General features: G+C 47.3%; 1 protein-coding gene across 5 annotated transcripts; it reads left to right on the forward strand.

Moving 5' to 3' along the window:
• Positions 1 to 14078: 14078 nt before the first annotated feature.
• On the forward strand, positions 14079 to 93910 carry eef2kmt (eukaryotic elongation factor 2 lysine methyltransferase). 5 transcript variants are annotated; one of them, XM_072480742.1, is made up of 9 exons: positions 14079 to 14271; positions 14834 to 14914; positions 25325 to 25441; positions 25630 to 25731; positions 40513 to 40646; positions 41251 to 41576; positions 69752 to 69904; positions 72351 to 72408; positions 93747 to 93910. In XM_072480742.1, the coding sequence occupies exons 4-9, from the start codon at positions 25636 to 25638 to the stop codon at positions 93844 to 93846; spliced, it is 867 nt and encodes a 288-aa protein (XP_072336843.1). In that variant the 5' UTR covers positions 14079 to 14271; positions 14834 to 14914; positions 25325 to 25441; positions 25630 to 25635; the 3' UTR covers positions 93847 to 93910. The 5 variants fall into 5 exon arrangements, with proteins under 5 accessions (XP_072336843.1, XP_072336842.1, XP_072336844.1 ...); XM_072480741.1 differs by lacking the exon at positions 25325 to 25441 and having other exon boundaries at positions 14081 to 14271; XM_072480743.1 differs by lacking the exon at positions 25325 to 25441 and having other exon boundaries at positions 14088 to 14271; positions 41266 to 41576.
• Positions 93911 to 115435: the final 21525 nt, after the last annotated feature.

Raw genomic sequence — 115435 nt, forward strand, 5'->3', positions numbered from 1 at the left:
GCACCTCTCGCCCTCGCCTCTCGCCCCTCGCCCTCTCGCCCCTCGCACCTCTCGCCCCTCGCCCTCTCGCCCCTCGCCCCTCGCCCTCTCGCCCCTCGGCCCCTCTCGCCCCTCGCCCTCTTCTGCCCCTCGCCCCTCTCGCCCCTCGCCCTCTCGCCCCTCGCCCTCTCGCCCTCGCCCTCTCGCCCCTCGCCCCTCTCGCCCCTCGCCCTCTCGCCCCTCGCCCTCCTCGCCCCTCGCCCCTCCTCGCCCCTCGCCCTCTCGCCCCTCGCCCTCTCTCGCCCTCGCCCTCTCGCCCCTCGCCCTCGCCCTCTTCGCCCCTCGCCCTCTCGCCCCTCGCCCTCTCGCCCCTCGCCCTCTCGCCCCTCGCCCTCGTCGCCCCCTCGCCCTCTCGCCCCTCGCCCCTCGCCCCCTCGCCCCCCGCCCTCCCCCCTCTTGCCCCCCGCCCCCCCTCTTGCCCCCCCGCCCCCCCTCTTCCCCCCCCGCCCCCCCTCTTGCCCCCCCGCCCCCCCCCTCTTGCCCCCCCCGCCCCCCCTCTTGCCCCCCCCGCCCCCCCTCTTGCCCCCCCGCCCCCCCTCTTGCCCCCCCCGCCCCCCCCTCTTGCCCCCCCCGCCCCTCACTTTCCCTCCCCTCACTTCCCCCCCCCTCACTTTCCCCCCCCCTCACTTCCCCCCCACACTTCCCCTCCCCCTCACTTCCCCCCCCCCTCACTTCCCCTCCCCCTCACTTCCCCTCCCCCTCACTTTCCCCACCCCCTCACTTCCCCTCCCCCTCACTTTCCCCTCCGCCCTCACTTTCCCCTCCCCCTCACTTTCCCCCTCCCCTCACTTCCCCTCCCCCTCACTTTCCCTCCCCCTCACTTCCCTCCCCCTCACTTTCCCCTCCCCCTCACTTTCCCCTCCCCCCTCACTTTCCCCTCCCCCTCACTTTCCCCTCCCCCTCACTTTCCCCTCCCCCTCACTTTCCCCTCCCCCTCACTTTCCCCTCCCCCTCACTTTCCCCTCCCCCTCACTTTCCCCTCCCCCTCACTTTCCCCTCCCCCTCACTTTCCCCCTCCCCCTCACTTTCCCCTCCCCCTCACTTTCCCCTCCCCCTCACTTTCCCCTCCCCCTCACTTTCCCCTCCCCCTCACTTTCCCCTCCCCCTCACTTTCCCCTCCCCCTCACTTTCCCCTCCCCCTCACTTTCCCCTCCCCCTCACTTTCCCCTCCCCCTCACTTTCCCCTCCCCCTCACTTTCCCCTCCCCCTCACTTTCCCCTCCCCCTCACTTTCCCCTCCCCCTCACTTTCCCCTCCCCCTCACTTTCCCCCTCCCCCTCACTTTCCCCCTCCCCCCTCACTTCCCCTCCCCCTCACTATCCCCTCCCCCTCACTATCCCCTCCCCCTCACTATCCCCTCCCCCTCACTATCCCCTCCCCCTCACTATCCCCTCCCCCCTCACTATCCCCTCCCCCCTCACTATCCCCTCCCCCTCACTATCCCCTCCCCCTCACTATCCCCTCCCCCTCACTATCCCCTCCCCCTCACTATCCCCTCCCCCTCACTATCCCCTCCCCCTCACTATCCCCTCCCCCTCACTATCCCCTCCCCCTCACTATCCCCTCCCCCTCACTTTAATCCCCTCCCCCTCACTTAATCCCCTCCCCCTCACTTAACTCCCCTCCCCCTCACTTTAATCCCCTCCCCCTCACTTTAATCCCCTCCCCCTCACTTTAATCCCCTCCCCCTCACTTTAATCCCCTCCCCCTCACTTTAATCCCCTCCCCCTCACTTTAATCCCCTCCCCCTCACTTTAATCCCCTCCCCCTCACTTTAATCCCCTCCCCCTCACTTTAATCCCCTCCCCTCACTTTAATCCCCTCCCCCTCACTTAATCCCCTCCCCCTCACTTTAACCCCCTCCCCCTCACTTTAACCCCCTCCCCCTCACTTTAACCCCCTCCCCCTCACTTTAACCCCCCTCTCACTTTAACCCCCCCTCTCACTCCTTCCCCCCCCCCCCCCCACCCTCACGTTCGTCGCTCTCTCTTTTCTCGCTCTTTGCTCTCTCTTTTTCAGACTTACCCTCTCTCTCACTTTCCCCTCTTTCTTTCCCATCGCTCTCACTTTCCCCTCTTTCTTTCCCATCGCTCTCACTTTCTCCTCTCTTCTCGCTCTTCCCTTCTCTCTCCTCTCTCTCCTCTCTCTCCTCTCTCGCCTCTCTCGCCTCTCTCGCCTCTCTCGCCTCTCTCGCCTCTCTCGCCTCTCTCGCCTCTCTCGCCTCTCTCGCCTCTCTCGCCTCTCTCGCCTCTCTCCGCCTCTCTCGCCTCTCTCGCCTCTCTCGCCTCTCTCGCCTCGCTCGCCCTCGCTCGCCTCGCTCGCCTCGCTCGCCTCGCTCGCCCTCGCTCTCCTCGCTCTTCCCTCTCTCCTCTCTCCTCTCTCTTCCTTCTCTTCCCTCTCTCCTCTCTCTCCTCTCTCTCCCCTCTCTCTCATCTCCTCTCTCTACTCTCCTCTCCTTCCCCTCTCTCTCTTCCCCTCTCTCTCTTCCCCTCTCTCACTCCCCCCCCCCCCCCACGTTCGTCACTCTCCCTCTTTTCTCGTTCTTTGCTCACCCACTTTCTCTTTGCTCTCCCTTTCTCAGATTTCCCCTCTCTCTCACTTTCCCCTCTATCACTTTCCCCTCTTTGTTTCTCCTCTCCCTCTCACTTTCCCTGCTCTCTCGCTCTTTCCCTCCTCTCCTCTCTCTCCTCTCTCTCTTTTCTCTCTCTCCTCTCTCTCTCCTCTCTTTACTGGGCAACAAGGTAGCACAAGTGGATAGCACTGTGGCTTCACAGCGCCAGGGTCCCAGGTTCGATTCCCCGCTGGGTCACTGTCTGTGCGGAGTCTGCACGTTTCCCCGGTGTCTGCGTGGGTTTCCTCCGGATGCTCCGGTTTCCTCCCACAGTCCAAAGACGTGCAGGTTAGGTGGATTGGCCATGCTAAATTGCCCTTTGTGTCCAAAAAGAATAGCCAGGGTTATTGGGTTACGGGAATAGGGTGGAAGTGAGGGCTTAAGTGGGCTGAATGGCCTTCTGCACTGTATGTTCTATGTCTATGTTTCTCTCCTCTCCTCGCACCTCTCACTCCTTTCACTCCTTTCACTCCCCTCTTCTCCCCTCTCTTCTTTCTCCTCTCCTGAATATTTTTCGTCAGTATTCACACAGGAAAAAGACAATGTTGTCGAGGAGAATACTGAGGAGGCTACTAGACTAAAAGGGCTTGAGGTTCATAAGGAGGAGGTGTTAGCAATTCTGGAAAGTGTGAAAATAGATAAGTCCCCTGGGCCGGATGGGATTTATCCTAGGATTCTCTGGGATGCTAGGGAGGAGATAGCTGAGCCTTTGGCTTTGATCTTTAAGTCATCTTTGTCTACAGGAACAGTGCCAGAAGACTGCAGGATAGCAAATGTTGTCCCCTTGTTCAAGAAGGGGAGTAGAGACAACCCCGGTAACTATAGACCAGTGAGCCTTACTTCTGTTGTGGGCAAAGTCTTGGAAAGGTTTATAAGAGATAGGATGTATAATCACCTGGAAAGGAATAATTTGATTAGAGATAGTCAACACGGTTTTGTGAAGGGTAGGTCGTGCCTCACAAACCTTTGAGTTATTTGAGAAGGTGACCAAACAGGTGGATGAGGGTAAAGCAGTTGATGTGGTGTATATGGATTTCAGTAAAGCGTTTGATAAAGTTCCCCACGGTAGGCTACTGTAGAAAATACGGAGGCATGAGATTCAGGGTGATTTAGCAGTTTGGATCAGAAATTGGCTAGCTGGAAGAAGACAAAGGGTGGTGGTTGATGGGAAATGTTCAGACTGGAGTCCAGTTACTAGTGGTGTACCACAAGGATCTGTTTTGGGGCCACTGCTGTTTGTCATTTTTATAAATGACCTGGAGGAGGGCGTAGAAGGATGGGTGAGTAATTTTGCAGATGACACTAAAGTCGGTGGAGTTGTGGACAGTGCGGAAGGGTCTCTTCTCTCTCTTTCCCCTCTCTCTCTCTCTTTCCCCTCTCTCTCTCTCTTTCCCCTCTCTCTCTCTCTTCCCCTCTCTCTCTCTTTCCCCTCTCTCTCTCTCTTCCCTCTCTCTCTCTCTTCCCCTCTCTCTCTCTCTTTCCCCTCTCTCTCTCTCTTTCCCCTCTCTCTCTCTCTCTTCCCCTCTCTCTCTCTCTCTTTCCCCTCTCTCTCTCTCTTTCCCCTCTCTCTCTCTCTTTCCCCTCTCTCTCTCTCTTTCCCCTCTCTCTCTCTCTTTCCCCTCTCTCTCTCTCTTTCCCCTCTCTCTCTCTCTTTCCCCCTCCTCTCTCTCTTTCCCCTCTCTCTCTCTCTTTCCCCTCTCTCTCTCTCTTTCCCCTCTCTCTCTCTCTTTCCCCTCTCTCTCTCTCTTTCCCCTCTCTCTCTCTCTTTCCCCTCTCTCTCTCTCTTTCCCCTCTCTCTCTCTCTTTCCCCTCTCTCTCTCTCTTTCCCCTCTCTCTCTCTCTTTCCCCTCTCTCTCTCTCTTTCCCCTCTCTCTCTCTCTTTCCCCTCTCTCTCTCTCTTTCCCCTCTCTCTCTCTCTTTCCCCTCTCTCTCTCTCTTTCCCCTCTCTCTCTCTCTTTCCCCTCTCTCTCTCTCTTTCCCCTCTCTCTCTCTCTTTCCCCTCTCTCTCTCTCTTTCCCCTCTCTCTCTCTCTTTCCCCTCTCTCTCTCTCTTTCCCCTCTCTCTCTCTCTTTCCCCTCTCTCTCTCTCTTTCCCCTCTCTCTCTCTCTTTCCCCTCTCTCTCTCTCTTTCCCCTCTCTCTCTCTCTTTCCCCCTCTCTCTCTCTCTTTCCCCTCTCTCTCTCTCTTTCCCCTCTCTCTCTCTCTTTCCCCTCTCTCTCTCTTTCCCCTCTCTCTCTCTTCCCCTCTCTCTCTCTTTCCCCTCTCTCTCTCTTTCCCCTCTCTCTCTCTTTCCCTCTCTCTCTCTTTCCCCTCTCTCTCTCTTTCCCCTCTCTCTCTCTTTCCCCTCTCTCTCTCTTTCCCCTCTCTCTCTCTTTCCCCCTCTCTCTCTCTTTCCCCTCTCTCTCTTTCCCCTCTCTCTCTCTTTCCCCTCTCTCTCTCTTTCCCCTCTCTCTCTCTTTCCCCTCTCTCTCTCTTTCCCCTCTCTCTCTGGATCTCCCCCACTAACCTCTCCCTTTCCCTGCCCTCTCTCTTCTCCCTGTGAGCCCTGATGTAGATTAACTCTCCCCTGACCACTGCCTTCAGCGCCTCCCATACTACCCCCACCTGCACCTCCCCGTTGTCGTTGGCCTCCAAATACCTTTCAATGCACCCCCGTACCCTCCCGCACACCACCTCATCTGCCAGTAATCTCACATCCAGACGCCACAGCAGGCGTTGGTCCCCTCTCCTCTCCCAACTCCAGCTCCACCCAGTGCAGGGCGTGGTCTGAGAGGGCTATGGCCAAGTACTCCGTTCCCTCCACTTTCGGGATCAGCGCCCTGCTCAAAACTAAAAAAAAATCTATCCGGGAGTAGGCTTTGTGTACGTGGGGAAAAAAGAGAAAATTCCCTGGCCAGGGGCCTAGCAAATCTCCACGGATCTACTCCCCCCATCTGGTCCATAAACCCCCTAAGCACCTTGGCTGCAGCCAGCCTCTTCCCCTTCCTAGATATGGAACAATTTAATGCTGGGTCCAACACCGTGTTGAAATCCCCCCCCCCCCCATTATCAAGCTTCCTACCTCCAGGTCCGGAATGCGCCCCAACATGCGCTTCATAAATCCAGCATCATCCCAGTTCGGGGCGTATACGTTTACCAATACCACCCACGCCCCCTGCAGCGGACCACTCACAATCAGGTACCGACCTCCATTGTCCACTACTATATTCTTGGCCTCAAACGACACCCGCTTCCCCTCCAGTATTGCCATCCCTCTATTCTTCGCATCCAGCCCCGAATGGAATACCTGTCCTACCCATCCCTTTCTTAACCTGACCTGGTCTGCCACCTTCAAACGTGTCTCCTGAAGCATGACCACGTCTGCCTTCAGTCCCTTTAAGTGCGCGAATACTCGGGCCCTCTTAACCGGCCCATTCAGGCCCCTCACATTCCACGTTATCAGCCGGATTGGGGAGCTTCCCACCCTCCCCCACTGGCGACTAGCCATCTCTTTTTCTAGGCCAGTCCCGTGCCCGCGCCTCCCGCACCCTCCAGTCCCCCAGACGGCGGACCCCCGCCCCAACCACCTCTCCTATTTCCAGTTCCCCTTTGGCCAATGCAGCAGCAACTCTATACCCCCTCCCCCACTAGATCCATATCTAGCTCTTTTGCTCCCCCATAACACTCCCGTAAGTCAGCTGACCCCGGCCTCTCCCGCCTTCCTATCGACCCCCCCCAGTGTGGGAATCCCCCCTCCCCCTCCTCGCTGGCAGTCAGTGTGCGCTCCTCTCCAGTACCGCCCCCCTACCTCCGTCCTTCCCTAGCGCGGGAAAAAGCCCGCGCTTTCCTGAGCGGCCCCGCCCCCTCTGGCGCAGCTCCTTTTGCGGCCTTACCTCAATTCCCCATCCCCAGGCTCCCCATCCCTCCAACACCGACGCCCACACTCTCCCACAGTCTCCCCATCAAATCCCTTCACCCATCCCCATCCAGCACCCAACCAAGGGAACATTCCCTACACGTAGTTAAAACCATATATACAGCAAACCCCCCCCCCCCCCCACAACAACAAACCCTCAACTTGAGTCCCACTTTTCAGTCTGTATAAAGCTCCAAGCCTCCTCAGGCGTTTCGAAATAGTGGTGCCGATCCTGGAATGTGACCCACAATCGGGCTGGCTGCAGCATACCGAACTTCACCCCCTTCCGATGGAGCACCGCCTTAGCCCGATTAAAGCCAGCTCTCTTCTTGGCCACCTCTGCACTCCAGTCCTGGTAGATTCGGATCTTCGTGTTCTCAAGACACACTCTCCCTCCATAAAGCGGTGAAACCTCACCACTACAGCCCTTGGCGGCTCGTTGGCCTTCGGTCTCCTTGCCAGGACCCGGTGCGCCCCATCTAGCTCCAGGGGCCTCGGGAAGGCTCCCGCGCCCATCAGCGAATTGAGCATCGTGCTCACATATGCCCCGGCATCGGGCCCCTCCACTCCTTCAGGGAGGCCCAGCATCCGAAGATTCTTTTCTTCCTCCTCGACCTATTCTCCAGGTCCTCAAATCTTTCCGCCCACCTCTTGAGCAGTGCCTCCACCTTCACAGCCAGGCCCAAGATCTCGTCCTCGTTCTCCGAGGCTTTTTGCCGCACCTCTCAGATCGCCGCCCCTTGGGCCTTCTGGGCCTCCACTAGCTTCTCAATCGGCGCCTTCATTGGCGCCAGCATTTCGGTTTTCAGCTCCTCAAAGCAGCGTTTAAGAAACCCCTGCTGCTCCTGCGACCACTGCGCCCACGCTGCTTGATCTCCACCCGCCGCCATCTTGCTTTTTCTCCCCCTCACTTTTCACTGCTCCAAGATCCCTTTTTTCACCGCTCCACTCCTGGTCCAATCCATATACTGTCGGGGGGACCTTGCTGTCACCTTCCCACACTGGAAGCCGTCGAACAAGTGCCGTTGGGGCCCCTCTAGAGAGCCCAAAAGTCCGTTCCCGGCGGGAGCTGCCGAACGTGCGACCTATCTATTGTGAAAAGTTGTGGTTCCAGTACCGACCCCTGAGGTACACCACCAGTCACCAGCTGCCATCCTGAAAAAGATCCCTTTATCCCCACTCCCTGCCAGTCAACCATACCTCTATCCATGCCAGGATCTTACCCTGAACACCATGGGCTCTTAACCTATTAAAAAGTCTCCAATGCAGCACCTTGTCAAAGGCCTTCTGGAAATCTAAATAAATCACGTTCTCCTTTGTCTAACTTCCTTGTTACTTCCTCAAAGAACTCTAACAGATTTGTCAGACATGGCCTCCCCTTGACGAAGCCGTGCTGACTCAGTCCTATTTTATCATGCACTTCCGAGTACTATGCAATCGCATCTTTAATAATGGACTCATAACATCTTACCAATGACCAAAGGCAGGCTAACCTACCTATAATTTCCCGCCTTCTGCCTCCCTCCCTTCTTAAACAGGGGTGTTACATTAACTACTTTCCAGTCCTCTGGGACCCTTCCTGCCTCTAGTGATTCCTGAAAGATCATCGGGGTAGCACAAGTGGATACACTGTGGCTTCACAGCACCAGGGTCCCAGGTTCGATTCCCCGCTGGGTCACTGTCTGTGCAGAGTCTGCACATTGTCCCCGTGGCTGCGTGGGTTTCCTCCGGGTGCTCTGGTTTCCTCCCACAGTCCAGGTGCAGGTTAGGCGGATTGGCCATGGTTAATTGCCCTTGGTGTTTAGGAGGGGTTATTGGGTTATGGGAATAGGGTGGAAGTGAGGGCTTAAGTGGGTCGGTGCAGATTTGATGGGCCGAATGGCCTCCTTCTGCACTGTATGTTCTATGTCCATGTCACCAATGCCTCCACAATCTCCTGAGCTATCTCTTTTAGAACTCTGTTGGAGTTTCCTGCTTTAAAGGTGCAGTTCATCTTAAAGGCTATGTCCCCATAATCATAGAATTTACAGTGCAGAAGGAGGCCATTCGACCCAATGAGTTTGCACGGGCCCTTGGAAAGAGCCCCCTACCCCAGCCCACATCTTCACCCTATCCCAGTAACCCCACCTAACCTTTTTTGGACACCAAGGGCAATTTATCATGGCCAATCCATCTAACCTGCACATCTTTGGACTGTGGGAGGAAACGAGCACCCGGAGGAAACCCAGGCAGACACTGGGAGAATGTGCACACTCCACACAGACAGTGATCCGAGCCAGGAATCGAACCTGGGACCTTGGAGCTGTGAAGCAACTGTGCTACCCTAATTGTCCAGGTAAAAACATTGAAATGGCAGAATAGCAGAAATTACAGGAATAAAACAGGAGACAGATGGGGATTAACAGGAGGATTCTTACACTATTATACACCAAGCACCTTGCAGTAATAGAGCTTCTTGCAGATTTAGTGCTCAAGATGTTGAACTGCTGAGCAGCAACACTGGACGGACAATGTTAGAGATGTCAAGGTACAGCTTTTTGTAGTAGGTTTTGGGTGATAGACTGAGGGTTGTGTCTTCCAGTCTCCTGATACCTGCGGGATCTGGATGTTTACATTATTCCACTCACCAGGATAAATACTAAGGCTTCAGACCATGGTGAAGACTGGACATGCAGTCCAAGTGCATGCTGTTCCTCCACCTGTACATGGCAAATTGCAGGAGAGAATTCTGGATCTTTACTGGGGTGTAAACCCGAGTAACACTGGTTCACAAGCATGGACCAATTTTAGGCTCACGACTCATCCCGATAGCTTGCTCCATGCCGTAGCCATCTGGATTCAGCTTTACTAGGGTTTACATGTGGTGATAGTTGGGCCAAACAATGTCTTGAGGGAATAAATTTAATTTAAAACACGTCTCTACTACTTCCCCCCACCCCCCTTTTGCTAACATGGTCGGAGTGATGTTGCATGGTTATTACTACTAATTACAATTTTCTAATTTCAATGAGTTCAATATTCTTTCCTCCAATATTTTTCAAAAGTTTGCAAAACATTCTAAAACTTGCATTGTTTGTGCTCTAGTTTCTGATGATTTTGTTTTGTAATGTTAATTGTTTATTGACGGTGAATACTTCAAATTTTTAGAGTTTAGCATTGCAAGAATTTATATTGCGAAAGTGATTTATATATTGTAATTCAAAAATTTTGATTGTGAAATTCATTATTTTTAATCCTAGTTTAACTTTTTCAGTAAACATTGGGGGGTTGGCTGTTAATTGCAGGCCCCCCAACTGCCAGTGAGAGTTAGAGGAGCAGATAGGTAGGGAGATTTTGAATAGGTACAAAAGTAACAGGATTGTTGTGGTAGGGAATTATAATTTTCCCCCATATTGACTGGGACTCACTTAGTGCTAGGGGCTTGGATGGGGCAGAGTTTATAAGGTGTATCCAGGAAGGCTTCTTGATGCAATATGTAGATAGTCCACTAGGGAAGGGGCAGTGCTGGATCTGGTATTGGGGACTGAGTCTGGACAGGTGGTTGAGGTTTCAGTAGGGGAATGTTTTTGGAGTAGTGACCACAATTCCGTAAGTTGTAGGGTACTTTTGGATAGGGATGAGGATAACCCTCGCGTTAAGGTGCTAAACTGGGGAAAGTCAAATTACGATAACATTAGACAGGAATTAAAGAATTTGGATTGGGTGCGGCTGTTGGATAATGAATCAACATCGGACATGTCCGAGTCTTTCAAGCGACAGTTGATTAAGATTCAGGAAGTCAATTTCCTGAGAGAATGAAGGATAAGTATGGGAAGTTTAGGGAGCCTGGGATATTGTGAACCTCGTCAAAAAGATAAAAGAGACTTTGTACGACCTAGAAGGGTGGGGACAGTTGAAACACTTGAAAGTAGGAAGGTACTGAATCGGGAAATTAGGAGGGCTAGTAAGGGTCATGAAAATCCTTGGCAAGTAGGATTAAGGTGAATTCCAAAGCTTTTTATTCATATGTAAAAAGCAAGAGGGTGGCCAGGGAAAGGATTGGACCACTTAAGTACAGTGGGGGGAATCTGTGTGTTGAGCCAGTGGAAATGGGTGAGGTACTAAATGAATACTTTGCATCAGTGTTCACCAAAGAAAGGGACTTTGTGGACGATGATTCTTGGGTTGGGTGTGTGGACAGTCTGGATCATATTAACATCGAAAAGGAGGAAGTATTGGGTCTTTTAAAAGATATTAAGGTAGATGCTGGATGCGATTTACCCCAGAATACTGAGGGAAGCAAGGGAGGAAATTGCTGGGGCCTTGACTGACATCTTTGTATCCACATTGGCTACAGGTGAGATCCCAGAAGACTGGAGAACAGCTAATGTGGTACCACTGTTTAAGAAAGGTAGCAGGGATAATCCTGGAAACTATAAGCTGGTGATCCTCTTACTGGCAGTAGGTAAATTATTGGAGAGAATTCTCAGGGACAGACTGTATCATAAGCGATGGACAGCATGGTTTTGTGAATGGGAGGTCGTGCATCATTAACTTTTTGAGGAGGTGACAAAGATGATTGATGAGGGAGGGCGGTGGATATTGTTTTCAGTAAAGCCTTTGACAAGGCGCCTCATGCGGACTGGTACAAAAGGTGAAGTCACATGGGAGGTGGTAAGAACTGGCTCGCTCAGAGAAGGCAAAGGATAGCAGTAGAAGGGTGTTTTTCTGAATGGAAGGTTGTGACCAGTGGTGTTCCACAGGGATCTGTGCTGGAGCCCCTGTTTATAGTATACATAAACGATTTGGAGGAAAATGTAGCTGGTCTGAATAGTAAGTTCGCGGATGGCACCAAGGTTGGTGGAGTGGCAGATAGTATTGAGGATTGTCAAAAGATACAGCAGAACATAGATAGGTTGAAGACTTGGGCAGAGAAATGGCAAATGGAGTTTAATCTGGACAAAAGTGAGGGAATGCATTTTGGTAGGTCTAACATAGAGAGGAAATATACCGTAAATGGCAAAACTCTTATGAATATAGAAAGTCCGAGAGATCTGGGCGTGCAGGTCCACAGATCTTTGAAGGTGGCAACACAAGTGGACAAGGTAGTCAAGAAAGCATATGGAATGCTTGCATTCATTGGACGGGGCATCGAGTATAAAAACTGGCAAGTCATGCTACAGTTGTATAGTAAGGCCGCACTTGGAATATTGCGCTACCAGAAGGCTTTGGTGAGGGTGCAGAGGAGGTTTACCAGGATGTTGCCTGGTCTGGAGGGTGTTGGCTATGTGGAGAGACTGAATAGACTCGGACTGTTTTCATTAGAAAGACAGAGGTTGAGGGGTGACCTTATAGAGGTCCACAGATTATGAGATGCATGGATAGAGTGAATCGGCAGTCACTCTGTCCCAGGGTGGAGGGGTCAGTCACCAGGGGGCATAGGTTTAAGGTCCGTGGGACAAAGTTTAGAGGAGATGTGCAAGGCAGGTTTTTTTACGCAGAGGGTGGTGAGTGCCTGGAATGCGTTGCCAGGGAAGGTTGTGTACAGGCTTGGAGGACCGACGGGCCTGTTTGCGTGCTGTATTGTTCTTTGCTTTTATTTATATTAATTTGTAGCAACTTGTGTTTGAACTTATGTAACATTTAGTATAAAATACTTTTATCAGAGTGCTGTGCCTGACTCTGATTGTGTTGAATGCGGCTAATTGTACTTCTACATTCTCTGAGATGCAAAAGAATGTAATTAATTACAGTAACGGGATAATCCTTATTACAAATTATCCACACTATCACTAGGCTCTCGCATTGAACAGTACAAAGATGTGCAGGTTTAGGTGGATTGGCCACATTAAATTGCGCCTTAGTGTCCAGGGATATGCGGGATAGGATATATGGATAGGTTGAGGTGGGTGGGAACTGGGTAGAGTGGTCTTTTGTAGGGTTAGTGCAGACTCGAGGGGCCGAGTGGCACTACAGTAGCACAGTGGATAGCTCCGTTGCTTCACGGCTCCAGAGTCTCAGGTTCGATTCCCGTCTTGTGTCACTGTCTGTGCGGAGTCTGCACGTCCTCCCTATGTCTGCATGGGTTTCCTTCGGGTGCTCCGGTTTCTTCCCACAAGTCCCGAAAGACGTGCGGTTAGGTAATTTGGACATTCTGAATTCTTCCTCTGTGTACCCGAACAGGCACCGTAGTGTGGTGACTAGGGGCTTTTCACAGTAACTTCATTGCAGTGTTTATGTATGCCTACTTGTGACAATAAAAGATTATTATTAAAATATAGGGATTCTGTGTGGCCTGTGATAACTGTGTGCACAGACCAGCTGCATGTTGAGGAAGCGGTCACATTATATGCACATTTGTGTGTTTGTGTAGCTTTGCAAGGTCTGAAGTTCACTTTGTGTTCTGTGAATCACTCGCAGCATTCTTGGGCATTCAAGCTTTAATGAATTTCTAGCACAAGGCATCAATTACCTGACTAGTCTGGCTGGCACAGATCTGGTGTGGCTGCCTGGAAGGAACAGACTTGCAGGAGTGGGGCCATGATCACCTTTTCATTTTTACAATTAACATTATACACTGGCTTTAAAAAAATCTCCAAGCAAGGCAAACAATGACCTTTGTAGATTGCGCAGTAAGATTCTCTGACATCTCCTGTAAGCCATGATGTGGAGATGCATGGCGTTGGTCTGGGGTGAGCACAATAAGAAGTCTTACAACTAAGACTAAGTCGTCTTATCTCCTGTAAGGTCAGTCAAGGCTCTTTAGCAATGTTTACAATCGTGCCTCCACCTGTGGTGCTTAAATCTTCAAGCCTCATGTCCTTATTTTTCTTAAGTTCTTCCATAATATAAAGCAGGGGTAGGGTTGGAAAAGTGCCAATTTTTATTTCCAAAATTGTGTTTCCAAAATTGGCTTTCTACAGCAGAAACAACAATAATGCTTTCAGTTTTTCCAGTGTCAGTTTATCTGCTGAGAGGAGGGTATGTAGGGGTTATTGTATTCCCCCTCAAACTTCCCAGGAAAGACTTGTTTCCCCGAGCTGAGAGGGTCAGCTACCAGGGATTTAAGATCTTTATTCACATTAAACACAGAAAGTAGGAATAGGCCACTCGGCTCTTTGAGCTTGCTCTGTCGTTCAATCTGATCATGGCTGATCCACGATTTCAATGCCATATCCCTGCTTTCTCCCCATACCCCTTGATGTAATTTAAAAAAAATTAAATTATCTATCTTTCTTGAATACACATACTTGTTTCCTATTTTCAACCAGTTCTCAATCCATGTCAATACATTACCCTCTATCCCATGTGTTTTAATTTTGCCCACCTAATGAAAGGTGACATCCACTGGCTTCTCCACGTTATTCTACAAGTTACATCCTCAAAGAACTCCAGTAAGTTTGTTAAGCATGATGTGCCTGTCAGACTTTCAAAATGTTTGGCTATCACATCTTTTATAATACTCTGGCATCTTCTCCACAACTAATGTCAGGCTAACTGGTCTGTAATTTCCTCCCTCCCTTTTTAAATAGCAGGGTTACATTTGCCACCCTTCAATCTGTAGGAACTGCTCCACAATCTATAGAATTTTGGAAGATGATCACCAGAATATCCAGTATTTCCAGGTCAGGCTGATTGTGCCAAGCTGGGTCGGGTCAGCTCAAACATTGCTTGCACTGCGGGAAGAGATAGACACGCAAAGTTGAAAACTAGTTGGTGTGCCGATGCAGCGCCCAGTCAAATAAGCTGGTAAGCTATTTTACATGTCTAATAATAGTTAGAATTCATGCATGACATCTTAAAAGAATATCTCGTGTTCAGACATCGCTTGTTTTCAGTTAGCTGAATTTGAGCCACTTTATTTCATAGAATTTACAGTGCAGAAGGAGGCCATTCGGCCCATCGAGTCTGCACCGACTCTTGGAAAGAGCACCCTACCCAAGCCCACACTCCCACCCTATCCCCATATCCCAGTCACCCCACCCAACACTAAGGCCAATTTTGGACACTAAGGGCAATTTAGCATGGCCAATCCACCTAACCTGCACATCTTAGGACTGTGGGAGGAAACCTGAGCACCCGGAGGAAACCCACGCGCACACGGGGAGAACGTGCAGACTCCGCAGAGACAGTGACCCAAGCCGGGAATCGAACCTGGGACCCTGGAGCTGTGAAGCAATTGAGCTAACCACTATACTACCGTGCTGCCCTTATATCTTGTCTTTGCATTGCAGACAAGTTTGTAAAGACTATTGGTACAATTAGTTTGTAAAAACAATAACTTATCCACGTTTCTTAATTATTCTGTCAGACAGTTCTTCATCCTCTTTGCAATAAATATCCTCCTTCGGTGAAGTACAGAAGACTTTTTCTAGCTGAACTCATTAAAAAGGTAAATTTTTCTCTCTCACCACATTTGACATGTCAAGAATTTTGTGTCGGGTAAATAGTTGAATTGAAAAATAATTAACTTTGAGAGGCAACCTTGGTGTTTATTTTTCACTTCTTATTTAATTAATTTTGGAGGTGTTGGAATTCCCGAGTGTGGAATAGGACCTGGTGGAGGGGCTGGGAGATTGGGCTGGTGGAGGAGGTGAAGGATTTTGGGGCAATGCAGGCGTGAATGCCCCAGGCCCAAACGGCTTTCCAGTGGAGTTTTTCAAAAAGTTCTTGGGGTCCCTGCTGATGAGGGCATTCAATGAGGCAAGGGGGTGCTCCCCCTCTACGCTATCGCAGGCCTCAGTCTCTGTAATTTTAAAAAGAGACAAGGATCCGGAGCAGTGTGGGCCCTACAGTCAATTTTGTTGTTAAATGTGGACACCAAGCTACTGGCCAAGATCTTGGCCTCAAGGATTGAGGACTGTGTGCCGGGGGTGATAGAAGAGGACCAGACAACCCTGTTAAGGGGAGGCATCTGTTGGCCAACATCAGGAGGCTACTGGATGTAATAATGATGCCCCTGGAGGGACGAGATGTGGTGATGAGGGCCGCCATGGATGCGGAGAAGGCCTTCGACCAGGTGGAGTGGGGCGGTTTGGGTTTGGCAGGGGTTTGTGCACTGGGTCCGGTTACTATACTAGGCACCGGTAGCGAGTGTGCGGACCAGGTGAACTCGGAGTATTTCAGGCTGCATGGGGGACGAGGCAGGGATGTTCACTGGGGAGCATTGCTCTGTGCCTTGGTTATAGAGCCATTGGCAATGGCACTGAGAGCGTCACGGCAGGGGATAGTACGGGGGTGTGGAGCATAGGTTTCGCAGTACACGGATGACTTGCTGCTTTACATTTTGGACCCATTGGAAGCTATTGGGGGGATTGAGTATTTTGGAGGATTTCAGCCGCTTCTCAGGGTACAAATTGAATATGGGGAAGAGCAAGGTCTTTGCGATTCAAGCGAGGAGGCAGGAGAAGAGACTGGGGGAGTTGCCGTTTAGGGTGGTGAGAGGGGAACTTTCAGTGTCTGGGTATCCATGTGTCGTGGGGATGGGAGCAGCTGCACCAGCTGAATTTGGCTTGGTTGGTGGAACAGATGAAGGGTGATTTTAGGAGGTGGGATGTACTCCCACTGTCATTGGCGGCACGGGTGCAATCGGTGAAAATGATGGTTCTCCCAAGGTTCTTGCTTGTGTTCCAAAACCTCCCGATATTTATTCCAAAGGATTTCTTTAGGAGGATGGATGTGCTGATTTCACGGTTTGTTTGGGCGGGTAAAGAAGGTGCTGCTGGAACGGGGTTGAGGGGGGTGGGTTGGTTCTCTTCATGAACCACGACTAGGTGGCGAATATAGCTATGGTGAGGAAGTGGGTAGTGGGGGAGGGGTCGGTATGGGAACATAGAACATTACAGCGCAGTACAGGCCCTTCGGCCCTCGATGTTGTGCCGGCCTGTGAAACCACGAAAGCACATCTACACTATTCCCTTATCGTCCATATGTCTGTCCAATGACCATTTGAATGCTCGTAGTGTTGGCGAGCCCACTACTGTTGCAGGCAGGGCATTCCACGCCCTTACTACCCTCTGAGTAAAGAACCTACCTCTGACATCTGTCCTATATCTATCTCCCCTCAATTTAAAGCTATGTCCCCTCTTGCTAGACATCACCATCCGAGGAAAAAGGCTCTCTGTCCACCCTATCTAATCCTCTGATCATCTTGTATGCCTCAATTAAGTCACCTCCAAACCTTCTCTCTAACGAAAACAGCCTCAAGTCCCTCAGCCTTCCCTCATAAGATCTTCCCTCCATACCAGGCAACATTCTGGTAAATCTCCTCTGCACCCTTTCCAATGCTTCCACATCCTTCCTAGAATGCTGCGACTAGAATTGCACGCAATACTCCAAATGCGGCCGCACCAGAGTACAGCTGCAACATGACCTCATGGCTCCGAAACTCAATCCCTCTGCCAATAAAAGCTAACACCATACGCCTTCTTAACAACCCGCTCAACCTGGGTGGCAACTTCAGGGATTTATGTACATGGACACCGAGATCTCTCTGCTCATCCACACAGCCAAGAATCTTGCCATTAGCCCATTACTCTGTCTTCCTGTTATTCCTTCCAAAATGAATCATCTCTCACTTTTCTGCATTAAACTCCATTTGCCACCTCTCAGCCCAGCGCTGCAGCTTATCTATGTCCCTCTGTAACTTGTAACATCCTTCCACACTGTCCACAACTCCACCGACTTTAGTGTCATCTGCAAATTTACTCACCCATCCTTCTACGTCCTCCTCCAGGTCATTTATAAAAATGACAAACAGCAGTGGCCCCAAAACAGATCATTGTGGTACACCACTAGTAACTGGTTCCAGGCTGAACAATTCCCATCAACCACCACCCTTTGTCTTCTTCCAGCTAGCCAATTTCTGATCCAAACTGCTAAATCACCCTGAATCCCATGCCTCTGTATTTTCTACAGTAGCCTACCGTGGGGAACCTTATCAAACGCTTTACTGAATTCCATATACATCACACCAACTGCTTTACCCTCATCCACCTGTTTGGTCACCTACTCAAAGAACTCAATAAGGTTTGTGAGGCACGACCTACCCTTCACAAAACCATGTTTACTATCTCTAATCAAATTATTCCTTTCCAGATGATTATACATCTTAACTCTGATAAACCTTTCAAACACTTTGCCCACAACAGAAGTAAGGCTCACTGGTCTATAGTTACCAGGGTTGTCTCTACTCCCCTTCTTGAACAAGGGGACAACATTTGCTATCCTCCAGTCTTCTGGCACTATTCCTGTAGACAAAGATGACTTAAAGATCAAGGCCAAAGGCTCAGCAATCTCCTCCCTAGCTTCCCAGAGAATTCTAGGATAAATCACATCCGGCCCAGGGGACTTAACTATTTTGACACTTTCCAGAATTGCTAACACCTCCTCCTTATGAACCTCAAACCCTTCTAGTCTAGCAGCTTGAATCTCAGTATTCTCCTCGACAACATTGTCTTTTTCCTGTGTGAATACTGACGAAAAATATTCATTTAGCCCCTCTCCTATCTCCTCGGACTCCACCCACAACTTCCCACTACTGTCCTTGACTGGCCCTACTCTTACCCTGGTCATTCTTTTATTCCTGACATATCTATAGAAAGCTTTAGGGTTATCCTTGATCCTACCTGCCAAAGACTTCTCATGTCCCCTCCTGGCTCTCCTTCGCTCTCTTTAGGTCCTTCCAAGCTAACATGTAACTCTCGAGCGCCCTAACTGAACTTTCATGTCTCATCTTTACATAAGCCTCCTCCTTCCTCTTGACAAGTGTTTTGACTGCCTTAGTAAACCACGGTTCCCTTGCTCGACCACTTCCTCCCTGCCTGACAGGTACATACTTATCAAGGACACGCAGTAGCTGTTCCTTGAACAAGCTCCACATTTCCATTGTGCCCATCCCCTGCAGATTTCCTCTCCATCCGATGCACCCTTAGTCTTGCCTCATCGCATCATAATTGCCTTTCCCCCAGATATAAGTCTTGCCCTGCGGTATATACCTATCCCTTTCCATCACTAAAGTAAACGTAATCGAATTGTGGTCACTATCACCAAAGTGCTCAACTACCTCCAAATCTAACACCTGTCCTGGTTCATTACCCAGTAGCAAATCCAATATAGCCTCACCTCTCGTTGGCATATCTACATACTGTGTCAGGAAACCCTCCTGCACACATTGGACAAAAACGGACCCATCTAAAGTACTCGAACCAAAGCGTTTCCAGTCAATATTTGGAAAGTTAAAGTCCCCCATAACAACTACCCAGGTGCTTTCGCTCCTATCCAGAATTATCTTTGCAATCCTTTCCTCTACATCTCTGGAACTTTTCGGAGGCCTATAGAAACCCCCTAACAGGGTGACCTCTCCTTTCCTGTTTCTAACCTCAGCCCATACTACCTCAGTAGATGGGTCCTCATCAAATATCCTTTCTGCCACCATAATACTGTCCTTGACTAACAATGCCACCCCTCCCCCTCTTTTACCACCTTCCCTGAGCTTACTGAAATATCTAAAACCCGGCACCTGCAACAACCATTCCTGTCCCTGCTCTATCCATGTCTCCGAAATGGCCACAACATCGAAGTCCCAGGTACGAACCCATACCGCAAGTTCACGCACCTTATTCCGGATGCTCCTGGCATTGAAGAAGACACACTTTAAACCACCTTCCTGCCTGCCGGTACACTCCTGCAACTTTGAAACTTCACTCATGACCTCACTACTCTCAACCTCCTGTATACTGGAGCTACAATTCAGGTTCCCAATCCCCTGCTGAACTAGTTTAAACCCTCTCGAAGAGTATTAGCAAATTTCCCCCCCAGGATATTGGTACCCCTGTGGTCCGAGTGGAGACCATCCCGTTTGTAGAGGTCCCACTGACCCCAGAATGAGCCCCAATTATCCAGAAATCTGAAACCCTCCCTCCTGCACCATCCCTGTAGCCACGTGTTCAACTCCTCTCTCTCCCTATTCCTCGTCTCGCTAGCACATGGCACGGGTAACAACCCAGAGATAATAACTCTGTTTGTCCTAGATCTAAGTTTCCACCCTAGCTCCCTGAATTCCTGCCTTACCGATGTAGTTGGTACCTATGTGGACCACGACTTGGGGCTGCTCCCCTCCCCGTTAAGGATCCCGAAAACACGATCCGAGACATCACGGACCCTGGCACCTGGGAGGCAACACACCAACCGCGAGTCTCTCTCGTTGCCACAGACTCTCCGATCTATTCCCCTAACTATGGAGTCTTTGATGACTAATGCTCTACTCTTCCCCCCTTCCCTTCTGAGCAACAGGGACAGACTCTGTGCCAGAGACCTGTACCCCATGGCTTAACCCTGGTTAGTTTCTCTCCCCCCCCCCCCCCCCCCCCCCCCCCCCGCCCCCAACAGTATCCAAAGCGGTATACTTGTTACTAAGGGGAACGACCGCAGGGGATCCCTGTCCTGACTGCTTCCTCCCAGCCCCTCTCACCGTCACCCATCTAACTTTATTCTTTGGAGTAACTACATCCCTGAAGCTTCTATCTATAACCACCTCTGCCTCCCGAATGATCCGAAGTTCATCCAGCTCCAGTTCCCTAACGCGGTTTCTGAGGACCTGGAGATGGGTGCACTTACAAAGAACAAAGAAATGTACAGCCCGGGAACAGGCCCTTCGGCCCTCCAAGCCCGTGCCGACCGTGCTGCTCGACTAAACTACAATCTTCTACACTTCCTGGGTCCGTATCCCTCTATTCCCATCCTATTCATGTATTTGTCAAGATGCCCCTTAAATGTCACTATCGTCCCTGCTTCCACCACCTCCTCCGGTAACGGGTTCCAGGCACCCACTACCCTCTGCGTAAAAAACTTGCCTCGTACATCTACTCTAAACCTTGCCCCTCTCACCTTAAACCTACGCCCCCTAGTAATTGACTCCTCTACCCCGGGGAAAAGCCTCTGACTATCCACTCTGTCTATGCCCCTCATAATTTTGTAGACCTCTATCAGGTCGCCCCTCAACCTTCTTCGTTCCAGTGAGAACAAACCGAGTTTATTCAACCGCTCCTCATAGCTAATGCCCTCCATACCAGGCAACATTCTGGTAAATCTCTTCTGCACCCTCTCTAAAGCCTCCACATCCTTCTGGTAGTGTGGCGACCAGAATTGAACACTATACTCCAAGTGTGGCCTAACTAAGGTTCTATACAGCTGCAACATGACTTGCCAATTCCTATACTCAATGCCCCGGCCAATGAAGGCAAGCATGCCGTATGCCTTCTTGACTACCTTCCCACAGATGAAATCAGCAGGGACACTCACCTCAAACATTCTGCAGGAGGAACATTGCACTACCTACCCTGCCATCCCCTCTAGAAAAAAAAAGAAAAGAAAGAAAGAGCTTACCTGTTATTCACTCCACCCCTTAGGTTAAAGGAGGTGGAAGGGTGGGGGACACTACAAGTGTAGTGTCTTGGGTTTCGAAACTGCCCAACTTAAATACAGGTTTAAAAAAAAAACACTTAACCAGCAACCGCTGCACCCCACATGAAAACAGCAATTAGCTGTTATGGGCATGCGCAACCAATTTAAATCTTTACTACTTACCCAGCAGTCACTCTGTCCTCCCTCCGACTGGATTCAGCTGGAAACTCCCTACAGTAAGTTTTTTAAAAATTTACTCCCTTCTCAACAAGCACTCACTCAGCAACCACTCACTCACTCAGCAACCACTGCGCCCCGCACAATAACACCTCGGGTAAAAGAAAAACTACTTACCAGTCATCAGTCAATCACTTACCTGCAGGCTGTGACGTCACGGTTCAACTTCTTTCTACTTCTACCTGCCGTCGAGCCTTCCTCTCGGTGGGATCCTTACAGTGGTTGTCTTTTTTTGGGTTACAGGAGGGGGTAGGGAGGGAAACACTGAAGAAGTGGTTTGGGCTTATGTGTCACTTGACAACAGCTCCTCCACAAACCACCTTCGAGTTACGGTGACCACAATGCACGTATGCAAACTTCCCCTGCAACAGCCAATCAGCAGCTCCACTCTACTGAAGGATGGAGGCAGCCTCTTGCAAGGATCCGATTTTGGGGACATTGTTGCCATTCTCGCCAGCCAAGTACTCCACAAGCCCAGTGGAGGTGGCACCCCTTAGGGTGTGTGTCAGTGGCGGCAGCACTGAGGCTGGAGGGGGCCTCGGTCTCTGGGTTACTCCAGGTGGGCTGGATGGGGGTTTTCTGGGGTGGCAATGGCTGGGGATTGAGCGATTTGGAGATCTATTCGTTGGGGGTAGCTGTCCGAGCTTGGAGGAATTGGAGGAGGAATTTGAGCTGCCCGTCGGGAATGGAGGGACTTGGGAGGGGTGGGGGGCAAAACCGGGGGGGTGTATGAGTGACCTGGCAGAGTTTCTCAGGCTACAAAAATAAAATTTGCCTTGGAGAGGGTCTGTGGAGGGGTTTGCCCGGAGGTGGCAGCCGTATATCGACGACTTCGAGAAATGTTAAGATGTCAGCGGTGGGCGCGGGTGGGGAGCTGAGATGTGGGGGGACGGGATGGTGGGGTGTTGAGGCATTATGTTGAGTTTGTTATTTGCAGTCCTGTTGGCTTGTTTTGTGGTTATGTTTGGTGTGTGAATCTATAAATGCCTCAATAATTTTTTTTTTTTAAAAAGCAAGTCCATATACACCACATCAACAGCGTTGCCCTCATCAACCCTTTCTGTACCTCCAGCAAAGTACAAAAAGCTCCAACAAGTTAATTAGGCACAATTTCCTCTTTAGAAATTCATGCTGGCTCTTCCTGATCAACCCACATTTTTCCATGTGACTCGAATTCTATCCTGAATAATATTTTCCAGAAGCGACAAATGTTAAACTGGCTGGTCTGTAATTGCTGAGGCAATCCTTACAGCCTTTGTTTATATAAGGGAGTAACAGTTGCCAATCTTCTGGCACCTCCCTGAGTCCATAGAAGACTGGAAGATTATGGCCAGCACCAATGCAATTTCCACTCTCACTTCATCTAATATCCTTGGTATATCTCATCTGACCCCTGAAAGCTTGCAAATCGGCCCTCCAGAAACAAATCCTTCATCACAGCAATCCCCTTCTCCCATCCACTAAACCTAGCATCCAGCCTCACCGGCTCAAATATGTGGTTCACACAAACCGGCGATAGCTTTGATATCGCCCCCAAGTTAAAGTGCTGCCGAATCTCCCATGTGGAGGCCACCACAGGTCTAATAGAAACACAGAAAATATGAGCAGGAAGAAGCCATTTGGCCCTTTGAGCTTGCTCCGCCATTCCTTTGAGATCCCCCTCATTTTCCTGAACTCCAGCGAATATAATCCCAATTGGTTCAATCTCTCCTCATAAGTCAGTCCTGCCATCCCAAGAATGAGCCTGGCAAACCTTCGCTGCACTTCCTCGAGCAAGAAGATAAGAAGACCAAAACTGCACACAATATTCCAGGCCTCACTAAAGCCCTGCATAATTGCAGCAAGACATGCCTGCTCCTTTATTCAAATCCTCTCGCAATGAAGGCCAGCATTCCATTTGCCTTTACCACCTGCTGTACCTGTATGCTTACCTTCAGTGACTGGTGTATGAGGACAACCATATCTCGTTGCACATTCTCTTCTACTAATTTATGGCCATTCAGATAATAGCCTGCCGTCTTGTTTTTGCTACCAAAGTGGATAACCTCTCATTTATCCAAATTATACTGCATTTGCCATTCATTTGCCCACTCACTCAACATGTCCAAATCACATTGAAGGATCTCTGCATCCTCCTCACAGCTCACCATCCCACCAAACTTGGTGTCATCTGCAAATTTGGAGTTATTACCTTTTGTTCCCTCATCTAAATCATTAATATATATTGTGATTAGCTGGGGTCCTAGAACTGATCCCTGCAGTTCCCCACTAGTTACTGCCTGCCAATTTGAAAAAGATCCATTAATGTTTACTCTTTGTTTCCTGTCTGCCAACCAGTTTTCTATCCATCTCAATACACTACCTCTAATTCCATGCACTTTAATTTTACACACTAATCTCTTTTGCAGGACTTGTCAAAAGCCTTCTGAAAGTCCAAATATACCACCTCCAGTGGCTTACCCTCATTAGCTCTACTCGTAACACCCTCAAAGAATTCCAGTAGATTTGTCAAGCATAATCTGCGGTGTGACCAACTCACTGAACGTGCTATCCACGGCCTCCTCAGCATCTCGGATGCTCCAAAGTGAGTCCATCCGCAGCTCCAGAGCCATCATGCGGTCTAACAGGAAGGAGTCAGGGGCCCATGAAGGAGTCAGGGGCATCGGCCGCGTCCCTGATCTCCCACATTGAGCACGAGGAGCATACCAAGGGTCTGGGATCTCCTGCCAATTTACACGTTACCTTAACTGATTACAAATATAATATCAAATAATGAATAAGTGAAAGGAATAAGGATTTTACTTACCAATCACAATACTTACCAACCCAGGAAGAGTTAAATTTCTCCCAGCTACTTACACCTTCCCGACAGATCCCTGGCCACTGTTCCCGCCGAAAATCTGAAGGCCACTTCTCCTGCAAGGTAAGTTTTTAAAGGGTAATCTTACCTTCACGACAGACCCCTGGCCACTGCTCCCACCGAAAATCTGAAGCTATAACTTGCGGATAAAAGAAAAAGAAAAGAGACAGCTAACCTGATATTCACTCACCCACTTAGGTTAGACAAGGTGAATGGGTGGGAGACACTACAAGTGTAGTGTCTCGGGTTTAGCAACCGCCCAACTAAAATAGAGAAAGAAATCAAACACTTAAGCACCTATCTGATTCCCAAGCTGCACTCCGGCTCCCCCTCTCTCTCTCTCTCCTGCTCCTGGAAATGAAGGCCGCTGGAACCTGGGGGCAAGTTTAAACACCCACCTGAATCCCTCGCTGCGGTCCGGCTCCCTCTCTCCCGCTCCCGGAAATAAAGGCCGCTGGAACATGGGGAAAGTTTAAACACGTACCTGAATCCCAAGCTGCACTCGCTGCGCTCCGGCTCCCTCTCCCGATCCCGCTCCGAAAAATGAAGGCCGCTGGAACCTAGGGGCAAGTTTAAACACTTACCTGAATCCCAAGCTGCACTCGCTGCGCTCCGGCTCGCTCTCTCCCGCTCCCGGAAATGAAGGCCGCTGGAACCTGGGGGCAAGTTTAAACACCTACCTGAATCCCAAGCTGCGCTCCGGCTCCCTCTCTCTCTCCCCCGCTCCCGGAAATGAAGGCCGCTGGAACCTGGGGGCAAGTTTAAACACTTACTTGAATCCTAAGCTGCACTCGCTGCGCTCCGGCTCTCCCTCTCCTGCTCCGAAAAATGAAGGCTGCTGGAACCTGGGGGCAAGTTTAAACACCTACCTGAATCCCAGGCTGCACTTGCTGCGCTCCGGCTCCCTCTCTTACTCCCGCTCCCGAAAAACATGGTTAGGTGGATTGGACATGCTAAATGGTCCCTAGGTGGGGTTACAGGGATAGGGTGGGGGATTGGGTCTAGGTTAGGGTGCTCTTTCAGAAGATTGGTGCAGACTCGATGGGCAAATGGCCTTCTTCTGCACTGTAGGAATTCTATGATCTGCTCTGTAGTTACAGTATTTATATGGTTAGTCCAGATTCTGGTCAATGGTAACCCCCAGAATGTTGACGGTGGGGAATTCAATGATGGTCATGTTACTGAATGTCATGCGGAGAATTTTAAATTCTGTCTTGGTGGAGATGGTTATTGTGTGGCATGAACATTACTTGCTACTTATCTGCCCAAGTCTACTTGTTGTCCGGGTCTTGCTGAATGCAGGAATGCTGCTGAACAATCCATCAACATCCCCACTTCTGACCTTATGATGAAGGGAAGGTAATTGATCAAGCCGATGAAAGAGAAACATCAGGGGCAGCCAAGAGATTTTTTTACAAGGTGACCACATAATTCAATTTGTGACTTTATAACTCATCCATTATCCATTCAGATGCTTCTGTGAATATATTTATGATGCACATCATGATGACACTGCATATTTCATTTGGTGTTCATGTACGATATTATTCATCCGATTTTTCTGTAAAATTTTGTCCATCAAAATAAAATATTTCTTCTCAATGTAGCATGAAATGACGCGAACTGAGCCTTTAGATGATTTGTATGATGCACTAGGTGAAGTACTAAGATCAGAAGAGTTGGAGATGTGCCATAAAAATTACTTTCTGGTAAGTGTATCATTTTATTTTTATACAAAAGCTTTTTAAAAAAATTGTTCATGTGCAGACGCCGCATAGACAGTGACCCAAGCCGGGAATCGAACCTGGGACCCCGGAGCTGTTTCGCAACCCTTTTGCATTCATATAAAAGAGGGATCGCCTGACCGCTTAGCACTGCTGCCTCACAGCATCAGGGACCCGGGTTCGATTCCGACCTTGGGTGACTGTTGGAGTTTGCACTTTCTCCCTGTGTCTGCCTGGGTTGCCTCCAGGCGCTCCGGTTTCCTCCCACTATCCAAAGATGTACTGGTTAGTTGGATTGGCCATGATCAATGCACAGAGTTAAGGGGATAGGGCGGGGGAGTTGGCCTAGGTCGTGTGTGCTTTCGGAGGGTCAGTGCAGACTTGAAGGGATGAATGGCCTCCTTATCTGTAGGAATTGTATGGAAAGAAAGACATCAAGGTTTCACACAAGTCCAGAGTCCAATAATGCCCAATGATGGTTTTCCAAGGGTTTTTTTCTGGCAGAATTCCTGGCCTTGGACCTCACAACTCGGTTGCAGGTTGAGTCTGTTAAAGATGCAGTAAAGTACTCTTGTATCCTGGAAATAGCTCTGCAGGCAAAATGAAGAGTTCTTTCTAAAGGTCAGACTTTGATCAGAGAGACCACAGCCTGGAATCAAGTTAAACCACAACTGAAGATCAAATTGAAAAGCTGTATAATTAAAGGAATTCAAACAGCTCAAGTGTCAGTCATGTCACAGGACAGTTTTGGGGCGAGCTATTTAGCTTACGATGCTCCTTGCGAAAGCACAGTCTTTTGAGCAGATGAAATCATTTTATCACAATGTCAGTGATTTTTTAAACCCCCCCCCCCCAACCTACCTCCCTGGCTCTCCTCTATTGTTCTCTGGACTCGCCAACATTAAGGGCATTTAAATGGTCATTGGATAAATATATGGATGATAAGGGAATAATGTAGATGGGCTTTAGAGTGGTTTCACAGGACGGCGCAACATCGAGGGCCGAAGGGCCTGTACTGCGCTGTAATGTTCTATGTCTCTTCCCTCCTCTCCCCCCACCCCCCCCCTGCGGTTCACCTTTCCTGACCAAAATGTCGGACAAAGCTCCCATCTGTAACAACCATAGGTTCACACCAGCACTGACAGACGCCATCTTCAAAAGGTGGAGACAGGACATGGGGACACTGACAGTCAAGGACCTATACACCGACGGCAGGGTCGCGACACTGGACGAACTGACGGAGAAATTCCAGCTGGCCAGGGGGAACGAGCTAAGGTACCTGCAGCTCAGATACCTCCTACGAAAGGAGACAAGGACTTACCCACAACCGCCACGACAGACATTACTGGAAGAATTACTGGACGCAAGCATATTAGAGACAGGAAACTGTGGCGACATGTACGACCGACTGGTAGAAGGGATGACACCGTACTGGATGCAACAAGAAGGAAATGGGAGGAGACCTGGGGATCGAGATAGGGTGGGGACTCTGGAGCGAAGCACCTGCATAAGGTCAACTCCACCTCCACCTGCGCTAGGCTCAACCTGACGCAACTAAAAGTGGTCCATAGAGCCCACTTAACAAGAATTTGTGTGAGTAGGTTCTTCCTGAAGGTGGAGGATAGATGTGAACGGTGCCAAGGAGGCCCGGCCAACCACGCCCACATGTTCTGGTCTTGCCCCAGACTTGAAGAATTCATTTATGGAACTTCCCGTGGCGGCAATGGAGTGAGTAGTCGCACATATGGTGGCTCCCATTCAGTAGATTTTTTTTCGTCCTTCCCACCTCTACGGGGGTTTCCTTTGAAGGCAAAAGGTGTGTGAGTGCCTGGCGAAGGCAGTACTCTGATGAGGCAGGTGTATGGGTCAGCGGACGAGAAGTACCACGGGAAAGAAGGTTTTTGTGGTGTACCACCGGTAAAGATGGCGGAGGGCAAGGGCTTCCCGCCCAGTGGTCGACGGAGCAAATTCCAGCAGCAGAGAAAATAGGCTTTGGAGCATTTGGCCAACGTGGTGGAGCCGTTCAGAGCTGCGACTGGAGCAGGGGCAGAGGCTCAGGACCCGGCGATCCAAAAGGTGGAGATGGCGGGGGAGCATGAGCGGCTGGTCTCGCTAGAGTTGGGGATGGTGTTGGATAGCCAGAAAAGGCTAAAAGAAAAATTGGAGAGGGGAGTCAATTTGGGTGTTGCCAGGAGGAAGATATGTGGGAGAGGGATGGGTGGTCTTGTTTGACGGCGGTGGAGGGGGGTGGTTGCTGACATAGGTGTGGTTTGCGTGGCGCAGTTGGGAAGGGGAAGATGACGACGTGGACTTTATGAGGCAGGTATTGGGAAGATTCCGGGCCTGGATACTCATCGGCTGACCTTGGTGGGGGATTTCTGGACCGGTCGAGCACCGTCATCGAGGGTGTTGTGGTAGCTAGGGAGTTGAGGGTGTCATGGAGCGCATGGGGGGTGACCCGCAGAGGTTTGGGAGGCCGAGGGCGAAGGGGATTTCATACTTCTCCCATGTGCACCGGGTGTATGCTTCAGGATTTTCGTGATGGACAGGGCACTGCTGGCAGTGGTGTCCGACTTGGAGTATTCGACGATCACATGCCGCATTGGATGGATTTGCGGGTGGTTCAGGGGGAAGCATAACGGCCGCAGTGGAGGTTCGATGGGGGTTGTTGGAGGATGAAAGGGTGTTCGAGCAGGGGAGGACTGCCATCCAGGGCAATGTAGAGTTGAATGACACGGGACGGTCACAGCCGCCACATTGTGGGAGGCACTCAAGGCGGTAGTCGGGGAAATTTATTTTGATTTGGACGCACAGGGAGAGGGTGGAGCGGGAGGAGAGGGCAAGGCTGGTAGATGAGATTATATGGGTGGACACTCGGTGGCATTGGAGGTTGTTAAGGGAGAGGCAGAGGCTCCAAATGGAATTTGGATTTGTGTCCACGAGGAAGGCAATGGGACAATTGCGGAGGACCAGAGGGACAGTGTGTGAGTATGGGGAGAAGACGAGTAGGATGCTGGCCCACCGATTGAAGACGCGGGCAGCGGCAAAGGATATAGGTAAGGTGAGGGGCGAGAATGTAAGCTTTGCGCACGTGAAGTTGGAGACAGCCTGAGTGAGGCAGCCAGAGTGGGGATTGAAAGTTGGTCATTTGGAGCAGTGTGGTAATTAAAGCGGTAAGTGGTGGATTTCATTTTCCTGTTTTTTTTTTTTTAGTTATACGTAGAGTGGTCTAGTTAGCTGGCAAAAAGGAGCTGCCCTCGCACAAATAGCTCAGTGGCAGTTATCTGTCAAATCACCTGAAGTCTAATTAGAGGCAAAGGTGTTAATTGCATTCTTCTATTTGAAGCTTAACTAGTGAGAGTCGCCTCAGTTTAGCTGGGTTCTATATGAGAGAGAGTCATAAAGGATTTGAGCACGTGAAGTAGAGACAACCTGAGTGAGACAGCTGAGTGAGGTTTAAAATTTGGTAATTTGGAGCAGAGTGGTAATTAGGTGCAGAGTGGGGAGGTGCTTTTTCCTTTTTGTTTCGTTTTCTTCTTGCTTTGGAACTGTTAACCTGCAGGGAGAGATCCAGAGAGCATCCTGGGAAGGTAAGTGATATAAAGACCTATCTCGGGTACCTCCAGCGAAATGTGAAGGTGAGAGCCCAATAAATTTTCTTTAAAAATTTAATTGCCGATAGAAAAATGTCTCAGTGGGGTTAAGTGCTGCACTTGTGAGATGTGGGAGATCCTTAATGTTTCCAGCATCTCGGACGACTACATCTGCAGGATGTGCACCCAATTGCAGCTCCTCACAGGCTGCATGGATAGGCTGGAGCAGCAGTTGGATGCACTTAGCATACAGGTGGTGGAAGGTGTCATAGATAGGAGTTATAGAGACGTGGTCACACTCAAGGTGTAGGCAGACGGATGGGTGACCACTGGAAAGGGCAGGCAGTCAGTGCAGAATCCCCTGTGGCTGTCCCCTTCTCTTAACAGGTATACAGTTTTGGATACTGTTGGGGGGGGGGGGGGGGGGGGGGGGGGGAGGAGATAGCCTATCAGGGGATATCAGTAGCAGCAGCCAGAACACTGGCACCACGGCTGGTTCTGTTGTTAAGTAGGGTGGGACAAAGAGCACTAGAGCAATAGTTATAGGGGACTCTATAGTTAGGGGTACAGTACAGATAGGTGCTTCTGTTGACGTGAAAGAAACTCCAGGATGGTATGTTGCCTGCCTGGTGCCAGGGCCAAGGATGTCTCTGAACGGGCAGAAAGCATTCTGAAGGGAGAGGGTGAACAACCAGAGCTCGTAGTACACATATAGGTACTATCGCCATAGGCAGGAAGAGTGATGAGGTCCTGCAGAAGGAGTTCAGGGAATTAGGCAGTAAGCTTAAAAAGCAGGACCTCCAGCGTTATAATCTCAAGATTACTCCCTGTGCCACGTGCCCGTGAGGCTAGAAATAGGAGGATAGTGCAGCTAAATACGTGGCTAAACTGGTAGTGTAGGAGGGAGGATTTCAGATTTCTGGATCATTGGGATCTCTACCGGGGCAGGTGGAACCTGTACAAGGACAGGTTGCATCAAAACTGGAACTGCACCAATATCCTGGCTGGGAGGCTTGCTAGATTCGCTCGGGAGGATTGAAACTAATATGGCAGGGGGATGGGAACCAGAGCGTTAGCTTCAAAGGTGTAATAACTGAAGGGGAAATCGAGAACAACAACAGCACCCTGTCTGCTCAAACGCAGTGGTCTGAAGTGTATTTGTTTTAAAACGCCAGAAATATAACTGGTAAGGCAGATGAACTTTGAGCACTGATGAGTATCATAGATTATCATAGAATTTACAGTGCAGAAGGAGGCCATTCGGCCCATCGAGTCTGCACCGGCTCTTGGAAAGAGCACCCTACCCAAGGTCAACACCTCCACCCTATCCCCATAACCCAGTAACCCCACCCAACACTAAGGGCAATTTTGAACACTGAAGGGCAATTTATCATGGCCAATCCACCTAACCTGCACATCTTTGGACTGTGGGAGGAAACCGGAGCACCCGGAGGAAACCCACGCAGACACGGGAAGAACGTGCAGACTCCGCACAGACAGTGACCCAAGCCGGAATCGAACCTGGGACCCTGGAGCTGTGAAGCAATTGTGCTAACCACGATGCTACCGTACTTGAAATTATGATGTTGTTGCTATCACGGAAACGTGGTTGAAGGAAAGACAGGATTGGCAGCTGAACGTTGGAGGATATAGATGCTTCAGGAGAGATAGAGGGGAATGTAAAAGGGGTGGGGGAGTAGCAATACTGGTTAAAGAAAATATTATAGCCTTACTGTGGGAGGACACCTCGGAGGGCTCAAACAATGTGGCCATCTGGGAAGAGGTCAGGAACAGGAAGGGAGAAATTACAATGTTGGGAGTTTATTACAGGCCCCCAACTGCCAGCGAGAGATAGAGGAGCAGATAGGTAGAGAGATTTTGGATAGGTGCAAAAGTAATAGGATTTTAACTTCCCCATACACTGACTGAGATTGGGCAGAGTTTGTAAGATGTATCCAGGAAGGCCTCTTGATGCAAAATGTAGATAGTCCAACTAGGAAAGGGGCGCTACCTAGTCTGGTATTGGGGAATGAGCCTGGGCAGGTGATTGAGGTTTCAGTAGGGGAACATTTTGGGGGTAGTGACCACAATTCCATAAGTTTTAGGGTACTTTGTAACCCTCGCGTTAAGGTGCTAAACCGGGGAAAGGCAAATTACAATAACATTAGACAGGAATTGATGAATTTGGATTGGGTGCGGCTGTTGGATAGTAAATAATCATCGGACATGTGGGAGTCTTTCAAGCGACAGTTGATTAGGATTCAGGAAAGTCACGTTCCTGAGACCGCGCAGGATCAGTATGGGAAGTTTAGGGAGCCTTGGATAAAGAGGGAAATTGTGGACTTCTTCAAAAAGAAAAAGGAGACTTTTGTACGGTGTAGAAGGGTGGGGACAGTCAAAACCCCTGAGGAGTAGAAAGAAAGTAGGAAGGTACTTGAGCGGGAAATTAGGAGGGCTCGGAGGAGTCATGAAAAGTCCTTGACAAGTAGGATTAAGGTGAATCCCAAAGCTTTTTATTCGTATGTAAAAAGCACGAGGGTGGCCAGGCAACGGATTGGACCACTTAAGGACATTGGTGGGAATCAATGTGTTGAGCCAGAGGAAATGGGCGAGGTACTAAATGAGTAGTTTGTATCAGTGTTTTAAAAGACATTAAGGTAGATCAGTCTCCTGGGCCTGATGGGATTTACCCCAGAATACTGAGGGAGGCAAGGGAGGAAATCGCTGGGGCTTTGACCGACATCTTTGTATCCTCATTGGCCACAAGTGAGATCCCAGAGGACTGGAGAACAGCTAATGTGGTACCGCTGTTCAAAAAAGAAAGGTAGCAGGGATAATCCAGGAAACTAAAGCCCCTCACATAGGTAGTAGGTAAATTATTGGAGAGAATTCTCAGGACAGGATTTATACCCATTTGGAAACAAATGGACTCATTAGGGATAAGACAGTTTTGTGAAGGGGAGGTCGTGCCTCACTAACTTTTTTTTTTGCTGAACAATTTTATCGAGGCATTTTGGCATAACAAACAACAACAATACAAAACCGTGCAAAGAGCAATCAACATAGTACAACCCCCCCCCCCCCCCCCCCCCAGCTCTCCTCCCACAAGGACCTGCATACCTAATCTACGTTACCCTAACCCCCCTCCCGCTACCCCTCTCTCTCCCCCCCCCCCCCCCCCCCCCCCCCCTTGCTGACGATTAATTGTCCACGAAGAAGTCAATAAATGGTTGCCAGCGCCGGGTGAAACCTGACCGTGACGCTCTCGGAGCGAACTTAATTTTCTCCATCCCGAGGATGCTCGCCATGTTCAATAGCCAGGCCTCCGACTTCGGGGGCATTGAGTCCCTCCACGCCAGCAGAATTCATCGCCGGGCTGACCAGGGAAGCAAAGGCCAAAACATAAGAACTAGGTCATCTGGCCCCTCGAGCCTGCTCCGCCATTCAATGAGATCATGGCTGATCTTTTGTGGACTCAGCTCCACTTTCTGGCCCGAACACCATAACCCTGAATCCCTTTTTTCTTAAAAAACTATCTATCTCTATCTTAAAAACATTTAATGAAGGAGACTCAACTGCTTCACTGGGCAAGGAATTCCATAGATTCACAACCCTTTGGGTGAAGAAATTCCTCCTAAACTCAGTCCTAAATCTACTTCCCCTTATTTTGAGGCTATGCCTCCTAGTTCTGCTTTCACCCGCCAGTGGAAACAACCTGCCTGCATTTATCCTATCTATTCCCTTCATAATTTTATATGTTTCTATAAGATCCCCCCTCATCCTTCTAAATTCCAACGAGTACAGTCCCAGTCTACTCAACCTCTCCTCGTAATCCAACTCCTTCAGCTCTGGGATTAATCTAGTGAATCTCCTCTGCACACCCTCCAGTGCCAGAACGTCCTTTCTCAGATAAGGAGACCAAAACTGAACACAATACTCCAGGTATGGCCTCACTAACTCCTTATGCAATTGCAACATAACCTCCCTAGTCTTAAACTCCATCCCTCTAGCAATGAAGGACAACATTCCATTTGCCTTCTTAATCACCTGTTGCACCTGTAAACCAACTTTCTGCGACTCATGCACCAGCACACCCAGGTCTCCCTTCACAGCAGCATATTTTAATATTTTATCATTTAAATAAGAATCCCTTTTGCTGTTATTCCTACCCAAATGGATAACCTCACATTTGTCAACATTGTATTCCATCTGCCAGACCCTAGCCCATTCACTTAACCTATCCAAATCCCTCTGCAGACTTCCAGTATCCTCTGCACTTTTTGCTTTACCACTCATCTTAGTGTCGTCTGCAAACTTGGACACATTGCCCTTGGCCCCCAACTCCAAATCATCGATGTAAATTGTGAACAATTGTGGGCCCAACACTGATCCCTGAGGGACACCACTAGCTACTAATTGCCAACCAGAGAAACACTCATTAATCCCCACTCTTTGCTTTCTATTAATTAACCAATCCTCTATCCATGCTACTACTTTACCCTTAATACCATGCATCTTTATCTTGTGCAGCAACCTTTTGTGTGGCACCTTGTCAAAGGCTTTCTGGAAATCCAGATATACCACATCCATTGGCTCCCCGTTATCTACCGCACTGGTAATGTCCTCAAAAATTTCCACTAAATTAGTTAGGCACGATCTGCCCTTTATGAACCCATGCTGTGTCTGCCCAATGGGACAATTTCCATCCAGATGCCTCGCTATTTCTTGATGACAGATTCCAGCATCTTTCCTACTACCGAAGTTAAGCTCACCCGCTTTCTGCCTACCTCCTTTTTTAAACCGTGGTGTCACGTTTGCTAATTTCCAATCTGCCGGGACCACCCCAGAGTCTAGTGAATTTTGGTAAATTATCACTAGTGCATTTGCAATTTCCCTAGCCATCTCTTTTAGCACTCTGGGATGCATTCCATCAGGTCCAGGAGACTTGTCTACCTTTAGCCCCATTAGCTTGCCCATCACTACCTCCTTGGTGATAACAATCCTCTGAAAGTCCTCACCTGTCATAGCCTCATTTCCATCAGTCACTGGCATGTTATTCCACGGTGAAGACCGACCCAAAAAACCTGTTCAGTTCCTCAGCCATTTCCTCATCTCCCATTATTAAATCTCCCTTCCAGCATCATCCCTACTACCGAAGTTAAGCTCACTGGCCTATAATTACCCGCTTTCTGCCTACCTCCTTTTTAAACAGTGGTGTCACGTTTGCTAATTTCCAATCTGCCGGGACCACCCCAGAGTCTAGTGAATTTTGGTAAATTATCTCTAGTGCATTCGCAATTTCCCTAGCCATCTCTTTTAGCACTCGAGAATGCATTCCATCAGGGCCAGGAAACTTGTCCATCAGCTGAGGGTGGACTGTACGTGGTAATCAGCAGGTTTCCTTGCCCATGTTTGACCTGAAGCCATGAGACTTCATGGGGTCCAAAGATGTTGAAGACTCCCAGGAGTTTTTGATTTGCAAGCCGAAGCCTGGTGTTCTGTTCGGTTTCATTCCTTTGTGTTTTCTTGTCATGGTTGGATACAACTGAGTGTCTTGCTAGGCCATTTCAGAGGGCATTTAAGAGTCGACCACATTGCTATTGGTCTGGAGTCACATGCAGTGATCAGTGAATTAATGAACCAGGGCTTTTACGACAATTGACAATGGTTTCCTGCCATTATTCGACTTTTAATTTGTGATGTTTTATTTATTGAGTTTAAATTTCACCATCAGCCATGGTGAGATTTGAAACCAGAGGATTACCCTGGGTCTTTGGATTACTAGTCCAGCGACAATACTAAGCCACCACCTCTCCACAGTAAGGCTCAAGAACAATAATCAGGGGAAAAAAGTCAACAGGCATTTGGAGTGGTTTGAGTTAATGAAGCAGAACCAGCAAGGATTTACAAAAGGTAGGTCATACTAATTGAACTCAGTAAGAAGTGTTACAACATCAGGTTAAAGTCCAACAGGTTTGTTTCGAATCACTAGCTTTCGGAGCGCAGCTCCTTCCTCAGGTGAAGGAACTGAGGATGGAGCTGCGCTCCGAAAGCTAGTGATTCGAAACAAACCTATTGGACTTTAACCTGGTGTTGTAAGACTTCTTACTGTGCTCACCCCAGTCCAACGCCGGCATCTCCACATAATACTAATTGAAGGTGAGTTCTCCCAGTGAGCCAGAGAGAAGACAGCCAGAGTGAGGCAGCAAAGAGTGAGTTTGGGAATTTGAATCTAGGTGGGAATTGAATTAAATCAGTAAGGCAGCTCCTTTTAAATTTCAGGAGTTTAAATTAATTTAAATTAAGCTAGTATTGTGCAGTGTGGGTTAACAAGGGCTGCCCCACCCATTCACATAACTGGTTGGCAGTTAAGTGTCAGTCACTTAAATCGACCTTGATCTAAAAGCAGGTGGGGGAGGGGAGTCAATTCAGGACAGTTTAAAAAGAGCAAAGAGCAACTTGTAAACTCACTCCCAGTGAGTTCTCCCAGTGAGCCAGGGAGAGGCAGCAAAGAGTGAGTTTGGGAATTTGAATCTAGGTGGGAATTCGAAGCTTGGGGGGAGGAGGTGCTTTTTATCCCTGGTAAGTAGTGTTTCTGTTTCTTTTCATTGGTATATTTATTTATTTATTTTTTGTTGAAATTGTAGTTGTTGAAGTTAACCGAAGGTTTAAGACATGGCAGGAGATCTCAGACCCGTGCCATGCTCCTCGTGTGCGATCTGGGAGCTCAGAGACATGTCCACTGTCCCTGGCTCCTTCACGTGCAAGAAGTGTGTCCAGTTGCAGCTCCTGTTAGACCGCTTGACGGCTCTGGAGCTGCGGATGGACTCACTTTCGAGCATCCGCGATGCTGAGGACGTCGTGGATAGCACGTTTAGCGAGTTGGTCACACTGCAGGTGAAAGGTACTGAGGGAGATAGAAAATGGGTGACCAAAAGACAGAGCAAGAGTAGGAAGGCAGTGCAGGTGTCCTCTGCGGTCATCTCCCTGCAAAACAGATATACCGCTTTGGATACTGTTGAGGGAGATGGCTCACCAGGGGAAGGCAGCAGCAGCCAGGTTCATGGCACCGTGGCTGGCTCTGCTGCGCAGCTGGGCAGGAAGAAGAATGGCAGGGCTATAGTGATAGGGGACTCAATTGTAAGGGGAATAGACAGGCGGTTCTGCGGACTGTATCAAGACTCCAGGATGGTATGTTGCCTCCCTGGTGCAAGGGTCCAGGATGTCTCGGAGCGGCTGCAGGACATTCTGGGGGGGGGGGGGGGGGGGGAGGGTGAACAGCCAGCTGTCGTGGTGCACATAGGCACCAACGATATAGGTAAAAAACGGGACGAGGTCCTACAAGCTGAATTTAGGGAGCTAGGAGTTAAACTAAAAAGTAGGACCTCAAAGGATCTCAGGATTTCTACCAGTGCCACGAGCTAGTCAGAGTAGGAATGTCAGGATAGAGAGGATGAATGCGTGGCTCGAGAGATGGTGCAAGAGGGAGGGATTCAAATTCATGGGACATTGGAATCGGTTCTGGGGGAGGTGGGACCAGTACAAACCGGACGGTCTGCACCTGGGCAAGAGCTGTTGGGGAGAGTTTAAACTAATGTGGCAGGGGGACGGGAACCGATGCAGGAAGTTGGAAGGTAGTAAAACAGGGACAGAAATAAAAGGCAGTAAGGGGGAAAGTGTAAGGCAGAGAAGCCATAGTCAAAAATCAAAAAGGGCGACAGTACAACGTACAGTGACTGAGGGGAGCTCAGTGAATAGCACCAGGAATACTAAAAGAAATAAAACGGGAAGTGAAAACATTAATGGTAAGCGACGCGGCAGGTTGTTACATGAAGATATGGGTTCGACGACAAGGAAAATTAGGGGAAAAGTTAAGAGGAAATATAACTTGGGAGAGGTTACTGATCACGGTGTTAAGATTCAGAACAGAGGTTCAAAAAAAAAAGCCGACATAAGTGTACTTTACCTGAATGCTCGTAGTATTCGGAATAAGGTAAATGGGTTGATGGCGCAAATCATCGTGAATGACTATGATTTAGCGGCCATTACTGAAACATGGTTAAAGGATGGTCACGATTGGGAGTTAAATATCCGAGGGTATCAAACTTTTCGGAAGGACAGAGTGGATGGTAAGGGAGGTGGTGTAGCTCTGTTATTTAAGGATGACATCCGGGCAACAGTAAGGGATGACATCGGTGCTATGGAGGATAAGGTTGAATCCATTTGGGTGGAAATCAGGAATAGTAAGGCGAAAAAGTCACTGATAGGAGTAATCTATAGGCCACTAAATAGTAACATTATGGTGGGACAGGCAATACACAAAGAAATAACAGATGCATGTAGAAATGTTACAGCAGTTATCATGGGGGATTTTAATCTAAATGTTGATTGGTTTAACCAGGTCGGTCAAGGCAGCCTTGAGGAGGAGTTTATAGAATGTATCCGCGATAGTTTCCTAGAACAGTATGTAATGGAACCTACGAGGGAACAAGCGGTCATAGATCTGGTCCTGTGTAATGAGACAGGATTGATTCAGGATCTCATAGTTAGGGATCCTCTCGGAAGGAGCGATCGGAAGGTGGAATTTAAAATGCAGCTGGAGGATGAGAAGGTAAAATCAAGCACTAGTGTTTTGTGCTTAAACAAAGGAGATTACAATGGGATGAGAGAACTAGCTAAGGTAGACTGGGAGCAAAGACTTTATAGTGAAACAGTTGAGGGACAGTGGAGAACCTTCCAAGTGATTTTTCACAGTGCTCAGCAAAGGTTTATACCAACAAAAAGGAAGGATGGTAAAAAGAGGGAAAATCGACCGTGGATATCTAAGGAAATAAGGGAGAGTATCAAATTGAAGGAAAAAGCATACAAAGTAGCAAAGATCAGTGGGAGACTAGAGGACTGGAAAATCTTTAGGGGGCAACAGAAAGCTACTAAAAAAGCTATAAAGAAGAGTAAGATAGATTATGAGAGTAAACTTGCTCAGAATATAAAAACAGATAGTAAACGTTTCTACAAATACATAAAACAAAAAAGAGTAGCTAAGGTAAATATTGGTCCTTTAGAGGATGAGAAGGGAGATTTAATAATGGGAGATGAGGAAATGGCTGAGGAACTGAACAGGTTTTTTGGGTCGGTCTTCACAGTGGAAGACACAGATAACATGCCAGTGACTGATGGAAATGAGGCTATGACCGGTGAGGACCTTGAGAGGATTGTTATCACCAAGGAGGTAGTGATGGGCAAGCCAATGGGGCTAAAGGTAGACTAGTCTCCTGGACCTGATGGAATGCATCCCAGAGTGCTAAAAGAGATGGCTGGGGAAATTGCAAATGCACTAGTGATAATTTACCAAAATTCACTAGACTCTGGGGTGGTCCCAGCGGATTCGAAATTAGCAAACGTGACACCACTGTTTAAAAAAGGAGGTAGGCAGAAAGCGGGTAATTATAGGCCAGTGAGCTTAACTTCGGTAGTAGGGAAGATGCTGGAATCTATCATCAACGAAGAAATAGCGAGGCATCTGGATGGAAATTGTCCCATTGGGCAGACGCAGCATGGGTTCATAAAGGGCAGGTCATGCCTAACTAATTTAGTGACATTTTTTGAGGACATTAACAGTGTGGTAGATAACGGGGAGCCAATGGATGTGGTATTTCTGGATTTCCAGAAAGCCTTTGACAAGGTGCCACACAAGGTTGTTGCATAAGATAAAGATGCATGGCATTAAGGGGAAAGTAGTAGCATGGATAGAGGATTGGTTAATTAATAGAAAGCAAAGAGTGGGGATTAATGGGTGTTTCTCTGGTTGGCAATCAGTAGCTAGTGGTGTCCCTCAGGGATCAGTGTTGGGCCCACAACTGTTCACAATTTACATAGATGATTTGGAGTTGGGGACCAAGGGCAATGTGTCCAAGTTTGCAGACGACACTAAGATAAGTGGTAAAGCAAAAATTGCAGAGGATACTGGAAGTCTGCAGAGGGATTTGGATAGGCTAAGTGAATGGGCTAGGGTCTGGCAGATGGAATACAATGTTGACAAATGTGAGGTTATCCATTTTGGTAGGAATAACAGCAAAAGGGATTATTATTTAAATGATAAAATATTAAAACATGCTGCTGTGCAGAGAGACCTGGGTGTGCTAGTGCATGAGTCGCAAAAAGTTGGTTTTCAGGTGCAACAGGTGATTAAGAAGGCAAATGGAATTTTGTCCTTCATTGCTAGAGGGATGGAGTTTAAGACTAGGGAGGTTATGTTGCAATTGTATAAGGTGTTAGTGAGGCCACACCTGGAGTATTGTGTTCAGTTTTGGTCTCCCTACTTGAGAAAGGACGTACTGGCACTGGAGGGTGTGCAGAGGAGATTCACTAGGTTAATCCCAGAGCTGAAGGGGTTGGATTACGAGGAGAGGTTGAGTAGACTGGTACTGTACTCGTTGGAATTTAGAAGGATGAGGGGGGATCTTATAGAAACATATAAGATTATGAAGGGAATAGATAGGATAGATGCGGGCAGGTTGTTTCCACTGGCGGGTGAAAGCAGACCTAGAGGGCATAGCCTCAAAATAAGGGGAAGTAGATTTAGGACTGAGTTTAGGAGGAACTTCTTCACTCAAAGGGTTGTGAATCTATGGAATTCCTTGCCCAGTGAAGCAGTGGAGGCGCCTTCATTAAATGTTTTTAAGATAAAGATAGATAGCTTTTTGAAGAATAAAGGGATTAAGGGTTATGGTGTTCGGGCGGGAAATTGGAGCTGAGTCCACAAAAGATCAGCCATGATCTCATTGAATGGTGGAGCAGGCTCGAGGGGCCAGATGGCCTACTCCTGCTCCTAGTTCTTATGTTTTTATGAAGTAACAGAGAATGTTGATGAACTGAATGCGGTGGATGTTATCCATATGAATTTCTAGAAAGTGTTTTACAAAGTGCCACATAAAAGGTGGGTTAACAAAATTGAGACTAGAAGCAGAACGTCCTATTTCTGAGCGATCATATTTTATAATTAGCATCTGTAGATATAAGCAGAAGTTTATATATAGTGTAATTTGTACCTGTTTAACATTGAGGATTTTTAAATGTATAAAACAAATGTTCTATTGTCTTGTTGTTTTATCGTACGAAGAAAGCAGTGAGAAAATATTTCCGTGCTTTTGATTTTGTATATATTGCTATTCAGTTGTCAGGAGAGAATATTAGACTTGGTGAAAATGTGGCAATAATCTCCGAAGGAACTACTGGCCTGGTCACGTGGGAAGCTGCATTGTTCTTTGCAGAATGGGCAATGGAAAACTCGGAGGTGTTTAATTGCAGGTCAGAATTATTAGACTCAATACATAAAACAAGCACAAAGGTGGCAACAATGGGCATCAAATTTTTCCTGTAAAGGGGAACTTAATGTTTCTGATTGTCTTAGAATCATAGAATTATAGAAAACGTACAGCACTGAAGGAGGCCATTCAGCCCATCTTCTCCATGCCAGCCCGAGGACACCCAGGTGCCCTTTCCCATCCCACCGTGGCTATTTTCTTTCATCTTCCCGTTCTCCTTTTCATCAATGCAATGAGTGACTGCTCCTCTGCCACTGCTGCTCCCCAGCAAGTTACAAGGAGGTTTATGAGGATGGCATGGGGTCTCTGTGATTTCTCTTTTTGTAAAATGGTTGCTGTGATTGTGAACTCTGAGGAGTTACAGCAGATTCCACTTCATGTGGAATCATCAATATATTGTGTTGTAACTTTTTTATTCTTTTCATTCCAAATATTTGTTTTAACTGTCAATGGGATATCACCACATTCATGATTACTTCCTAAAAGGAAAATGCTTATAGCTCTGTTGTAACTGAAGTGAATATTTTGTTTGGTGAATTATCAACCATTCTGCTAATGACTCCATTTTTGAAGGAAGTAATTGTTAGCTTTCTCTGTACCAGGAGCATTTTGGAGTTGGGTAGTGGAACTGGTCTCGCTGGAATTATCATATGCAAGACCTGCGCTCCCAAACAGTATATATTCAGTGACTGCCATCCAAGTGTACTTCAGCAACTGAGGAAAAATATTCTTAATAATGATCTCCAACTAAACTCTGACACCTGGAACCTAAAAGACCGTGAAACAGAGCTCAAGAATAAAAATCTATCTGAAGAAATCCAGAGACCAAAAATTACTGTTGTAGGACTAGAATGGTCAGAGGTTACGCAAGAACAAGTTGCAGAGCTTCAATCAGATATCATTATTGCAACAGGTATTAATTCATTTTTATAAGTTAGCAGTTTTCTTGATAGCACAGGCAAGGCACAGAGAATATTTGATGATGCAAGAACAAGACTGATCAATTACTAATTCCAGTCCATTTGCAAAACTAGAATAATTTATGGTTATTATCTGAACCCTGAGGACTTTGAGCTCAGTCTGGTTGTTTGATTCTAGTTTCATTGTGGATAGCACAATCGCTTCACAGCTCCAGGGTCCCAGGTTCGATTCCGGCTTGGGTCACTGTCTGTGCGGAGTCTGCACATCCTCCCCGTGTGTGCGTGGGTTTCCTCCGGGTGCTCCGGTTTCCTCCCACAGTCCAAAGATGTGCAGGTTAGGTGGATTGGCCTTGATAAATTGACCTTAGTGTTCAAAATTGTCCTTAGTGTTGGGTGGGGTTGCTGGGTTATGGGGATAGGGTGGAGGTGTTGACCTTGGGTAGGGTGTTCTTTCCAAGAGCCGGTGCAGACTCGATGGGCCGAATGGCCTCCTTCTGCACTGTAAATTCTATGATAATCTATTAACATCAGCATTCTCGGACTGGAAAGGAATATTTCTAAAAGGAGTTCATTTCCCACATGCCTTTGTCACTAACCATGAAGTTGAACGCTGTCCTCAGCTTCTCACTTTCAGGCAGGCGCTGGGACGTGGAATCTTACATCTTAGAAAGAGCCGATTTTGTCCATCATACCTGTGCTCACTTCCTGAAAGACTTTCCAATTAGTTTCTCATATCCCTCCTCTTTTTCCCATAGACCTGAAAATGTTCCCTTTTCAAGTTACATAGAACCATAGAATCCCAAATAATAATTAGTGTCACAAGTAGGCTTATATTAACACTGCAATGAAGTTACTATAAAAATCCCCTAGTCGCCACACTACAGCACCTGTTTGGGTACACGGGGAGAATTCAGAATGTCCAATTCACCTAACAAGCACGTCTTTCAGGACTTGTGGGAGGAAACTGGGGCACTCGGAGGAAACCGATGCAGACACAGGGAATCAAACTCGGGTCCCGGGTGCTGTGAAGCAACAGTGCTAACCACCGCTACAGTACTGCCCATAGTACAGAAAGAGGCCATTCGGCCCATCGAGTCGGTAGCAATCTCTGAAAGAGCACCCTACTGTTAGATTGGTAGAAGTAGACAAGGATCAAATATGGTAGACTCTTTTCATTGGCTTTTAATGAGGATCCACGTGAAGACAGCCAGGAGACAAAGTCTGACTTATTCTTCCCATAAGGAATCAGCAAAACTCATCTTGATTAACAGACATGAGAGCACAAGTTATATACCGTTTCAGACGGTTTTTACCACTCTTTACTCCTCCCACTATCCTGTATCCTGGTCTTTTCCTAGCAAATGCATAACCCTCCAAGGTTTTATGTGATGGCTTTATTATCCCAAATGTTCAACGAGTCTGTGGTGACCTTTATAATTGATAAGAGGTTACACTTCTAGCCCTTTGCTGACCAGTGATTCCTTGTCCTGTAGGGCGGGATTTTATGACTACAAATTCCTTCTCCATGATAACTGCTTGATAGCAGCAGTATGATGAGAAACAAAGATCTAGTTTCCCTCATCAGCGATTTGGCCGTGAGACCCCAACTAATTCCTTACTGCATAGAAGCTGTACTGGATCATTTTACTTTTAGTATAAAAGATAATATGGTCGAGACTTCCAACTACAGAATGTTTCATAATGCTTAGTATAGAAATATTACAATATCTGTTATGCTTAAGATTATACAAAATGAATTCTTAATATAAGTGTGTAGCCATAATCATAAGTTATAAAGGTTATACAGAGTAAATACATGATATAAATGTATGGCATTGATAATATACGCTAGTCACTGTGTGTGTGTGTGTGTAGATATATTTTATATATATATATATATATATATATATATATAGATAGATGGTCAGTTAATCCATCGAGTTGAATAATACTCAAGCCTTACATCATTGCAAAATCAGCCATGTACTGTTACTAGGTCTTATACAGAGAACAAAGAAACGTACAGCACAGGAATAGGCCCTCCAAGCCTGTTCTAACCATGCTGCCTGTCTAACCTAAAACCTGCTACACTTACGGGATCCGTATCCCTCTATTCGCATCCTATTCATGTATTTGTCAAGACGCCCCTCAAAACATTACTAACGTATCCGCTTCCACCACCACCTCCAGCAGCGAGTTCCAGGCACCCACTACTGTGTAAAAAAAGTTCACTCGTATATCTCCTCTAAACTTTGCCCCTCGCACATTAAACCTATAGTAATTAACCTTAGTAATTAACTCTTCCACCCTGGGAAAAAGCTTCTGACTATCCACTTTGTCCATGCCATTCATAATTTTGTAGACTTCTATCAGGGTGCCCCTCAGCCTCCGTTATTCCAGTCAAAACAAACCAAGGTCATTCAACCTCTCCTCATAACTAATGCCCACCATATCAGGCAACATCCTGATAAACCTCTTCAGTAGAAACACAGAATACTACTGTGCATAAGATGCCCTTCAGCCCATCGGGTCTGGACCGATGCATGAAAGGCCCTGACCTGCCCACCAAATCCCACTTGCCAGCACTTACTGTATCCAGAGGCTGGTTTAGCATAGTGGGCTAAACAGCTGGCTTGTAATGCAGAACAATGCCTGCAGCACAGGTTTAATTCCCGTACAGGCATCCCTGAACAGGCGCCAGAATGTAGCGACTAGGGGCTTTTCACAGTAACTACATTGAAGCCTACTTGTGACAGTAAGTGTAGAAGGTTCTATAGAATTGCAGCATGACTTGCCAATTTTTATACTCCATTCCCCGGCTGATGAAGGCAAACATGCCATATGCCTTCTTGACTACCTTCTCCATCTGCGTTTCCACTTTCAGTGACCATTGGACCTTGCACCCAGATCCCTCTATCTGTCAGTACTCTTAAGTAAGAAGTCTTACAACACCAGGTTAAAGTACAACAGGTTTGTTTCAAATCACTAGCTTTCGGAGCACTGCTCCTTCCTCAGGTGAATGAAGAGGTAGGTTCCAGAAACATTTATGTAGACAAAGTCAAAGATGCAAGACGATACTTTGAATGCAAGCATTTGCAGGTAATTAAGTCTTTACAGAGCCAGAGAGAAGGGTAACCCTAGGTTAAAGAGGTGTGAATTGTATCAAGCCAGGACAGTTGGTATGATTTCGCAACCCAGGCCAGATGGTGGGGGGGTGAATGTAATGTGACGTAAATCCAAGGTCCCGGTTGAGGCCATACTCGTGTGTGCAGTACTTGGCTATCAGTTTCTGCTTGGCGATTCTGCGTTGTCGCGCATCCTGAAGGCCGCCGTGGAGAACCCTTACCCGAAGATCAGAGGCTGAATGCCCTCGACTGCTGAAGAATTCCCCGACTGGAAGGGAACATTCCTGCATGGCGATTGTCGCGTGACGTCTGTTCATCCGTTGTCACAGCATCTGCATGGTCTTGCCGATGTACCACGCTTCGGGACATCCCTTCCTGCAGCGTATGAGGTAGACAACGTTGGCCGAGTCGCACGAGTATGTGCGGAACAGACACTGAAAGATGCCCTTGTACGAATGGGATATGGCGTTCGACTCATCGATCGACAGTTCCAGCACGCCACAGCAAAACAACGCACCAACCTCTTCAGAAAACAAACACAGGACACAACCGACGGAGTGCCCTTCGTCGTCCAGTACTTCAACGAAGCGGAGAAACTACGACATCTTCTTTGCAGCCTTCAACACGTCATCGATGAAGACGAACATCTTGCCAAGGTCATTCCCACACCCCCACGACTTGCCTTCAAACAACCGCGCAACCTCAAACAAACCATTGTTTGCAGCAAACTATCCAGCCTTCAGAACAGCAACCACGACACCACACAACCCTGCTATGGCAATCTCTGCAAGACGTGCCAGATCATCGACAAGGGTACCACCATTACACGTGGGAACACCACCCACCAGGTACGCGGTACATACTCGTGCGACTCGCCCAACGTTGTCTACCTTGTACACTACAGGAAAAGATGACCCGAAGCATGGTACATTGGCGAGGCCATGCCGACAACGGATGAACGGACATAACGCGACAGTCGCCAGGCAGGAATGTTCCCTTCCGGACGGGGAACACTTCAGCAATCGAGGGCATTCAGCCTCTAATCTTCGGGTACGTGTCCTCCAAGGCGGCCTTCAGGACGCGCGACAACGCAGAATCGCCGAGCAGAAACTTGTAGCCAAGTTCCGCACACATGAGTATGGCCTCAACTTGGATTCATGTCGCATTACATTCACCCCTCACCATCCGGCCTGGGCTTGCGAAATCCTACCTGGCTTGAGGCAATGCACACCTTTTTAACCTGGGGTTACCCCTCTCTCTGGCTCTGTAAAGACTTAATTATCTGCAAATGCTCGCATTCAAAGTATCGTCTTGCATCTTTGACTTTGCCTGTATAAATGTTTCTGGAACCTACCTCTTCATTCACCTGAGGAAGGAGCAGTGCTCCGAAAGCTAGTGATTTGAAACAAACCTGTTGGACTTTAACCTGGTGTTGTAAGACTTTTTACTGTGCTCACCCCAGTCCAACGCCGGCATCTCCTCATCAATACTCTTAAGGCTTCTGCCATTTAATATATATTTCTCACCTGTATTGAACCTTCAAAAATGCATTACCTTGCACTTTTCCGGATTCAACTCCGTCTGCCATCTCTCCGCCCAAGTCTCCAACCTTTCTATATAGAACATAGAAAATACAGCACAGAACAGGCCCTTCGGCCCACGATGTTGTGCCGAACCTTTGTCCTAGATAAATCATAGATTATCATTGAATTTACAGTGCAGAAGGAGGCCATTCGGCCCCCTGAGTCTGCACCGGCTCTTGGAAAGAGCACCCTACCCAAACTCAACACCTCCATCCAACACCAAGGGCAATTTTGGACACTAAGGGCAATTTATCATGGCCAATCCACCTACCCTGCACATCTTTGGACTGTGGGAGGAGACCGGAGCACCCGGAGGAAACCCACGCAGACACTGGGAGGACGTGCAGATTCCCCACAGACAGTGACCCCAAGCCGGAATCGAACCTGGGACCCTGGAGCTGTGAAGCAATTGTGCTATCCACAATGCTACCGTGCTGCCCTTAAGAACAAATAAATCTACACTATATAATTTTACCGTAATTCATGTACCTATCCAGTAGCTGCTTGAAGGTCCCTAATGTTTCCGACTCAACTACTTCCACAGATAGTGCATTCCATGCCCCCACTACTCTCTGGGTAAAGAACCTACCTCTGATATCCTCCTTCATATCTTCCACCTTTCACCTTAAATTTATGTCCCCTTGTAATGGTTTGTTCCACCCGGGGAAAAAGTCTCTGACTGTCTACTCTATCTATTCCCCTGATCATCTTATAAACCTCTATCAAGTCGCCCCTCATCCTTCTCCGTTCTAATGAGAAAAGGCCTAGCATCCTCAACCTTTCCTCGTAAGACCTACTCTCCATTCCAGGTAACATCCTGGTAAATCTTCTTTGCACCTTTTCCAAAGCTTCCACATCCTTCCTAAGATGAGGTGACAAGAACTGTACACAGTACTCCAAATGTGGCCTTACCAAAGTTTTGTACAGCTGCATCATCACCTCACGGCTATTAAATTCAATCCCTATGTTAATGAACGCGAGCACACCATAGGCCTTCTTCACAGCACTATCCACTTGAGTGGCAACTTTCAAAGATGTATGAACATAGACCCCAAGATCTCTCTGCTCCTCCACATTGCCAAGAACTCTACCGTTAACCCTGTATTCCGCATTCATATTTGTCCCTCTAAAATGGACAACCTCACACTTTTCAGGGTTAAACTCCATCTGCCACGTCTCAGCCCAGCTCTGCATCCTATCTATGTTTCTTTGCAGCCGACAACAGCCCTCCTCACTATCCACAACTCCACCAATCTTCGTATCATCTGCAAATTTACTGACCCACCCTTCAACTCCCTCATCCAAGTCATTAATGAAAATCACAAACAGCAGAGGACCCAGAACTGATCCCTGCGGTACGCCACTGGTAACTGGGATTCAGGCTGAATATTTGCCATCCACCACCACTCTCTGACTTCTATCGGTTAGCCAGTTCGCTATCCAACTGGCCAAATTTCCCACTATCCCATGCCTCCTTACTTTCTGCAGAAGCCTACCATGGGGAACCTTATCAAATGCCTTACTAAAATCTATGTACTGGATCCACTGCTTTACCTTCATCCACATGCTTGCTCACCTCCTCAAAGAATTCAATAAGATTTGTACGGCAAGACCTACCCCTCACAAATCCGTGCTGACTATCCCTAATCAAGCAGTGTCTTTCCAGATGCTCAGAAATCCTATCCTTCAGTACCCTTTCCATTACTTTGCCTACCACCGAAGTAAGACTAACTGGCCTGTAATTCCCAGGGTTATCCCTAGTCCCTTTTTTGAACAGGGGCACGACATTCGCCACTCTCCAATCCCCTGGTACCACCCCTGTTGACAGTGAGGGCAAAAAGATCATTGCCAACGGCTCTGCAATTTCATCTCTTGCTTCCCATAGAATCCTTGGATATATCCCGTCAGGCCTGGGGGACTTGTCTATCCTCAAGTTTTTCAAAATGCCCAACACATCTTCCTTCCTAACAAGTACAGGTCCACAGGTCACTGAAAGGGGCAACACAGGTGGAGAAGGTAGTCAAGAAGGCATACGGCATGCTTGCCTTCATTGGCCGGGGCATTGAGTATAAGAATTGGCAAGTCATGTTGCAGCTGTATAGAACCTTAGTTAGGCCACACTTGGAGTATAGTGTTCAATTCTGGTCGCCACACTACCAGAAGGATGTGGAGGCTTTAGAGAGGGTGCAGAAGAGATTTACCAGAATGTTGCCTGGTATGGAGGGCATTAGCTATGATGACCGGTTGAATAAACTCTGTTTGTTCTCACTGGAACGAAGGAGGTTGAGGGGCGACCTGATAGAGATCTACAAAATTATGAGGGGCATAGACAGAGTGGATAGTCAGAGGCTTTTCCCCGGGGTAGAGGGGTCAATTACTAGAGGGCATAGGTTTAAGGTGAGAGGGGCAAGGTTTAGAGTAGATGTACGAGGCAAGTTTTTTACGCAGAGGGTAGTGGGTGCCTGGAATTCGCTACCAGAGGAGGTGGTGGAAGCAGGGACGATAGTGACATTTAAGGGGCATCTTGACAAATACATGAATATGATGGGAATGGAGGGATACGGACCCAGGAAGTGTAGAAGATTGTAGTTTAGTCGGGCAGCATGGTCGGCACGGGCTTGGAGGGCCGAAGGGCCTGTTCCTGTGCTGTACATTTCTTTGTTTGTTCTTTGAAGTGTTATTGGTTAATTTGTTTGTGTTGTGACTCCGAGGCAAATGGGGCTGGAATTGACTGCGCACTCGCCCATGGTGATGTAACATAATTTGGTGTCTCGGGCCCGGGATCTTTGGAATGGTATAGGGTGGAATTTGGGTTACAGTATAAATTAAAAAGAGTTACCTGGTGTGTAGTGATCTAACAGGATGCCTCTGCAAGCTGCTAAGGGATTTCAGGTGGCCAACGTATCTATGGTTTATTTAAAAGAGCTTTGAAAAGACAAGCTAGTCAAATTGGCAGGAGAAGGGTAACCGCTAGAGCTAGGAAGGTGGATATGATTGAAGTGATTGCTCAACATTTCAATTTGAAAGAGATGCCAGGAACATGGGAGAGCCAATAAAGTAGTGTAGCATCAAGCCGTTTTCTGGTGGGGAGTTTGAGGTGGAAAGAGTTTCCGTTCAGTTTGAGCATGAAAGGGAATGAAAAAGAATAGAAAAAGAAATGGAGATTGAAATGAGGTTGGAATTAGAGAGAGTGGGAAAGGAAAAAGCATTTCACTACGGATTAGTGGGGAGTTGCTTGAAATTAGAAGGGAGCTTAATCTTCGAATGGAACCCAGTGCTGATGTGTTTATAGAGGCCCTCCCAAAACTCAAAATTAAAGAGCTAAAAATTTTTTTAGGGCTTTTGAGAAAATAGCAACCCAAGTGGAGTGGCCAAGAGAAACATGGACATGACCCATGCAGCATAAATTGATGGGGTGGGCACAGGAGGTTTATGCTTCCCTGTCAAAGCGGGTGTCTTAAGAATTATGATGAGGTAAAAAAGGCTATTCTGGGTGCATATGAATTATTTTCTGAAGCATATCGGCAAAAATGTTGGAATTTAAGGAAACAGCCGGGGCAGACGTATACTGAATTCAAAAAGGGTCAAGCAGAACAATTGACCGATGGGTACGAGCACTGGGAGTTGCAACTACCTTCTGTCAGAGAAATTTACAAATTGCCTACCATCTTTAATAAGAACCCATGTTGATGACCAGAGGATGAAAACTGTTAGGCATGCAGCAATTATGCCTGAGATAATCATAAATTAAAAACTTTGTTCCATCATCCCATAATTTTGAAACGGATAGAAAGTGGGAGAGTGAAAGGAAGGCAGGTGGCCAAGGTAAAGAATGGATAGTTGGGTATGCTCTGAGATCTCCTCAGACCAGGAAGGAAGGTACTGAGGGTAGGATTCGAAAGCTTGGGTATTACCATTGTAATACGTTGTGGCATGTTTGTTCAGCATGTTAGAAGTTGCAAGGGAAGCCTATGGGATTTGTGGGGTTCATAAGGCAGATTCTGAAAAGGGAACACAAGCAGAGAATACTATAGGAACTTGCCAGGAGAAGGAGCACCATCTCATGGTCCGATTTTCCAAAGTGCGGTCGGGGGATGGATCGGTAGGTGCCCTTGATGTTTGTGTAGCAATGGTCAAGGATGTTGGCGACCCTGATGTGACAGGAGACTTGAGGTAAACACTGCTGTGGGAGCAGGTGTGAGGAATGAGATAGATTCTGCTGCGTGCTTTGTTTCTTGGAGACATGCCTCACCCCTGCCTCATGGATTATGCCATAAAACCTGATGGCTTCTCAATGCACCGGATGGACTGCACGGCGTCATCAGGCAAAGTGAAGGGTGGAGGGGTTTGCCTCCTCACCAACTCCTGGTGCTCGGATGTGGCGACCTTGGCGAACTACTGCTCGCTCGACGTGGAATACCTGACTGAAGTGCTGCCAGTACTACCTTCCACGGGAGTTTACGTCTACCATTATCACGGCAGTCTATATCCCACCCCAGGCAGAAGTGAAGAAGGCGCTGGACGAATTGTACACCACTATAAATAACAGTGAAACAGAATAACCGGAGGCCTTGTTCATCGTGGACGGAGACTTCAACCAGGCCAACCTCAAGAGTATACTGTCAAAATTCCACCAACACATCTCCTATCACATCTGGGTCGCCAAAATCCTTGACCATTGCTACACAAACATCAAGGACGCCTACCGATCCATCCCCCGACCGCACTTTGCAAAATCGTACCATAAGATGGTGCTCCGTCTCCCGGCAAGTGGGAGAATCCGGTTAAGAAGGTCGCGCAGTGCTGGTCCGAGGCAATAGACAAGAAATCCAGGTATGACCTCCGGTAATAGACAAGAAACCCAGGTACGACCTCTGCAAAGTCATCAGGGATGACAAGAAACATTACCAAACTAAGCTGGAGTCACAGCTGAAAGTCACAGACACGGTTGTGGTAAGGCTTAAACAATGTAACTGGCTGCAAAGCAAAACCGAATCGAATCTCCGAAAGCAGCTCACCCCTCCGCAATGAACTCGATGCATTCTATGCTTGGTTCGAGCAGGAAACTATCAACTGTCCCAGCAGCCTCAGACACACCCATACCTACTGTCACAGTGTCGAAGAAATTATAAGTCATCACTTCGAGTTTTCGCCAAAGGTCCTTTAATTAAACACAAAGTTCGTGGGGGGTTGGAGAGACCACAGTCATTCCAAATGACCCCGCTTTACAGAAGTAGAGGCAGGCAATTTATATGATACAGTAAGCAATATCTAAGACAGAAAGCATTCTTTAGATTAGCAAGAGACAGAAAAATGAGCAGGCCGGAGTTAGATTTAATAACAGGCCTTGGGTTCCTTGCCTACAAAAAATACTAATTGTATGCTGTCAGCAAAACAATATGCAGCTGTATGCTTGTTTACATTGTATGACCTTCTGACTATTTCATACAGAACTTCTTGACTGAAATAAGGCTAAATATCCATCATGCTTTGCCAAGTGCCTATTTCCATTAAATATAGTCAAGTAGCTGGTTAAAATGAATACAGGGTATTAAGGCACTAATCCGCCAACTAAAGTCCCTTCTACACACAGTTTCAGAAGTCAGATCGGCCTTCTTGAAAGTCAACCCTCAGAAAGCGATGGGATCCCTGGTCGTGAACTCTGATCCTGCGCGGACCAACTGGCAGATGTGTTCACGGACATCTTCAACCTCTCCCTACTCTGATCCGAGGTTCCCATCTGCTTCAAGAAGACCACCATCATACCGGTGCGAAAGAAGAACCAGGCATCGTGCCTCAACAATTACCGTCCTGTGACTTTGACATTGATCATTCTGAAGTGCTTCGAGAGGTTGGTCATGAGACACACTCCATATTCCCAGAATTCTCAGATCCACTGCAGTTTGCATACTGGCATCTCCCTGGGTATCTCAACAACAAGGTTACCATGCCAGACTGCTATTCGTTGACTACAGCTCCGCCTTCCACACCATAATCCCAGCCAAGGTCATATCAAAGCTCTGCTATCTAGGACTTGGCTCCTCACTCTGAAACTGGATTCTCGACTTCCTGACCCATAGACCACAAATCAGTAAGAATAAACAACAACACCTCCATGATCATCCTCAATACCGGGCCCCTCAAGGCTGCGCACATAGCCCCCTACTATACTCTCTATACACACAACTGTGTGGAAAAATTTAACTCCAACTCCATCTGCAAGTTTGCTGATGACACAGTTGTAGTGGGTCGGATCTCGGACAACGATGAGTCAGAATACAGGAGGGATATAAAGAACTCAGTAGAGTGGTGTAATGACAACAATCTCTCTCTCAATGCCAGCAAAACCAAAGAGCTGGTCATTGACTTCAGGAAGCAAAGTACTGTACGCATTCCTGTCTACATCAATGGTGTTGAGGTGAAGATGGCTGACCGCTTCAAATTCCTTGGTGTGCACATCAGCAACAATCTGTCCTGGTCCACCCAAGTCAACGGTACGACCAAGAAAGCACAACGCCTGTACTTCCTCAGGAAACTAAGGAAATTCGGCATGTTGACATTGACTCTGACCAATTTTTACAGATGCACCATAGAAAGCTGCCTGCATCACATTAGTGCCTTAATACCCTGTATTCATTTTAAGTTGCCTGGTATGGCAACTGTTCTGCCCAAGACCGTAATAAATCACAAGAGTCCTGAACATAGCCCAGTCCCTCACGCGAACCCGCCTCCCATCCATTGACTCTGTCGACCCCTCCCATCCGGGTTATTCAGTCTTCCATCGAGCAGGAGATACAAAATTCTGAGAACAAGCACTGACCGGTTCAAAAACCACTTTTTCCCCGCTGTTACCAGACTCCTGAATGACTCTCTTATGGACTGAACTGATCTCTTCACATATCTTCTCTACTGAGTATGTCTTCACCTGATGCCTGTGTCTATGTATTTACATTGTGTATTTATGTATATGTCCTATTTTTTTTTATGTATGGAATGATCTGTCTGGACTGTACGTAGAACAATATTTTTCACTGTGCCTCGGTGCACGTAACAATAAAACCAATCCCAATCCAATCCAATCCAGATGACAGATATGCAGGGTTTTTGTGTAAGAGGAAAATCACCCATTTTCCTCAACTGATAGTCAAACCCATAACTATGTTTACGGGCACAGGTGCTACTTAAACTCTCTCACTGGGGAAGGACTTTGTTTTCTCTCCAGAGAGCTCACTGAAAGCCATGGTACTGGTGAGTGGCTTATGTGGAGATTATATCCCCGTTACATTGTATAAAGTACAATTGGAATGTGATTTAGTGTCCAGTAATAGTCGGGGTGGTTAAGAAATTCCCAGTGGACAGGGTATTCTCCAAACATTTTTGGAGAATAATTTGGCTGGGGTGAAGGTTATTGCCTTGCCAATGATTACAGAGAGTGCGAGGGAAGTATTACAGCTAGCACATGAAACGCCAAGGGTAGGGTATGTGGGAATTTGTAAAACTCATTGGCCATTAAATTACTCACAAAGAAATGTTGACATGATCGCACAGCGAATAATATCAAATCTAATTTGGCTGGTATTGATTACATTGCCTCTACGAGAATGATTCCTCTCAAATTTGTTGAAGATCAAATCTAGTAGAGAATCCGATTCTGCAAGTTCTAAGACCGAAGGTGGCCATAAGAAAGACTTCATGACAGTAATGAAGTGATGAAGAGTCAGACGAGAGTGCTGAATATGATTTTGGTTCTGATTATGAAGTAATGATAAACAGCTGCTACCGAATAGACCTGTCACTAACTTATCTTGAACAAATGGCAAGTAATTCTTCCAAAGCTAGGAAACAAGACAGCAAACCGGAAGACAAAGTGACAAAAGGACTTTTCTGAAAGTAATTTGTTACAGCTTCTTGCAGTAAACCTATTGCCATCCACTTCAGATCCATATATTTCCCCGAACATTTCTATTTTGAAGAAAAATATACATAATAGTATGGCATAGGTTATTCAGGACGAGGTATGTAAAGCCTGTAAAGTAACACCAAGTGAATTTCCTTTTAAAGGTCCACAGTGCCTCTTCAAGGCAAAGGACACAAATTGCAAAGGAGATTAAATAACCAGTAATCAATTCCTTTTAAAAATTAAGGGAAGATGGATTGCGAACCATGTAGTGATTCTGCCACCGCATCTGTTGACAACAGTCAGAAAGTTCATGGAGCCGAAACGTGCCACCCTCTAATTCTGAAAGTGAAGAACAATTAAATCTAGAAAGCACAAATTGTTTCAGTCCGTATTACTAACTGGAGATAAGGGCTGTGATTATGAAGACTGATGAGGAGGTAGAAGTTGTAAATCAAAGAATGGCAGTTGTCGCTGAAAGCAACCATGTGCATGAAAAGAGAGAATGTAAAGCTGGAGGGGTTGACGAGTGTTGATTGATTAAATATGAACCAAATTTTTTTCCTCCGCATTGACAATACTACTTGTAGTTCGTTTGCAGAAAATTGGATAAACATTAATTGGACAATCAGAAAAGACCGACTGCATTACACGAGAGACAGAAAGAGACAGGTATAATAAAGGTACTGAAAGAGTATAGATAGTGCTTGTAGGGAAACACCAGGGGGGACTCCGTTAATTAATCATGATGAAGACATAGGAAACTCTGAACCACTAAAGCAACATCTGTCTCAACTAAATATAAGAACTAGGAGCAGGAGGAGGCCATCTGGCCCTTCGAGCCTGCTCAGCAACTCAATGAGATCATGATCTTTTGTGGACTCGGCTCCATTTTCCCGCCCGAACACCATAACCCTTTATTTCTTTATTCTTCAAAAAACTATCAATCTTTATCTTGAAAACATTTAAAGAAGGAGCCTCAACTGCTTCACCGGGCAGGGAATTCCATAGATTCACAACCCTTTGGGTGAAGGAGTTCCTCCTAAACTCAGTCCTAAATCTACTTCCCCTTATTTTGAGGCTAGTTCTGCTTTCACCCTCCAGTGGAAAAAACCTCTCCACATCTATCCTACCTATTCCCTTCATAATTTTATATGTTTCAAAAGATCCCCCCCCCCCCCCCCCCCCGTATCTTTCTAAATTCCAACGAGTACAGTCCCAGTCTACTCGACCTCTCCTCGCAATCCAACCCCCTCAACTCTGGGATGAACCTAGTGAATGCTACCCTCCAGCGCCAGTACCTCCTTTCTCGGGTAAGGAGACAAAATGCTCCAGGTGTTCCCTCACTGACGCCTTATACAGTTGCAGCATAACCTCCCCAGTCTTAAACTCCAACCCTCTAGTAATGAAGGACAAAACTCCATTTGCCTTGTTAATCACCTATTGCACCTGTAAACCAACTTTTTGCGACTCATGCAGTAGGTCATCCAGGTCCCTCTGCCCAGCAGCATGTTTTAATATTTTATCATTTAAATAATAATCCCTTTTGCTGTTATTCTACCAAAATGGATAACCTCACATTTGTCAACATTGTATTCCATCTGCCAGACCCTAGCCCATTCACTTAACCTATCCAAATCCCTCTGCAGACTACCAGTATCCTCTGCACTTTCTGCTTTACCACTCATCTCAATGTCGTCTGCAAACTTGGGCACATTGCAATTGGTCCCAAACTCCAAATCATCAATGTAAATTGTGAACAATTGTGGGCCCAACACTGACCCCTGAGGGACACCACTAGCTACTGATTGCCAACCAGAGAAACACCCATTAATCCCCACTCTTTGCTTTCTATTAATTAACCAACCCTCTATCCATGCTACTACTTTATCCTTAACGCCATGCATCTTTATCTTATGCAGCAAACTTTTGTGTGGCACCTGTCAAAAGCTTTCTGGAAATCCAGATATACCACATCCATTGGCTCCCCATTGTCTACCGCACTGGTAATGTCCTCAAAAAAAGTCCACTGGTTAGGCACGACTTGCCCTTTATGAACCCATGCTGTGTCTGTCCAATGGGACAATTTCCATTCAGATGCCTCGCTATTTCTTCCTTGATGATAGATTCCAGCATCTTCCCTACTAACGAAATTAAGCTAACTGATGGACAAGGATAAGAGTCGTCCTAGGGTGAGTGTGCTAAATTGAGGGATGGCTAATTATAACTATTAGATGGGAACTGAAGTATCTAAATTGGGGGCGGATGTTTGAGGGTAAATCAACATTGACATGTGGGAGGCTTTCAAATGTCAGTTGAAAGCAATTCAGGACCGGCATGTTCCTGTGAGGAAGGATAAATATGGCAAATTTCGGGAATCTTGGATAACGAGAGATATTGTAGGCCTTGTCAAAAAGAAAAAAGAGGCATCTGTCAGGGCTAGAAGGCTGGGAACAGATGAAGCCTGTGTGGAATATAAGGAAAGTAGGAAGGAGTCAGGAGGGCTAAAAGGGATCATGAAAAGTCATTGGCAAATAGGGTTAAGGAAAGTCCCAAGGCTTTTTACACGTAGCTAAAAGGCAAGAGGGTATCAGGGAAAGGGTTGACCCACTAAAGGACAGGGGAGGGAATCTGTGTGGAGCCAGAGGAAATGAGCGAGGTACTAAATGAATACTTTGCATCAGTATTCACCAAAGAGAAGGAATTGGTAGATGTTGAGTCTGGAGAAGGGTGTGTAGATAGCTTGGGTCACATTGAGATCCAAAAAGACGAGTTGTTGGGCGTCTTGAAAAATATTATGGTAGATAAGTCCCCAGGGCCTGATGGGATCTACCCCAGAATACTGAAGGAGGCAAGAGAGGAAATTGCTGAGGCCTTGACAGAAATCTTTGGATACTCACTGTCTTCCGGTGATGTCCCGGAGGACTGGAGAGTAGCCAATGTTGTTCCTTTGTTTAAGAAGGGTAGCAAGTGTAATCCAGGGAACTACAGGACGGTGAGTCTTGCGTCAGTGGTAGGGAAATTACTGGAGAGAATTCTTCGAGACAGGATCTACCCCCATTTGGAAGCAAATGGACGTATTAGCAAGAGGCAACACTGTTTTCTGAAGGGGAGGTCGTGTCTCACGAACTTGATAGAGTTTTTTCGAGGAGGTCACAAAGATGATTGATGCACGTAGGGCAGTGGATGTTGTCTATATAGACTTCAGTAAGTGTGGAAGTAAATTCTTTCTCTTTGGTGAATACTGATGCAAAGTATTCATTTAGTACCTCACCCATTTCCTCTGGCTCCACACATAGATTTCCTTGCCTATCATTCAGTGGGCCAACCCTTTCCCTGGCTACCCTCTTGCTTTTTTATGTACGTGTAAAAAGCCTTGGGATTTTCCTTAACCCTATTTACCAATGACTTTTCGTGACCCCTTCTAGCCCTCCTGACTCCTTGCTTCAGTTCCTTCTTACTTTCCTTATATTCCACACAGGCTTCGTCTGTTCCCAGCCTTTTAGCCCTGACAAATGCCTCCTTTTTCTTTTTGACGAGGCCTACAATATCTCTCGTTATCCAAGGTTCCCGAAAATTGCCGTCTTTATCCTCCTTCCTCACAGGAACATGCTGGTCCTGAATTCCTTTCAACTGACACTTGAAAGCCTCCCACATGTCAGATGTTGATTTACCCTCAAACATCCGCCCCCAATCTAGGTTCTTCAGTTCCCGCCTAATATTGTTATCATTAGCCTTCCCCCAATTTAACACATTCACCCTAGGACCACTCTTATCCATGTCCACCAGCACTTTAAAACTTAATGAATTGTGGTCACTGTTCGCGAAATGCTCCCCTACTGAAACTTCTACCACCTGGCCGGGCTCATTCCCCAATACCAGGTCCAGTACAACCCCTTCGCTAGTTGGACTGTCTACATATTGTTTTAAGAAGCCCTCCTGGATGCTCCTTACAAACTCTGCCCCGTCTAAGCCCCTGGCACTAAGTGAATCCCAGTCAATATTGGGGAAGTTGATGTCTTCCATCACAACAACCCTGTTGTTTTTACTCTTTTCCAAAATCTGTCTACCTATCTGCTCCTCTATCTCCCGCTGGCTGTTTGGAGGCCTGTAGTAAACCCCCAACATTGTGACTGCACCCGTCTTATTCCTGATCTCTACCCATATAGCCTCACTGCCCTCTGAGGTGTCCTCCCGTAGTACAGCTGTGATATTCTCCCTAACCAGTAGCACAACTCCGCCACCCCTTTTACATCCCCCTCTATCCCGCCTGAAACATCTAAATCCTGGAACGTTTCCTGCCAATCCTGCCCTTCCCTCAACCTGGTCTCTGTAATGGCAACAACATCATAGTTCCAAGTACTAATCCAAGCTCTAAGTTCATCTGCCTTACCCATAATACTACTTGCATTAAAACATATGCACTTCAGGCAACCAGACCCGCTGTGTTCAGCAACTTCTCCCTGTCTGCTCTTCCTCAGAGCCATACTGACCCTATTCCCTAATTCTCCCTCAATCCTCTCACCTTCTGACCTATTGCTCCCGTGCCCACCCCCCTGCCATACTAGTTTAAACCCTCCCGTGTGACACTAGCAAACCTCGCGGCCAGAATACTTATGCCTCTCCAGTTTAGATGCAACCCATCCTTATATAGGTCACACCTGCCCCGGAAACGTTTGCTGAGCACTGTGAAAAATCGCTTGGATGGTTCTCCACTGTTCCTCAACTGTTTCACCAGAAAGTCTTTTCTCCCAGTCTCCCTTAGCCAGCTCTTCTCCACCATATTGTGATCGCTCTTTCCGAGAGGATCCCTAACTATGAGATCATTAATCAATCCTGTCACACTAAACAGGACCAGATCTAGGATCGCTTGTTCCTTCGAAGGTTCTAGGAAACTATCGCAGATACATTCTAGAAACTCCTCCTCAAGGCTGCCTTGACTGACTTGGTTAAACCAATCGACATGTAGATTAAAATCCCCCATGATAATTGCTGTGCCATTTTTACATGCATCAGTTATTTCTTTGTTTATTGCCCGTCCCACCGTAATGTTACTTTTTGGTGGCCTGTAGACTACTCCTATTAGTGACTTTTACGTCTTATTTTTCCTGATTTCCACCCAAATGGAATCAACCTTATCCTCCATAGCACCGATGTCATCCCTCACTACTGCCCGGATGTCATCCTTAAATAACAGAGCTACACCACCTCCCTTACCATCCAGTCTGTCCTTCCAAATAGTTTGATACCCTTGGATATTTAACTCCCAGTCGTGACCATCCTTTAACCATGTTTCAATAATGGCCACTAAATCAGAGTCATTCGCGATGATTTGCGCCATCAACTCATTTACCTTATTCCAAATACTACGAGCATTCAGATAAAGTACCCTTACCTTGGCTTTTATACGTCTGTTTTGAATCTTAACACCTCTACCAGTAACCTCTCCTGTTATTTTTCCTTTTAACTTTTCTCCTAATTTTCCTTATCATTGAACCCATATCTTTCCTTATCGTTGAACCCACAAGTAATAACCTGCTGCTTCGCTTTCCATTTATGGTTTTCCTTCCCGTTTTATTCAGAGAGTAGTGGTGGAAGGGAGTGTCTCAAAATGGAGAAGGGTGACTAATGGTGTTCCACAGGGATCCGTGTTCGGACCACTGTTGTTTGTGATATACTTAGATGATCTGGACGAAGATGGTGGTCTAATTAGCAAGTTTGCAGATGATACTAAGATTGGTGGAGTTGCAGATAGTGAGGGGGACTGTCCGAGAATACAGCAAAATATAGATAGATTGGAGAGTTGGGCAGAGAAATGGCAGATGGAGTTCAATCCAGGCAAATGCAAGATGATGCATTTTGGAAGATCCAATTCAAGAGCGGACTATACGGTCAATGAGAGTCCTAGGGAAAATTGATGTACAGAGAGATCTGGGAGTTAAGGTCCATTGTACCCTGAAGGTGGCAACGCAGGTCGATAGAGTGGTCAAGAAGGCATACAGCCTCAGTCACTGTACCCTGTACTATGGCCCTTTTTGATTTTGACTATGGCTTCTCTGCCTTACACTTTCCCCCTTACTGTCTTTTGTTTCTGTCCCCGTTTTACTTCTCTCCGACTTCATGCATCGGTTTCTGTCCCCCTGCCACATTAGTTTAAACCCTCCCCAACAGCATGAGCAACCCCCCCCTCAGGACATTGGTTCCAGTCCTGCCCAGGTGCAGACCGTCCGGTTTGTACTGGTCCCGGCTCCCCCAGAACCGGTTCCAGTGCCCAACAATTTGAATTCCTCCCTCTTGCACCATCTCTCGAGCCACGCATTCATCCTATCTATCCTGACATTCCTACTCTGACTCACGCGTGGCACTGGTAACAATCCTGAGATCACTACCCTTTGAGGTCCTACTTTTGAGTCTAACTCCCTGAATTCAGCTTGTAGGACCTCATCCCGTTTTTGTACCTATATCGTTGGTGCCTATGTGCACCACGACAGCTGGCTGTTCACCCTCTTTTTCTTCCCCCTCCCCTCCCCCCGAATGTCCTGCAGCCACTCAGAGACATCCATGACCCTTGTACCAGGGAGGCAACATGCCATTCTGGAGTCTCGATTGCATCTGCAGAACCGCCTGTCTACTCCCCTTACGATTGAGTTCCCTATCACTACAGCCCTGCCATTCTTCTTCCTGCTCTCCTGCACAGCAGAGCCATGAACCTGGCTGCTGCTGCCTGGTGAGCCACCTCCCTCAACAGTAAAAAAGTGGTCTATCTGTTTTGCAGGAAGATGACCGCAGGGGCCACCTGCACTGCCTTCCTACTCTTGCTCTGTCTTTTGGTCTCCCGTTTTCTATCCCCTCAGTAATTTTTACCTGCGGTGTGACCTACTAAGCGAACGTGCTATCCACGACGTCCTCCGCATGCTCCAAAGTGAATCCACCCGTAGCTCCTTCAAAGTGAATCCACCTGCAGCTCCAGAGCCGTCAAGCAGTCTAACAGGAGCTGCAGCTGGACACACTTCCTGCACGTGAAGGAGCCAGGGTCAGTGGAGGTGTCCCTGAGCTCCCACATCGCACATGAGGAGCATGACTGGGAACTCCTGTCATGTCTTAAACCTTAGGTTAACTTATACAACTACAACGCCAAAAAACAAAAGAAAAACAAAAAAAAAGACAAATGAAAAGAAAAACGACTTACCAGTCACCACGACATACCAGCTGGTTCTCCCTTGGCAAATTTAATCACAGCCCTCCTGTGACGTCATTCTTCAGTTTCTCCCCAGTCTAAACCTCAGATTCACTGTTTACCCGCTTACCTACCCAAGATGCTGTCTGTCCAACCGCTCGTCTCTGCTCCGCTCCTGAAAAGGAAGGCCGCATCCCCAAGCTACGTTTTAAACTCCCCGCTTACCTTTCCAAGATGTTGTCTGTCCAACCGCTCGCCTCCGCTCCACTCCAACTCTTGAAAAGAAAGGCCGTGTCCCCGAGCTAGGTTTTTAAACTCCCACTTACCTTCCCAAGATGCTGTCTGTCCAACCGCTCGCCTCCGCTCCACTCCTTAACAGAATGTAGCTGAGATACTGCCCTGTAAATCACTAGGCTCCGCCCTCCGGACACTGCTCCCTCGATTCCCTGCTGCTCCTGGGGTTCCTGCAAACGCAAGTTCCTGACCGACCCTCCGCACTTTTACCCTGTGTCCCCGCCGCTCTCCTCGGACTCTTTTACCCTGTGTCCCCGCCGCTCTCCTCTGACTCTTTTACCCTGTGTCCCCGCCGCTCCTCGGACTCTTTTACCCTGTGTCCCTGCACTAATTAGTTTTTAAATCAAATTTAACATAGATTCCTTACCAGCCAATCAGATCACAACTTTATTGTAATGTCACTTTGTTTTCTCTCCCCCTCCCCCTCCCCCCCCCCCCGCCCCCCCCCCCTCCAACAATTTGAAAACACTCAGGCACAAATACCACTTACCTTCCCAGACTGCACTCCGGATTTCTCCTGCTCAGAGAGACACAGACACAAATACCACTTACCTTCCCAGACTGCACTCCGGATTTCTCCTGCTCAGAGACACACAGACACAAATACCACTGACCTTCCCAGACTGCACTCCGGATTTCTCCCGCTCTGAGAGACACAGACACAAATACCACTTACCTTCCCAGACAGCACTCTGGATTGCTCCCGTTCAAAGACAGACATAAATACGACTTACCTTCCCAGACTGCACTCCGGCTTTCTCCCGCTCAGAAACACAGACACAGACACAAATATCACTTACCTTCCCAGACTGCACTCCGGATTTCTCCCGCGCAGAGACACACAGACACAAATACCACTTACCTTCCCAGACTGCACTCCGGATTTCCCCCGCTCAGAAACACAGACACAGACACAAATATCACTTACCTTCCCAGACTGCACTCCGGATTTCTCCTGCTCAGAGACGCACAGACACAAATACCACTTACCTCCTCAGACTGCACTCCGATTTCTCCCGCTCAGAGACACACAGACACAAATACCACTTACCTTCCCAGACTGCACTCCGGATTTCTCCCGTTCAGGAACACATACACAGACACAAATATCACTTACCTTCCCAGACTGCACTCCGGATTTCTCCTGCTCAGAGACGCACAGACACAAATACCACTTACCTCCTCAGACTGCACTCGGATTTCTCCCGCTCAGAAACACAGACACAGACGCAAATATCACTTACCTTCCCAGACTGCACTCGGATTTCTCCCGCACAGAGACACACAGAGAGACACAGACACAAATACCAGTCACCTTCCCAGTCCGGCTTTCTCCAACTCAGAAACACAGACACAGACAGAAATATCACTTACCTTCCCAGACTGCACTCTGATTTCTCCCGCACAGAGACACACAGAGAGACACAGACACAAATACCACTCACCTTCCCAGACTGCACTCCGGCTTTCTCCCGCTCAGAAACACAGACACAGACACAAATACCACTGACCTTCCCAGACTGCACTCCGGATTTCTCCCGCTCAGAGACACACAGACACAAATATCACTTACCTTCCCAGACTGCACTCCGGCTTTCTCCCGCTCAGAAACACAGACACAGACACAAATACCACTCACCTTCCCAGACTGCACTCCGGCTTTCTCCCGCTCAGAAACACAGACACAGACACAAATATCACTTACCTTCCCAGACTGCACTCCGGCTTTCTCCCGCTCAGAAACACAGACACAGACACAAATACCACTCACCTTCCCAGACTGCACTCCGGCTTTCTCCCGCTCAGAAACACAGACACAGACACAAATATCACTTACCTTCCCAGACTGCACTCCGGCTTTCTCCCGCTCAGAGACACACAGACACAAATACCACTGACCTTCCCAGACTGCACTCCGGATTTCTCCCGCTCAGAGACACACAGACACAAATATCACTTACCTTTCCAGACTGCACTCCGGATTTCTCCCGCTCAGGAACACAGACACAGACACAAATATCACTTACCTTCCCAGACTGCACTCCGGATTTCTCCTGCTCAGAGACGCACAGACACAAATACCACTTACCTCCTCAGACTGCACTCGGATTTCTCCCGCTCAGAAACACAGACACAGACGCAAATATCACTTACCTTCCCAGACTGCACTCGGATTTCTCCCGCACAGAGACACACAGAGAGACACAGACACAAATACCAGTCACCTTCCCAGTCCGGCTTTCTCCAACTCAGAAACACAGACACAGACAGAAATATCACTTACCTTCCCAGACTGCACTCCGGATTTCTCCCGCTCAGAGAGACACAGACACAAATATCACTTACCTTCCCAGACTGCACTCTGATTTCTCCCGCACAGAGACACACAGAGAGACACAGACACAAATACCACAGACCTTCCCAGACTGCACTCCGGATTTCTCCCGCTCAGAGACACACAGACACAAATATCACTTACCTTCCCAGACTGCACTCCGGCTTTCTCCCGCTCAGAAACACAGACACAGACACAAATACCACTCACCTTCCCAGACTGCACTCCGGCTTTCTCCCGCTCAGAAACACAGACACAAATATCACTTACCTTCCCAGACTGCACTCCGGCTTTCTCCCGCTCAGAGACACACAGACACAAATACCACTGACCTTCCCAGACTTCACTCCGGATTTCTCCCGCTCAGAGACACACAGACACAAATATCACTTACCTTTCCAGACTGCACTCCGGATTTCTCCCGCCCAGAGACACACCGAGAGACACAGACACAAATACCACTCACCTTCCCAGACTGCACTCCGGCTTTCTCCCGCCCAGAGACACACAGAGAGACACAGACACAAATACCACTCACCTTCCCAGACTGCACTCGGATTTCTCCCGCACAGAGACACAGAGAGACACAGACATAAATACCACTCACCTTTCCAGACTGCACTCCGGATTTCTCCTGCTCACAGACACAGACACAAATACCACTCACCTTCCCAGACTGCACTCCGGATTTCTCCCGCTCAGAGACACACAGACACAAATACCACTCACCTTCCCAGACTGCACTCGGATTTCTCCCGCACAGAGACACACAGAGAGACACAGACACAAATACCAGTCACCTTCCCAGTCCGGCTTTCTCCAACTCAGAAACACAGACACAGACACAAATATCACTTACCTTCCCAGACTGCACTCCGGCTTTCTCCCGCTCAGAAACACAGACACAGACACAAATATCACTTACCTTCCCAGACTGCACTCGGATTTCTCCCGCACAGAGACACACAGAGAGACACAGACACAAATACCACTCACATTCCCAGACTGCACTCTGGCTTTCTCCAACTCAGAAACACAGACACAGACACAAACATCACTTACCTTCCCAGACTGCACTCCGGATTTCTCCCGCTCAGAGACACAGACACAAATACCACTGTCCTTCCCAGACTGCACTCCGGATTTCTCCCACTCAGAAACACAGACACAGACACAAACATCACTTACCTTCCCAGACTGCACTCCGGATTTCTCCAACTCAGAAACACAGACACAGACACAAACATCACTTACCTTCCCAGACTGCACTCTGGCTTTCTCCAACTCAGAAACACAGACACAGACACAAACATCACTTACCTTCCCAGACTGCACTCCGGATTTCTCCCGCTCAGAGACACACAGACACAAATATCACTTACCTTCCCAGACTGCACTCGGATTTCTCCCGCCCAGAGACACACAGAGAGACACAGACACAAATACCACTCACCTTCCCAGACTGCACTCCGGCTTTGTCCCGCCCAGAGACACACAGAGAGACACTGACACAAATACCACTCACCTTCCCAGACTGCACTCCGGATTTCTCCCGCCCAGAGAGACACAGACACAAATACCACTCACCTTCCCAGACTGCACTCCGGCTTTCTCCCGCCCAGAGACACACAGAGAGACACAGACACAAATAACACTCACCTTCCCAGACTGCACTCCGTATTTCTCCCGCTCACAGACACAGACACAAATACCACTCACCTTCCCAGACTGCACTCCGGATTTCTCCCACCCAGAGAGACACTGACACAAATACCACTGACCTTCCCAGACTGCACTCCGGATTTCTCCCGCCCAGAGAGACACAGACACAAATACCACTCACCTTCCCAGACTGCACTCGGATTTCTCCCGCCCAGAGACACAGACACAAATACAACTTACCTTCTCAGACTGCACTCCAGATTTCTCCCGCTCAGAGAGAAACAGAGGGAGACACAAACACAAATACTACTTACTCTCTCAGACTGCACTCCAGATTTCTACCGCTCAGAGAGAGAGAGAGACACAAGTACCACTTACCTTCTCAGACTGCAGTCCCGATTTCTCCCGTTCAGCTCCGCTCCCGATATGAAAGTCTTACCTGCGACTCACCAATCAATTCTCTCCCTTGTAGTCACCTGCAGCTGGACAAGGCCACTCCCTGGACATTTGGGTGTAACAGATCGAGGGATAAAACGTCCCTCCACCCCACCCAGCTTCGAATTCCCACCTATCCTCAAATTCCCAAACTCGCTCTTCGATGTGCCTCACTCTGGCTGTGTCGTCTCTGGCTCACTGGGAAAACTCTCTGGGAGTGAGTTTCAAATTTCTCTTTTAAATGGATACTGGCCCAGTTAGAGATTGAAATACAATGCACGTTGGACATGTTGCAGAAACCAGCTGTGCTATAGTCCGCAGAACGGCAAGTAGTGTATGAGAGATTGACGGCCATGTTAATGGGCGAACTGGTGTTGGCAGCCCCAGACTTTTCCAGACGATTTAAAATGGCCACAGATGTCAGTGACCTGGGATAGGGGCAATACTACTACAAGACAACGATGCAGGAATAGAGACCAGTGGGATATTTTTCGGAAAAACTTGAGTCTGTGCCAAAGAAAGTATTCCACCCTTGAAAAGGAAGCCTTGTTACTAACCCTTCAGCACTTTGAAATATATGTGTGACATGACAGTCAAGAAAGTGTAGTTTACACAGACCATAATCCACTTGCTTTTATAGAGATGTTTAAAACCCGGAACGCAAGATTATTCCATTTATTATTATGACAGTTCAAAGTTAGACTTATACACATTCCCAAAAAGGATAATGTGTTTGCGGATACTTTGTCACGGGTTTAAGGACTGACTAATTACTAGTGTAGAGACTAGGATGGGAACTTGTATCATGGGGGTGGATTGGATGGATATGTGTTTGTGATTTATGTCTTGCATACCTCATAATTAATGTCTGCCCTGAAGTTTTATTCTTTTAGGGAGGGGGGTAAATACGGGTCCTTTCTGTTGATTCCATTTTCCCCTATTTTTTATTTTGCCATTACAATGTTGATACATGGACATGTGTCTTTAAGGCATGCAGCCTATATCTTTAATTCAAGCAGAAGAATCCAGAAGTTACATGAGAGAGAATTTTGCTAGCCTGTGCTAGTTTAAACAAGCTGCAGACTTGTCAGCAACAGAGAAAGAGTTGGGGTTGGGACTCGGTTTTATTGATTGGTTGGTGATCAATTCATTAATTGGCCCAAAAGGCTGTACTCTGCCCGGTAACAGGTGGTGATTGGATCCTAACCCAGTGTCCTGAGGAGTTTTCAGTTTTGATTCTGGCAGCAAGGAGACCAGGCACTGCTATCTCTCTCTCTCCAGAAAGGCTGCTAGAAACCATTACAGGCTGTAAAACAAAGACCAGGGCCTGCTATTTCTGTCCCGAAATGTTAGGACCAATGTATTTATGAAACAACAGAGACCTGAATGAAAGATTCTACAGAGAAGACGGGTACAGGCTGCAAACAGAGTTTAACCTGCAAGCTTGCTGTGAAGAAAGGTGTGCTAAAAAACATCATCTGACTTTTTTACCTTTCACTTATGATTGTTACCTTTCCACCCCTCTGCGATTGTCTTGTGTACATGTTTAGATGGTGGAGGAAATTAAGGTGTGAAATTAGGTATTAGTTAATAGTTAACCAGTTGTATTTGCCGTATATTTCATTGTTATAAATAAGCACTAATTGTGTTTACGGTTACACACCTAGTGACTAGTTATTGGGTAGCCAAGGGTCAAAAAACTTAGTGTATTGTTCAAAGAATTGTTGGTTAATTCGCTTGTGTTGTGATTGGGGCACGTGGGGCTGGAGTTGACCACGGTGTCATAACACAGAACATATTGCCCAGAAAGTTTTCTTCTTCTCTTCACCTGGCTCTCTTGTGTGTGTGTACTGGTTACCTAGAAACATTTTCCCCAATCTATCAAACACTTTTTAATTTTAAACACCCCTATTAACCCCGCCACCCCCACAATCCTGTGCTCTGAAGAAAATAACCTCCGCTTTTATAGTCTTTCCATACTGAAGTTCTTCATCCCCGATACAATTCTAATAGCCTCTACGATCTCTGAAATGTCTTGACAGGCGGCACGGTGTTGCTCTTTTTAACCTTAGTCTATTTGCTCTGTTTACGTCGCCTTTGCTCATGAGTCGGCAGGTATCTTTATGATACCGCCACGTGGTTCAAGTTCAGGTTATGATTAATAATACAGCACACCGCTTAGTAAGGATTAAATCAACGGTCATTTATTATATACAACAAGCAATATTAATACCCTAATACTACTATTTATATAATAAACCTATCACTACTGGCCAATACTTAACTTAGGAAGAGCCCACCAGGTCAGGGAAACAAATGGCTTGTCCAATCAGATCTGGCCCGCGGGATTCAAAAGGCTGCTACAGGTCGGTGGCTAGATGTCTCTACCGGATAGCGATCGTTGGATTCAAACTTACAGTTGCCGGTGGCTGGTCTTGCGAAGGTCTCGAGCAGGCGAAGAGGAGAGCGAGCGAGACCTGAACTTGGACCCTCACTTTTATAGGGCCGTGGGGCTTCCCGCCTCCCGGGATGGCCCTTGACCCTGAGTCCCAAGTGATTGGATCTGTCCCCAATTTTTGGGGTCGATGTGTCCAATGGTGAGGCGATTCCTCGATCGGGGGATGGTCGCTCACCTGTCTTTGTTTCGGCCACTGCAGGCGCCGACAGGTCTGGCCCGGTATTCAATTGCTAATATGTTGCAATTGTTCCCGGGGATAGCCGATTTAACTGTGGATGTCTGAATAGATGGGCTGCAAACAGTCCTGAATGCAACTGCAAATACCTGGGTTGATGGGCTGTTGATAGCCCTGAGTATCGATCTGGGCTAACTTCCCAGAGCCGAATATGCAAAACTGTCTGCAGCTGCCTGCTTGTGTCTTCTTGGCTGCTTTTCCCAGCAGTCTTTCGGGTTAGCCGTTTTAAACTGGGTTTTGGCCAGATTAATCGGAACGCAGCCATTTTACATGGCTACAACGGACGCACTGCTGCATCATGTCGCTGAGGACCCAGGTTTGATCCCAACCTCGGGTCACTGTCCGTGTGGAGTTTGCACATTCTCCCTGTGTCTGTGTGGGTCTCACCCCCGCAACCCAAAGATGTGCAGGGTAAATGGAATGGCCACGCTAAATTGTCCCTTATTGGGGAAAAAAATAATAAATTAAAATGTCTTGACATCCTTTCAAGTATCAGGCCCATAATTGAGCCCAACACTCCAGCTAAAGTCAAACCAATGATTTACAAAGATTTAACATTGGGGCCTGTTAGTTCAGTTGGCTGGGCAGCTGCTTAGTGATGCAGACCGATTATGTCGCAAGGCTCCAAGCTCAGGGTCTCATTGTTGGATAAAACCTCTGTCCGCAGGACACCTTCTCTATCCAATTTTCTATTACTCTTAGACTCTCTCTCCGCTTTCTGCACCTGTATTTTCCTCTGAAGTTGACGGTTACAGGAGAGAATGATCCAGACATTCCTCCCCTTCCCTTGCGTGTCAGTGTCTCTAACTCATTCCAGAACAACCTTTTGCTGGATTGTTTCAAGGTATAGATGCAAAACTCTCCATGCAGCACATAAGTGTGTAAATCATAAGGCTTGTTTGTCAGTAGTGAGTAGAATGTAATTGAATTCTTATGTTCCTTTTCTTTATTTTCTCCTTATAAACAGATGTAATTTATGATCCTGAGGTGGTTCTTTGCCTAGTTTCTGTACTGGAGAAATTTCTTATTTCTAATGAAAAAAAGGAAAGATGTTCAGTTGTATATCTGGCATCCACAATACGCAACCCAGAAACATATCACCGATTCAAAATGGAGCTTGGTAAGTGCCTGCTAACCATTAAGAGACTATAGGTATGATATTCCATTCAGAGAGTGGGTGCATCCCACAGAGGGGTACTCTTCTGATGACACCAGAAATCCAACCCACGTTCCTGGATTGGGGAGGGAGTTTCAGTATACAGGTTCCAAATCAGATTCCCACTGGTGAGGGTGCAAAATCTTGGTACTTGGAAAAATTTACGGTAATAAGCAGAGTCAACATGGTTTTGTGAAAGGGAAATTATGTTTAACCAATTTATTGGGGGTCTTTGAAAGTGCTGTGAATAACGGGGAACCAGTTGATGTGTTGAACTTAATATTTCCCAGGTTACTGTGGAAAAGAAAAGCTTATGGTGTAGCGGTAAAAGAGGGTTTGTCATACATGGGTCTTTTTCTGGTTGACAGGATGTAATGTGGTGTGCCTACTCTGTCTAAGGGAATAATTGATCACAAAAGTAGGGAGGTTGTGTGTGCGGAGAATTCCTGTAACCCTCCCTGGGGACCTTGATGTGTGACCAAGTCCCCTGATTTACATGTCCCTTATGTTTTCTTTAAGCATATCTTTCTGTTTGGGGAATAGTGGGGAAGTGGTTGAAGGATTCACAAGCTGATTACCAACCCTTTGGACCCCGTTATAAATTCTACTTCCGTAGCCAACAAGTCCTGCTGTTGGACTTGAACCCAGAGTTTCTGGTCCAGAGGTAGGGACGCTACCCACTGTATCACAAGACCTCAATGTCCCCATGTATGGCGTGAATTCCCCCTTTTTAGTTCCTGAACTGAAATTACAAGATGAGACAGCTCAACTCCAGAATTTGGTTGCAAAACCATTCTCAATGTTCTTTGAGTAAAATAGACAAACTTAGTGTTCAGGGTATGCTTACTATCACCAATCGAGTTGGTCGACGGTTGATGAAGTAGGTTCTGTGGAACTGGTGACCACACAAACCTCTCTTCTTGCGTCCATCTGCAGATCAGCTTTCAAGTCCCATTCTCTCTCTTATCTTTCTCCTTCCCTGCTTAAAGCTTGACAGGTTTTTATAAATCTTTGCTGCAGGATTTTAAAGTGACCACAGTGATCAAAGAGTTGGCGGGTGACTTTGTCCATTGTGGCCACAATTCACTGATCTAATTAGTTCAACTTATGCTCTGGTCTTTGTTGATTGAATATTTATAATAGGGCACAGTAGTGGGTTAAACCGTACAAACAACAGTAAGAAATCTTACAACACCAGGTTAAAGTCCAACAGGTTTGACAAACCTGTTGGACTTTAACCTAATGTTGTAAGACTTCTTATTGTGCTCACCCCAGTCCAAGCCAGCATCTCCACATCATGGCATACAAACAACAGTATTTGTTAATGCAAAATGATATAGCAATTGTTTTCTCGGGGGTCAAAGTTCCTGCAGTTTGCTGAGGTTGGCTAAACTGTCCCCAAGTGAATTAGCTCTTACATATGTTTCAGTTGTACAGGGCACTGGTGAGACTACATCTGGAGTCCTGTGTATAGTATTATTTAAGGAAAGATGTCAAAGTGTTACAGTAGCTGAGAAGCTTACTGGACTACCAGGAATGGGTGGAGAGGTTAAGTTTGTATCCACTGGTGTTTAGAAGAGTGAGAGGCGACTTGATTGAAACCTTTGAAATCCTAAGGGGTGTTGACAGAGTGGATGTGGAGGGGATGTTTCCTCTTGTGGGAGAATCTAGAACTAGGGATCCCTGTTTAAAAAATAACAGGTTGTCCATTTAAAATGGCGATGAGATTTTTTTTCTCTGAGGGAGTCTTTGGAACTCTATTCCTCAACAGGCAGTGGAAGCAAAGTCTTTGAATATTTTTTAGGCAGAGCACCATAGATTTTTGATGAATAAGAGGGTGAAAGGTTATCGGTGATGGGTGGGGATGTGGAGTGGCGGTTACAGTCAGAGCAGCCATGATTGAATGGGAGACCAGGCTTGAGGGGCCGAGTGGTCTACTTTGTAAATCCAGGTGCTAGTGCAGCAGACCACAACCAATATCCCACTAAGGGTCCAGGAAGTAGAGAAGTATTGGGATCGAGGAAGAGGGTCTCTCCTTTTAAAATCCCCAGCTGTTACGATCATTTCCTAGGACCAACAACTACCTTCCCAATGTTAGCACAAAGTTCTCAATTTGCAGCAGGCTATATTCTGCGACCTGGAAGAACGCAGGGACATTTGTCAGCTCTGCTGGAAATCTGCAAAAAACATTTGAATGCGTTTCTTGTGGAAGTGCTGCCAGTTTATTTGAAACAGACTTGTTGATGGCCTGAGCAAAGTTTATTTTACCTTGTTTGCTGATTGTGGTATGGAGCCAAAATTGTTGTTCTGTTGTGTCATCTTCCCAGCAATTTCATTAAATTTTAATGCTGACTAGGCAATTTAAGCATTGCAAGAATTTTTATTTATATCTGGTTTCCATGCCTTCCAGCTTCTGTTTTACAAGTGATTAAGATGATGGTTTCCCAAAATAATAGGAAGAGCTGCAGGTGAGAAGATGAGAAAGACAGGCATGATGATTTACACGTGCATGTAATTACATACTTGAAAATAGGGGAGACAAATGATTTTTAGCAGAAATGGGAACAAATCATTCACTTAGGTGCTCTGGGAACCAAAGGTCTCCACCACTGGCATTTTCCTCAAGACATCTCTGGACCTGTTGCAGATAAATTTGATAGCAATTGTTTGCAAGGTGTTACAGATGCCTGGTCAGCTCTCAACAGTGACTGAGCGACTGGACTAGGACCAAATCTTTTTAAAGTTTTAAGACAGTGCAGAAAGATCGATTTGTTCCAAGTGTGATAATGTAAGAAATAGGGCTTGGTTATTTTGTAAACATACTTTACAGAATGTGCAGCTCTCATGCCATTTACACGGGCAGACAAAGGCAAAGTGACCAAAAAGGTTAGGAGGGGTTATTGGGTTACGGGGATAGGGTGGAAGTGAGGGCTTAAGTGGGTCGGTGCAGACTCGATGGGCTGAATGGCCTCCTTCTGCACTGTATGTTCTATGTTCATCGAAAAGAATAAAGCCATGCTATTAATGAACAATTAACCTCCCATTGACAGACATCTTTGCCATCAGACTCTAATGAGCTAAGAGCTGGTCAGACAAGAGTGTCTCGAAGAACAATGGGGTGGCACAAGCAGTTAGCACTGTTGCTTCACAGCGCAAGGGTCCCAGGTTTCATTCCCGCTCAGGTCACTTTCTGTGCAGAGTCTGCACTTTCTCCCCGTGTCTGCGTGGGTTTCCTCCAGGTGCTCCGGTTTCCTTCCACAAGTCCCGAAAGATGTACTGTTAGGTGATTTAGACATTCTGGATGTACCCATCCTCTGTGTACCCAAACAGGCATTGGAGTGTGGCGATTAGGGGATTTTCATAATGACTTAATTGCAGTGTTAATGTAAGCCTACTTGTGACAATAAAGATTATTATTATTCTGAGTTTAAGTTTGAATGGGCCAATAACTGTCCTTCTGACTAAAATAACTGTCCTTCTGACTCTGTGCTAGCAGGTTTTATCCCTTCAGTCTGTTTAACCCCTAAATTGCCTGCCACAATGGGGCCTCATTTTTGGACCTAATTTCATAATAGCTCCCTCGTGTAACAAAGGATTACTCTATTATCATTGTGTTAACTACCAGTATGTTAGAAGTTTGGCCCTTTTTCAACAATCAGTTCCTATGGTGCTCTGTCACTCCATGTCCTTCTTGATCTCATGCAGCCTTAACACACTTCAAAACATATGGCCCCATCCAGTCCATTTCTACATTCTGTTTCATCACCCCACAGGCTTATTTCTTTCAGGTGTCCATCCAATTTCCTTTTGGAATCAATGTTTCTGCACTCGTAGGCAGTGTGTTCCAGGTGGTTATAATTTGCTCCCTTATGACATTCATCAAGATCCCAATTTTCAGGTGTCCTTTCCATAAGTTATTTATAGAATCTACAGCACGGAGACAGGCAATTTGGCCCAAACTGGTCCATGCCAACTAAAAAGCCCATCTAAACTAAACCCATTTGCCCATTGGCCCATATCCCTCTAAATCTTCCCTATCCATGTACCTATCCAAATGCCTTTTAAATGTTGTCAATGTTCTCAACCACTTCCTCCGGCAGCTCATTCCACATACACACCACCCTCTGTGTAAAAAAAAAATTGCTCCTCAGGTTCCCATTAATTCTTTCCCCTCATAACTTAAACCTCTCTCTCTCTAGTTCTCAATTCCCCAATCCTGGGAAAAAGAATGAATGCATTCACCCTCTCATGCGTCCCATTTTTTAAAAAAAATTATTTTTATTCAGATTTTTATCAAAACATAATTTTTGCATAACCATTCACAACATTTAACACAATAAGGTAAACGTTGACGTTATATACAGAAAAAGAACACTAATATGTAGAATTTCCCCACCACCCCGAGTTACTGCTGCTGCTGACATTTAGTGCTCTCCTGGAAAGTCGAGGAACGGCTGCTACCTCCGAGAGAACCCTGTAATGGACCCTCTCAAGGCAAACTTTATTTTCTCGAGACTGAGAAACCCAGCCATGTCACCAATCCAGGTCTCCACACTCGGGGGCTTCGAGTCCCTCCACATTAACAAGATCCGTCTCTGGGCTACCAAGGAGGCAAAAGCCAATACGTCGGCCTCTTTCGCTTCCTGAACTCCCGGAACGTCTGACACACCAAAGATCGCTATCTCTGGACTCGGCACCACCCGCGTGTCTGAGATCTTGGACATTGCCTTAGCAAATTCCTGCCAGAATCCCTTAAGAGCCGGGCATGCTCAGAACATATGGACATGATCTACTGGACTTCCCGCACACCTCACACATCTATCCTCAACCCCAAACAACTTGCTTATTCTGGTTGCCATCATGTGTGCCGGGTGGACCACCTTAAACTGGATTAAGCTAAGCCTGGTACATGATGAAGAGGAATTAACCCTGTTTCGGGCATCTGCCCACAGGCCCGCATCCAGCTCCTCCTCCCACTTGCCCTTCAGTTTCCCCCACTGGGGCTTCCTCCGCCTCCTGTAGTTCCTGGTAGATGTCCGACAACTTCCCCTCCCCTACCCAGGTGCCGGAGACCACCCTATCTTTTATCCTGCGTGGGGGTAGCAACAGAAATGTCACGACCTTTTTTTTCAGGAAGGCACATACCTGAAGGTACCTGAAGGCATTTTCAGGGGGCAAATTGAATTTCTCCTCCAGCGCTATCGGGGTCCAAACTGAGGCTCCCTCCACCCCTGTGTCTTCTCCACTGACCCCAGATCCTTAATGCTGCCGCCACCACCGGACTTGAGGAGTAGCGCGCCGGCGAGAACCTCTAAACCTTTGCCTTTGCATGAGGACGCCTCTAACCGCTCCCACGCTGACCCCTCCCCCAGTATCCATTTCCTAATCATGGCTATGTTAGCCGCCCAATAGTAGCTGCAAAAGCAAATCCCGAGATGATCTTGTTCGCCTGCTTAAAGAAGGACTTGGGGTTGAAGATGGGAAGGCACTGGAAGACGAACAGAAATCCTGGGAGGACCGTCATCTTAACGGTCTGCACCCTCCCCGCTAGATAAAGCGGGAGCATGTCCCACCTTTTAAAGTCCCCCTCCAGCTCTACCAGCCGGGATAAATTAAGCTTGTGGAGGGCATCCCAGTTTCGAGCCACCTGTATACCTAGCTACCGAAAGCTCTTCTCCACCATCTTAAGCGGAAGCTCTCCCAGCTTCTCCTGCCCTTTAGCTTGGATCACAAACATCACGCTTTTCTTCTCGTTTAATTTGTACCCCGAAATATTGCCGAAGTCCCTCAAAATCTGCATGACCTCCCCCATCCCCTCTAGTGGGTCCGAAATGTACAGGAGCAGATCATCCGCATGGAGCGAGACCCGATGCTCCGCCCCCCCCCCCCCGAACCAACCCCTGCCAGTTCTTTGAAGCCCACAGCGCTATGGCCAACGGCTCTATTGCAAGGGCTAATAATAACGTCCCTCGATGGAGCCTAAAGTATTCCGACCTCACCCTGTTCGTGCATACACTTGCTACGGGTGCCTGATAAAGTAGCTGGACCCACTCTATGAATCCCTCACCGAATTCAAACCTCCTTAGCGTTTCCCACAGGTACTCCCATTCCACCCGGTCAAAGGCTTTCTCTGCATCCATCGCAGCCACTACTTCTGCCTCACCTCCCTCTGAGGGCATCATAATAATGTTTAGGAGCCTCCGTAAATTGGAGTTCAATTGCCTGCCCTTAACAAAGCCTATCTGATCCTCCCCAATCACCCCTGGGACACAGTCCTCAATTCTAGCAGCCAAGATCTTGGCCAGCAATTTGGCGTCCACGTTCAAGGACGATATCGGTCTATAGGACCCACATTGTAGCGGATCTTTCTCCCGTTTGAGGATGAGTGAAATCGAAGCCTGTGACATTGTTGCGGGGAGGGTCCCTCTTTCTTTAGCCTCATTTGAAGGTCCTTAGCAGGAGGGGACTCAACAGTTCCAAAAATCTCTTGTAGAATTCTACAGGATAGCCGTCCGGCCCCGGGGCCTTGCCTGACTGCATGCTCCCTAGGCCCTTAACAATCTCCTCCAACTCTATCGGGGCCCCCAGTCCCTCCACCAGATCCTCTTCCACCTTTGGAAACCTCAATTGGTCCATGAATTGCTTCATCCCTTCCCCTCCCGCCAGGGGTTCTGACTCGTACAATTTACATAAAACACCCTAAAGACTTCATTCACCCCCTCTGGGTCCAAGACCGTGTTACCATCCTTATCCCGAACTTCCCCAATTCCCCTGGCCGCCTCCCTCCTACGAAGTTGGTGCGCCAGCATTCTACTCGCTTTCTCCCCATATTCATAGACAGCCCCTTTCACCTTCCTCAGCTTTGCTACCACTTTCCCTGTGGTCAGCAAATCAAACTCCGCCTGCAGTCACCGGCGCTCTTTCAATAGCCCTGTCTCGGGGGCCTCCGCGTAACTCCAGTCTCCTCTGAGTATCTCCTCAACTAGCGCCTCTCTCTCCGCTCTTTCTTTCTTCTCCCTATGGGATCTGATCGAGATTAACGCCCCTCTAATAACTGCCTTCAGACCCTCCCAAACCGTAGTCTCCGTTCCCTCTCCCATGTCAGTAGTTTCCAAGTAGTTCCTCTTTATCCACCCACAAACCTCGTCATCCGCTACCAGTCCCACATCTAGCCTCCATAATGGGCGCTGTCCTCTCTCTTCACCAAGTCGCAAATCCACCCAGTGCGGAGCATGATCAGAGACTGCAATGGCCGACGATTCCGTCCCCTCCACCCTTGGGGTTAACGCCCTGCTCACAACAAAGAAATCTATACGGGAATAAACTTTGTGGACGTGGGAGAAAAAAGAGAACTCCTTCGCCCTCGACCGAGTGAACCTCCATGGGTCTACGCCCCCCCCACCTATTCCATGAAACCCCTCCGTTCCTTAGCCGCTGCTGGTCACTTTCCTGACTTGGGCTTTGACCGGTCCAATACAGAGTCAATGACTGTGTTGAAATCACCCCCCATGATCAAATTGTGTGAGTCTAAGTCCAGAATTTCACCCAGCATGCGTCTCATGAATTCCACGTCATCCCAGTTCGGGGCATAGACGTTCACTAGCACCACCCGGGGCCCCTGCAGCTTCCCACTAACCATTATGTATCTGCCCCCTTTATCAGCCACAATACTCCCTATCTCAAATGCCACCCGCTTATTGCCCAGAATTGCTACCGCTCTGGTCTTTGAATCCAGCCCCGAATGGAACACCTAGCCCACCCACCCCTTTCTCAATCTTGTTTGATCTGAGAGTTTTAGGTGCGTCTCCTGTAGCATGGCTACGTCTGCCTTTAACCCCTTTAGGTGCGAGAACACGCGAGCCCTCTTGACCGGCCCATTCAGACCCCTCACATTCCACGTGATCAGCTTGGATGGGGGGTTAAACCCCCCCTCCCCTGCCGACTAGCCATCCCCCTTTTTCAGCCAGCCACGAGCCCACATCCCCCGCTTACTCGAGCCCTCCCATTGGAGGCCACCACACCCCCCCCCACCCCGACTCTCCATCTGTTCCCCCAAGTTGGCCCCTTTTCTGTCAGCAAAACAGCATTCCCCCCCCCCCCCAACAGCCCCACGATCCCAATCCCCCAAGTCAAGCACCAGAGGTGTGGGGGCATGAGGAGAAGATACATTTTGTGGTGGCACCATGCTGGAGTTGACGGAAATGGTAGAGCATGATTCTTTGAATGTGGAGCTTAACACCAACTCTTCCCCCATTACTCTTGAGTAAGCTGACCCCGGAATCTCCTGCCCCTGTCTCCGATCGTCCTGTTGTCTCATTACTCGGGCCCCTCCCTTCCTCTGAAAAGCTCAACTTAACTACCTTAACAGCCCCCAAAGAAGATTTGCCCCCCCCCCCCCCCCCCCCCACCAGTGAAACAAACAACAAACCCCGGGCGCTAACCCGGCCCCACAAAAGAAACTGCCCCAGATGCCTGAAGAGCAGCCCTGAGTATAGGGTTAGGATTGAACTCCACAAAAGCTGAGAACATGGCCAGAGAAATAGGGAACAAAAAGGGAAACAACATAACATAGCTCCCTCCGGCTATCAAACAATTAACATCCCCACCAGAGCGTTTTGTCCCAGTACGGCTGTCCTTTAGCTCAAGTGCAACTTTTCCTGCTTGATAAATGTCCACGCCTCGTCCGGTGTATCAAAGTAGTGGTGACGATCTTGATACGTGACCCAAAGCCTCGCCGGATACAGCAGTCCGAACTTCACCCCTTTGTTGTGGAGGGCTGCCTTAGCATGGTTAAATCCAGCGCGCCTCTTGGCCAGTTCTGCTCCCAGGTTCTGGGAAATGCGAATTACGCTGTTCTCCCACCTGCTGCTCCGCTTCTTTTTAGCCCATCGCAAGACACGTTCCTTGTCTGAGAAGCGGTGAAACCGTACCACCATAGCCCTCGGCGGTTCGTTAGTTTTGGGCTTCCTTAACATAGAACAGTACAGCACAGAACAGGCCCTTCGGCCCTCGATGTTGTGCCGAGCATTGTCCGAAACCAAGATCAAGCTTTCCCACTCCCTGTCATTCTGGTATGCTCCATGTGCCTATCCAATAACCGCTCGAAAGTTCCTAAAGTGTCCGACTCCACTATCACAGCAGGCAGTCCATTCCACACCCTAACCACTCTGAGTAAAGAACCTACCTCGGACATTCCTCCTATATCTCCCACTCTGCACCTTATAGTTATGCCCCCTTGTAACAGCTACATCCACCCGAGGGAATAGTCTCTGAAAATCCACTTTATCTATCCCCCTCATCATCTTATAAACCTCTATTACGTCGCATCTCATCCTCCTCCGCTCCAAAGAGAAAAGCCCTAGCTCCCTCAACCTTTCCTCATAAGACCTATCCTGCAAACCAGTATCCTGGTAAATCTCCTTTGCACCCTTTCCAATGCTTCCACATCCTTCCTATAGTGAGGTGACCAGAACTGCACACAATACTTCAAATGTGGTCTCACCAGGATCATGTACATTTGCAGCATAACCGCACGGCCCTTAAACTCAATCCCCCTGTTAATAAACACTAACACTATAGGCCTTCTTCACAGCTCTATCCACTTGAGTGGCAACCTTCAGAGATCTGTGGACATAGAACATAGGACATAGACGAAATCACCTCGCACTTATCAGGGTTAAACTCCATCTGCCATTTTTCGGCCCAGCTCTGCATCCTATCAATGTCTCTTTGCAGCCGACAACAGCCCTCCACCTCATCCACTACTCCACCAATCTTGGTGTCATCAGCAAATTTACTGACCCACCCTTCAGTCCCCTCCTCCAAGTCATTGATAAAAATCACAAATAGCAGAGGACCCAGCACTGATCCCTGTGGTACACCGCTGGTAACTGGTCTCCAGTCTGAAAGTTTTCCATCCACCACCACCCTCTGTCTGCTATGTGATAGCCAATTGGCCAAATTTCCCTCTATCCCACACCTCCTTACTTTCTTCATAAGCCGACCATGGGGAACCTTATCAAATGCCTCACTAAAATCCATGTATACGACATCAACTGCTCTACCTTCATCTTCACACTTAGTTGCCTCCTCAAAGAATGCAATCAAATTTGAATCGCAAGACCTACCCTTCACAAATCCTTGTTGACTATCCCGGATTAAGCTGCATCTGTCTAAATGATCATAAATCCTTTCCTTCAGGACCTTTTCCATTATCTTACCGACCACCGAAGTAAGACTAACCGGCCTATAATTACCAGGGTGATTCCTATTCCCTTTCTTGAACAGAGAAACAACATTCACCATTCTCCAGTCCTCTGGCACTGTCCCCGTGGACAGTGAGGACCCAAAGATCAAAGCCAAAGGCTCTGCAATCTCCTCCCAAAGAATCCTTGGATATATTCCATCTGGCCCAGGGGACTTGTCGACCCGAAGGTTGTTCAAAATTGCTAATACATCCTTCCTCAGAACATCTACCTCCTCCAGCCTACCTGCCTGTATCACACACTCATCCTCAAAAACATGGCCCCTCTCCTTGGTGAACACTGAAGAAAAGTATTCATTCAACGCCTCTCCTATTTCTTCTGACTCCATGCACAAGTTCCCACTACTGTCCTTGACCGGCCCTAACCTCACCCTGGTCATTCTTTTTTTCTCACATAAGAGTAAAAAGCCTTGGGGTTTTCCTTGATCCGACCCGTCAAGGACTTCTCATACCTCCTCCTAGCTCTCCTCAGCCCTTTTTTCTTAGCTCATTCCTTGATAGCTAGTAACCCTCGAGCGACCCAAATGAACCTTGTTTTCTTATCCTTACATACGCTTCCCAGTTCCTCTTGACAAGACATTCAACCCCTTTTGTGAACCATGGTTCCCTCACACGGCCATTTCCTCCCTACCTGACAGGGACATATCTATCAAGGACATGCAGTATTTGTTCCTTGAACAAGCTCCACTTTTCATTTGTGCCTTTTCCTCACAGTTTCTGTTCCCATCTTATGCTCCCTAATTCTTGCCTAATCGCAACATAATTACCCCTCCCCCGATTATAAACCTTGCCCTGCCGTATGGCCCTATCCCTCTCCATTGCAATAGTGAAAGACACCGAATTGTGGTCACTATCTCCAAAGTGCTCTCCCACAAACAAATCTAACACTTATAGAACATAGAACGATACAGCGCAGTACAGGCCCTTCGGCCCACGATGTTGCACCGAAACAAAAGCCATCTAACCTACACTATGCCATTATCATCCATGTGTTTATCCAATAAACTTTTAAATGCCCTCAATGTTGGCGGGTTCACTACTGTAGCAGGTAGGGCATTCCACGGCCTCACTACTCTTTGCGTAAAGAAGCTACCTCTGACCTCTGTCCTATATCTATTACCCCTCAGTTTAAAGCTATGTCCCCTCGTGCCAGCCATTTCCATCCGCGGGAGAAGGCTCTCACTGTCCACCCTATCTAACCCTCTGATCATTTTGTATGCCTCTGTTAAGTCTCCTCTTAACCTTCTTCTCTCCAACGAAAACAACCTCAAGTCCATCAGCCTTTCCTCCATACCAGGCAACATCCTGGTAAATCTCCTCTGCACCCGCTCCAAAGCCTCCACGTCCTTCCTATAATGCGGTGATCAGAACTGTACGCAATACTCCAAATGCGGCCGTACCAGAGTTTTGTACAGCTGCAACATGACCTCATGACTCCGGAACTCAATCCCTCTACCAATAAAGGCCGACACTCCATAGGCCTTCTTCACAACCCTATCAACCTGGGTGGCAACTTCCAGGGATCTATGTACATGGACACCTAGATCCCTCTGCTCATCCACACTTCCAAGAACTTTACCATTAGCCAAATATTCCGCATTCCTGTTATTCCTTCCAAAGTGAATCACCTCACACTTCTCTACATTAAATTCCATTTGCCACCTCTCAGCCCAGCTCTGCAGCTTATCTATATTCCTCTGTAACCTGCTACATCCTTCCACACTATCGACAACACCACCGACTTGAGTATCGTCTGCAAATTTACTCACCCACCCTTCTGCGCCTTCCTCTAGGTCATTGATTAAAAATGACAAACAGCAACGGCCCCAGAACAGATCCTTGTGGTACTCCACTTGTAACTGAACTCCATTCTGAACATTTCCCATCAACCACCACCCTCTGTCTTCTTTCAGCTAGCCAATTTCTGATCCACATCTCTAAATCACCCTCAATCCCCAGCCTCCGTATTTTCTGCAATAGCCTACCGTGGGGAACCTTATCAAACGCTTTGCTGAAATCCATATACACCACAACAACTGCTCTACCCTCGTCTACCTGTTCAGTCACCTTCTCAAAGAACTCGATAAGGTTTGTGAGGCATGACCTACCCTTCACAAAGCCATGCTGACTATCCCTGATCATATTATTCCTATCTAGATGATTATAAATCTTGTCTCTTATAATCCCCTCCAAGACTTTACCCACTACAGACGTGAGACCCACCGGTCTATAGTTGCCGGGGTTGTCTCTGCTCCCCTTTTTGAACAAAGGGACCACATTTGCTATCCTCCAGTCCTCTGGCACTATTCCTGTAGCCAATGATGACATAAAAATCAAAGCCAAAGGTCCAGCAATCTCTTCCCTGGCCTCCCAGAGAATCCTAGGATAAATCCCATCAGGACCCGGGGACTTATCTATTTTCAGCCTGTCCAGAATTGCCAACACCTCTTCCCTACGTACCTCAATGCCATCTATTCTATTAGCCTGGGTCTCAGCATTCTCCTCCACAACATTATCTTTTTCCTGAGTGAATACTGACGAAAAATATTCATTTAGTATCTCGCCTATCTCTTCAGAATCCACACACAACTTCCCATCCCTGTCCTTGACTTGTCCTACTCTTTCCCTAGTCATTCGCTTATTCCTGACATACCTATAGAAAGCTTTTGGGTTTTCCTTGATCCTAACTGCCAAATACTTCTCATGTCCCCCCCCCTTGCTCGTCTTAGCTCTCTCTTTAGGTCCTTCCTCGCTACCTTGTGACTATCCATCGCCCCAACTGAAACTTCACACCTCATCTTCACATAGGCCTCCTTCTTCCTCTTAACAAGAGATTCCACTTCTTTGGTAAACCACGGTTCCCTCGCTCGACGCCTTCCTCCCTGCCTGACTGGTACATACTTATCAAGAACACGCAGTAGCTGATCCTTGAACAAGCTCCACTTATCCAGTGTGCCCAACACTTGCAGCCTACTTCTCCACCTTATCCCCCCCAAGTCACGTCTAATGGCATCATAATTGCCCTTCCCCCCAGCTATAACTCTTGCCCTGCGGTGTATACTTATCCCTTTCCATCATTAATGTAAACGTCACCGAATTGTGGTCACTGTCCCCAAAGTGCTCTCCTACCTCCAAATCCAACACCTGGCCTGGTTCATTACCCAAAACCAAATCCAACGTGGCCTCGCCACTTGTTGGCCTGTCAACATATTGTGTCAGGAAACCCTCCTGCACACACTGTACAAAAAACGACCCATCTAATGTACTCGAACTATATCTTTTCCAGTCAATATTTGGAAAGTTAAAGTCTCCCATAATAACTACCCTGTTACTTTCGCTCTTATCCAGGATCATCCTCGCCATCCTTTCCTCTACATCCCTAGAACTATTTGGAGGCCTATAGAAGACTCCCAACAGTGTGACCTCTCCTTTACTGTTTCTAACCTCAGCCCATACTACCTCGGAAGATGAGTCCCCATCTAGCATCCTCTCCGCCACCGTAATACTGCTCTTGACTAGCCTCCCCCTCTTTTGCCTCCTTCTCTGAGCTTACTAAAACACCTAAACCCCGGAACCTGCAACATCCATTCCTGTCCCTGCTCTATCCATGTCTCCGAAATGGCCACAACATCGAAGTCCCAGGTACCAACCCATGCTGCCAGTTCCCCTACCTTATTTCGTATACTCCTGGCATTGAAGTGGACACACTTCAAACCACCTACCTGAACACTGGCCCCCTCCTGCGACGTCAAATCTGTGCTCCTGACCTCTCCCTTACCCTAAAACTGCAATCCAGGTTCCCATGCCCCTGCTGCATTAGTTTAAACCCCCCCCCCCCCCCCCCCAAAGAGCACTAACAAATCTCCCCCCCCCCCCCCCCCCCCCAGGATATTTGTGCCCCTCAGGTTCAGATGTAGACCATCCTGTCTGTAGAGGTCCCACCTTCCCCAGAAAGAGCCCCAGTTATCCAGAAATCTGAATCCCTCCCGCCTGCACCATCCCTGTAGCCACGTGTTTAATTGTTCTCTCTCCCTATTCCTCATCTCACTATCACGTGGCACGGGCAACAACCCAGAGATAACAACTCTGTTTGTTCTAGTTCTGAGCTTCCATCCTAGCTCCCTAAAAGCCTGCCTGACATCCTTGTCCCCTTTCCGACCTATGTCGTTAGTGCCAATGTGGACCACGACTTGGGGCTGCTCCCCCTCCCCCCTAAGGACCCGGAAAACACGATCCGAGACATCACGTACCCTTGCACCTGGGAGGCAACATACCAAACGTGAGTCTCTCACGCTCCCACAAAATCTCCTATCTGTGCCCCTGACCATCGAGTCCCCAATTACTAATGCTCTGCTTCTCTCCCCCCTTCCCTTCTGAGCAACAGGGACAGACTCCGTGCCAGAGGCCCGTACCCCATGGCTTACCCCTGGTAAGTCCTCCCCCCACAAGTATCCAAAGCGGTATACTTGTTTCTCAGGGGAACGACTGCAGGGGATCCCTGCACTGACTGCTTCTTCCCAGTCCCGCTTACAGTTACCCATCTATCTCCAATCTTTGGAGTAACTAATTCCCTGAAGCTGCTATCTATGACCCCCTCTGCCTCCCGAATGATCCGAAGTTCTTCCAACTCCAGCTCCAGTTCCCTAACTCGGTCTTGGAGGAGCTGGAGATGGCAGCACATCCTGCAGGTAAAATCAGCAGGGACACTAACGGCATCCCTCACCTCAAACATCCTGCAGGAGGAACATTGCACTCCCTTCCCTGCCATCCCTCTAACTTTCTACCAAGATCTGGCTAACAACTAAATTAAATTTTTAAAAAATAAAATAAAATAATAATAATAAAATATGGTACTTACCTCACACCAAAGGGTTTTATTATTAGGTTAGAGGAGGAGGGCGGGTGGGAGACACTACAGGTGTAGTGTCTCGGGTTTCCTCTGCACCAGAATTTATTGGTGAGGGTCTTCCCAGAAGTCCGCGGGTCGAACTTCCTGTTCCCGCCTTAAACACTAAATTTTTTTTTAAAAAACAGCAAAGAGGGACCGAAAACGGGACCAGGTAAGTGTTTACCGCTGAAATTGACTAGGCTGCTCCTGTGAAGGTCTCCCAGAAATCACTAACGCACCGCTCCCGCTGAAATCGACTGGCCTGCTCCTGCAAAGATAAGTGTTTTTAAAGGAGAGACTTACCTCCCAGAAATCACTTGCGCACTGCTCCCGCTGAAATCGACTTGGCCCAGTTCATTACCCAGTACCTAATCCAATGTGGCCCCCCCCCTCTTGTCGGCCTATCCACATATTGTGTTCGGAAACCCTCCTGCACACACTGGACAAAAACTGCCCCATCCGAACTCTTTGACCTATGAAGGTTCCAATCAATATTTGGAAAGTTAAAGTCACCCATGACAACTACCCTGAGACCTCCACACCTATCCATAAATCTGTTTTGCAATTTCTTCCTCCACATCTCTATTACTATTTGGGGGCCTATAGAAAACTCATAACGTGACCGCTCCTTTCCTATTTCTAACTTCGGCCCATATTGCCTCAGTAGGCAGATCCCCTTCGAACTGCCTTTCTGCAGCCGTTAAACTATCCTTGATTAATAATGCTACTCATCCACCTCTTTTACCACCCTCCCTACTCTTACTGAAACATCTATACCCTGGAACTTCCAACAACCATTCCTGTCCCTGTTCTAGCCATGTCTCCGTAATGGCCACAACATCTTAGTCCCAAGTACCAATCCACACTCCAAGTTCACCTACCTTATTCCGGATGCTCCTTGCATTGAAGTAGACACACTTCAACCCACTTTTCTGTCTGCCGGTACACTCCTGCGACCTTGATACCCTCCTCAGTACCTCACTACTCTCAACACTGGCTTCTGGACCACAGCTCGTTTTCCCATCCCCCTGACAAATTAGTTTAAACCCCCCGAAGAGCCGTAGCAAATTTCCCTCCCAGGATATTGGTGCCCCTCTGGTTCAGGTGCAAACCGTCCTGTCTGTACAGGTCCCACCTTCCCCAGGAGGTGCTCCAATTATCCACGTAACTGAAACCCTCCCTCCTACTCCATCCCTGCAGCCACGTGTTTATCTGCACCCTCTCCCTGTTCCTCACCTCACTAGCACGTGGCACCGGCAACAAACCAGAGATGACAACATGGTTTGTCCTGGCTCTCGGCTTCCACCGTCGCTCCCTAAATTCCTGTTTTAAATCCCCGTCCCTTCTCTTACCTATGTCGTTGGTACCGATGTGTACCACGACTTGTGACTGACTCTCTTTCCCCCCCCCCCCCCCCCCCCCCCCCCCCCCCAAGGATTCTGAAAACACGGTCTGAGACGTCACGGACCCTGGCACCCGGGAGGCAACATGCAATCCTTGAGTCTCTTTTGTTGCCACAGAACCATTTATCTGTCCTTCTAACTACCGATTCCCCAATAACTATTGCTCTCCTCTCCCTCCTTCCCTTCTGCGCCACAGGGACGGACTTAGTGCTGGAGATCCGTTCACCGTGGTTTACCCCTGGTAGGTCGTCCCCCTCAGCAGTATCCAAAGCGGTATACTTATTACTGAGGGGAACAACCACAGAGGATCCCTGCACTAACTGCTTCCTCCCAGCCCTCTCACCGTCACCCTTTATCTTGATTCTTCTGCCTCCCGAATGATCCGAAGTTCATCTTGCTACAGCTCCAGTTCCCTAACGTGGTTTCTGAGGAGCTGGAGATGGGTGCACTTCCCACAGGTGAAATCAGCAGGGACACTGACGGCATCACTCACCTCAACCATTCTGCAGGAGGAACATTGCACTGCCTTCCCTGCCATCCCCTCTAGATAAAACAAGAAAAAAGAAGAAAGAGCTTACCAGTTATTCACTCTACCCCTTGGGTTAGAGGAGGTGGAAGGGTGGGGGACACTACAATTGTATTGTCCGGGGTTTTGGAACCGCCCAACTTAAATACAGGTAAAAATAAAACACTTAGCCAGCAACCACTGCGCCCCGCACGAGAACAGCAATCAGCTGTTATGGGCCCGCGCAAACAATTTAAATCTTTACTACTTACCCAGCAGTCACCCTGTCCTCACTCCGACCGGATTCAGCTGGAAACTCCCAACAGTAAGTTTAAAAAAAATTTTACTCCCCTTCTCAGCAAGCACTCACTGCGCCCCGCACGAGAACACCTCAGGGAAAATAAAAACTACTTACCAGTCACCAGCAGTCACTTACCTGTAGGCTGTGACTTCACGGTTCAACTTATTTCTACTTCTACCTGCCCTCGAGTCTCCCTCTTGATCTTTACTCGGCTGGGATTCTTACAGTGATTGTCTTTTTCTTTTGGTTAGAGGAGGAGGTAGGGAGGGAAACACTGAAGAAGTGTTTGGGGTTTAACTGTCCCTTGACAACAGCTCCTCCACAAGCCACCTTCTAGATACAGTGACCGTAATGCACTATTGCAAATTTTCCCCGGAACAGCCAATCAGCAGCTCCGATTCACGGCGGAAGCTGCCGATTACGCAACCTACCCGCTCATGGCCGCCACCGGAAGTCCCTATCCATGCCTCTCATGATCTCTACGATCACCCCTCAGTCTCCTACGCTCCAAGCAAAAAAGTCCCAGCCTGTCTAATAAGACCAGAAGACATAGGAGTGGAAGTAAGGTCATTCGGCCCATCGAGTCCACTCCACCATTCAATCATGGCTGATTTCAACTCCATTTACCCGCTCTCTCTCCATAGCCCTTAATTCCTTGAGAAATCAAGAATTTATCAACTTCTAATCTCTCCCTTTAAGACAGTCACTTGAGTCCTGGCAACATCCTTGTAAATCTCTTCTGCACTCTTTCCAGTTTCATAACATCTTTCCTATAGCAAGGTGACTAAACCTGAACACAATACACCAGGTGCGGCCTCAACAACGTCCTGTACAACTGCAACATAACTTCCCAATTTCTATTCTCAGTGCCCTGACTGATGAAGGCCAGCAGGCCGAAAGCCGCCTTCACTGCCCTATCTACTTGTGACCCCACCTTTAGAGAATCGTGCACCTGAACTCCAAGGTTGGACTATTCCACGATACTCCCGAAGGCCTTACCATTCACTGTGGAAGTCCTACCTTAGAATCATAGAATTTACAGCGCAGAAGGAGGCCATTTGGCCCATTGAGTCTGCACCGGGTCATGTAAAGAGCACTCTACCCAAGCCCACACCTCAACCCGATCCCAGTAACCCCACCTCACCATTTTGGACAATAAGGCAATTTAGCATGGCCAATCCACCTAACCTTGATTTGACTTTCCAAAATGCAACACCTCACCCTTATCTGTATTGAACACCATTTGCCATTTGTCGGCCCATATTCCCAGCTGATCAAGACCCTGCTGCAATTTTTGACAACCTTCCTCACTGTCTACAATACCACCTATTTTAGTGTCTTCTGCAAACTTATTGCTCATGCCTTGTACATTCGCATCCTAATTGTTGATATAGATAACAAACAGCAATGGGCCCAGCACTGACCCCTGAGGCACACCACTAGTCACAGGCCTCCAGGCCAACAAGCATCCTTCCACCATTACCCTCTGCTTCCGACCATCAAGCCAATTAATTTGCCAGCTCTCCCTGGATTCCATGTGATCTAACCTTCCAGAGCAGCCCACCATGTGAAACTACATCAAAGACCTTACTGAAGTCCATATAGACTACGTCTATCACCCTGCCTTCATCAACCGTCTTGGTCACTTCATCAAAGAACTAACAAATTTGTAAAGCAATATCACCCATGCTGATTACTCCTAATCAAACCCTGTCTTTCTAAATGCCTGTATATCTTATCCCTCAGAATCCTCTCTCGTAATTTACCCACCACAAATGTCAGGCTTACTGGTCTATAATTCCCAGGTTTTTCTTTGCAGCCCTTCTTAAATAAGGGCACAACATTTGCTACCCTCCAGTCTTCTAGTACCTCACCCCTGGCTAATGATGATGCAAATATCTCAGCCAAGCCAAGGCTCCCACAATTTCTTCTCTAGCCTCATGCGTGTTCTTGGAAATACCTGGTTAGGGCCAGGAGATTTATCCATCTTCATACATTTTAATCCTTCCATCACCTCCTCTACTCTAATGTGAACTGTCCCCAATATATCGCCACTAACCTTCCAGGTTCCCAAGTCTTCATGTCTCTCTTCATGGTAAACACAGAGTAGAAATATTCATTGAGAACCTTGCCTATATCCTGCGGTTCCACACTTTGGTCCTTGAGGGGTCCTATTCTCTCTTGTTATTTTTTTCCCCTTTAATATACTTGAAGAATCCCTTTGGATTCACCTTAATCCTCTCAGCCAAAACTACCTCATGTCGTCTTTTTGCCTTCCTAATTTCCTTCTTGAGTATTCGGTACCCCCTGTACACCTCCAGGGAATCCCTTAATTCCAGCTGCTTGGATGTGGGCCTTTTTCCTGGCCAAAACCTCAATATGTTTTGTCATCTCGGGTTCCCTACTCCTGCCAGCCTTGCTCTTCATCCTAACAGGAACATATAGACCCTGAAGTCTAGCTATTTCACTTTTAAAGACTTCTAAGTTGCCCTCAAACAAGATTCTCCAATCAACCCTTGCAAGCTCCTGTCTAATTCCATCAAAATTTGTCTTGCCCCAATTTAGAACTTGCACATGTGGACCAGTTTTGTCCCTTTCCATAACTATTTTAAAATTAATAGAACTATGGTCACTGGTCCCAAAGTGGCCCCTCACTGTAACCTCAGTCACTTGCCCTGTCCTATTTCCCAAGAGTAGGTCAAGTTTTGTCCTTTCCCGAGTGGGACCCTCCACAAACTGCTTGAGGAAACTTTCCTGAACATACTTAACAAATTCTACCCCATCTAAGCCCTTAACCCTCAGCACTTCCAGTCTATGGCAGGAAAATTAAAATCCCCAACTGTGAAAACCATATTGCTCCTATCTCCCTGCATATTTGTTCTTCAAATTCCTGCTGATATTTGTGGGTCTATCGTACAACACCGATAAGGTCACCATCCCCTTCTTATTTCTTAGTTCCACCCACAATGCCTCACCGGATGATCCCTTGGTTATTTCATCTCTGCCTACTGCCGTGTTGCTTCCCTTAATCAAAAATGCAACTCGTCCTCCTCTCTTTCCTCTACCTCTGTCCTGCCTAAGCACCTGTACCCTGGAACATTAAGCTGCCAGTCCTGTCCCTGCCTTAGCCATGTTTCAGTTATGGCTATAATATCCCAGTCCCACGTACCTATCCATGCCCTGAGTTCAGCAGCCTTACCTGTCAGCCCTCTTGCATTGAAATAGATGCAATTTAATCCATCAGGTTTTCCCCGCTCCCTGCTGTGCTCCTGCCTCCCATGCCTATTCAGCTTGCTGTTGCTGAGTACTGCATCTCCTTTCAACCCTTCATTTCCTTCCCTGCTGATGAGGATCCCACCCCCTGCCAATCTAGTTTAATCCTCCCTTGTAGTACCAACAAATCTGCCCCCCAGATGCAACCAGTCCCTCTTAACAGATAACCTCTGCCCCAGAAAAGATCCCAATGATCTAAGAATCTGAATCCCTGCCCCCTGCACCCTCTTTACATAAGAACTAGGAGCAGGAGTAGGCCATCTGGCCCCTCGAGCCTGCTCTGCCATTCAATGAGATCGTGGCTGATCTTTTGTGGACTCAGCTCCACTTTCCGGCCGGAACACCATAACCCTTTATTCTTAAAAAAACTATCTATCTTTAGCTTAAAAACATTTAATGAAGGAGCCTCAACTGCTTCACCGGGCAAGGAATTCCATAGATTCACAACTCTTTGGGTGAAGAAATTCCTCCTACGCTCAGTCATAAATCTACTTCCCCTTATTTTGAGTCTATGCCCCTAAATTCTGCTTTTACCCGCCAGTGGAAACAGCCTGCCCGCATCTATCCTATCTATTCCCTTCATAATTTTATATGTTTCTATAAGATCACCCCACATCCTTCTAAATTCCAACGAGTACAGTTCCAGTCTACTCAACCTTTCCTCGTAATCCAACCCCCTCAACTCTGGGATTAACCTAGTGACTCTCCTCTGCACACCCTCCAGCGCCAGTACCTCCTTTCTCAGGTAAGGAGACCAAAACTGAACACACTAGTCCAGGTGTGGCCTCACTAACACCTTATACAATTGCAGCAAAACCTCCCTAGTCTTAAACTCCATCCCTCGAGCAATGAAGGACAAAACTCCATTTGCCTTCTGAATCACCTGTTGTACCTGTAAACCAACTTTTTGCGACTCATGCACTAGCACACCCAGGTCTCTCTGCACAGCAGCATGTTTTAATATTTATCATTTAAATAATCCCTTTTATAAGACCATAAGACATAGGAGCGGAAGTAAGGCCATTCGGCCCATCGAGTCCACTCCACTATTCAATCATGGCTGATTTCAACTCCATTTACCCGCTCTCTCTCCATAGCCCTTAATTCCTCGAGAAATCAAGAATTTATCAACTTCTGTCTTAAAGACACTCAACGTCCCGGCCTCCACCACCCTCTGTGGCAATGAATTCCACAGACCCACCACACTCTGGCTGAAGACATTTCTCCTCATCTCTGTTCTAAAGTGACTCCCTTTTATTCGCTGTTATTCCTACCAAAATTCCTACCTCACATTTGGCAACATAGTATTCCATCTGCCAGACCCTAGCCCATTCACGTAACCTATCCAAATCCCTCTGCAGACTTCCGGTATCCTCTGCACTTTTTGCTTTACCACCCATCTTAGTACCATCTGCAAACTTGGTCATATTGCACTTGAACATCAACTCCAAGTCATCTATGTAAATTGTGAACAATTGTGAGCCCAACACTGACCCCTGAGGGACACCACTAACTACTAATTGCCAACCAGAGAAACACCCATTAATCCCCACTCTTTGCTTTCTATTAATTAACCAATCCTCTGTCCATGCTGCTACTTTACCCTTAATGCCATGCATCTTTATCTTATGCAGCAACCTTTTGTGTGGCACCTTGTCAAAAGCTTTCTGGAAATCCAGATATACCACATCCATTGGCTCCCCGTTATCTACCGCACTGGTAATGTCCTCAAAAAATTCCACTAAATTGGTTAGGCATGACCTGCCCTTTATGAACCCATGCTGCGTCTGCCCAATGGGACAATTTCCATCCAAATGCCTCGCTACTTCTTCCTTGATGATAGATTCCAGCATCTTCCCTACTACCGAAGATAAGCTAACTCGCCTATAAATACCCGCTTTGTGCCTACCTCCTTTTTTAAACAGTGGTGTCACGTTTGCTAATTTCCAATCCGCCGGGACCACTCCAGAGTCTGGTGAATTTTGGTAAATTATCACGTGTGCATTTACAATTTCCCTAGCCATCTCTTTTAGCACTCGAGGATGCATTCCATCAGGGCCAGGAGACTCTCTCTCTCTCTCCGCACTCTTTATTCAAGTCTCGCCTCTCTCTCTCTCGCCGTACTCTTTACTGAAGTCTCGCCCTCTCTCTGGACTCTTTACTGAAGTCTCGCCCTCTCTCATTGTGCTCTTTATTGAAGTTTCGCCCTCTCTCTCTGCGCTCTTTAGCACACATTCATCCACCATATTCTCTTGTTCTTACCCTCAGTAGCACGTGGCACTGGATGTAATCCAGAGATTACCACCTCGAGGTCCTGCTTCTTAACCTTTCTGCTCGCTCTCTGTAATCACTCCTCAGGACCTCATCCCTATTTCTATTTATGTCATTTATGCCAACGTGCACAACGACTTCTGGCTGCTCCCCCTCCCCGTTGAGAATGTACTGCAGCCCTGGCACCCGGAAGGCAACACACCATCCTGAATTCCTGTTTTGCGGCCACAGAATCTGCTGTCTGCCCCCCGAACTATCGAGTACCCCATCACTATGGTCCTGTTTATCTTCCGTCTTTCCTGCTGTGTTCCAGATCTGGCTACTGCTGCTTTCACCTGAATGATCAACGGTATACTTGTTTACGAGGAGAATGGCCCAAGGAGACTCCTGCACTCTCTGCCTGCACATTAGGTCTGACCGCCTACTCTTGCCTATGAAGTGCTCAGCATCCCAGATGTAATAGCGCACTCTTGCCCTCTATTTTTCTTTCTCCTGTTTGTGGTCCTGACAGTGACTGTTTATTTTGGTTAGAGGAGGAAGGAGGGAGGCAAACACTGAAGTAGTGTTTGGGGTTTAACTGTCCCTTGGCAACAGCTCCTCCACAAACCATTTTCAGAATTTTTTTTACAATTTCTCAAGTTGGAACTGTGCAATGCTGAAAGTTGCTTCATTCCAGCAATACCTGGTCCCTGGAGAACCAACGAACAAGGATTTCACTGTGTTCGAGCGTCACACCGATTATTACACACAAAAGGGTGAACAGATGTGTTCAGATAACTTGGGTTCAATGTGACAGGATGTCAGATCCACACTGGAAATTGAGTTTGATGCCCCTGTGTTAGAAAATGTTATAAAGAAAAATAAAGCTTCAATCAAAAAATATTTTTTATTTTCAAAACAGATGGAGTTGGAATTGGACACCAAGTGATTACAGGTCCTACAAGCAAGGTGTTTCCCTACAACGGATCAACAAAAATAGAGCTTCTCAAAATATATCATGAAACCTAAGTGTTTGCCCAACTGACATTCTTCAAGAAAAATTAGAATTAAATGAGTTGTGCTCAATGCCTCTTTTCAAGTTTCTCACACAATAGTGTGACAAAATAACGTGTGACAGCTATTCTGTTCTTAGGTCATAAGTTTTTTTTGTACCCATTAAGTATAATTGCCACAACCTGGAATAACTTATGCTCAAATTCCTGGCGTCGGGTGGCAGAGATTATAGGCAGGTTCCTGCCATGAACATTAGGACATCAGGAGCGTTAGGACATTAACTCCCAAACTATGATTGACAAAGTTTAGCAGTGACCTAAATAACTACTAATATTCCATCATTATCGTTAGCCAGTACGATGTGGGCATCACAGAGAAGTGACTGCAAGGGGATCAGGGCTGGGATCTAAATATCCAAGGATGTATGTCCTATCGAAAGGACAGGCAGATGGGCAAAGGGGGTGGGTTGCATTGTTAGTAAGGAATGAAGCTAAATCGATAGCAAGAAACGATATAGAAACAGAAGGCATAGAATCTCTGTGGGTAGAGTGGAGGAATCGCAAAGGTAAAAAGACCCTGATGGGAGTTATGTACAGGCCCCCTAGCAGTAGTCAGGATGTGAGGCAGAAAATAAATCAGGAGATAGAAAAGAAATATTACAATAATCATGGTGGACTGGGAAAATCACATTGGTAGTGGGTCCCAAGCAAAGGAATTTGTGGAATGTCTATGAGATGTTTTTTTGGAGCAGCTTGTGGCAGAGCCTACTAGGGAACAGGCAATTCTGGATTCAGTGATGTGTAATGAGGCAGACCTGATTAGGGAACTTAAGGTGAAGGAATAAACAAATGACTAGGGTAAGAGTAGGGCCAGTCAAGGACAGTAGTGGGAAGAGTGCGTGGAGTCCGAGGAGTTAGGCGAGGTGCTGAATGAATATTTTTCATCAGTGTTCACACAGGAAAAAGACAATGTTGTCGAGGAGAATACTGAGATTCAGGCTACTAGACTAGAAGGGCTTGAGGTTCAGAAGGAGGAGGTGTTAGCAATTCTGGAAAGTGTGAAAAAAAAAGTCCCCTGGGCTGGATGGGATTTATCATAAGATTTTCTGGGAAGCTAGGGAGGAGATTGTTGAGCCTTTGGCTTTGATCTTTAAGCCATCTTTGTCTGCAGGAATAGTGCCAGAAGACTGGAGGATAGCAAATGTCCCCTTGTTCAAGAAGGGGAGTAGAACAACCCCGGTAACTATAGACCAGTGAGCCTTACTTCTGTTGTGGGCAAAGTCTTGGAAAGGTTTATAAGAGATAGGATGTATAATCATCTGGAAAGGAATAATTTGATTAGAGATAGTCAACACGGTTTTATGAAGGGTAGTTCGTGCCTCACAAACCTTATTGAGTTCTTTGAGAAGGTGACCAAACAGGTGGATGAGGGTAAAGCAGTTGATGTGTATATGGATTTCAGTAAAGCGTTTGATAAGATTTCCCACGGTAGGCTCCTGCAGAAAATACGGAGGCATGGCATTCAGGGTGATTTAGCAGTTTGGATCAGAAATTGGCTAGCTGGAAGAAGACAAAGGGTGGTTGTTGATGGGAAATGTTCAGACTGGAGTCCAGTTACTAGTGGTGTACCACAAGGATCTGTTTTGGGGCCACTGCTGTTTGTCATTTTTATAAATGACCTGGAGGAGGGCGTAGAAGGATGGGTGAGTAAATTTGCAGATGACACTAAAGTCGGTGGAGTTGTGGACAGTCCGGATGGATGTTACAAGTTACAGAGGGACATAGATAAGCTGCAGCGCTGGGCTGAGAGGTGGCAAATGGAGTTTAATGCAGAAAAGTGTGAGGTGATTCATTTTGGAAGGAATAACAGGAAGACAGAGTACTGGGCTAATGGTAAGATTCTTGGCAGTGTGGGTGAGCAGAGAGATCTCGGTGTCCATGTACGTAGATCCCTGAAGGTTGCCACCCAGGTTGAGAGGGTTGTTATGAAGGCGTACTGGGTGTTAGCTTTTATTGGTAGAGGGATTGAGTTTCGGAGCCATGAGGTCAAGTTGCAGCTGTACAAAACTCTGGTGCGGCCGCATTTGGAGTATTGCGTGCAATTCTGGTCGCCGCATTATAGGAAGGATGTGGAAGCATTGGAAAGGGTGCAGAGGAGATTTACCAGAATGTTGACTGGTATGGAGGGAAGATCTTATGAGGAAAGGCTGAGGGACTGGAGGCTGTTTTCGTTAGAGAGAAGAAGGTTAAGAGGTGACTTAATTGAGGCATACAAGATGATCAGAGGATTGGATAGGGTGGACAGTGAGAGCCTTTTTCCTCGGATGGTGATGTCTAGCACGAGGGGACATAGCTTTAAATTGAGGGGAGACAGATATAGGACAGATGTCAGAGGTAGGTTCTTTACTCAGAGAGTAGTAAGGGGGTGGAATGCCCTGCCTGCAACAGTAGTGGACTCGCCAACACTAAGGGCATTCATATGGATAGACATATGGACAATAAGGGAATAGTGTAGATGGGCTTTAGAGTGGTTTCACAGGTCGGCGCAACATCGAGGGCCGAAGGGCCTGAACTGCACTGTAATGTTCTATGTTCTAACCCTTAGGGAGCATTATTAAGCAAGGAGGAGGATGAGGCATCCCTGGCTGACGACGTAAGTCCAAGAGGACATAATAAAAGCAAAAGAAAAAGTGTACAACGTGGCTAGGATTAGTGTGAAGCCAGAGGATTGGGAAGCCTTTAAAACTAAAAAAGCAAGAAGTGGGGAGAAGATGAAATATGAGTGTAAGTTAGCCAGTAATATAAAATAAGATCGGAAGAGTATTTCCCAACGTATAAAAGGTAAGAGAGAGACAAGAATTGACATTGGACTACTAGAAAACAGGAAACAAATGACGAGGAACTGAATAGTTTAATCAGTCTTCACGGTGGAAGACGCCAGTGGGATCCCTGAACTCCAGGAGAATCGGGGCAGAAGTGAGTGAAGTGGCCATCACGAAGAAGGTGGTTCTGGGGAAACTGAAAAGTCTGAAGGTGGATAAGTCACCTGGACCGGATGGGCTACACCCCAGGGTTCTAAAGGAGATAGGAAGGGTCCCAGCGAACTGGAAAGTGGCTAATGTAACACCCCTCTTTAAGGGAGGGAGGCAGAAGATGGGAAATTATAGGCCTGTTAGCCTGACTTTGGTCATTGGTAAGATGTTAGAGTCCATTATTAAAGATCGCGGAGTACTTGGAAGTGCATGATAAAATAGGACTGAGTCAGCACGGCTTTGTCAAGGGGAGACCATGTCTGACAAACTGGTTAGAATTCTTTGAGGAGGTAATATGGAAGTTGGACAAAGGAGAACCAGTGGACTGATTTATTTAGATTTCCAGAAGGCCTTTGACAAGGTGCAGCATTGGAGGCTGTTAAATAAGTTAAGAGCCCATGGTGGTCCTGGATTGGCTAACTGGCAGAATGTAGGGTAGAGATAAAGGGGACTTTCAGGATGGCAGCCTCGAGTCGGTACTGGGACCACAGGTTTTCACAATATACATTAATGATCTGGAAGAAGGAACCGAGGGCACTGTTGCTAAATTTGCAGATGATACAAAGATATAATAATCTATATTAGTGTCACAAGTGGGCTACATTAACACTGCAATGAAGTTACTGTGAAAATCCCTTAGTTGCTACACGACGGCGCCTGTTCGGGTGTACTGAGGAAGAATTCTGAATGTTCAATCCACCTAACAACACATCTTTGGACTGTGGGAGGAAACCGGGAAACCCATGCAGACACGGGGAGAACGTGCAGACTCCGCACAGTGACCCAAGCCAGGATTCAAACCCAGGTCCCTCATGTTGTGAAGCAACAATGTTAGCTACTGTGCCACCCTGTCCAATATGCAGAGGGACCGGTAGTATTGAGGAAGTTGGGGGGCTGCAGAAAGACTTGGATAGGCTAGGAGAGTGGGCAAAGAAGTGGCAGATGGAATACAATGTGGAAAAATGTGAGGCAAAGAACAGAGTGAGTGCAGCGGAACACGTGGCTACAGGACTGGTGCAGGAGGGAAGGCTTCAGATATGTGGATCATTGGGATATCTTCTGGGGAAGGTGGGACCTGTACATGAAGGATGGATTGCACCTAAACTGGAGGGGCACAAATATCCTGGGTGGGAGGTTTGCTAGAGCTCTTCAGGAGGGTTTAAACTAGTTTGGCAGGGGGGTGGGAACCAGAGCTATGATGAGAGGATAGGGTAGCTGTTGAACAGGCAGAAATAGTATGCAGCGAGTCTGTGACAGTTGATAGGGCAAATTTGCACTCAGTGGAATGGGTTAAAGTGTGTGTTTCAATGCAAGGAGTGTCAGGAATAAGGGAGAGGAATAGAGCATGGATCAGTACTTGGAACTACAGAGACATGGATTTCACAGGGGCAGGAATGGTTGTTAGATGTCCCGGGTTTTAGATGTTTTCTGGCACTGTTAATTAGGCAGTGCATCGCAGCTGCAGAAAAAGAGGTAGTTGAGGAGGGTTTGTCTACTGAGTCAGTATGGGTGGAAGTCAGAAACAAGAAAGGAGCAGTCACTTTATTGGGAGTTTTCTACAGGGACAGAGAGAGGAACAGATTGGGCGGCAGAAGCAACAGAGTTGTCATGGGAGACTTCAACTTCCCTAATATTGACTGGAACCGCCTTACTGCAACTGGTTTGGATGGAGCAGATTTTGTCAGGTGTACAGGAAGGATTCCTGACTCAATAGGTAGATAGGCCGGCTAGGAGGAGGCCATATTGGGCTTGGTGCTCGGCAACAAACCAGGTGTCCGATGTCTCGGTGGGAGAGCATTTTGGTGACAGTGACCACAACTCCTTGACCTTTACCACAGTCATGGAGAGGGATAGGAACAGACAGTATGGGAAGGTATTTAATTGGGGGAGGGGAAATTATACTGCTATTAGACAGGAGCTGAGGAGCATAAAGTGGGAACAATTGTTCTTGGAGAAATGCACAACAGTAATGTGGGGGTTGTTTAAGGAGCACTTGCTGCGAATGCTGGATAGTTTTGTCCCACTAAGACAAGGAATGGTAAGGTGAAGGAGCCTTGGATGACAAGAGAAGTGGAGCTTCTAGTCAAGAGGAAGAAGTAAGGTTGAGGAAGCAAGGATCTGGCACGGCTCGAGAGGATTACAAGATAGCCAGGAAGGAACTCAAAAATGGATTTAGGAGACCTAGAAGGGGGCAGGAAAAAGCCCTGGTGGGAAGGATTAGGGAAAACTGCAAGGCGTTCTACACTTATGTGAGAAATAAGAGGATGATCAGAGTGAGAGTAGGGCCGATCCGAGATCGTGGAGGGAACTTGTGCCTAGAGTCTGAGGAGATGGGGGAGGCCCTAAATGAATATTTTGCTTCAGTATTCACTCGAGAGAGGGACCTTGTTGCTCATGAGAATAGTGTGAACCAGGTTAATCAACTCGAACAGGTTGATATTAAGAAGGAGGATGTGCTGGAAATTTTGAAAAGCATAAGTATAGATAAGTCCCCTGGGCAGCACATGGACAGCAGTAAATTGAAGGGGTGCTGGTTAGATTGATCTTTGATTAGGATAAATGGTCGGCACAACATCGTGGGCCGAAGGGCCTGTACTCCACACGGACAGTGAACCTGGGACCTCAGTGCAGTGAGGCAGCAGTGCTAACCACTGCACCACTGTGCTGCCCCAAGATTCTCTTAGCAGGTTCAGTTGGAAGTTAGGAAAGCAAATGCAATGTTAGCATTCATGTCCAGAGGGCTAAAATACAAGAGCAGGGATGTACTTTTGAGGCTGGTCAGACCCCATTTGGAATATTGTGAGCAGATTTGGACCCCATATCTAAGAAAGGATGTGCTGACCTTGAAAAGGGTCCAGAGGAGGTTTACAAGAATGAAGAGCTTGTCATATGAGGAGCGGTTGAGCACTCTGGGTCTGCCCTCATTGGGATTCAGAAGGATATGGGGGGATATAATTGAAACTTACAGGATACTGTGAAACCTGGATAGAGTTGACGTGGAGAGGATGTTTCCACTAGTAAGAAAAACTAAAACTAGAGGACACCATCTCATACTAAAGGATTATCCTTTAAAACAGATGAAGATGCCGCAGAAGGCTGTCGAGGCTAAATCTTAAGACGTAGATAGATAGGTTTTTGATAGATAAGGGGTTATGGGGAGAAGGCAGGACAATGAGGATGAGAAAAATACCAGCATGATTGTATGGCGGAGCTGAATCAATGGACTGAGCGGCCAAATTCTGCTCCTATGTCTGTTATAAATAGATTTTGCAAAAACGTGGGGCTGAATTCTCCGGTTGCCGACGCCAAAATTGTGATCTGCAAGCAGGGGGGACATTATTCAGGGCTGGGGGCACTGTGGGGGGCTGTGATCCGGGGCACGCGAGCCAGCCAAAGGGTTGGCACTATTTTGCGGGCATGCATAGCCAGGGACCCGGCAATTCTCCGGGGCTGATCGGCAGCTAGAGCCGGGTGCTCTACACTGCCGTCCTGCTAGCCCCCAGCAAAACTAGAAACAAACATTTATTTTGGAAGTTTACTGAAGAGGTGCCAGTGCCACGTATAAAGGAGCTCCGTGGGGAGGAACTGACCCATGTTTTCAAGAAAATCAAACTGATGTCACAAGGAAGATGTGGCTGGTGAATTTCCTGCTCTCACAATTAGGAGCAGGAATAGGCCATTCAATTCTGCCCTGCCATTCAATATGATCATGGCTGATTCTCGATCGCACTTTCTCTCCCTATCCCTTGAAGCCATTAAAATATAAAACAATATCTATCTCTTTCTTGATACATTGTGACATGGCCTCCACAGGCTCACTGCCCTTTGAGTGAAGACATTTTTTTCATCTCAATCCTAAGAATCTATAACATTTTGGAAGATGACCACCAATGCATCCACTTCCTTTTATAATACTCTGGGATGTAGATTATCAGGCACTGGTGGTGTGTCATTTAACTCCATTAATTTCCCCAGCACCATTTTCTTACTGATTTCATTCAATTCCACCCTCTCTCAGACTCTTGGTTTCTCAAACATTTCTGGGAGGTTATCTGTGCCCTCTTTTGTGAACGCAGAACCAAAGTGTGTGATCAATTCTTTTGCAAATTTGTTCCCCATTACAATGTTCCTGATTGCTGACCGAAGGGACTTACATTTTCTTTACTAGTTTTTTCTTTCTTCACACATTTATTAAAAATGGTGGCCAAGATATTAAAACTTTCAATTGAGATTGAAAATTCACAGTAAGTGAATTTATTAGTATGCTCCAGTGTTGGGGGAATGCGGGCTAGGCCACGGCACTGTCGACCTCCAACTATAGATAAAGGAACAATTCTGCAGAGACAAATGTGCAAGAACTATATACAGAGTGGTGATATTGGAGCACTTTAATTACCCAAATATAAGGCATAATGATACAGTAAAGGTAAGGAGGGGAAGGAATTTCTGATACATGTTGAGAACATCCTTGATCAGGATGCTTTCGGTGCAACTTTAAAGGAGGCATCGCTGGATCATGTGGCCTCAGAATCTACAGGAGACACACTTTGTTTAGATTAGTGAAGAAAAGCAAGAAAATATACAAAGTAGAAGCAAAATGCTGTGAATGTTGGGAGTTCTGAAATAGAAACAGAAAATGCTGGATAAAGTCAGCAGGTGTGGCAGCATCTGGAGAGAGAAACTGAGATAATACTTCTGAGTCCAATGTGACTATTTCAAAATTCTGTTAACTCTATTTCCCTCTCCATAATATGCTGCCAAACCTGCTGAGATTTTCAGGCTTGTTATATGAAGTAGATCATCTAGATTGGAAGAGGGCTAATTTCAATGTAATGAGAAAGGATCTAGCCAGGGTAAAATGGAACCAAGACTGACAGAAAGAACTGTGACGAGGAAAATAAAATCAGAAAGTGCTGCAAAAACTCAGCGGGTCTGGCAGCATCTGTGGAGTGAGAAACAGAGTTAATGTTTTAAGTCCAGCTGATTTCTTCAGAGCCGAAGTCAAACTGACTCAAAACCTTAACTCTCCACAGATTCTGCCTGACCTGCTGAGTTTATTGATTTTGTTTCCAAAGCCTTTAAAAAGCATGGGAGCTGAGAGTCGCGGTGATTTAAAAAGAGCAGGAGCTGCGAGTCGGAGCAGAGATTTAAAAAGAGCAGGAGCTGCAAGTTGGAGCAGAGATTTAAAAAGAGCGGGAGCTGCGAGTCGGAGCAGAGATTTAAAAAGAGCAGGAGCTGCGAGTCGGAGCAGAGATTTAAAAAGCGCGGGAGCTGAGAGTCGCGGAGATTTAAAAAGAGCAGGAGCTGCGAGTCGGAGCGGAGATTTAAAAAGAGCAGGAGCTGCGAGTCGGAGCAGAGATTTAAAAAGAGCAGGAGCTGCGAGTCGGAGCGGAGATTTGAAAAGAGCGGGAGCTGAGAGTCGCGGAGATTTAAGAGTCGGAGCGGAGATTTGAAAAGAGCAGGAGTTGCGAGTCTGAGCAGAGATTTAAAAAGCGGGAGCTGCGAGTCGGAGCAGAGATTTAAAAAGCGTGGGAGCTGAGAGTCGCGGAGATTTCAAAAGAGCAGGAGCTGCGAGTCGGAGCAGAGATTTAAAAAGCGCGGGAGCGGGAGTCGCGGAGATTTAGGAGTCGGAGGGAGATTTGAAAAGAGCAGGAGCTGCGAGTCGGAGCAGAGATTTAAAAAGAGCGGGAGCTGCGAGTCGGAGCAGAGATTTAAAAAGAGCGGGAGCTGCGAGTCAGAGCAGAGATTTAAAAAGCGGGAGCTGCGAGTCGGAGCAGAGATTTAAAAAGAGCGGGAGCTGTGAGTCGGAGCAGAGATTTAAAAAGAGCAGGAGCTGCGAGGCAGAGCAGAGATTTAAAAAGAGCGGGAGCTGTGAGTCGGAGCAGAGATTTAAAAAGAGCAGGAGCGGAGATTTGAAAAGAGCGGGAGCTGCGAGTCTGAGCAGAGATTTAAAAAGCGGGGAGCTGAGAGTCGCGGAGATTTAAAAGGAGCAGGATCTGCGAGTCGGAGCAGAGATTTAAAAAGCGGGGAGCTGAGAGTCGCGGAGATTTTAAAAGAGCGGGAGCTGAGCGAGCGGAGATTTTAAAAGCCGAGAGGGTCACCTGGACAGCAGGCTGAAATTAAAAAACAATTCAGGAGTGACATCACAACAAAACAATAAGTTCATTGGCTGGTGTTATTGTGCAGGGCGCAGAGGTTGCTGAGTGAGTGCTTGCTGAGAAGGGGAGTGAATAACAGGTAAGCTCTTTTTTCTTTTTTTATCTAGAGGGGATGGCAGGGATGGCTTTCTCCTCCTGCAGAATGTTTGAGGTGAGGGACGCCATCAGTGTCCCTGCTGATTTCATCTGTGGGAAGTGCACCCATCTCCAGCTCCTCAGAAACCGCGTTAGGGAACTGGAGCTGGAGCTGGATGAACTTCGGATCATTCAGGAGGCAGAGGTGGCCATAGATAGAAGCTTCAGGGATGTATGTAGTTACTCCGAAGAATCAAGATAGTTGGGTGACGGTGAGAGGGGCTGGGAGGAAGCCGTCAGTACAGGGATCCCCTGTGGTCCCCCTTAGTAACAAGTATACCGCTTTGGATATTGTTGGGGGGACGACTTACCAGGGGTAAGCCATGGGGTACAGGTCTCTGGCACGGAGTCTGTCCCTGTTGCTCAGAAGGGAAGGGGGGAGAGGAGTAGAGCATTAGTCATTGGAGACTCCATACTTAGGGGGATAGATAGGAGATTCTGTGGGAACGAGAGAGACTCGCGGTTGGTGTGTTGCCTTCCAAGTGCCAGGGTGCGTGATGTCTTGGATCATGTTTTCGGGATCCTTAAGGGGGAGGGGGAGCAGCCCCAAGTCGTGGTCCACATAGGTACCAACGACATAGGTAGGAAAAGGGATAGAGATGTAAGGCAGGAATTCAGGGAGTTAGGGTGGAAACTTAGATCTAGGACAAACAGAGTTATCTCTGGGTTGTTACCCGTGCCACGTGATAGCGAGACGAAGAATAGGGAGAGAGAGGAGTTGAACACGTGGCTACAGGGATAGAACATAGAACACAGAAAAATACAGCACAGAAAAATACAGCACAGAACAGGCCCTTCGGCCCACGCTGTTGTGCCGAACCTTTGTCCTAGATTATTCATAGATTATCATTGAATTTACAGTGCAGAAGGAGGCCATTCGGCCCATTGAGTCTGCACCGGCTCTTGGAAAGAGCACCCTACCCATAGTCAACACCTCCACCTAAGGGCAATTTTAGACAGTAAGGGCAATTTATCATGGCCAATCCACCTAACCTGCACATCTTTGGACCGTGGGAGGAAACCGGAGCACCCGGAGGAAACCCACGCAGACACGGGGAGGATGTGGAGACTCCACACAGACAGTGACCCAAGCCGGAATCGAACCTGGGACCCTGGAGCTGTGAAGCAATTGTGCTATCCACCGTGCTACCATGCTGCCCTTAAGAACAAATAAATCTACACTATATCATTTTACTGTAATCCATGTATCTATCCAATAGCTGCTTGAAGGTCCCTAATGTTTCCGACTCAACTACTTCCACAGGCAGTGCATTCCATGTCCCCACTACTCTCTGGGTAAAGAACTTACCTCTGACATCCCCCCTATATCTTCCACCATTCACCTTAAATTTATGTCCCCTTGTAATGGTTTGTTCCACCCGGGGAAAAAGTCTCTGACTGTCTATCTATTCCCCTGATCATCTTATTAACCTCTATCAAGTCGCCCCTCATCCTTCTCCGTTCTAATGAGAAAAGGCCTAGCACCCTCAACTTTTCCTCGTAAGACCTACTCTCCATTCCAGGCAACATCCTGGTAAATCTCCTTTGCACCTTTTCCAAAGCTTCCACGTCCTTCCTAAAATGAGGCGACCAGAACTGTACACAGTACTCCAAATGTGGCCGTACCAAAGTTTTGTACAGCTGCATCATCACCTCACGGCTCTTAAATTCAATCCCTCTATAAATGAACGCTAGCACACCATAGGCCTTCTTCACAGCTCTATCCACTTGAGTGGCAACTTTTAAAGATGTATGAACATAGACCCCAAGATTTCTCTGCTCCTCCACATTGCCAAGAACTCTACCGTTAACCCTGTATTCCGCATTCATATTTGCCCTTCCAAAATGGACAACCTCACACTTTTCAGGGTTAAACTCCATCTGCCACTTCTCAGCCCAGCTCTGCATCCTATCTATGTCTCTTTGCAGCCGACAACAGCCCTCCTTACTATCCACAACTCCACCAATCTTCGTATCATCTGCAAATTTACTGACCCACCCTTCAACTCCCTCTATTGGTTAGCCAGTTCGTTATCCAACTGGCCAAATTTCCCACTATCCCATGCCTCCTTACTTGCTGCAGAAGCCTACCGTGGGGAACCTTATCAAATGCCTTACTAAAATCCATGTACACTACATCCACTGCTTTACCTTCATCCACATGCTTGGTCACCTCCTCAAAGAATTCAATAAGACTTGTAAGGCAAGACCTACCCCTCACAAATCCGTGCTGACTATCCCTAATCAAGCAGTGTCTTTCCAGATACTCAGAAATACTATCCTTCAGTACCCTTTCCATGACTGGCCTGTAATTCCCAGGGTTATCCCTAGTCCATTTTTGAACAGGGGCATGACATTCGCCACTCTCCAATCCCCTGGTACCACCTCTGTTGACAGTGAGGACGAAAAGATCATTGCCAACGGCTCTGCAATTTCATCTCTTGCTTCCCATAGAATCCTTGGATATATCCCGTCAGGCCCGGGGGATTTGTCTATCCTCAAGTTTTTCAGAATGCCCAACACATCTTCCTTCCTAACAAGTATTTCCTCAAGCTTACCAGTCTGTTTCACACTGTCCTCTCCAACAATATGGCCCCTCTCATTTGTAAATACAGAAGAAAAGTACTCGTTCAAGACCTCTCCTATCTCTTCAGACTCAATACACAATCTCCCGCTACTGTCCTTGATCGGACCTCACCTCGCTCTAGTCATTCTCATATTTCTCACATATGTGTAAAAGGCCTTGGGGTTTTCCTTGATCCTACCCGCCAAAGATTGTTCATGCCCTCTCTTAGCTCTCCTAATCCCTTTCTTCAGTTCCCTCCTGGCTATCTTATATCCCTCCAATGCCCTGTCTGAACCTTGTTTCCTCAGCCTTACATAAGTCTCCTTTTTCCTCTTAACAAGACATTCAACCTCTCTTGTCAACCATGGTTCCCTCACTCAACCATCTCTTCCCTGCCTGACAGGGACATATCAAGGACACGTAGTACCTGTTCCTTGAACAAGTTCCACATTTCACTTGTGTCCTTCCCTGACAGCCTATGTTCCCAACTTATGCACTTCAATTCTTGTCTGACAACATCGTATTTACCCTTCCCCCAATTGTAAACCTTGCCCTGTTGCACGCACCTATCCCTCTCCATTACTAAAGTGGTAGGCAAAATTGTGGTCACTATCTCCAAAATGCTCCCACACTAACAAATCTATCACTTACCCTGGTTCATTACGAAGTACTATTGCCCCTCCTCTGGTCGGACAATCTACATACTGTGTTAGAAAAGCTTCCTGGACACACTGCACAAACACCACCCCATCCAAACTATTTGATCGAAAGAGTTTCAACTCAATGTTTGGGAAGTTAAAGTCACCCATGACTACTACCCTGTGACTTCTGCATCTTTCCAAAATCTGTTTCCCAATCTGTTCCTCCACATCTCTGCTACTATTGGGGGGCCTATAGAAAACTCCGAACAAGGTGACTGCTCCTTTCCTATTCCTGATTTCAACCCATACTACCTCAGTAGGCTGATACTCCTCGAACTGCCTTTTTGCAGCTGTTATACTATCTCTAATTAACAACGCCTCCCCCCCCTTCCCTAATCTTATTGAAACATCTATAACCAGGGACCTCCAACAACCATTTCTGCCCCTCTTCTATCCAAGTTTCCGTGATGGCCATCACATCGTAGTCCCAAGTACTGATCCATGCCTTAAGTTTACCCACCTTATTCCTGATACTTCTTGCGTTGAAGTATACACACTTCAACCCATCTCCGTGCCTGCAAGTACTCTCCTTTGTCAGTGTTCCCTTCCTCACTGCCTCATTACACGCTTTGGCGTCCTGAATATCGGCTACCTTAGTTGCTGGACTACAAATCCGGTTCCCATTCCCCTGCCAAATTAGTTTAAACCCTCCCGAAGAGTACGAGAAAATCTCCCTCCCAGGATATTGGTGCCCCTTTGGTTCCAATGCAACTCGCCCTGCTTGTACAGGTCCCACCTTCCCCAGAATGCACTCTAATTATCCAAATACCTGAAGCCCTCCCTCCTACACCATTCCTGCAGCCACGCATTCAGCTGCACTCTCTCCCTATTCCTAGCCTCGCTATCACGTGGCACCGGCAACAAACCAGAGATGACAACTCTGTCTGTCCTGACTTTTAACTTCCAGCCTAACTCCCTACACTCGTTTATTACCTCCGCACCCCTTTTCCTACCTACGTCGTTGGTACCAATGTGCACCACGACTTCTGGCTGCTCCCCCTCCCCCTTAAGGATCCTGAAGACACGATCCGAGACATTCCTGGCCCTGGCACCCGGGAGGCAACATACCTTCCGGGAGTCTCGCTCGCGACAACAGAATCTCCTATCTATTCCCCAAACCATTGAATCTCCTACAACTATTGCTTTTCTATTCTCCCCCCTTCCCTTCTGAGCCCCAGAGCCAGACTCAGTGCCAGAGACCTAGCCGCTAGGGCCTTCCCCCAGTAGGTCATCCCCCCCAACAGCATCCAAAACGGTATACTTGTTTTGAAGGGGAACGGCCACGAGGGAACCCTGCACTGTCTGCCTGGGTTTTTTTTCCCCCTGACTATAACCCAGCTATTCTTGTCCTGTACCTTGGGTGTGGTTACCTCCCTGTAACTCTTCTCTATCACCCCCTCTGCCTCCCGGATGTTCCGAAGTTCATCCAGCTTCAGCTCCAGTTCCCTAACACGGTCTTTGAGGAGCTGGAGTTGGGTGCACTTCCTGCAGGTATAGTCAGCGGGGACACCGGTGGTATCCCTCACCACCCACATCCTACAGGAGGAGCATGCAACTGGCCTAGCCCCCATCTCCTCTTACCTTACAGAATATAGCTGCACTGTGGACCAACTGGATCTCCGCCCTCCGACTCTGCTCCCAGTCAGCTGCACTCTCTGTAAACTCCTGGCTCTCTTCTCACTCTTTGCGGAAATGTCGGAAACAAAATGAAAGGAGCACCTTACTCCCTCCTCACTGAACTCCCTCAGTCACCAAACTCTCACTATAGCACTCAAATGCCTCACATTCAGCACTCAGTGCAAACAAAGGGGAGCACTTTTATACTGTGAATCTAGCCTCTGAAAACTGGCCGAATCCAATTAACTAATTAACAAGCTCCAGCTGCAAGTGCCTACAAGTAGAAGCTTTGTTTAAAGCTGATTGAAAATTCACCTTCTTCTAAACCAAACAGCAACTTTTAAGTTAATTAACTAAATAAAAGAAAGACTCGACTTTAGATAAAAATGAAGCTTTATACTCCCTCAGTCACCAAACTCTCACTATAGCACTCGAATGCACCAAATTCAGCACTCAGTGCAAACAAAGTCTGCACTGTAGGGGATGTTGCAGGAGGGAGGGTTTCAGATTTCTGGATAATTGGGGCTCATTCCTGGGCCCGTATCCCTTTCCCCCCCTCTTATTCATATTTGTCAAGATGCCCCTTAAATGTCACTATCGCACCTGCTTCCACCACCTCTGGCAGCGAGTTCCAGGCACCCGTTACCCTCTGTGTAAAAAGCTTCCCTTGCATATCTCTTCTAAATGTTGTTCCTCGCAACTTAAACCGATGTACCCTAGTAAATGACTCTTCCACCCTGGGAATAAGCTTCTGACTATCCACTCAGTCCATGCCCCTCATAATTTTGTGGACCTCTATCACGTCGCCCCTCAACCTCCGTTATTCCAATGAGAACAAACCAAGTTTCTCCAACCTTTACTCATAGCTAATGCCCTCCATACCAGGCAACATCCTGCTAAACCTCTTCTGTACCCTCTCCAAAGCCTCCGCATCCTTCTGGTAGTGAGGTAACCAGAATTAAACACTTTATTCCAAATGTGGCCTAACTAAGGTTCTGTGCAGCTGCAGCATGATTTGCCAATTTTTATACTCCATGCCGTATGCCTTCTTGAAAGGAAAGGGGGGAGACTGTATAGATTTCATGATACAGTCTTAAAGAGTGCAGGAACAGAGAAGCATTTGTGCTTAGATTGTTGAAGGTGATAGGACATATGGGATCTTGAGCAGCTTTATAAATAGAGGCATTGTATACAAAAGCAGGAAGGTTGGGCAATGACTGGAGTACTGCATCCAGTTCTGCTCACCATGCTTTGGGAAGGACCGAGGGTCCGTGTGAAGGTGCAGGAGAGATTTACCAGAATGATTTAAGGGCTAGAGGATTTTATTAACAAGATTAGATTGGAAAGCTGAGGTTACGTGACAATGACTGGTTGGGATATGAGGGGAAACCTCTGATGAGCTGATAGTACAAAGTCTAGGAGACACAGGTTTGAGATTTGGGGTAAGAAATGCAGAGGGAATGTGAGGAAGAACCTTTTTAGGCAGCAAGTGGTAATGACTTGGAACTTGCTGCCCATGAGGGTGGTGGAAGCAAAATCAATGATTTTAACAGGAAATTGGATGTGCACTTGGAAGGAAATAAATATGTTGAGCTGACTGGATTCCTCTGCAAGAGATGACATGGAGGATTAGCCTCCTTTTATGTTGTAAATGATGATGACATTTAAATTTTTAAATGAGACATTTCAATGTTTCCACAGCTTCATAGGCTTAAAGAATTAATCTCAACATCTTGACCACATTTATACACCAACATTTATAATCCAGAAATTAGGTATTTATTGGCCCGCTGAGAGAACATCCTGCAATAATATTTTGATCAGCACTTATATTCTGGGTTTATTCTGAACACTGGATTCTGGTCCACAGCATTCCACAATCCTGTTACATAGACAATAACATAGTGATTCACCTGAGGAAGGAGCAGTGCTCCGAAAGCTAGTGTTTGAAACAAACCTGTTGGACTTTAACCTGGTGTTGTAAGACTTCTTACTATAGATAACAACAAACAGACTTGATGGTCACGAATGATAACTCATCCCAAAGTGACAGTCCCAAATTTCAATTACTTGTGCGAAGTGGAAGAACTGTTTCATCCCATTGAACCATCTTAGATTCCTTCAGGTTTATTTGAAATATGCCGAGTGCACTTTTTCCATTCTGGAAATGTGTAAAGAAAAGCTGAAGAGAGAACACAATCTAGAAGCTAAATATACAATGCAAATAGCTGAAACATTACATTATTACAAAATAGTGCAGTAACAGTATCTTACAAATGGGACTGCCTGGGCACCTCCTGAACAGCTTCAGAATTCTAAGCGTAACCACTGCAGTTAGACCGTACTTTTTGCAAATGCTGCTGTTTGCTGAAATTCTTATATATACACCAAACACATCAGCTGTCCATAAAACTTTCTTTCAGAAAATACCAGATAACCAACTTTAATTGGAAAACATATGAAGTTTAATACTCGTGTAACTGTGTTGCAGGAAATATCAACATTTATAATTCATGCTCTTGGCGGAGGCCTCCCAGTCCGAGGACATTCAGACCATTGTGCCTATGCCAGCTTTGTAAATGTAATCCAATTAGTCCTACTTCCCTATTCTTTCCCCATATTCTAAATTTCTCCAGTTCAGATATAAACCTTTTTGAAAATTACTGTTGAATATGCTTCCATAACCCTAGCAAATACTGAAGTTAAGATCAAACAACTCTTTCTGTAGATATTAGATGTACTGGGAAAAGATCCAGACGGGCAGAATGGAAACCAGTGCCTGTACTGAACTATATTAACAACTTACTTACCTTGCAGGTCAGCTGTTTAGTTCGGGAGTGAGAGCCGGGACCTTAGAAACAGCGAGGGAATTTGAAAAAGCGCGGGAGCTGCGAGGCAGAGGGGACCGTTTAAAAGGTCGCTGCCTGGGTGAGGTAAGTACTGATTAACTTACTTACCTTGCAGGTCAGCTGTTTAGTTCGGGAGTGAGAGCCGGGACCTTAGAATCAGCGCGGGAATTTGAAAAAGCGCGGGAGCTGCGAGGCAGGGGGGACCGTTTAAAAGGTCGCTGCCTGGGTGAGGTAAGTACTGATTAACAACTTACTTACCTTGCAGGTGAGCTGTTTAGTTCGGGAGTGAGAGCCGGGACCTTAGAAACAGCGCGGGAATTTGAAAAAGCGCGGGAGCTGCGAGGCAGAGGGGACCGTTTAAAAGGTCACTGCCTGGGTGAGGTAAGTACTGATTAACAACTTACTTACCTTGCAGGCCAAGTCGATTTCAGCAGGAGCGGAGCAGGCTAGTCCATTTCAGCGGGGGCAGTGCGGAAGTGATTTCTGGAAGGTAAGTCTCTCCTTTAAATTTTTTAAATTTTTTTTTAATTTTAGTGTTTAAGGTGGGAACAGGAAGTAGACCCGCGGACTTCTGGGAAGACGCTCACCAATAAATTCTGGTGGAGAGGAAACCCGAGACACTACACGTATAGTGTCTCCCACCCGCCCTCCTCCTCTAACCTAATAATAAAACCCTTTGATGTGAGGTAAGTACCATATTTTATTATTGTTATTAATATTTTTTTTATATAAAAAATTTAATTTAGTTGTTAGCCAGATCTTGGTAGAAAGTTAGAGGGATGGCAGGGAAGGGAGTGCAATGTTCCTCCTGCAGGATGTTTGAGGTGAGGGATGCCGTTAGTGTCCCTTCTGATTTTACCTGCAGGAAGTGCTGCCATCTCCAGCTCCTCCAAGACCGAGTTAGGGAACTGGAGCTGGAGTTGGAAGAACTTCGGATCATTCGGGAGGCAGAGGGGGTCATAGATAGCAGCTTCAGGGAATTGGTTACACCAAAGATTAGAGATAGATGGGTAACTGTAAGGGGGACTGGGAAAAAGCAGTCAGTGCAGGGATCCCCTGCGGTTGTTCCCCTGAGAAACAAGTATACCACTTTGGATACTTGTGGGGGGGGGGACTTACCAGGGGTAAGCCATGGGGTACGGGCCTCTGGCACGGAGTCTGTCCCTGTTGCTCAGAAGGGAAGGGGGGAGAGGAGCAGAGCATTAGTAATTGGGGACTCGATAGTCAGGGGCACAGATAGGAGATTTTGTGGGAGCGTGAGAGACTCACGTTTGGTATGTTGTCTCCCAGGTGCAAGGGTACGTGATGTCTCGGATCGTGTTTTCCGGGTCCTTAAGGGGGAGGGGGAGCAGCCCCAAGTCGTGGTCCACATTGGCACTAACGACATAGTTAGGAAAGGGGATAAGGATGTCAGGCAGGCTTTCAGGGAGTTAGGATGGAAGCTCAGAACTAGAACAAACAGAGTTGTTATCTCTGGGTTGTTGCCCGTGCCACGTGATAGTGAGATGAGGAATAGGGAGAGAGAGCAATTAAACACGTGGCTACAGGGATGGTGCAGGCGGGAGGGATTCAGATTTCTGGATAACTGGGGCTCTTTCTGGGGAAGGTGGGACCTCTACAGACAGGATGGTCTACATCTGAACCTGCGGGGCACAAATATCCTGGGGGGGAGATTTGTTAGTGCTCTTTGGGGGGGTTTAAACTAATGCAGCAGGGGCATGGGAACCTGGATTGTAGTTTTAGGGTAAGGGAGAATGAGAGTATAGAGGTCAGGAGCTCAGATTTGACGTCGCAGGAGGGGGCCAGTGTTCAGGTCGGTGGTTTGAAGTGTGTCTACTTCAATGCCAGGAGTATACGAAATAAGGTAGGGGAACTGGCAGCATGGGTTGGTACCTGGGACTTCGATGTTGTGGCCATTTCGGAGACATGGATAGAGCAGGGACAGGAATGGATGTTGCAGGTTCCGGGGTTTAGGTGTTTTAGTAAGCTCAGAGAAGGAGGCAAAAGAGGGGGAGGTGTGGCGCTGCTAGTCAAGAGCAGTATTACGGTGGCGGAGAGGATGCTAGATGGGGATTCATCTTCCGAGGTAGTATGGGCTGAGGTTAGAAACAGGAAAGGAGAGGTCACCCTGTTGGGAGTTTTCTATAGGCCTCCAAATAGTCTCTAGGGATGTAGAGGAAAGGATGGCGAGGATAATCCTGGATAAGAGCGAAAGTAACAGGGTAGTTATTATGGGAGACTTTAAATTTCCAAATATTGACTGGAAAAGATATCGTTCGAGTACATTAGATGGGTCATTTTTTGTACAGTGTGTGCAGGAGGGTTTCCTGACACAGTTTGTTGACAGGCCAACAAGAGGCGAGGCCACATTGGATTTGGTTTTGGGTAATGAACCAGGCCAGGTGTTGGATTTGGAGGTAGGTGAGCACTTTGGGGACAGTGACCACAATTCGGTGACGTTTACGTTAAGGATGGAAAGGGATAAGTATACACCGCAGGGCAAGAGTTATAGCTGGGGGAAGGGAAATTATGATGCCATTAGACGTGACTTGGGGGGGATAAGGTGGAGAAGTAGGCTGCAAGTGTTAGACACACTGGATAAGTGGAGCTTGTTCAAGGATCAGCTACTGCGTGTTCTTGATAAGTATGTACCGGTCAGGCAGGGAGGAAGGTGCCGAGCGAGGGAACCGTGGTTTACCAAAGAAGTGGAATCTCTTGTTAAGAGGAAGAAGGAGGCCTATGTGAAGATGAGGTGTGAAGTTTCAGTTGGGGCGATGGATAGTTACAAGGTAGCGAGGAAGGATCTAAAGAGAGAGCTAAGACGAGCAAGGAGGGGACATGAGAAGTATTTGGCAGGAAGGATCAAGGAAAACCCAAAAGCTTTCTATAGGTATGTCAGGAATAAGCGAATGACTAGGGAAAGAGTAGGACCAGTCAAGGACAGGGATGGGAAGTTGTGTGTAGAGTCTGAAGAGATAGGCGAGATACTAAATGAATATTTTTCGTCAGTATTCACTCAGGTAAAAGATAATGTTGTGGAGGAGAATGCTGAGCTCCAGGTAAATAGATTAGATGGCATTGAGGTACGTAGGGAAGAGGTGTTGGCAATTCTGGACAGGCTGAAAATAGATAAGTCCCTGGGACCTGATGGGATTTATCCTAGGATTCTCTGGGAGGCCAGGGAAGAGATTGCTGGACCATTGGCTTTGATTTTTATGTCATCATTGGCTACAGGAATAGTACCAGAGGACTGGAGGATAGCAAATGTGGTCCCTTTGTTCAAAAAGGGGAGCAGAGACAACCCCGGCAACTATAGACCGGTGAGCCTCACGTCTGTAGTGGGTAAAGTCTTGGAGGGGATTATAAGAGACAAGATTTATAATCATCTAGATAGGAATAATATGATCAGGGATAGTCAGCATGGCTTTGTGAAGGGTGGGTCATGCCTCACAAACCTTATCGAGTTCTTTGAGAAGGTGACTGAACAGGTAGACGAGGGTAGAGCAGTTGTTGTGGTGTATATGGATTTCAGCAAAGCGTTTGATAAGGTTCCCCACGGTAGGCTATTGCAGAAAATACGGAGGCTGGGGATTGAGGGTGATTTAGAGATGTGGATCAGAAATTGGCTAGCTGAAAGAAGACAGAGGGTGGTGGTTGATGGGAAATGTTCAGAATGGAGTTCAGTCACAAGTGGCGTACCACAAGGATCTGTTCTGGGGCCGTTGCTGTTTGTCATTTTTATCAATGACCTGGAGGAAGGCACAGAAGGGTGGGTGAGTAAATTTGCAGACGATACTAAAGTCGGTGGTGTTGTCGATAGTGTGGAAGGAAGTAGCAGGTTACAAAGGGATATGGATAAGCTGCAGAGCTGGGCTGAGAATGGCAAATGGAGTTTAATGTAGAGAAGTGTGAGGTGATTCACTTTGGAAGGAATAACAGGAATGTGGAATATTTGGCTAATGGTAAAGTTCTTGGAAGTGTGGATGAGCAGAGGGATCTAGGTGTCCATGTACATAGATCCCTGAAAGTTGCCACCCAGGTTGATAGGGTGGTGAAGAAGGCCTATGGAGTGTTGGCCTTTATTGGTAGAGGGATTGAGTTCCGGAGTCAGGAGGTCATGTACAGAACTCTGGTACGGCCGCATTTGGAGTATTGCGTACAGTTCTGGTCACCGCATTATAGGAAGGACGTGGAGGCTTTGGAGCGGGTGCAGAGGAGATTTACCAGGATGTTGCCTGGTATGGAGGGAAAATCTTATGAGGAAAGGCTGATGGACTTGAGGTTGTTTTCGTTGGAGAGAAGAAGGTTAAGAGGAGACTTAATAGAGGAATACAAAATGATCAGGGGGTTGGATAGGGTGGACAGTGAGAGCCTTCTCCCGCGGTTGGAAATGGCTGGCACGAGGGGACATAACTTTAAACTGAGGGGTAATAGATATAGGTCAGAGGTAGGTTCTTTACGCAAAGAGTAGTGAGGCCGTGGAATGCCCTACCTGCTACAGTAGTGAACTCGCCAACATTGAGGGCATTTAAAAGTTTAT

Source organism: Scyliorhinus torazame, chromosome 17 (assembly GCF_047496885.1).
Source record: "Scyliorhinus torazame isolate Kashiwa2021f chromosome 17, sScyTor2.1, whole genome shotgun sequence".
NCBI lineage: Eukaryota > Metazoa > Chordata > Chondrichthyes > Carcharhiniformes > Scyliorhinidae > Scyliorhinus > Scyliorhinus torazame.

What these genes read in the sequence shown, in the direction of transcription:
- eef2kmt (XM_072480742.1), top strand. Translation starts at nt 25,636, where the DNA reads ATGACGCGAACTGAGCCTTTAGATGATTTGTATGATGCACTAGGTGAA. An exon ending in GCCATAAAAATTACTTTCTG is followed by an intron (nt 25,732 to 40,512) that starts GTAAGTGTATCA and finishes ATTGCTATTCAG; the next exon opens with TTGTCAGGAGAGAATATTAG. An exon ending in TCGGAGGTGTTTAATTGCAG is followed by an intron (nt 40,647 to 41,250) that starts GTCAGAATTATT and finishes AGTAATTGTTAG; the next exon opens with CTTTCTCTGTACCAGGAGCA.